General features: G+C 41.4%; 9 protein-coding genes across 10 annotated transcripts; 4 read left to right on the forward strand and 5 right to left on the reverse strand.

Annotated features, from left to right (window-relative positions):
• Positions 1–7,755: 7,755 nt before the first annotated feature.
• On the forward strand, positions 7,756–64,967 carry asap2a (ArfGAP with SH3 domain, ankyrin repeat and PH domain 2a). Its single transcript, XM_085342569.1, has 29 exons — positions 7,756–8,286; positions 24,356–24,428; positions 32,304–32,449; positions 34,296–34,370; positions 41,991–42,040; positions 46,044–46,173; positions 47,035–47,120; positions 47,804–47,879; positions 47,960–48,046; positions 48,446–48,454; positions 49,136–49,239; positions 49,803–49,872; positions 50,648–50,735; positions 51,472–51,520; positions 53,285–53,451; positions 54,940–55,073; positions 55,613–55,707; positions 56,622–56,811; positions 56,971–57,056; positions 57,426–57,541; positions 58,934–59,001; positions 59,108–59,215; positions 60,205–60,430; positions 60,933–61,073; positions 61,464–61,560; positions 61,991–62,049; positions 62,160–62,239; positions 62,823–62,942; positions 64,596–64,967. The coding sequence occupies exons 1-29, from the start codon at positions 8,158–8,160 to the stop codon at positions 64,668–64,670; spliced, it is 2,934 nt and encodes a 977-aa protein (XP_085198695.1). The 5' UTR covers positions 7,756–8,157; the 3' UTR covers positions 64,671–64,967.
• A 1,808-nt stretch (positions 64,968–66,775) lies between these two features.
• itgb1bp1 (integrin beta 1 binding protein 1) lies at positions 66,776–70,471 on the reverse strand. The gene is made up of 7 exons (XM_085343037.1): positions 70,416–70,471; positions 68,754–68,868; positions 68,591–68,669; positions 68,367–68,497; positions 68,152–68,244; positions 67,606–67,755; positions 66,776–67,521 (listed from the first exon to the last, which is right to left on the reverse strand). Exons 2-7 carry the CDS (start codon positions 68,823–68,825, stop codon positions 67,438–67,440), a joined length of 609 nt encoding a protein of 202 aa, XP_085199163.1. The 5' UTR covers positions 68,826–68,868; positions 70,416–70,471; the 3' UTR covers positions 66,776–67,437.
• A 428-nt stretch (positions 70,472–70,899) lies between these two features.
• On the forward strand, positions 70,900–79,743 carry LOC146612438 (cleavage and polyadenylation specificity factor subunit 3). The gene is made up of 18 exons (XM_085342417.1): positions 70,900–70,970; positions 71,095–71,158; positions 71,409–71,506; positions 71,612–71,740; positions 71,819–71,996; positions 72,105–72,194; positions 72,297–72,447; positions 72,638–72,813; positions 72,901–73,059; positions 73,494–73,640; positions 73,734–73,886; positions 73,995–74,103; positions 74,294–74,392; positions 74,594–74,688; positions 75,107–75,194; positions 79,264–79,330; positions 79,466–79,562; positions 79,642–79,743. Exons 1-18 carry the CDS (start codon positions 70,900–70,902, stop codon positions 79,741–79,743), a joined length of 2,073 nt encoding a protein of 690 aa, XP_085198543.1.
• Positions 79,744–80,702: 959 nt separating this feature from the next.
• On the reverse strand, positions 80,703–82,249 carry LOC146612439 (uncharacterized). Its single transcript, XM_085343243.1, has one exon. It carries the CDS (start codon positions 82,247–82,249, stop codon positions 81,215–81,217), a length of 1,035 nt encoding a protein of 344 aa, XP_085199369.1. The 3' UTR covers positions 80,703–81,214.
• Positions 82,250–85,598: 3,349 nt separating this feature from the next.
• Positions 85,599–89,762, forward strand: LOC146612440 (transmembrane protein 151B). Its single transcript, XM_085343103.1, has 2 exons — positions 85,599–85,712; positions 88,161–89,762. The coding sequence occupies exons 1-2, from the start codon at positions 85,599–85,601 to the stop codon at positions 89,760–89,762; spliced, it is 1,716 nt and encodes a 571-aa protein (XP_085199229.1).
• A 2,403-nt stretch (positions 89,763–92,165) lies between these two features.
• Positions 92,166–96,807, forward strand: lrr1 (leucine rich repeat protein 1). The gene is made up of 5 exons (XM_085343050.1): positions 92,166–92,664; positions 94,082–94,180; positions 95,366–95,618; positions 95,832–96,306; positions 96,407–96,807. Exons 1-5 carry the CDS (start codon positions 92,482–92,484, stop codon positions 96,660–96,662), a joined length of 1,266 nt encoding a protein of 421 aa, XP_085199176.1. The 5' UTR covers positions 92,166–92,481; the 3' UTR covers positions 96,663–96,807.
• Positions 96,808–97,396: 589 nt separating this feature from the next.
• Positions 97,397–99,628, reverse strand: dnaaf2 (dynein axonemal assembly factor 2). Its single transcript, XM_085343470.1, has 2 exons — positions 97,868–99,628; positions 97,397–97,777 (listed from the first exon to the last, which is right to left on the reverse strand). Exons 1-2 carry the CDS (start codon positions 99,626–99,628, stop codon positions 97,397–97,399), a joined length of 2,142 nt encoding a protein of 713 aa, XP_085199596.1.
• A 2,719-nt stretch (positions 99,629–102,347) lies between these two features.
• Positions 102,348–105,861, reverse strand: LOC146612443 (Krueppel-like factor 11). Its single transcript, XM_085342622.1, has 4 exons — positions 105,712–105,861; positions 104,635–104,931; positions 103,331–104,270; positions 102,348–103,116 (listed from the first exon to the last, which is right to left on the reverse strand). The coding sequence occupies exons 1-4, from the start codon at positions 105,724–105,726 to the stop codon at positions 102,815–102,817; spliced, it is 1,554 nt and encodes a 517-aa protein (XP_085198748.1). The 5' UTR covers positions 105,727–105,861; the 3' UTR covers positions 102,348–102,814.
• An 11,143-nt stretch (positions 105,862–117,004) lies between these two features.
• grhl1 (grainyhead-like transcription factor 1) lies at positions 117,005–131,645 on the reverse strand. Of its 2 annotated transcripts, none has more exons than XM_085342580.1 (16): positions 131,602–131,645; positions 129,249–129,441; positions 128,900–128,973; positions 128,269–128,402; positions 127,932–128,164; positions 127,235–127,317; positions 126,800–126,953; positions 126,361–126,472; positions 125,876–125,970; positions 123,007–123,250; positions 122,410–122,537; positions 120,736–120,764; positions 120,451–120,536; positions 118,924–119,009; positions 118,456–118,520; positions 117,005–117,226 (listed from the first exon to the last, which is right to left on the reverse strand). In XM_085342580.1, the coding sequence occupies exons 1-16, from the start codon at positions 131,619–131,621 to the stop codon at positions 117,112–117,114; spliced, it is 1,851 nt and encodes a 616-aa protein (XP_085198706.1). In that variant the 5' UTR covers positions 131,622–131,645; the 3' UTR covers positions 117,005–117,111. The 2 variants fall into 2 exon arrangements, with proteins under 2 accessions (XP_085198706.1, XP_085198707.1); XM_085342581.1 differs by having other exon boundaries at positions 129,249–129,438; positions 131,602–131,621.
• Positions 131,646–142,062: the final 10,417 nt, after the last annotated feature.

A 142,062-nucleotide genomic window follows, 5' to 3' on the forward strand; every position in this document is an offset into this window, starting at 1 on the left:
AATAGGTGACCGATCTTATCAAGATAGTGGAAGAAGAACAGATTAAGCTCACAATATATGTTCCCAAACTGGTTCTCGGACAGGTTTTTTTTTTCATAGTTTTGTCAATGAATGCATGCAGTGTTCAACTGATGTTTGAAATCCATCATGCAGAATTTCAGCTTGTGATCTTCGACCTAAATTCACTTCATGGCCACAAAGTTCAGAAGCACTGCACAAACCAATGCAGCATGCAAAGTGGAAACACAATAGAGGCTTCAGGGGAGGGGAAGAGTGGGAGTGTAACTGGGAGTGAGCATAGCAGAATTTAAGGAGGCCTGTCAGTTTTCACACATGTCCCTGTAATATTCTGATTTCCATGTCCAAAATCTATTTTCTGAATTCTTTGATGTTCCTCTCCTGTGAAACCACAACTAGCCAAGATACAGGAAGGCAAATCTGTAGTCTAAATCTCCGCAAAGTGCTTTTTAAATTCAAGCCTTCCTTTAAATTGACAACAGCTGTTTTTTTCCCAGTAGGATGAATAAATTAAATTAAACACTAGCAGCATTTTTTTTTCTTTTAGTTGACTTTTGGCAAGAAAATCAATAAACCAAGAAGATAATCAATCACAGAGAATCAGCTAATGTCAATCACCAAACGTCTTATTTAGACTAACCTCACGGTGATTCATTGTGGATACGTTTAATAACCAAATTGTGGTGGATATAAAAAATCCCAGTGGACTCTAGTATTGATCCGATCCAGAAAAGAGATCACGCTTCTGTTTCCTCCTCGCATTGTCATTCCGCTGCACTTCCTGTCTTTTCACCTGCTGCTGTTGCATTATGCAGGACAACTTCTTCTATCATGACATTTTCCATATGGATAAATAATTCCATCTAGTCGGGAAAATGGATGAAGACGACTGCTGTTTAGGCTCCACTTTGTGAACAATTTCTGATCAGGACCGACAGAATCATTGTGTTGCATGGAATGAACTCACTGGCCTTTCATTAGCCTTCCCAAGGGGATACTTGCAGGTTCACTTCGCTTTATTCTTTCTGTGATACACCATAACTGTAGCATCCACTCCTAATGCACTTTGAACTGACCCGGCATTTTCAGGATTGTGGAATGAATTGCATCTACCCTCCCTGCTGTGAATCCATCAATAGGATCTACAGTGCAACTTCTTTAAATGCCTCAGATGCTCTCACCTTATCCGTTATTGTATCAATGCAGCTTGGGAATTTGCACCATGCCACTTAGGGGGGCTTGCAGGATTTTCTGGGAGGTTCATTTGGTTTCAAGGTGCAGAAGAGTAGCAGATTTAGAGAGAATCTAAAGCCAAGTTTACCCTGTTTTAATTTCAATGGAATTAGTGTGGATGAAACAGTGACATGTAGTTCAAGGCCCTGTTAGCCTAACCTCCCTTGGTAGATGGATGGAGACAATAACAACATACTAAGCGTGCTTGAGTTGGTGGCTGTTACGTTCCCCTGAGGGGTCTAGGCGGGGAGGGGGAAGTAACAAAAGTGACCGGGTCAGAAAAAGGAGTCAGGGAGGCAAAACAGTTAAATAAAACAGTTTTATTGAAGTAATTCAACTAAAGGAGACGGACAAGCCGTTATCACCATAAAAGAAACAAACAAAACTCAGGCGTCGGTCAGTAAGGCAAAAAGTCAAAAGGAAAGCGCAGCTCACTAGCTGGAAACCACAATACACTCAGCTCACTAGCTGGGCCCACACAAAATGGCACTCTGGCCCAGAGCTCACCCTGCTCTGGGCTTAAATACCCTTAATTGCTGATGGGAGTCAGCTGTACAGGAGGGAAAGGTGGCACCTCAGGCAGGAGGTAGTGGGACACGCCCACACAGGCACCCTCAGGAGAGAGAGAGGCCCTGCTAGGGCCGTAACAGTGGCAAAGAATGTAACTGTCATGTCTGCAGCCTAATAATGATTACCACCTTAAACTATTTTATCCACTTATACTGATCCATAGCTGGTAATGAATCTGTTTAGTGTAGCATCAGAGGAGGGGTTCATTTTTAATTGTAGATATTTAAAATAAATAAATAAATAAATCTAAATATCTGCATTGATCACAAGGAGAGTCCACACAGCACGGATATTATGTTTCCTCGACAGGCATGAGGTCTTCTTAGTACACAGCAGCCTGTGTGCCCATCTGCATGTTTTCAACCCAGAGATACGAGGATTGAACTGGTGAGATCGTTCAGAGATCATTATCACTTTTGTGTGTGTGTTTTGTCACATAGTTTAACAGCTAATATCCTGTGGTACGTGTTGGGGATTAGAGGAGAAGAGTAATATGCACAGCCACTGACCTTTTATTAATTCAGAAGTCTCATGTTGCCCCAGGGGACACTGAACAAAATACGACGCTGGTGTCTCCTACACAATGAAACATGACAAAGTGTGCTTTCACTCTGAATGGAGATCTTTCTAAACGGTGCTTTACAATCTGATTCTTATTCACCTATTTGCTTTCTATCAAGAGCAACTTGTGGTTCGTCTTCTTTTCCAGAGATGCTTGTGGCGGCTTGAACTGAACTACCAAGCTGCTCTACCTAGGAAACCTAGAGATGGTGACAGGTTGACAGGATATAATGAAGCACGGGGACACTTGATATACTCAGGCTCACAGAGCCAAATCCTAAGAGGACTCATAATTACTGTAAAAGCCTCTCGCTCCTAATGATGACAGTGAAGCAGCTGCAAAGCCTGAGCTCTTTTCGATCATCACTCAGATGGATGCGCGTGGTGGGGGTTGACTAAAAATGTCATGCAATTATTCGAGAGAACATGATTTCTTGGATGTCCTTCAGGGTGGCAAGGTTAAAACCAGGTCATTCCTCTGTGTGGAGTGCATGAATGTGCTCAGATTTGGATATTAATGGAAAACCCAGTGCTCAAGATTGGAATTACTTATCGATCCCGTGACCTTTTGTGTGTGTTATGAAGTAACATTTCAGTATAGGGTTTATATATTGCAGTCAGCCATACTGGACCAATCCCCACCAGTTAAATGATTTCTGTTATTGATTGAACCACATGTAATTGCTGCTAATACTGATCTTTGACCCTGGTGAGGTTTTCAGCTGACCTGAAGACATAAGATGAAAATAAAGATGCATGACTGTGATTTTTCTTTGTTAAGTACCACCACTGAGCTCTACTAAATAGTTTACAATCAATTTTGAATGTGCTGTGCACTGTAAAATTTGAAAAGTTGGCTTTACTTTAAAAGATATGCACACAGATTGCGTAAAAATATGACTTCAACCTAGCAGGAGCGAAGCAAGAGTGAGTTACAGCTGGAGTAAAACACCTCTGAATTTTGTGTATGCACTTCAGTGTAATCTGCATGTGATGCAAGCATCATCTCTGTGCAGACTCGCCATTCACGAAGACAGTAATGCTCCAGAATTTGTTAATTTGTCAGAAAATCTCAGAGAATCTGTAAGGAAAGGCCGAGTCTGTGGACTGATGGGCCCCCTACTGCTGCTCTCTCACCTCTTGTTCCTTTGCCTTTGCCCTCCCTTCATCTGTTCATCTCCTCCCATTACAGAGTCCAAGTACGTGAGGCCACCGCTCAGGTTCAGCAGGCACTGTCTGATCCGATCTTGCCTATCTGCAGCTGCTTCGTTTGTATAACAAGCTCGTCTTTAATCTAATCTGCAGTCAATGACGCGGTCCATAAATTCCCCTTAGCGTGGAATATTCTGTTTTATTTGCTCGTGTGTGGAAAAGTTTCAGGTGCAGAATGGTTTTAATTAGCCTGCAGATTATTTGAAACAAAGAAGTCATTCATTCCAAGCTGGATTGTGAGCCTATCCCACCTGCTATACAATCATGATGTCATGGCAGTCCAATTAGGAAAAAGTGACTCCCACTGGAGCCTCAGTCCCCTTCATTACTGCAGTCTGACATGTTGCCTTGTTCCCGCTAACGCTGAAATACCAAATCAGTCGAACTTTGTTGGATATTTGTGGCTCATTTTGACCAAAGAACTGGCTCACTGACACGCCCTGTGCCTTTCTGTGCAGGATACAAATTACAAACATCATTTCCAAGAAGGTCTCTGTGTACAGTATGACATCTGCTTTGGCTATTGTTCTGTCTGCAGCTGTCTGGTTGTGTTTGGTTTCAGTTTTTTACGACTAAATGAACTTTGGTTCCGAAGGAAAGCGAAAATAACGCATTTCACAACAATTCAGTGATTAAAGTGGACATTTTCAGTTCGCTTTCTCAGTAAATCATTTGAAGATCCAACAGCTACAATTCTGACTTGTTACTCAGGGCTGGAAGTTTCTTGCATGCGAACAAGCTCTGCGTTGAGCTGCTGAATGAAGCTTCTGTCCAGATTAATAACGCAGCTGACGGCTTTTTGCTATGACACCCCTTTTCCGTTTGGGCTTTAAACAAATAGAGCTTGACTGTAAAATGGAAACATGGATGATTATACAATACGGTAAAAGTGGACCGTTGATTATTTAAGCAATTTAAACTGGTGTATTTGAACAGGATTTCATATTTCCTCACTGATAGGCTTATCAGGTCCCATAAAATATAAAACATGCTGCTTTTTATTATGTTTCCAAGCCATATCTTCCAGATGACCCTATACACCTGCTTCTCATTGCAGTACTTCAGAAAGAGACGTAGCACTCTCTGTTTAAGGCAGGTGCAACTGAAAATATTAAGTCCGTGGTGAAGAGGAGGGCTGATGTTGTTTGGTTCTGCTGACCTCACTGACAGAGCGGCTCTGTCTCTGGATAGCAGATGTTCCCTGGAAGTGCATGTATTCATTTCATAAGGGAGTCGAGGCCAGCTAGCCCGGTCAGGGTCAGCCTGGGTCTCGGGCTCTTCATTTAGCAGTTTGCCAGGAGATGCTGCAGCACTGAAAGAATGTGTGAACAGTGCCTATTTTGTGATTTAAAGGCTGCCCAGGGTTTTGCCTCTGCCGCCTCTAGACTATTTATACCAGTAGCTGTCCTGCCAGGGCTGAATGAGCTGGGAAACATCATCCCAAAGCCCAGGAGAAATGCAAGCACTCTGGGAGCAAAGGCTGTTGTTTTTTCAAGCTCCTGTTGACAGAAATTCCGGCATGAGAGTAACTCTTCACAGTTTTAGACTGTGCCTAATGATAGAATATTTTATTTTCTGAACTGTATTTTAGTAGATCCAACTTTTTTTTTTTTTCATTTTTATTCTTGCCTGTAACTTAAAATACCCATGCTCCATGGGCAAAACAAACATATACTAAACAAACTCTGAAGTGTAGGCAGATAAAAAGATGATAGAAAGCACACCATCAGATTTCCCTCCTTGCACTGATGCTGGTCCTCTTCAAACATAAATCTGGAACTTTTTCCTTTCTTTATCAAAGATGTGGTAGGAGCTGTGACACTATCGAGAGAACAGGAGATCAAAAATGGGTATTTTCCATTTAATCTTCTCATGCAGCACAGTCACATTAACGATGCTCACCTTTAAGCATCAGCATAATCCAAACAATCACATTCAATCCAGTTATTTTAAGTCTTTATTCTCTGATTCACTGAGCCATGATGAGCGGGCTCCTTGAATGAATACTGTACATGCTTTAGCTACTGCTGGAGTATTTTAGGCTCTGTTTGAAATCACAGGCAACATCTAAACAGCAACCCACTGTTACACAAAATAAAATGTTAATGTGCTCCTGCTGTTTAGGTGTTTAGCCGCATATAATTGGATTCAGAGATTATCTTTAGTGATGATCATTCCTTTAAAAGTAACTGTGTTTGTACAGAATAAGAACTGCTTGCTTTATGAGCATTACAGAAATACAGACCTGCAAAAATGACACTCTAAACCGCACTTTGATTATGATAGTGCCGCCAATTTGTTACACCCGGCTGCTTCTCCTCTCTCCACCTTAAAAAAAGAACCAGCAAGCGACTGTACACTCAAAGTGATGCTTTAAAGGTCTGTAGGAAATATTTCGGTAGGCGAAAAAGCTGACTCGTGGAACGCGGACAGTGCACTGAGTTTAGCTAATTTAACACATGACATGTATGTTATATTCTATTGTGCATTTAATACACATATTCTTACTTAACCCTTTATGCCACTTTTGATTATAGGCTAAAAACCCCGCATGTAGTATTATTGGTAGGGTGTTTTGCCACTTTGCAGCCCTTTGGTGATGTCCTCAGGCACTAATTTGTGCAATATCAGTGATGTTCTACATTAACTTATATGTTATGTTATGTTTTCCTGCAAGATTTAAAAGTGGCATGTATAAAATTACCATAAAGGCATCAGAGTCATATGTGGACTGAGTACAGCTAGCCTAACAGATACACAATACTGTTGGTGTGCCCTACAGTATTTTTTTTTCCTCAGATATTTTTATTAAAGTTTCTGCATCCATTTTTACAAAAGACCTACAGTATTTTTTGATTGAAATCACAGTTTGTATTACTTTTATCAAATGTAAAGGTTCATATCAACGTGAAAACTGAAGCCCCCCACACTCACTACAGTGTCCAACCTCCTTCTAAACGTCAGTAAGACAAAGGAGCTGATAGTGGACTTCAGCACTAAGCAGGAGAGGAACTACCAGACCCCTGTCATCAACGAGTGCCCAGTGGAGAGAGTGGACAGCTTCAAATACCTCGGAGTTCACATCACGCAGGACCTGTCATGGTCCTGTCACATCAACACCGTGGTGAAAAAGGCCCGTCAGCGTCTCTACCACCTCAGACGCTTGAGAGACTTCCAACTGCCCTCCAAGGTGCTCAGGAACTTTTACTCCTGCACCATAGAGAGCATCCTGACGGGAAACATCTTAACCTGGTTCGGGAACAGCACCATGCAGGACAGACGAGCTCTACAGAGGGTTGTGCGGTCAGCTGAGCGCACCATCCGCTCCGAGCTCCCTGACCTGCACTCAATCTACAGCAGGCGGTGCTGGACCAAGGCCAGGAAGATCGTGAAGGACCTCAGCCATCCCAACAACAGACTGTTCTCTCTGTTGAGGTCAGGAAAGCGATTCCGCTCCCTGAAGACCAACACAGAGAGACTGAGGAGGAGCTTCTTCCCGCAGGCGATACGGTCTCTCAATCACACCACCACACAGTACTGACCCACACATATGGTTCTTACACACACTGGACATTCTGGACATTGTTTTCACTTCATTACTTAAATCACGCTGCTGTTATTGTGTATATGCTGCTGTTATTGTGTATATATTTATTTATATTTCTTCATACATTCTTATATAGTTCTATATTGTGTATTTTGTTGTACAGTTATTTTATTTTCAACTTTAATTTATATATTTTATCTTATTCTCCCAGTTAAATTTACCCTTCATTCTAATTTGTGTTGTACAGTTATTTCATTTTTAACCTTAATTTATATTTTATTCCTTCCTAGTTAAATTTACCCTTTTTAATTTTTCATATTTATTTCCTATCTTATTCATAGCCTTTTCCTTTTTTGTTTTCTTTAGGTCACGAGCAGTTGTCCAAGCATTTCACTACATATCGTACTGTGTATGACTGTGTACGTGACAAATAAAATTTGAATTTGAATTTGAATTTATATATCACAGAAATCACCTTCCTACTGCGGTGCTATAATTTACAAGCAGCACTGAACGCGGCGTGTCCCCATTGGCTGGTGCGGGTTCATTGAATCCCCTCCTCTACCTTTGTCAGTTCCTTGCGCTCCCGTTGAAACGCCTGGTTGTTGTTTCCCGGGGCTTGGAGGAAGGAGAAGTTACCTCTGCTCTGCTGCAGGTTTTCGGGACACCGAGAGAGGACAGCGGGATCTGCCGAGGAAGCTTTTCTTTCCCCTGTGACCACCCGGCTGGCCGTTAAACTGAATGGAGTAGCGGGATAAAAAGGCAGGAGGGATTTAACCTTATCCATCACCTTGTAAAGCACGGCGCGGTGAGAGCGGCAACGTGCAGCACTGCTGCGCTGGATTGTGTAGGGAGCAAACAAGGGAATAACACAAACAGAGATGGTTTACTACCCGCAGGGACCTTCACACACACCACTGCTGCTACTGCTCCTCTGAACTTTTCAGTCCTAGAAGTGCGCAGACGAGAAGGGGGTTAAGAAAAAGGGGCTCGTTCTTATCAGCAAGAAGGGATTAATGATGCCGGACCAAATCACAGTTGCAGAGTTTGTGGCAGAGACCAATGAAGATTACAAATCGCCGACCGCCTCTAACTTCACCACCAGGATGTCCCAGTGTAGGAATACAGTGGCTTCCCTGGAGGAGGTGAGTGATGGTAGCCCCTTGTTTTGCAAACATGAGTTCTATTCAGATTTTCCAGTATTGGCAGGTAGTGACGTAAACGGTTACCACTCACTTACACATCCCTTAACCTTTATATTCACGCTTTGGCAAACTCAGACATCATTAATTAGAGGTTTTTTACTGTTTTGCGTCTACAATGTGCTCTGGTTGTAATTCAGTTTAATTTTAATGTCCAATTAGAGATCAGTCCTCACAGGTTTGCACAGCATTTCCAACATATCTATCCGTAAACCCCCGATTCCCCAAAATGGAAGGAATCTAAAAATGTATAACAGAGGAGGGGTTCTCCTTTCTAAGAGGACTAGACATGCAATAGATGTCTCATGTACAGAGTAAATCAGTCAAATATACACGACTTTTCACTGTTCCTGCACAGAGAGCACTTTGTGTTCTCCTTTAACTTGCAGGTCATCAGGAGGAAGGACACTTCCGCTTTGTTTCCTGACAGCCCTCTGCTGCCTCCCTCCCTCTCTTGTTGTAGTTTCCCTACTTTGTGTACTGTAATGGCAGAGCCTCGCCCTGCCTCCTGGTAAAAATAGAATTTCCCACATGAGTAGCTCCGTTTGTTATGTGTGTTAGTGTGTCGCTGCTTTGTTTGCCGTTGGGTGGCATGTGGAGGGAATGGGGGGTTTAATTCTGGTGTCATTAAGGTAAAAAGTTTTGGAACTGGTGCAGTCATTTTTCCATCCAACACCTTTTTATTTAAAAAAATAAATAAATAAAAATGACAAGATGAGGGAATCTGGTGGCTTAGATAATCCACATATGGGCTCAGTGTCAGCTTAAGCTTCCTGATCCTCCACACCTTGGTGAGGGTTGTGGCTTCATTTTTAACCTGTGTATATATGTGTGTGTGCGTGCATGGAGGACTGAGCCAGGCAGACGGTCACACACCTGCTCTAGCTGACAGGTGCTTCTCCTTGGCATCAGTCACCATTCTGCACATACTTTGCCTCAACCTTTTCATTTATTTATTATTTATTTATTTTGCTGCTGCTCATTTTTTTTTAAAAATAGCCACTAATCTCCAGTTGGGAAGGATTTTCAGCACTGCTCGAATGTCTTTTCCCGTAGAAGTAAACATAAAAGTGTTTTTTTTTCTCTTCTTAAATAGCAGGTCAGCTGTAATTGGTGGCTTTGTGAGCTTGAATTGTTGGGTTGAGAGACTAATTCAGCAGCTTTGTTTTAGAGTGCTGCTGCCGCTGGAGAGGCGCACAGAGTGGCGTGTTGTTGTTTCACATTGACCTGCCCAAAGCTGAGGCTCAGGGAACACAGGGCCTTATTGTTGGGCCTAGCGGAGCTCGCTCACTTTGGTCTGTTTGACCAATTAAACGCTGCAGTGGAAGGGGAACACTTCCTCTCATTGTCTGCAGGCCTGCCTGGAATTTCAAGCGCATGTACGCAAACATAAACACATTTACATACACATGCGTGCACGAGCACCTGTTAGTGGTGCTCATCTTCCTGGTGGCTCATCTTGGAAAAAACTGACTAGCAGTCAAATGGACAGCGTACTTCACGCATTTAACCTCGAGTATAATAATACACCTGCATACTGTCTAGTCATGAATGCCGGATGAAGATTTTATACTGCTGTTTTCAGCATTATACCGATCGTCGAACCTTGTGCTGATTCTGGCCTTTCTGTTTGCTGTACAAGTGCTCATTTCTTTGCTTTTACCCTTCAGCTGACAGTCGAGGACAGAGCAGCAGTGTACTCTGTGATGCTACAGTGTGTTGGTATATGATTTCAGGTGACACTTGTGAGCTTTGTTTCCCTGTACAAGCTCCACTCGACAAGTAGAGCTTCTCCACTAAAAATGTGTTTTTATAAAATGACCACACTGCTATCATTTGCACAAAAAATGCATTTTATGGTGCAGTAGTGTATCGTGGTATCTCCTGTTCCACTGCTTTAGGAGCTTCCCCCCCATTATAACTTAGCAATGGGTTATTGTGTGTTGTAAAGTACCTGATGGGCTTACAGTCTCAACTTCTTTAAAGACTCTGATCTTTGTTTCTGGCTGTTTATAGAAAAGCTTTAAACATGTTAACCAAAGCGGAGACTGCACCGCTCTGAGAGTTTATGTCAACGGGTGCACATTGTTGTGTAATTATTTCTTTCCAAACTTAATTGCATCTGACAGAATCTTAATTAGGCTAGTAGCTTTAAAGTGCTGGCTATTAGGAGGCCATTCAGAGAGCTTGTGCGCATGTGGGTGCTCGTTTGTAAAAACCACAACAATAAAAAGCTGTTTATCCAGTAAGAGGCTATTGGGCTTTGTGTCATGGCCCCCCTCTGTGCTCATGTAAAACACTTGTGCTGACTTTGCTCTGGGCACACTTTTCAGCAGTCGAGATGTAGGATCTGTTTTTCTTTATTCGTAATAGTCTGTAATCGTTTTTTTCTCATTCCTTATTTAAAAATATGACACTGAGGCAATCGTTATTATGTCAGCTGTCAGGTTTTTTTTGTTTTTGTTTTTTGTATAACACAGACTGTGCATATCAGGAAAAACCATGAGCTCAAGTGGAAAGCAGGACTTGCCCTGAGGGATGATCTGATCCCTGTCTATTGATCACGCTGAAGAGTCATGCACTCAAGGCTCACTCGAGGAGAAACTCATGAGTATGTTTCGCTGAAGTCAGAAATTGGCACACATTGTAGTCGTCTCAGGTCTGTTTTTGCACCTTTTTTTTTTCCCTCTTTCAGTTACTAAAGGCTGCCTGGCAGACAGACACCTAAAACAGCTGCAATCAATAGAGTTGCCTCCAGGAACGAATCTCACGTGCTTTCACTTCTATCTTTGGCAGCAGTACCTGGTAGTTTCGTGTACTGTCACTATGTTGCGCTTGAAACTCACAGAGGAGGTTAAAGAATTACTAGTACATTCATTCTGTGGTAAAGTGGGTCACTTACTGGGTTCGCGATGTGTAACATCAACAGTCCTCTCAAACCGTTTGCTAACGGTATGAAAGAGATGTTAGTCATACTTTAGACTGCTGAGCAGCAGCGTCTGGGGCTGTAAAACAGCCGTCACTACTTGATATTCAAGACAAGCTTTTGTGTTCTCAGCCCTTTGATCAACCCTTTGCAGGCAGACACACAATATCCGTTATGACATTACAGCTGCTTTCTCATTTAAAGTTGTTTGACAGGTAGAGTGCTTGCCTCCCCGGTGTAGCTTCGTATGTAAAAGTATCCCTAACTTGTTCCTCGACCTTAGTATATTTGTCTTTCTGTTGTTGTATAGTTATATGATATGTGTGTTGCTTTTGTGTGTGTGTTTTCTTTTCTTTTTTCTTTTAAGGATCATGTAAACCATTGTCCACCACAATACACACACACAACAAAGGAAGACAATTACTTCATGTAAAGTAGCATAAAGTATTTATGAAAGGCCACTTATCATGCAAGTGTTTCAACATTTGACAAAAAGACACCTTACAGCTTGCTCTAAGTGCATGGTTTAGGTAAGGCCTCAGTTAAACAAGACTAGAGATGAGTCAGCAACCTCTAGCTGCTAGGGAAAATGTGTATTTCCAGGGAAAAATGTTTATCTCCTGGCTGTTTGTGACTGGTAGCTGGCACTCACTGTGAAATTGACTGCTAAAGCCCTGCTCACACAGACCAAGAGAGTGTTAAGTGATCTCACTGTTGACCACAGAGTGCTTGGGAGAACTTTATATTCTTTAACCTGTTGAGGTTTCTGGCAGTCGCTGGAGTGAAATTGGCTGCAAAGTTCAGTAGATGGTACTGCACCAAAAACCTTCCCGTGATTGCTTTAGTTGTAAGTTGGGTGCGGTGGTTGACAATAGTTTTCATGGAAGGTGCCAACTTGTCTGCAAACACTCGCTGTTTACTGTACATTGTGTTTACTTTGGTTTACAGTGAAACTGCGATGCAAGCCAGAAGTGGAGACCGTTCACTTTCAAAGTAACAGTTGCTTACTGCTTCAACCAGCACTTTCCAAAAGGTGCAACTTTTACTTTGAAAGTCAACATTTCTAATTTTGGTTTGCATCACAAGCGTTTGTTTCAAGTCACCATCTTTCATGCAGTCTACAGGCAACCATGGTGATGAACTAGAGACCAGTTGCAAGGAGGTTGTTGTAGGTCTTTAGCTTACAATGTGAAGCTGTTGTTGTGATTTGGTGCTGTGTAATTAAAGTTAAATTGACTTGCTACAGCAGCCAGTTTCACCTGGTGACAGCCGGCAATGTCTAGAAACCACTTGCCATCTGGTTGAGGAATACATGTTTTTCTGTAGCACCAGCAGTTTCAAGGGCATTGTCAACTGGGCTCGATGCGATTGTAAGTGACGTGTCAGGATACCGCGTGCAGGATGCAGCACCAAAGACATCTATTTGCCCATGCGTGCATACAGATTTTATACAAGGCAGGTTAAACAACAGGTTAAAGATCTGCTGATGTCCGATCAGGCGGTTTAAAATTTGCATTTTTACATGCACTTCCATTTGTTCAAGAGCCTCGGGGCTGCAGTGCTTTTGTGAAAACGGCTCAGGTTACTGAGCCAGAAAACTTAATGAACCATGACAAGGAGCAACTAGAGGTCCAATCTGAAGCTTTAAGTGACTTCAAGTTCATTGAAATGCTAAAAAAAATCAGTTTCTTGATGTAATGGCAATAGTAAATGACTGATGCAGAATACTGCATGGCTTATGCCCTCTAATACACCCACTCAGTGGGCCTCTCCTTCCAACCTCTATCTCATTGTTAAGTTTATTCATTTTTTGCAGATGAATAACGGTTATTTATAGCCAAGTCAGCTTTTCATGGATTGTTCCTGGCGTTAAGGGCAGTTGGGGGTAACTCGGTCTTGAAGGCTAGCATCATTATTCATCCATCTGGCTATTAATTCACCCAACAGAGGTCCATGACTCTGGCATGCCAGCTATGCATTGTAAAGCCTGCTGGATTATTTGCACTTGATTTTGTAGTGAGATTATTTTGTGAGTATCTCTGGGAATGGAAATGGCATTCACAGCATGCACGGGTGCTGGCTCTGCAGCCCATACCAGTCTGCAGTCTGGTTCTCACAGACTGTTACTAACTTTTCTAATGCTGGTGTGCAACATGGGGATGTGGCTTATGAAAAAAAAACAGTGTGTTTAAAAAAACAGCAGCTGATTACTGCCTGCCCTGAGTCTTTAGCCTCTCATCTCTTTATAGCACCTCTAAGCCTAATCTGAAGCCACCAGTTGTTATGGGTACATGCTCTAACTTGACGCTATCCTCTGTTAGCACATGGTGATATCTCTTAATTTCTAGTCTGTTCTGCATAACCGGTTGGAGCAGGACAAAACATTTATTCTTCTCCTACTATTTGCGTTGACATGTTTTACCTAAAGTGCAACAATTTGTGGTGGATGTGTCAACATCTAAAGACAAATGTGGTCTCCTAACTCATTTTACACATGTCATTCTGCTGGCTTGTGTTGATTTTCCAGCAGCTCCCGGGCCTAAAGAGAGCGTGGCCTTCTCCTGTCCTGATTGCTGCCCCATCCCAGGCGTGGTTTGTGTTAACGGCTGTGACCTGGTCAGGGACAGCAGCTGCACCCCCATTGGAACAGGTGGCCTGGAGGAAAGTTTTAACAGCCTTCAGACAAGGATTATCAGTGCAGGGACAATCCACATCTAATAGCTTTAGAGCCACACAGTTGGATCTATAAGCTCTTACACATACGGCCTAAATGCGCCGTCTGGTCCAAGTGAGCAACCCAAACCCCCATCCACCTTGGCCAGTCTTCTGTATCCCACCAAAGAAGCTTAATGATGCTCTCAGTAATTGAAATGGGATTTCTGGCACGATCACAGCAGTCTTGTCTCCTCCCTTCATTCTAACTCTTTATCCGTTGTCCCTCGACTTTGCCTTAACTGTAGTTAAGGCACCAGAATAGGCCAAGTATGTTGAAGCAAAGCCAAATCTTGGGATGAGCTCTTGAATTTTTAGCTTTTAGTTTATTTTCTATAGTAATCTTGCTTGAGGTACTGGTGATGGAATACTTAAAGTTGATATCTGGGGAAAGACATGTTGCATGTGATTAAACACTCTCACTTTATGACTATATCTGCGGTAAAAGTCCCTTTTCATTATCTGTGTGGGACTGCTAACTCAATGATTCCCAAGGGTTTCAAATGGGAGGTGGCTGTCCGGCGTCTGGGGCCTGGTAATGCAGTGTTTGTGTTATCATCCTCCTCAGATGGACTCTGGCCAGGACTCTCTATGATGTACCTCATTAAGATCTATTAGCGGCAAGCGTCCCAGCCTTGTCCCAGTCACTTCAAAGCATTGATGCCTTTTATCCTCCGTGGCTTTGACTGTTACGATGTGATATGATTTTATTCAGTTTTGTGTGCTGTCTAGACTTGTGGGTGAACGCATCAGGACTTGCTAGCGAATTCATTTTCCTTTATTGCAGCCTGTTAGTCATTGTTAGACCTAATAAGTCTGTTTCATTAGGAGACAGGGTGAAAATAGTCAGAAACTGAGTCCGGCATGGTGAAAAGGACTGAGGTTAAAGGACAAACGTGCTTCTCTCTGTCCTAAACAGAGGTTAGGGGGTTAGACACCAGGGGCACTTGGGGATGCCTGGAAATTAAAGCCCATCTCATCCATCAGAGTGTCCTGGCCCAGATTGTCAGAGACGGCTGCTTTTGATGGCTTTTGTTCCCTCACAGGCTCTACCTCTTCCATTAATGAACTCCGCTATTGATTTGTAGTCCCGTCCACTCCATGTTGCTTAGGCCCACGGTGCCGTGGGAGGGGTGAATCCTCACAGTTGTGCTGTCCTGTTGTCACTTTCACTCAGAGATCTGACCCAGACCTCTCCTTTGTTTGTTCTAGCGTTGCCTCCTCAGAGGCTCTCAAGGCAATCTTAGTTCGATTGCTTCTGACTCGCTTGGGGCCTAAGATCAGTTGTACGGTGTTGGAATTACACATCGGTAGTCTGGAAGGTGTGAAACCGCCAGTCGAACCTGCACCACCACCCTTCAGTTGTAGTACTGCTCTGCAACATCCAACATCTGTCCTCCTGGTGTGCAGTTTTCATAATATCAGTGATAAATTAAATGTTCAGCATAAGTCACAAAGCAAATGCTCTAAAATAGATTTGTAGAATTCATTTGTGGGAGTCTGCTACAGCACTGGAAACAGTGATACTTCCTGTAATTTTTGAAGCATGTTTTATCTGCAGAGATTGCCCGAGTCTGACACTTTTCAGATTGTCTGAGTTTCGTAGAGCGGAGTGAGTTCATGTCAATCGGAGCTCTTTTCAAGTTCTGAGTTCCCGGCGGAGTTCAGAGAGGGTTGTGTGAAATACAGGTCATCCTCGTCTCTACGTCTGAAGTGCGCTCTCAAGCCAACAACGGCACACAAACACAATTGTGGTCTCTGTAGTTTTTTACAGCAGAGTTTTCCAGGAGAAAACAGGTCATTTTCCCCTCTGTCTCTCAGGCATCATGTTGTAACTGTTGGTCTCTGGCACAGGAGTCTCTGACACCGTGAAGCTGGCACAAACCTCCGTGTGAAAAGAAGCCAAACAGAAACTTTAAGGTGAAGTCAGAGGAGGGTTTTTTCCCCACTGCTTCCTCAAAGTGCAGCACATTTGGTCCTTATTTCCCCCCCACCCTCTCCTGCAAACTTTTATCAGCCTCCTGCTACTTTTATAAACTTCATTAAATACTCCCCCTCAAAGTTAGGCAGACCGTTTTAGCAGGTTTTAAATACATGGCGCCATCGGGGTCTTAAGCCTGCTGCTCATTTAACCCTCATTTTTAAGATCTTTTATGTTATATTTGAAGTCATGCACAGAGCGTGGCGGATACAGTGATGCAGACCTGAATCTGTTAGTGATGGGCTGGGGCTGCTCAGATGCTATAGATGCATTTCACTTTGATGCAGTGCAGCTGTCTGGGGAAACCAAAAGGAAACCATACTTGCATTGGGGTCTCTCACCTTGTAAAATGTAAAACACCCTGAAATACGCCTCGGGACTTAACATGAAAGTTTGTTTTCTCTGCCACTTAAAGCGCTGCAGTTGATGTTGTCATCCCAGTGTGATTTCTGGCAGCTGGTAGTCAAGGCTGTGGTCCAGCAGCGGTCTTTGTAGTGCTCACCGAGGAGCTGTAAAGCAGCGAGTGCGCGGTACTAAAGTACTTGTGGGTGGATGAGATGTTTTCAGAAACTTGCAGTTGGGGAGAAAACTTAAACAGAAACGAAACCGAAACTTCCCAAGTGAGTTCAAGCTGGAATTATTAGGCTCCCTGGAAAAAGATGTTGACTCATAATAAATGTAGTCACTGTTTAGCTTTGTGCTGGAGTCTTCATCAGTTCTGTCGCCAGAGATGCAAAAATGCACGCATTTCTGTGTTAATGAGCTCATGTCAGCGTGGAGTTTTCCATGCTGACCTCGGGCAGACTAACTTCTCACATCTCTGCAGTCGAGGGAACAGAAAGCCTGCAACTATGGCCCGTTAGCAGTCCACTCCACGAAACCCACCTCTGTCCAAATATTGACTTTTCTCACTCAGCACAGAGAAAAGTTGTGAATGAAACACTTGAAAGTGGCTTTAAAGGAGCTCTTTTAAAGAGGGAATTCATCTGCAGCTCAGCTGAAGAGGTTTAAAATCGAGATTATAGATAAAATCTGTCTCGGGTGGAAAATCAGAAGCAGAGACATAAGAAAACGGCATGGCTTGAGCACAGCTTCCTCAGAGACATGCCTCTTGGTTTTAATGTCTGCATGTTTGGGGACATATTATACTCATTATACATTTCAAAGTAGCCCTTATATTTACTTTGAGCCTCGATGCAACTAAATTCATCCACTGTTGGGTTGAGCCTTTTTTCTTAGCTCCTGTTCCTCGCAAACAAAAGGTTTGAACAGGAAGAGAGACGGGCTTCTGCGCTCAGTGTCGCACCTTTGTCACAAATGAGATGATCATATTAAGCCACATTAAACATGTTGCTTCACATCATACAACATCATACAGAGCCAAGAGTTTAAAAAGCTCTCCAAGGGGATTACTTGTGGCTATTGTGACCTCAATGTTTGTTTAATATAATAATAACCACTGTGAAGGGAGACTTATGACAAGATATAAGGAAAAGCATAGTAGGTCTACTTCAGTGTTCTGAGTTTTGAGCTGAGACACAGATCTTCCTTCACCGACACAGAGCGAGTTTCCCTTCCTGTGTTTACACTGTGAAACATATGGAAGTGCAGACAGCAGCCCGAAGGCTGGTCAGTACTTTGCACTGTGCAGCTGCTTCAACAGCACACCTGCAGAAAACCTGACTTGTCCCTTTTTTGTAATGTTTCAGAGAAGACTGCATACAAATGTAATGTTTTATTTATGTTTCTCTTGGGCCCAAGTATACTTTTTTTTTTTTTTTTTTTTTTTTTTTTCCCCCCAGGTGACTCAAAAAAAGGGAAAGTTTTTGATGCAGTCTCACACAGTGTATAGATGGGCGTTAACCTCGTACACCTAATGATAGATGTTCATAAGACACTTATGTAGCGCTAGTGGTCGACCTGCTAACCGCGGTGAGTCAGTTGCTGTTTGGCCTGTGAAATCTTTTACACAGCTCATCTGCTGTTTCAGATATGAAGTTAGATCTGTCTCATTAAGAGATCCTGTTCCAGTTTTTGCTGTGTGGGCTGACCACCTCGCAGTGGGGAAATAAATATCAATGTGATGTTGAGTGCAGTCAAATGATCTTCACATCAAAACTTAGGCTTTTTCTGTCCTATTAACTCACTCTTTTAGTTGTAGTTGTTTTTTCCGTGGAGCTACTGTACCAACACATGCAGCAAATCCTAGGCTGCTGCTTTCTTACTCCCTGGTTTCCACTATATGAAGCAGACGCTTCCTTGGGTCCCCGTCGCAGGCGGTGGGGAGCTTAAAGGGTAAGGCAAGGTTATAAGACGACTTATAAAGACGCACAGACAGAGCGCAGATGTGCGTGTGTGTGTGAGCTTCAGAGAAGTGTGTGAAGATTTCTCGGATTGCCTTTCTTTAAAATTTAACGTGTTTGTTGTCTGCTGATGGGGCCTCTGAGGAAAGAGGGACGGCATCTTGCAAAGCAGACATGCTGTCATCAGCAGATAGTTAGCTGGCAGGAACAATGGGGCTGGGTCTCTGTCTTGTCTGTCAGTCACTCCTGCATGCAATCATCCAGGAATGTGTTTCTTCTTCAGACAGAGGAGAAAGAGGTGGAAACTGCTACGATAAAACAGCCCTGTTAGCTGGACCCACTTTTGCTGGCGTTGTCTATCACTCCCCGCTGTCTCACATGGTCTTCGTGTTCTCTCTACCTCACTGTGTTTTGGGTTTTGTTTCTCTTCTCAAGATATAAAGGTTCTTTTGTCAGTTACAATTATTTTGTCCTTATATAATGTCACTTTTTTCAGTCTGAAACCAGATTTGAAGTAAGTTTTAGTTTAGAGCAGGTCACCTACTAATTGGAAGGTTGTTGATCTGCATGCCAAATATCCTTGTGCAAGATAGCGATCCCAATTTGCTTTCCGATGCATCCATTGGAGAATGAATGTTATCAATGTTGGATAGAAAGCACTTGCATTGGAAAAGCATAGAAAAAAGTGCTTGTATGAATGAATGTTAATGAGTGAAGTTGTATTAAAAAAAAATTCTTTGAGTGCTCCGTTTGAGCAGAAATGATATGTGTCCGCTGTTTTTTTTTTTGTTTGTTTTTTTCTCCTCTTAAAAAACCCTTTAAATTCTTTTAATTTTTTTTAAAATGTAAACTTTAGTGGAGTGGAGTTGAGCATCGTCAGCATTATTCAGCTTTACGGTGTCTTCTTTCCTTCTGTCTCTGATATTATCTATCAGCTGTGGGCTCACGGCGATCAGTAACATGACATATAATACTCAGCAATTCAGGAAATGTACAAACTCAAGTGAATGGATCACTCTGACAGTCACCCCCGTGACCCTGCGTTAGTCTGCGCAGATCGGCTGCAGCAGATGCTGCTTTGTTATAATCACCACGATGATGATGCTGATGTCATGCCTTTAAGATGATTATCAGTAGAATTCAGTTTGGGTCTCTGATCCTTCACAAGATGGGAGAAAAGTGCGCTTCTAGTTAGTTTACTGTGAACTGCTAACAGGGAGGAGAAAACGGCTGACATCGCAGAAATGTCACATAAATTTGGCTGGTGAAGCAGCTCCAGGCCGGGTGACGAGGCCTATTGTGTGTGTGTGGATTCAGCTCGGAGCCTGGGCTGAGCCTGGGCTGATGAAATATTACAACACCGCGGAGTTCCCCTCGCACTGTGAATACATTTCTGGGTTACATTTCTGCTTCAAACAAGTTTTTACAAAAAACTGCTCAAATGTGGGCAGTGCATCGGAGTGCAAATGTGTGAAAGTGATTGATGAGTCATGTGAGAATGAGTCAGAGGAGTGTGTTTGGTGGGTTTATTACCCTGCTGGCCTGTCAGACCACTCTGTGCTGATTGATGGTGTGCTTTGTGCTTGAGCGGGGGACACCTTGTGTGTTTGGGAGGCGAGATGCCTGTTCCAATGTGCGTGTAAGCCTTGGACTCGTCACTTAGTGTTGTTATGAGAGAGGTCAACCAGAGGTTTAGAGGTAACGGTCTGTGAGAGCAAAGTATTGACAGCTGAGCAGCCAGAACATAAAAATTGGCTGTTTAATATTGTGCCACTGAAAATAGCTCTGACCCATCGGATCGCACTCCGGCACCAGGTCATTGACCCAGTGTGTGGGGAGGGAATCGTGCACTCTTGGAGCTTATCCTGGGCTAGTTTTGCAATTAGGTAGGGCACATTTTCTTCCAGCTGGAGGCATCTGTCATGGGGGAGTCCCATTAACCTGTTTGGGGAGAAGTTTTAGGAGGGGTGATACATGTCAAAGTAATATCCACAAGAATGAGAAGACTCTAGCCAATTGCAGCACACGAGGCAGCATGTGAGTAGTGAAATGTATTCTGGGATAGTGCCGCATCCACCAGCGCACCCAGTTTGCATATGCATTGTAAACCTACTGCAACACAAACCTGCTTTATGTGAACAAAGCTGGACTCTTTTATTCATCACAACTGTTATAACCTGCACAGGGAAATGAGGTCACATTGAAATCAATGTTGCCTGAATGTCAGTGTTTCCCTGTGTACTTTGCAGTAGTTGACAAATAACTTCTAACATAGAGGCTGTTTGCTGATACTGATGCAGAACACATAGCTGCCATCTGACTGCTCTGATACAGCATATGCACCAAAATCTTTAGTCACAAAACTAACAGATTGCGGTAAATCTGATCCATTTGGCTCGTCGTCCTCCATGAAAACATGCACTTTATTGCCAGAGAGTCCCGCTGAGTCAGTCAGAGTGCTCCATGACTACCGACCTCGTCTTGTGTCGTGTATTTTTTTTAATTTAACATATCATTCTTATCTCTTGTTATAGAACTCGCTGTTCAACTTAACTGGAGTGAGCTTGCACCTGACTGTTATCTCAGTGCATGCAGCACACATTTTGCACTTGTGTTTTAAAATTATGAATTAAACATACACAGATGATTTATTTTTTTATTTTTTATGCACAAAACTCGTCTGTAAAATTCTGCCACATGCGTTAGCTTCCGCAGCTCACCTCTGTTTGACCTCTCGTCCTCCAAACCAAAACACACTCAACCTCAGATGATCAATAAACAGATGAAAGGTTCAAGCATGTTTTTCTGAAATTGCTGGCTAGCTTAAATGAATTCAGCTATACGTGAGGCAGTTTTCATGACACCCTGAGAGTTACAGGGTAACTGTGAAATTGCACATCATATCGCCTCAAGCGCCAACCCCTCACTATGTTTGATATGTTTTGAGCCTGAAAATCATTAACTCCACCTTATGTTGAAGAGGGGATCAATGAGATCCTCCTGGAAGCCTTCTACACTCTCGCAGAAGCTCAGATACCAGCAGAAATGCTTTGAGTGCTTTTATGGCTTTCGTTCTTAGCACTTGGAGTAGACTTGATGTACAAAGGCAAGCCCCAGGTGAGATTAGCTCTACTAAAAAAATGCGCTCTGGGTTAAAGGTCTTTGTGTAGTTGAATTGGTTTGGCGGCGTATGCAGAGATGATACTCTTTGTAGGAAAGCTGTACTTTTCCTCAGTCCTTTTTCCGATTGAAGCTCAGTCAGAGCTACAGCTGCAGAGTCTGTCTGAGCCAGACAGAGCTAATGGGATAATGGCATATGTTACAGATGAGTCATTTAACGGTAGCTGAAGGAACTAAAACCACAGAACTGTAAGTCCCACTTATATGCAAAAGCTTCTTTTAATTTGCACAGTTCCTCTGGTTAAATACATCATATTTTATTTTTAGCACGTTACTGTTACCAGACGCTGCTGTCTGGAAGCTTAGTTGTATAAACACATATGTTCAGGGGGGGAAAGCAGTTATATTTAGAAATTTGAAATATTAGCACTTTGCACATGCCTGTGTTTTCACAGCATGAAAAATGCCTGAACTGTATATGGGAGAGATTTGGTCTTCTGTGAAACGCCAAGTAGAGGTTGACAGTGCGGATAATGTGCTGCTGTTTCAGGGGTCAAGGCTAGGTGAGCGTGACCGCGGGGTATTTTTCAGCTGAAATGAGCAGACTAAATGCATTTGTCAAAGGCAGGAGTGTGTCATGTATCTTATTAGTTTAGCATTTGTGTTAACAGTTCTGCACATATAAAAAAAAAAACTATTAAGAAGTTAATAAAGAGAGTAATGAAACAGGAAAATGCCCACCAGTGTCTGCTAATAAGGGAAGGTTAAATCATTCATCACTAAAAGTGAGTGAAGTTGATTGAGAGCTCTCCTGCTGGGGTAGTTTCTTTTTGCTTCATGATGGATGTGGGAAATAATCTTCCTGCTATGTTTCCATCCTCAGTCTGCTAATCTGCTGATCTGCTAACTAATTTTCTCATCTGCAAATTAGTGATTTGCATCAAACACGTCAGTGCCAAAGTGCCTTAAGCTAGCATGCTTTTCCAGTGATTCCAGTAGACTGCTTTTGTTTCAAAAGAGATTTCCTATTGTAAAAGACTCCTCGGCTCGACTCATATGGCCGACCTTGTGAATGGTAAGTTGTATCCCTCTGGTTTTCCGTCAAACCCACTCTTAGTTACAGGCCTAGAGACCAGTGGGGAGTCCACTGGCAGTCACCAGTTCCTCCACCCAGTTTGTGAGTGGTTGCTAACAGCTTCTGTGAAGCCGTTTGCTAAAGCTGCTGTCATGTATTTTGAAAGTAAAAGTTTAGCCTTTTTTGCCTTCACTGCTGCTCGGCAAGTGGTTGGATAGTCTTTGCAGACTAGTTGGCAAGCAGCTGTGATATGCCAGAAAGCACAAGGAGGTTTTTGGTGCTCTTTGCGTCCAATTTAACATAGTGACAGCCTGCGTGACATAAGATGACAATGACTAAAATCATCACCTGGCAGCTCCATAATAGTTGTTAGTTTCATGGTTTCTCTATCCATTTTTTTTTTTTATTTACAGTTTTTTGAAGTTACATCGATTTTACATTGAAGTAAGTGTAAATGTCATAGCTCATTAAACTCATTAAAATGCTGTTAAACTATAAAAGTTTCATCATTCTGTTCAAGACTGATCCCCCACACCCCATTAGTCGTTTTTTCCCTCTTCCATGAGTGTAACTGTATCCCCTAACAGACTGACAGGGTCCCCCCTCTTTACCCTTATAGGTGGCCTCTGTGAGCCCGTACTGACAGAAGAGTGAAAGAGGACATTGTGAATGTTCTTGTCTTTTCTCTGAGCTCTGTGTTTTATTCTGTCTGTCCCTCAACCAGTGCCACTTAATTTATCTGTCACTTTCCCTTCAAAGTCTCTCATCGCTTCCTCTTTTTCTGTTAGTGTGGGTGAGATGTGACCTCAGGGAAAACGACGTGCTGAGCAGTTATTCAGCATCTCGGAGCCTGGATATTAAAACGATTTATGGATTTAATAAGTTTTGTCATCGCATCTTGTGCAATTGCAGAGTAGAAAAAGTGCGTGTGTGTGTGAAGTATGTGTGAGTACATTGCTGAATGGGTGTCATTGTCTATTTTTGTTTTCAGGGAGTTGAGGGGATCTGATGGGTGTCAGTAAGACGGGGAGCGGGGCAGAGAAAAGTGGCGCCGGCTTTGCCCTGGTCAAGCGGACATACTTAATAAAGTCTCTAAAAACTTAATTTCCTAAAAACCCCCTCACCCCAAAAGATTCCTGTCATCACTGACACAGTGGCACATTGTGTGAGCTTTTCTCTGTGAGACTGGCCTGAATGCATTGGAGGGAAGGTGTGTGCGTGCATGTGTGTGAGACTTTGGTTAATCATAGACTTGTGTATATATTCATTGCGGGGAAAATGCCCTTGTTGCAATGGACCTCAGTTACTCACTGCTCTTGCCCTACGAGCCGTTACAGTGATGAACACACACACACACTGACACACACACACACACACTGACACACTGACTAATGAGGGAGCCCAGGTCTATTCTTGGCTTTACCTTGAATAATGCATTGCTAGGAGCCACATCGGTGGGTTAGAAACGCACAAACTGTAGCGACCACACACAGGCGTGGATTGAGGTTGTGGACTAAACCGAAACCACTCAACGCCTCATTACAATTCAGAGCAGAAGCACAATCTGGGATTAGGAGGTAACTATCTAACAGTACACATTTAATAAAGGTGGTACATTGTGTTACTGCAAAGCATGGCTGCTTGCAAAACCTCAAAATCTCCACACAAATATGAGCGATTCAGATATGTCCATCTACCTCACAGGAAAAGGCACCGTACAGACTGGTGTTTCTGTATTCTGTGCACACTGTTGCACTACATCCTACTGAGTTTACCTTTGGAAGAAGAGTAAAGACCTCATGCAGACTAAACATACGCCATCTTTTTCACGCCATAAATTTGCACGAAGTTGAACGTTGACTTCTTAATGTGCTCTTCTCTGTGTGTCTGTCCAGGCTCTGGATGTGGATCGCAGCGTGCTGTACAAGATGAAGAAGTCTGTGAAAGCTATCTACACGTCTGGGCTAGGTGAGTCTTGACTACGCTCCATCACCACAGCAGATCGCCGGCCTCTTCTGCATTACTGAAAGAACAATGCTGCATGATTCAAATATTATGAACCATTTTAACATGCCAGCACTGAAGGAAAGAGTTAATTTGCAGTAAGACTAGATGCTTATGTCTTACCTTTTGAGTCTCCTTTAGGAGGAGACTCCTTGTTGGAGTGCAGTGAGCAGAATATTTCTACATCTTTATTTAGTAAAAAAATATTTAAGAGGTTGGTTTGCTGGAAATGCTTTTTTTCAGTTCCTTTGGTCTTTATTTTCTGTTTGATTTTAAAAGAAAGTATATCCTCTGTCTTTGAGGGGGAGAGAGAGGTTTGTCTTTTAAGCCCTGTGTATGTGTGTGTGTGTCATTACCATGCTCATTATGCCTGGCTGTGCCAGTGTTGGGTGTTTTTTAGTGTCTTTTGTTTGGCCTGCCTGACAGAACCCTGCTGAGAGGCAGAAATGGAGAGAGACCTCTGAACAATGTGCTGAGCACGTCTTTTTCAGAACAGTGTGAGCTCTGTTCAGGCAGGAGGGACAGCTGTCTGATCCAGACCCCCGGAAGGAACAGCTGGGGAGGGGCACAGCCTGTGTTTGTATGTGGCCGCTGAGGCATGGACACACACGTTCTCACGTCACTCTTAAACATGCATTTACATTTATAACGTCCAGCACTTTTCAGTCCCATGTAATCTTTCATGCAGGTGTAAGCGTATAAGCTGCAAAATGTTGCCGTAGGCTCTTCATTTGAATCTTTTTACTGGGACGTTGCTGCATTTCAGACGGTTTTTATAAATGTTTGGAGTAGAAACATTGCTTTGTCTGTAGGAATACCACAGGGGATGCTCTTATTTATGCTCGCATGAATGGAGGTCACCTTTTGTTATCAGCAATTATCAAGGAGAAGCAGCCCAGACACCAGTGTGTTTTGAGTATAACCCAGAGGATTTCAGTTTCATGTCTGTGTGATCCTCATGTGCCGAGTACATGGCACTTTTAAATGGAAACACAATAATGACAGTTGTTTAGTATATTTTCCAAATACAGGCTACTAAATTAAAAGCCATATCTTATACTTAAAGTTTTATTGATCCATATTTCTATAATAACGGTACATCCACTGAGTGTTGTGACAAGGGCAGTTTAAATTACTATCTGCCAGTTCACTTCAGGCTTTTTGTCGCTTACATCTTGCTAACTCGCACTTGTTTTTATTATTAGGCGGCTGCAGACCACCTCTGTTGTGGCTCAGTGTGCTCCCTGCCCAGCAGCTAAGTGTATACAGACATTTAGCTGCTATGTGGGGAATATAGTGGAGTATGTTGCAGGTGAAGCCAGATAATTACCTTTTGGATTTGGTGGTGATCAAAACAAGAAAACCAGAAAAGTGACTATTATGTTTCTCAGGTGACCAACCCAACAGTGTGTATTTCCTCACTCAGCACACCTGTGTCCCAAATGAGCGTTGCCAAGTTGTTGTGTTATCCCGAAGTCTGACAGACCTCGGTATCATTAAATCTAACGTTTGTCACTTCAGGGCGGCAGGCTAATGCTAAGGATTTAGAATATGAGCGATCTGCTTCCTTTGCTGCTGCAGCCGTCTACAGAAAGCTCGGCTTGCTTGCTAGTGGCTGCATATTTCGTAGTTGGACGGCAAGGCAGCCTTGTTTGTTTGACAGCATGCCAAACTAACCCGCACATCAGTGTAATGTAAATGGGTTACATAGCGCCGTAAATAAACAATCCCTCGACTGTAGTTTAGGAGCAGTGTTCATGTGGGCGGCTTTGCAAACCCTTTTACCTGCAGAAACAAGCTACATACACTCAAAAATGATCCTATTGGCTCTTTAAAACCAGCTGAGATTAATTAGATTGTAAGTGGTTAATGACACCATGCAACTTGTATCTAAAGCCAAGCTCTAACATAAATATAGAGGAAAAAGGATCACTTGAGTTTTCTTAATGTTCTCCAGACAAGGTGTTGTGGGTAAAGTGTGAGTAATGTGACACATAACAGGGAGCCTCAGCACCTGCTATGGCTGACTGACTCTTCCAAAATTCTGCAAAGATATTTTAGGCTGAGAAATAACGTTTTGTAACGATGAGGAGAAAGAGGAGCTGGGTAAGCAGAGGGAATGTTGAATGTTTAGAGACTGTATTGAGGTCAAATCAACGATTTTTTTAAAGAATTACCATCTCAGGGAAAATCTGAGAGGCTGAGCGTGCATGGTGAGTTTGTAATGTGGATAAAGAAAAAGATGGGAAAGGGAGCGAGAAAGGTGGAGTGGTTTTAAATGAGCAGGAGAACCCTGTGTTGCTGCAGAGACCTGTCAAGGTGTCAGCATGTGGGTTTTGATGAATAAACCAGCAGCAGCATCTCAGACCTCAGAAGGAGCAGGAGCTGATCGCGCAGAGCTGCTCGGACAGGCTTGTCAGAGCTGCTGAACAGAGGATAACTGGAGGGGGATGATGTACCTGTAGCTGGGAAGGACATTTAGTTGCTGAATATAATGCAGAACTCAGACCACGCTGCATCAGAGAAACACTGAAGTTGATCATGTGTCTGCAGGTAGCAGAGAAAACGAGATTCTCCATAAACTTTTAGCACGATTACCTTTAATGTCTGAGATAAATGGGCCGAGGAGAAACTAAAATGAATGCAGAGAGGACTCAAAAAAGAGCTCATGCTACTTGTGTAAAGCGGTTTCTTAGATTTTAGTAAATACAATTTAGAAAATATAACGTTGTCTTTGCAAGACTGAAGGTTTCAGGTGGAGTTTGCAGCTGGTTAAGCTGCTGGGTACATAATTGATATTTAATTATTTATGTTTATATATAAATACGTATATCAATGTTAAAATAAATTATTTGCATGTGCATTGGCTTGCATAGAAATGTAGCTTTAGACAAAGTTAAGTTGGCCGAGCTAACCCCGCCAGTTTCTGTTTTCATTCTAAGCTAACTGGATTTGTACTATAGCACATGTTCTCACTCACTGTCATCTCACTTACTGTCCTCGTTCCAGGAATTTGCAAAAAAAATATTTTAGCAAAACATCAAACTTGAACTTTAAGGAAAGTTTTCTTTCTCCTTTGATTGTCTCTCATGCCTCTGCGATTCCTTGTCTCTGTCCCGTGGGATTAATAGTCACGCTTCCTTTTCTGTGTGCTTGTGGTCATTTTGCTCAGCGTTGTTTTCATTGAGTCCTTAGAGAGATCTGGAATTGATCGGAGGTCACCGGCGCATTGTGTCGCCGAGCGTCAGCTGACCCGGACTTACGAAGCTGTGTGGGAGAGACGGAGAGAGGAAGTTGCTATCTGGTGATTAAATCCCGCATGTGTGGGAGAGAAATGGAAGAGGCTGCAAAACAAGCCTTTGGGATGTAAGATAATCCTCAGCAGACGCCTGGAAAGCTGTACATGTGTGTGTTTGTAAGTTTAGGAGGAAAGATACAGCGGTGAATGCCACAGGCGTGAGCAGGCTTCTGTCTTGCAGTGAATGCAACTTTATCATTTCCTGAGGTTGAGCAACAGGAATCCTTTTCTCTCCCTTTGACGCACAATATGCTGCCATTTACTTTCAAGCCGACTTCTTAAGCCATTTCTCATGCTGATTTTAAATAGACAATAACATCCACTCTCAAAGTTTCCCTCAAAGGAAGATGAAAGTACTGACTTCAGTTATACAAAGGAGAGGGGACCATCTATCCTTTTATTTTCCTTATCTTCATACATTACTGAGACAATATACGCTCAACAGCCAGTTTATTCAAACTGCGTATTAATGATCTATTGCAAATAACACGAAAAAGCTTGTTTCAGAGATACCAGGAGAAGCTAAATAAAGATGACTTATTATGAACTGTGACTCATGCAAAGCTACACTAGTAGAAACTAAGATTAAAAATACGGACTAGAAAAAAGCACAACATTCCCCACATTGAGTTTTTTGCAGAAGGGTAAGGGTTTATGTTAAAGTGGGCTGAATTGTGGTTATTTGCATACCTGTGCAATAGCCTGAGGAATCACTAAGAACTCGCAGTCAGCCTGACAGCTCTTCACTAATTGTAGCTCATTTAGTGTTGTTATATTCTGAGTTTGTCTTCTCTGAGAAATTTCCCTGTAACCTCTCGTCAGAGCCTGAGTTGGCGTCTTTTAGATCTGCAACAATAAAAATCAGGTAAAATCAGCTTATGTAATGCAACAATCAATGAATCTTTTAAGCTCTAATCATATAAAATCCCAATTCCCCATTTTCTGTTGTTGCATATCTTTAAGTGAGGTTCGGAACACCAGTGTTATTTCATGGAAATGTTTACTCAGTGTCTACACATCTGCAGGTAAACAAGGAATTAGCAGGTTGTGTTTGCAGTGTAAACTACAGGAAAATGTCTCTCCTGTCCTTTGTTGGGTTTTTTCCTGCCACGTAAACTCACACGCCCTCTGCTCTGTACTACGGGGCTGCATGCACGACATGTTTGGGTCATGTTACAACAAATACACATGTAGTCACTAAGCTGCCCTGGAGGGGTTTGTGCTATTTGTCAGCTTTGAGTAGGGCTCTCATGTGCCACTTCAAAAACAACAACAGGACCCCGCCCTGTTGGCTCGAAACCTGGCTGAGCTAGACAGCTGGAGCGGATTTAAGATAAGATAAGATAGAACTTTATTAATCCCTCGGGTGGGTTCCTCTGGGAAATTCGACTTCCAAAAAAAGCACAGCAACGACCGAAGTTACAGTTACAGAACTGTTATATATATATATATATATATATATATATATATATATATATATATATATATATATATATATATATATATATATATATATATATATAATATATACACACACACACACACACACACACACACACACACACACAGAGACAAATATAAATAAAATATACAAAGGGGATAAATAGAATAAATAGGAATAAAAAATAATAAAAAATAAAAATACAAGTGATTTGGAAAGCGGGCTGTGGATGTGTGGCAGTGGTCGGTTTCTGACACATGACTGTGATTGAAGTTTACTACATCTTTGTGTGGTACATCTCACTGCAGGTCTTTGTTATGTAAAAGAGGATTTGGTGCTTTTGGTTTTTTATTTATTTAGTTTTTTGGATGAAGAATTGATCACTTTATCGAAACATGAGATCGTTTTTTTCCCCCTTTATTTATTTTTGTAGGTCTTTTATTTCTGCACAGACCACAGACAGAGGGGGGAAAGTCTCATTATAACACATACTCGCCAGGCTTCTCATTTTGCCACTTCCCTTGTGAGTCTCGCGGCAGCTTTCTTATCATCGACCTCTGTTATTGCGTCAGATGATATTTTGTGGCTTAAATTAGATTCGTCTCGTGAGCATGCCTGCAGGTAGTGACTCAGGCTTTCAGCTCTTCCCTTTTAATAACCTGATGGATACGTCAGCGGCCAAGACGTGAGCTTATCTAGTTACCTGGAACATCTGTGCAGTTGCTCGTTGTGTGTGTTTGTGTGTGTGTGTGTGTGTGTGTGTGTTACCTCTTAAATGCTGAGTCATAATGTGGTTGCAGGTGTCTTTTGGCATGCATCCTCACAATTTCAGACCCCCCCACCACCACCGCATCCCCTTATTTTTTTTTTTTTTCTTTCAGTTGTTCCTACTTCCACCCCCTTCCTTCCACCTCTGTTGCGTTTCTCTGCAAGTTGTTGTCATAGCAACAGTCCCCTGGCGCTCCATCCCTGGCTCCACGGCTATCCCAGTGGCATTGGTTGTTATCAGCAGCCTAGTGTGGCGTGAAGTGCATTAAGTGGAATCTCCTAGGCCTAACCTTGTGGTACATTAAACCGATTTTAGACTCACTCTGAGATTTTGGGGCAACAGGCGGCATTAGATGAGGGAGGCCTTTTGTGTGTGTCTTGCGGATTACATTGAAAACCGGATGGCAAGCTTGACACGATGGTATTGTCACAATACCCAGGAAAACACTCAATAACATTTTTCGATACCACAAGGAAGTTTCACCCCAGATTTAACAAAATAATTTCAGATTATCATCAGAGGTTTCATTCATTTTACAGATTATGAACATTTCTTTACAAAACCTAGTAATAAACCAAGGGTACAACAACACAATACCTAAAGTCACAACAACTTAAGTTAGAAGAGCATAAAAGTTGAACTTTGGATAAATTGTTGTGGTTAACATTTCTGATAACTGGTTAATTATTCAGTGGTATTGAAATGGGAATTTTCCTGACCTTGTTTAATTTAATATCAGTGTTTATTCTCTATTAATATTTGAGTATTGATACATTTTTTTTTCCTTTTTGACAACCTTAGTGAGGATTTGAGTAAATTAAAGAAAACTTGAGATTGGGCCGTCTCCGGACCAGTTCAATCAGTGGTGATCAGTGCTGCCACAGGGTCGCTGGGATATCGGCTTAGTGGGAACTGTGGCACATAGTGACCGAGCCCGGCAACCATCAGATGCTAACATTACGTGTAGTAGTCCAGCTTGCTCTCTCTTGCAGCCTTTCACCACACGGGCGCTAGGATATTTCCTGGTGGCAATCTCGTGCTTTTGGACGACTGTGAACAGTGAACCGGAGTTGGTGGTTTGCTGATTACTAACTGTCAGGATTTGCATACATACATCCCAGGTCTGCACAAGCAACTCACTGGCAACAAAATCTAGATAAGATTGGCAAAATATTATATAAAGACCTTGCCTAGATGATAGCTAAAGTATGTGTAACACATTTAAAAGGGACCAGTTGTCCTTTTTTCCTTATTTCTGTCATTTATTGTTACAATAAGCATTCATCAGTCAATTTTAGTGTCAAAATTGGGAAGAACGATAAAAGAAACTGCTGATCTACTGCAGTTTTCCCACCCAACATTGTTCAGTCTTTAGCATGAAGACAATGAAGACAAAATCAAGTCCATCGATGCCATCGAGTGAAAAGGACGGTATTGTAGGAAGAGGAAAGATGGCAGGCGGGGAGAAGATAAAAGAGTTCATTGCTACAGATGAAAGCAAATGCTGAAAAATAACCCTCAGATAGGGACCAGTTCTCAAAAACGTGAGTGAAAGCACAAACACGCTTGGCCTTATAATATTATTATTGCATATCATTTGAACATTTGCTCTCTCTGTGTATCATTCTGTTTAGGCTAATTATCTCATCATTTGTATTTGTACGACCTATAAAATATGAGTATGCTCAGTGGGTGTAGACACACTGTAGCCTACCAAGAAAACACACTTCTCTGGATAGAGTCTGACCAATTTATCAGGCAGCAGATATTAGCCATTTGTCCATCTATTGGTATCGCCAGTTATATCCGTCATTAAAGGGAAAATTTAAAAAACTGAAGTAGAGACTGGAGAAACACCCTTCAACCATGTTATGAGTGTGGATGTTGACTAGTTTGTCCACCAGAGGGCACTGTTTGTAATACCACAAACACGTAAACATATTATTATTGCACATAACAAATATTAACTCCTGTATTGTTGGTCTCTATAATTCACCATAGCCTCATTGGTCTGTCCCATCCTTTTTTCTTTTTTTTCTTTCCAAAAATGATTGCAACTATAACTTGACTGAAACATTTTATCAACATGTAGGGTTAATTTGTAGAATTTATGGTTTGTGCCGGGGGTGAGTATCTCTTTTGGTCCGTCCCTGCTGACCACCTTCACTATAGATGTGTGAGGAAAACCGTGTAATGGAAGGAAACTGGATTGTTTTACACTGGAAGACTATCACCATGCATTATTAATACTTATTGATTGACTTTTAACTTGTTAGGATCAGAGAGAAAAAGACTTTGGTTAATCTGTGTGTATATATGTGTGTTTTTCAGCACATGTAGAAAATGAGGAGCAGTACACTCAGGCCCTGGAGAAGTTTGGAGAAAACTGTGTGTACAGAGACGATCCTGATCTGGGCTCGGCTTTTCTCAAGTTCTCCGTCTTCACCAAGGAGCTCACAGCGCTTTTCAAAAACCTTGTGAGTTCACACTGTGTGTGTGTATGTGGCTGTATGTGTGGGTGGGTAAAGTCCTCTGGGACAAAGACAAATTTTCATGCTGTCCTTAACTGTGTTTATTCCACCGTGTGTGTGTTCTCTAACACACACTGATCACACACCAAGTCCAGCTTGAACTTAAAGCCCTGAGGACATAGCCCTAGTTTTTCCATCAAGACATCCGAAGAGCCAGTGCAACACCAAATATCTCCTGGATCTAATACTGCCTGATCTGTTAAGCCCAGGTCTTGTGTGAAAGCCAACACTTTATTAAAAAAATTTGACTCCATCTTGTGAGGTCTGTCGCTCCCCTCGCACACTTTATCAGCTCATACCGAGAACAGGAGCTTTAGATTTTGTGTTGGTGTGATCTCAGCGTCTTATATTAAAGAAATATGAGCTTCTGCCTGACCTGGATGTGAAGATGTAATCTCCAATAGCTTAAGAAAGCACTGGGTTCCTAGATTGCGTGTAGGGGCTGGCCTTTATAGCAGCTTGGAAACAGCCGAGTTAAAGGCAGAATTTGTGTCTTTAACAAGTTTGAAATGTGATTAAAAATGAAAATGATACCAAGGGTGGTGGAATTTTTATACCCAAGACACTGAGCTATGTGTAATTAACCCTTTTGCACCTTCACTCGATGTTTTCTCACAAGCTTAACGATTCCTGAATCCGTTTCAGACTAAAATCTTAATAGCATTTCGTTCAATTCACTTTTGTTTAGATGCCACCGATTCACAATAACAGTCACTTTGTATAGTAAGATCTGACAGTGTTAGAGAGGATCTCCTACAGTTGAACAAATGATCAATTCAGGTCTCAAGCACACAAATCTAGAGCTAAGTCCGTGACTCTCGTGGCAAGCATGGTTTCCAGGAAAAAAAATCTGCATTCCTGGACTGGTTAGCAAGTATAATCAGTCCCAAAGAGCGTGCCACAATAAAAACCTCCCTGTGATTGCTTTGGTTGCTAGCAGACTGTAGTGATCGCCTATAGTTTGCATGTACATGGACTTTTCTGCAAACACTCACCGTTTACTCTCCGAGAAGCAGTGAAACTTGAAAAAATGGAACACCAACCAGAAATCGAGAGCATTCTCCTTCAAAGTAAAAGATTTATCTCACTGCTGCAACCAGAAGATTTTCAACTTTTATTTTGAAGGAGAACAGTATTTGCTTCCTGTTTGCGTGACATTTTTCACAGTTTCACTGCTGTTTTGCAAGTAGTTTGCAAGTATCTGGAGACTTCTGTGCAAACTACTGACGACTGCAGCAACCTGCTAGCAACTAAAGCTATCACAAGTAGTTTTTTGCTGCCAAATGGTCACCAACACGTAACTAAGCCTTTGTGACTGAGACCTTATCTTCATTAAGATGCTACATACTGCAGGCTTAAAGAATAACAAAACGAATGACCTGATTCAGCTGATTTCCAACCTTCCTTGACTGAGAAACCATCCATACCACTGCTTTTATTGTAAAACATGACCAGTTGTGTATACATGCTGTCGCAGTAGATGTTTACACATATTTATTTTTAGTGTTTAGTGACTGTTTCCACTGAACCTGTGTGACGTGTTCTGTGTTACAATTTGTCTGCTAGTGGATTCTTTATTTGCGCAGCATTAGCCTTTCAACGCTATTATTTACTTAAGATGAAGAGCTGAAACTCTGGATACTCTGGATTTTGTATGTCCACTGCAAGGAGACGCAGCACACAGGACACTGCTGAAAGGATTACGTCTCAGTGACTTTCAGTCTCCTGCTGTCTTAAAATCTCTGACGTAACCTTTCGACTCTTATTTGTGTCTCTCTTCAACTTCCTCCAGTTCCAAAACATGAACAACATCATCACCTTCCCTCTGGACAGCCTGCTGAAAGGAGACCTGAAGGGTGTCAAAGGGGTAAGGAAACTAAACAGCAAGTCTTTGTGTTACTCTCCATGTGCTGTGTTTTATACAGGAGGAAATATTAAAGCCATTATTCTTGGATGATGCCCTGAAGTACCTCTTATTCTGCGATAGTGGACGGACACTAAGGGTTGTTCTTGCACTAATTTCAATGTAAATGTCAGCTGATGAACATATTCATCTTGCAGTTGTTTAATCCGTCAAAGAAACCAGATCGCAGAGTGAAAACGGCTCACTAGACGTACAGAGAGACCTTCTGAGTGGTTCAAAGCTGCTGGACAATTATTAACCTCCTTTAGGTGCTGCAGTCTAGCTATCAAGGTTAATAGCACGCTGCTTTGATCTCAGACCACGTTCCTGTTCCCAAAAAAGTAAAAGTGGAGCTGGCAACACAGAGAGAGAGAGAGATGGTGGATGAAGCAGTTCCTGGAATATACCTGTCTGCAGCAGAGCTGATTCATCAAACTGCAGAATAAAAAAATCAGCTTCTGACTGAATGAATATTAATGTTAATGTTTTTGTGTAGTTATGCAAAACTATGAGGGATGGAGTCCACAATCTCTCAGCTTGAGTGATTATTTATTAATGTCTTTAATTGCTGCTACAATGGTGCAGGTTCATATTAAAATGGCCATAAGGTCAGCAAGCGTGCAAATAACAACACCAGTGAGAGCAGATATTCTTAATAAGGTTCTCTCAGGAGCACAGCTGCTTACAAACATGCTATTTATATGCTTTGTTTGCAAGGGGAGGCCAATCAGATACTTGACTTAAAGGGAGAAGGGCGCTAGCTAATAATGTATTGACTTTTTCAGATCGAGGATGAACAAGGCCCAGAAAATAAAGATTATTTTGAACCATGAATTATGCAAAGCTACTTTTTAGAGGCCGTGAATAGAAATGCGGAGCATATGAATGTTTGAGAACGTGTTACTGTGCATGTGTTTGCAGGATCTACTGCAGTGCTTCTCACTTTTTCTGTTGTGAGATCTAAAACAATATTCATTTGCTTGGCTGGTTCAATCTATAACTGTGTGTTTCTTGTTTAGCTTGGAGAAGCAAAATAGTTTTCTGCCCATCATGGGCGGTTTGTTTAATTTTGCAGTCCTTTCAGGTATAGAATAATAAATATGTTCTCCTGTAAACTCTTCTTCTTGAAAGCCTACTAGGAGTAAACCCTGAAGCTCTTCTCTGAACTTAGTGCTTTCTGTGACATTTCAAGCCTTCTTATAGAGGAAATTAACTGTGTGTGCATCAGAAGTTAGCTGGGGTGGTCTCTGCCTGTGCAGCTATGCTCTGAAAAACCTGGAAACTATTTTAATAGTCCTTAAACGGAGTCTTTATTGATATTTTACGAGGTGTCAAAACAATGTCGTCTTTATCGGGGGAAGAGCTAAACAACCGTGAAATGCCACCAAAACAAAAGCAGTAAATTAAGGTGGGAATAAAAGACCGTAGCTCAGTATTTTCGCAGGTTTTTAGTGCTACGTTTGGAGACTGCAGTAAGCGAGGGAGGGGTGACACAAAGACTCGCAGCAAGGAAATGTTTAATGCCTGCAAACACGCTTTGGTCTGAAATAAAGTGTGTTGAGGTTTAATAGACAGGCCTGTGCCTTGTGTATTAATGCAGTCTGCTAGACGGTCATGTGTGTCCACCAATCAGACTAAACCCAGACAGACACTCATCAACAGTCTCTGCCAATCTGTAATGCAATCAGACTGTCCACAGTGGTCTGTGACCTTTCACTCTCTAGGCACATGATTAGATTTGGTTTCCACTGAGGTATGATGTAGTTAAGTCGGCTCTAATGAGGGTGGTTGCCATGGAGAAGCCAGTTGTCCCCATGACCCCTGGCCACTTTGTGCTGTCTGGCCCCTGAACTGCCCTCCCCCCCCCCCCCCCCCCCTTTTTTTTTTTTTTTTTTTTTTTTTTTTTGCGTTCTTTCCTCAAGTGTTGTCGTTTTGGCTTCAATCTCCTTTTCTGTTCTGTGATTTCCTGCCTTTGTCCTCTCGTCTCTGTTTTAACTCTGCTGATATCTCCGCCTTTCTCTCTCGACACTCCCCCCCCACCCCGCCCACCCGGCTTTGGCAGCCAGTTGTCTCCGCAATGCTTGCCCACTTATTGCTCATTAGCCCACAGATGATTCTCATTACCCCAGTGGCAAAGGACTAATGAGCTGCTGGTTATTTTATACTTCAGGGCACACTCACATTTACACACACTTATATAAATGTCACCAGTGATGTAGTCACTAAACCTGGAAGTTAGGCTTCTACACAAAGAGAGAGAAAAGGTCACAGAGATGTACAGTAATGTTTACCTGTTGCTCACTTACACAGCCCAGAGGCTTTCCCTCGTCTCTTCCTTATTGCCATTCATTATTCACCTGTTAGGAGAGCGGGTGGGGGAGTAGGAAGAAGTCCAGACATGCACGACAGGCTGTTTACACTACAGGGAGAGGAACAACTGAAGTATAATATATTAATTGGCTGATGTGGATGTCATTAAAGAGTAATGTATTTAAAAGATCAAAGGAGCTTACGAGGAGGAATGCATTGCAATGCGGATGGGAATTATGTACTTCACCAGTCACAAGCAGGAACAAGATTTACACATTTGTACGCTCATTTTAAACGAGTTGTGGTGTTTTTGGAACAAATATGCAACAATTTTACAAGCAAATCAAACTCGCCTCGAATAAATGTTGATGACAGAAACCTGAGTTCACTTTTATTAATGTAGCTTCGAAAGCAGACCGTGCTTGAGGTAATAAAAGGAACTTGTGCTGATTTCCCTATTTTGTTCTTTGACTTTAATAGAATGGCTTTGCATGATTTAGGGTTCAAAATAATGCTTGTTTATGTTATACCAGTCCTGAATAAGACATCTGAGCTCACCTACCGTTTTAGCACCTTAAGCCCGTCTTACCTATAAGTCCCCCCCCCCCCTCTTTTTTTTTTAATAGGTAGGATTAACCCTAACTTCTGCCAGTAACTCTTTACTCAGCATTTAAGGCTAAATGTATATCTTGATCAGATCATTTCTCAAAAATTTACACACAAAAGAGGGCAACTAACAGTAACACCTCAACAAATGAGAAGTATGCTGCGTATTTTGAAATGTACTTCCCTCTTGCCGTTCAGTGCAGATCAAAAATGCAGTTTGGTCTCTTAAAATTCTCCACGTTCAACGCTGCGGTGTGGCAGCTTCAGTAGTTACCAGCCTTTACATTTGATTTAATTCAGGATTTAATGGCTTTCTGGTGACCGGTGCTCACATAAACCCTGTTAATATTCTGCCAGTGCTGTCTTCAGCAATGAGTGCAATGAACTCACTCTGCAAGAGGCAGCAGCTAATGGCTCTGGGATTAGAGGGCTAACACTTAACAACCTGTCACTGCTGTTACTTGATTAAAAACCCCGACCATCTTATCACAAAGGAGAATCAAGATTTCATGTGTAAAAGTCAATTTTAAGGCAATGCAACACCCTTCTTCTCTTCGTATTTTGCTAGGAAAATGTGAAATGCATTTGTTATGACCATCTTTATTCTTCAACACAGCCTGAAGTCTCTCAGGCTTTTTGTCATTTCTTTATGTAGTCTTCAGGAATAGTTCTCCAAGATTCTTGAGTGACATTTTGCTCTGTTTTTTGTCAAGATAATCCAACACTGCTTAATAATGTTGTGCTCTCTGGGGAGGCGATCCATGTCTGATGGTGTTGCACTGTGTGTGTTTTTTTTCCACTCATTATGTCTTTACTGAGATCATTGTGATGCTGAAAAATGAATGTGTTCGTGCTGCCAGTGAGAGGCTTTCCAGATGGTACTCCATGGTGAATTAAAAACTGATGGCAATTTTCTGTGTTCATAATTCCATCAATTTTCACAAGATTCCCAGCACCAGTGGCTAAAATGCACCTCAAACCACGACAGTGTTTTACAGATGGTCGTGGAAGTTTTGGTATACCTCAGCATTATTTCCTTGTTTCCCTTCTTATAGAAAATGGTCAGGTACAAGGACTGGACTGAATGAAAAATCGGCCAATATCCAAAGCAAAACCTTGAAAGATTTCAAAAAACATGAAGAACTATTGATCAAGACCACTTTGAAAAAAATGACAGGAGTAGAAGAAAGTCTGGCTGCTATGAAGAAATTAGTGGTGGCTAAAGAAGTTTTGCACAGTAATGAAATTAAGCCCTTTCACTGTAGTACCAACAAGAATGCCGCTGTGAGGGTCAGTGGAAAGCCCAGTAGTGTTATTGCTGGAGATAGACACACTCCCACTCAGGAGAAATTAGAAAGTGTTGATTTCACCAGTCTGTTCTGCTAATACTGAATTGTGAGAGCGGATGCCTGCATGACATCATACCTGCCGTCTACTCGCTCATCACATGCTTATGGAGAGGTCTAACACACCGTGAATCATATCAACTTATCAGTATTCAACCCCAGTGACTAAGGGGTGCAGAACCTAGTGTGTGTGTTTGGAGCTTTGGTGGGGGGAAGCTAGTGTGGACTAATGCATTTGGATTGAGGGATATTAGTCCAGCTGTGTCCCCCCCTCATTGTGTTTCAGTGGATCGTGAACACCCGAAACCGCCCACGCATGCTAGCTGTTGGAGGTTTTTTAGATGAGAGCTGATCTGTGTTTGCTGATCTCATTAGTTTGCAAACCAAATACTCTGCAGCATTAGTGCTTTTAAAAATGACATTGGCAGACATTTAAAAACAGCACAAGGAAGTAGGTTAAAGTGCCAGTGGACCTCCGCTGTAGTAACCCTTTCGTAGCACCACGTCACATGTAACACAGGCTTAGTCATTATTCTGGTGGCCTCGCATCAATTCAACTCCAAGCATTTTTATTTATTTATTTTGCAAGTCATCCCTCTGCTTTCTCCCTACTTTCCTGCCTCTCTGAACCTCTCTGTAAAAAAATAAAAAATAAAAGGGAAAAAGTAGGTCAGTAGACAGTTCTACAAAGTTTTAAAGTTAAGAGCCTCCACATCATTGATACATTCGAGTTTCATCTTATTACATCCCTTCTTCTGTTTCTCCACTCTTGCCTGATCATATCTAAGATCCCGCTGTGACATTCAGGGGTCTTTTTGCTGCTCACACTTTCTTCCTTTCTCTCTAAATATTCTTTAGCCAGTCTGTTAAATGATGACAGTAACATTTCATTTGTTTCTCTTCCTGATAGGCCCCCCAAAACATGCTTTTTTTTTCTCTTTTTTTTTTGTCCATCTTTGGCTGTGACGATAGAAGGATTATGGGCTGCCAGCCAATGCAAATGCTACGTAGTTCTTTGTCTTTTGTGCCCTCTGTCTTCTTTGCAGCAGGCGATAAGCTAACACACAAAAAAGATCCCAAACACAAGCAAGAGTAATCCACAGTACTGTTTTTTTTTCACATGTTTTTGACAGCTGCAGCATGTAGTGATTCTGCCAGGGTGTACATAGACCCCACACTCCCCCAGTGGCACCCTTACCTCTCATCAAGAGCCCTTGAAAAGGACTCCGATCTACTTTAGGTTGCACATTTAGTATATCTGTAGGAAAAGGTGTGAGGCACGTATTCCAGGAGCTGCTAATCCTTCACATGTATGCTCCTTGTATGGTCCTGGGTAGTAAAAGGTCGCCTTCTCCATCTTTAGATTCAGCCAGACAGGATACAGAGTGCTAAAAGCCTGCATATCTCTGAGGGAGTGTTTTGCCCCTGTGCCTTGTCCTATTCTGCTCTGCCCTTCCCTGCCCAGTGATGCCTCTGTCTGGTATTTTTAGCCATTGTTACCATTTTTCCTCCTCTCTCCGGCTCTGACATTTCCTTCCGCTTACCCTCTTTTTTTTTTCTTTTTTTTTTCTCACTTGCTCTCTTGACCTGCAGTTCATTCTTTTAGTGGCTTCCTTCTACCCTTTGACAATTTTCCCCGCAGTCCTGTTCTTTTACGTTGGATTTTTATAGCCTTTTATACTCTCTTTTCTCTGGCGGTTTCTGCCGTTGAGCTGGATGAGTGAATGGCTCCCTGCCCCTTGAATTGGCCCAGTGAACCATGTTGTGATCCTGTGGGCCGACAGGTCGAGCCTGTCACTCCTCTGCTGTTGAAGTGGAGGTCAGCGGTGGGGATCAGCTCACTCTGGAGATCTAACAGTGGCACTGAAGCCGTAAGCAAAACCTAAGGCAACAGAAATTCATAGCAAGGTGAAGAAAAGTGCTGCATGATTTGGTTTGGCTTTCTGTGGTGAGCTCACTGTAATGTTTTAATTACAAGAATTAAAGCAGCTTAATTGCAGCTAAATCCTTTAGTTTTTTTTTTCTGTTTCTCTGCTGTACAGCAGATTTTCCTGGCCTCCTGACCCCCCTCCACTCCTCATAACAACACAACAGTTGATTTTGGTGTATTGGTTGTTTTTTAGGGAATAAAATGGGCAGCTGTACCCAGTAATGTCTGCTTTGTGCGTCCTAATCACTGTTTAATCAGCACTGGAGGACCAAAGAGGTGCTTTAATCAAGAGTTTTGCTCAAGCAGCACACGACGGCAAGAAATCGTTACCAGAGAATTTGTGTTATGAATGCCAGAAACAGTCACCTTGTGCTCCTGCTCACTGTTGAGACAAATGCCGGCTGTATAGATTAGCTATATTTTTTTTGCAATGTTTTGCTATTGACGTGGTGAAGGCTGTGTCATTCTGCATCCAGTTTCTTGATTTCTGCTCGCTATTTTAACAGTGTAACCACACAGTTCCCGAGTTTTCTGCTTGATGCGCTTGTCTGCGTTCATTATGTATAGTACATGTAGGGCTCTGACTATCAGTTACTTTCATTGTTGAGGACCTAAGAGTATTTATTAACCGTGTTTGGAAGTCATATGTGAATAAAATCTTTGCACCTTGAGAAGCTTTACATAAATACAAGAAATGGGTAGAAGCTGCTAGTCTCTCTTTCTGAGAGGTAAAAATTAATAAATATATATTTATTTATTCATTTATTTATTTATTTATTTATTTATTTTTACCTGCTAGCGCCTCTGACTAAGTCTGAGGCCGGCCAAGATGTAGACAACTTCCCACAAAAGTGCAGCAACTTGGACTCATTAAACTAAACAGCTGTCACGAGTATATTAATGAGCTTCAGAGGCCTTTTATTATTTTTGGATAAACACAAGCTGTTTCCTCCTGTTTTCAGTCTTTCTTGTAACTTTTTGGCTTCTCCTTCGTGACGTCCGAAAGTAACTTCCCAATGGGTCTCAGCTTTCTTAATTAAATGTATGTGAGGATCCCAAAAGTTGCACCAATCACAGGAAAACCACAGAGTAATGTTTTTTTGTTTGTCTGTTGTTGTTTTTTTATGAAGATGCAATAAAGGCTTTGTTCTGATAAATGAACCAAACAATTAATAGACTGTAAGAGCCAAACTACCCCGTTCATTCAGCACCTGCAGCTTTGAATGTTACCATGTGCTCCACTTAAGAAAATGTCGTCCCAGTTTATTTCTCGTCTATGTTCTACTCAACCCTCGATCGTCTCGCTGTCTTTCAAAGAGCTTGTTGCTGGTTTTGTTCAGTTTTTAAAAATAATTATTATATTAATTAATACTTCCTTTTGTTTTTTCGCAGGATCTGAAAAAGCCCTTCGACAAAGCCTGGAAGGACTACGAAACAAAAGTGTAAGAAACTAAGCGCATCTAATCAGCAGTTCTTTGTGTGTTTTCTACCATATCTGATGTTTGCACTGTTGTTAGTCCATGACTTGTGCTCATGTAGTTATACGTAGTTTAACACTTCAAGTTAGTTTTGTTTGAATGATTTTGGGCAGTATGTTTAAAATCAAATGTTTAGTAAGTGTCTTGTGTCTGTCCTCCATGTTTCCCTTTTAATGCCTCTTCCCTTGATTAACAACTCAGGCAATTCCTTATAATGTGAATAACCCACTGTCACCTTTTCCACTTCCACACTGAGACTCCATTTTCACCGACACTCCTTTGTGATTGTGCATGCAAAGAACTCGGGAGTTTTTATAGCACTTTCATATATTTTACAAGCAGCAAAGGACATTCTTTACTGAAAGGGTAATGCGTCTTCTCTCCAAACCGTTTTGATCAAGCAGTGCAGACTGTGTGCTGACATTAAGGGTTCATCTAGATGCCATGTGACCATTCCCGACCGTCCTAACTTGTTCTATTTTGTTCGACTCCATTGATGGCTAATGGAGGCCATCAATAGAGTTTTCTGCCTGATATGAAAAGCATCCAAACATATCAGTGATCATCTAATCTATCCGCTGTCTCCATTTCATAGGCTCAGTCAAAGAGCAATTACAGTATTTGGTCAACATGGCATTGATTTCTGGTTTCCTAATTTTGTTTGCGAGCTCTTTGCACCCAATGCCTGATTTTGAATTCCTTGTTAGGGGTTCATCCCACATTAAAAGCTGTTTATTCAGGAAGTGTTTTGCCTTCATTTTCACAAGTGATTCATTTATATTTTGTTTAAATGTAGAAAAACTCCAAGTCCTTTGTCTTGTGGGTGCTTTGCTTCCTGAACCAACAGTAGTGAAAATGAATGGACTCTCAGCCCCGTCGTCATTTGAACAACTGTCAGTTTGGCTAGCAGCCAAACAGCCTGGCTAACACGTGTCTCTGTATTTGTCGGGGCTGAAGATTCATGTGCTGACAAAGGCCGGCAGTGTAAACCTAATGAAATCGGGTTTGGCACCTTCAGCAAAGCTAAACAGAAAGTTTAGGACAAAAACCAAAAAGCTTTTGGGACTAATGTCTGTGAGTGTGAGGTTGTTTGTGTGTGGTGTGCTAACTGTGTCTAAGGTTTTAACACTGTACCCATGAATATACACTCACTGGCCACTTTGCTAGATACACCTGTTCAGCTGCTCATTAATACAAATATCTAATTAACAGCTGAATTGATGCCAGATGCCACATTGCAGCAGCTCGGTACATTTAGGCATGTAGACACAGTTAAGGTGACTTGCTGAAGTTCAAGCCAAGCTTCAGAATGGAGGAAGGTGACCTAAGAGCCAGATGGTCTCTGAGAGAAAATATCTCATGAGCGGCTGTTCTGTGAAAATGTCTCGTTGATGTCAGAGATCACAGGAGAATGGCTACAGTGTTTCGAGCTGGTAAACAAACAGCCACTTGCTGCTGCCTAAGTATGCAGAAGAGCATCTCTGAATGCTCAGCACGTCAAACCTCTCACTCCATAACCACTCCTGTCAGCTAAGAACAGGAAACTGATGCTGCAATTCTCATGTTCCCACCAAAACATTGCCTCACTTTCAATGATGGCTGCTTCCAGCAGATTAATGTGGCGTGTCACAAAGCTCAGACCATGACGATGAGTTCACTGCACTCAAACGGCCTCCAGATCTCAGTCCAGTAGAGCACCAATAGACCTGATACCTCAAGATTTAAGGCACTTCTGAAAGCAAGAGGGGGTCCAACCTGATACTACCCAGGTGTACCTAAACACAGTATCCAGTGAGTGTACCTCCAATGAAACCTAGACAAATGTGACTGTACAACTAAATACAAACAGCTCATAATGTCACAGGTAAGACAAAATATTTAATTAAATAATTAATGGACTTGAAAGTAAAATTTTAAAGTTGCTTTTTTACTTTTGCTAAGATTCTTAATTTGAAGTTTTGAATATTAAGTTTAAGGTTAATAAGTGAGTTAAACATCAGGTAGTGAGCTAAAATGTCTCGATGCATGCTCAATCCATCCAGGTAAGGAAATCCCAAAAAGTCGATTGTGTTCATGAACACAATCAACTTTTGTTACTTTAACGCACATGAAACAGGCTGGACTCTTACGCAGCTTTCAGTCACATTTCTGCATAACTGTTTAAAAAATATGCTGTGAGAAAATGCGGCACATCCAAAAGAATGACCTGTTGCATGAAAGGTTCCCCCCCCCTCCCTTTGTTGTCTTTCTGTGTTGTCCTGATTGCCTGTGGAAGATGGAGAATTTATGGGAAAAACTGGCTCTGAGCGCTGGCTGTCAGGCAGCATGTATCTCATTGGCTTGTAGTCTCTTAGGTCCTACTCCTGACCTTTTTAGTACACTAAACCCATGGCTAACCTTAATCATCTTTAACGTAATCATCCTCAAACACTAAAAAAAAACCATGCACAAAAGAATCCTGCAAAAAGTGTGGAATCGAATCGCTGAGTCAAACCCCTCTCCCTGGTCGACATCTGCGCTCTAATTCCTTCTGCTTTATGTACTGATCTCAATTGTCGTCATCAGCGAGAAACTACAAGTGTTTGATTTCCCAAACAAGCTCTCAGCTAATTATGGAAACCTTCCAAAAACAGCGCTGATGAGCTTAGTGCAGTTTGACTCTTGGCACTTCTGTTCAAGCAGCTTGGATTATTTATTTATTTATTTGTTTTTCTATCATCTCAGTGAAATCGGTGCAATGAGCCGTGCGTTCCTCCTGTGCAGACACACCTACGCATTTGGTGTGTTTGCTTCAGGACACGATACATCTGGCAGTACAAGGTGATTTAAAAAAAGGCGAAATGAGACACCAGCTCGAATTACTGAGGAATGAATGAAGTCGGCTTTGCAAGAATTACTTTCTAATTCATCATGATTGTCTGACATAGCTGGTGGATCATTTCTAATGGGGTGTCTGCAAAGGAAGCAGTTCGCTGATCACAAATTCGGAGAAAGTCGGAGAGATTCAATGATGACGGGTAAAAAAAACAAAGTGGGCATTCCCCCGAGTTAAACTTTTCTCACTTTCAAGGCGACATGTGACAGAGTTGTGAAAATTCGAGGCATCGAGGCAGCTAGAGCCTGGAATATCAAACATCAGCTGTATTCTTTGTTCTCATTGGTTGACACTTCAATCACTTGCTTTGGAGTTGAGAGAGGTTTATCTCAGGACCGGTCCACTCTTCATTCCCGAGCCTTTTTACACCCGTCGCTTGTCCCTTGAGCTTCAGAGCAAAGCGTGGCGAGTTAATCGTTCCCCGTATGGATGCCTTTTTGAACATCTCTCAACTCTGAGGCCAGTGACTGAAGCGGCCATCAATGAGAGCAAAGGATACAGTTGATTCACAGAGGGTTACCTAGGCAACTGGAGCCTGGAATGTCCTCTAGCGGGCTGGATCACTGACATAGGAAATCACTTCCTGTGCCGACGCCCCTCGGTGTTGCTCAATACTTTACTACGCAAGAACTTTAGGCACTTGACTAAATCTGCGTCCACGCAGCATCACTTTGTCGCTAACGGATGGTTTCTAGGAGACGTTTCAGGCTCCGGTTGCCTAGGTAACCCAGTAACATATTTAATACCAGGTTATGTCAATCCTGTGCTCTTATCAGGAGCTTCTTCAATTGCTCGCCTCGATATTTTCAGGTCATGAGACAACTTTTTTCACTCAAAATCGCCAAATGTAATCAACACTCTATGGTTTCTAAACATTAAGTTTTAATAAAGAGAATTTCTGCTTCTTCATGTAAGCCCATCTACTGCCTTTTACAAAGCTGGCTTTTTCTCATCTTATATGTAGCTCAACCATGAACTGCCTGACAACTTTAGGGCTGATTTTTCACATTATGCCTTCTGTATGCTTTCGGTGCTGTTATGGATCTATTGATTGCTCTTTGACACCCTCTGCCACGCTGTCACTCTTGCCAGCACCAAGATAGAAAAGGAAAAGAAGGAGCATGCGAGACAGCATGGGATGATTAGGACGGAAATCAGCGGGGCAGAAATCGCTGAAGAGATGGAGAAAGAGAGAAGATTCTTCCAGCTGCAGATGTGTGAGGTTAGTTGGAGCGATTATCAAGAGACGGGTTTCATTTGGTTACCAGTGTTTTAAATATATATAACATGAATTAATGAAACATTAAAATTGTATGAAATCCTGTACTCAGCATGGATGATCTGATATCCTCGTGTTGGTGTTGTTCCCAGACCATCATGAAAATGTTGTTCCAGGTTCAACATTGCAAGTGACCAATCACATTGTTGTGACGTTATTCCTTTGCGCGCCAAGCCATTCGTGCATTTATGAAATTCCAATGTTGCAAGGACAATATTAATTCTGCTTACTGTTTATTAAAGGGTTAGGGTCAGGGTCCGTTGATCGGCGGACAGAGGCGGTTTCACGCAGCTTAAGTACAGTTTTTTGTTTTACGCCGGTTTTTCCCGAAGTCGCAAAGGTATGACGTCACAACATTCTGATTGGTCACTTGCAATGCTGATCCTGGAACAACATTTAGTATGATGATCTGGGAACAACACCAACACGAGGATATCAGATCAACCACTCAGCATAGTGTTTATCAAGAAAATAACAGGCACTGGTGGGTTGAGAAAACAGGGCAGTTTCTGTCAAAGTAACGGTAAAAACTGAATACTGCGCAGCCTGATGGAATACAAAAATCACATTACATGTAAGCATGTTTATGTGCTGAATGCCTTTTTTTGATGTTTCATTTTAATGAAGCCTTGCTTGAAAAATTACATTTTTGCCCTTTTGAAGTGTCTGGGTATGAGATGAAAGTGATGTATACATTTGAGATGGTCCATGAGTATTTGAAGTCTCAGACTTCAAAGTTGCTTTTCCATCTGTGTGAACCTGGACTGACCCCTCTTCCTGGATCTGGATTCAATCTCTTTACAGTATCTCCTCAAAGTCAATGAGATCAAGATCAAGAAGGGGGTGGATCTGCTGCAGAACCTCATCAAGTATTTCCACGCACAGTGCAAGTAAGACGTGCATATTATATACGTCAAATTTATTTTACATCGTAGGCCACGTACATACTACTTTGATGCTAAGTGGACCTGACACATTGTGTAAAATTACAGAAAAGTTCTGGTAGTTCATCATCATCCAGACAGTCTTGTAATTATAACATAAAAAGATTATGTTATCATATAGAAAACTTTTGTCCTTTCTGTAAATTCACTGTTAAAAAAAAAACAAAAAAACACGTGCATTTATGTAGCAGATGTTGAAAAAAGTTTATGTTATTTAACTGTTGATGAGGCTCCTTTTATCTAAATAAAAGGCTGTAAAACCTAGGAAAATGTGGTTAAACGTTCAAGATCTGTGCACTCCTTTACATTCTCAAAAGCCATCTAGCGGGCGGAATAGGAGTCTTTACCAGGCCCATTCTGGCCCCTAGGCCCTATGTTTGACACCCCTGATACACGTGGTTAAATTGAGTATATATGAAAAGCATATTTTTACTGTCTAATAGTAAAGATTTAGTTTGAGGTATGCATACACAGTTGATGTTATTTTTAATGTATTATATCAACAATATATTTAGGATTTAGGCAAATCCAGTGCCCCGATCCACTGTCACTGCAAAGAAAAAGTTACTCACGTATACTGTAAATCTGTTTTGTGGCACTAGGATAAATTTGTGTGCTTCGTCATTCAGTTTCTTTCAGGACGGTCTAAAAGCTGTGGACAACCTCAAACCTTCCATAGAGAAACTGGCCACAGATCTGCACACGGTCAGAGCCGTTTCAATCCAGCCTGTTTGTCCACTCTTAAACTTTCCTTCATGACTTAGACATGACTTGTGTCTGTACAGATAAAGCAGGTGCAGGACGAGGAGAGGAAGCAGCTGGCTCAGTTACGAGACGTCCTCAAGTCGGCGTTACAGGTGGAGCAGAAGGAGGTAACACCCACAACAGAAACGAAACGATCAAATGCTTTATGATGTACCGGACAAGCTGAAATCTGCTTATTAAACTTCAGCTTCTCTCAGTGGTGACATTAAGTTGGGACTCACGCACACACTAATGTATATACGACTCCATTACTAATCTATCCCTCTGGGTTGGGATCTAAACTATAATTGAAAAGAAGCACATCTTTTTTTCTTTTCTTACATCTGTCTTGTTTCTTGCATGTGCTATTAGTCGTTTACTTCTCTACCCAAATGAACTGAGGTAGACTGCTCATCAGCTAGATGCTCAGTGAACTGTTAAATATGCTGCAAAGCGCAGCAGCTTCAGGTCTAATCTGAAGATTGTTTTCTTCTCTCCTCTGCCGCCGCCGCCTTTTGTGAAACAAGTCCAGAAGAGTAAGTGGATTTGTGGAAAAAAAAGAAAAGCTATAGCATCTCGTGTTCCCTGTGGTGATGTCGTTGCTTCCAGTGCTCGATGTTTTCGATGTAGTCGTTCAGTGAGAAAAGTTTGAGGTGGGCCTGTCATATCTTTTTTTGTGTGTCTGCTGATATCGGCACACATCAAGCCGCTCCACCACTCAGAAGTCGTCCTCTCTGTTTCCCGTAGTGTTTCCACAAAAAAGGAATATGCAAAAAAAAAAAAAAAAAAAAAAAGTCTGGGTCCTCTTTCATGGTAGCTGATGTATTTAAATGAAGCCTATTCAGGCTGCATGTGTTAAAACAGCAAGAATTGCTAATGAGATTAAAATGCTAATGACACAATTTGGCCAGCTGCTGCTGCAGACTCTGACTTCAAAGGTGTACAAGCTCTTATTTTCTCCCTTCCCTTTATTTGCACAAAATCACTCAGGCTGAGAGGAGCAATCTTAACATAATTGATATTTGCTTTAAAATCCTCCGCGGAGCAGGAGACCCAGAAGCACAGTGTAATCCAGAGCAATTTTGCGCTTGTGCAGCTTCCCCTCGACTTCATACTGTTTTTTGCTAATTCGGTGTGTAGCTCCTGCCTTCCGCACCTCATTTTCTGAAATGACAGCTCTGCTTTGTCGCCTGTGTTTTTGCTGTTTTTTTCCTCAGGATTCACAGGTGCGTCAGAGCACCACCTACAGCCTGCACCAGCCGCAGGGCAACAAGGAGCACGGCACCGAGCGCAGCGGGTACCTTCACAAGAAAAGTGATGGGTATGTTTAGAAAAGGGCGTTCAAAAGATCAGATGAGTCACTACACAACAAACTATTTCTTCAGTGAAGAACGCAGAGAAGGCTGTGGCGTTTAGAGGCCTCATTATTCCTCCACCTCTGTCTCTCTCGTGTTGGTGGGTTACTAATGAGTGTTTGTCAGCAAGATTGTGCAAAAAATTACCTGCACAGTTTCATGCAGCGGCTTGGTGGAGCGATGGCACACGTGCAGTAAAAGAGCTGGCAAAATAAAAGATGTGTGGTTTGCTTTGTTTAAAACGAGCAGTCTGCAGATCATCTTGAATGCTGAAAATGTCCATAACAAGTAGTCAATGGTTACTTTGGCGATCCTGCTAGATGACATTAATTTGTCAAAATTGATTCAGATCATTTTGGCTTTTAATTCTTTTTATTGTTTTATTGTAGACATGCTCACCCCGTGTGTCATAACTAATGCATGTGAATGCTAGTGGTAATGTGATAATGATAAATATTTCATAGGCTTTACCGATTCACTGCACGGGTGTACGCGCGACATACTAATCGCTGCCGTCTCTGCGTCGCAGGTTGAGGAAAGTGTGGCAGAAGAGGAAGTGTACAGCGAAGAATGGATTCCTCACCATCTCACACGGCACAGTAAGCAAACAGTGGAAAGAAACACAAGACGACATCTTTTCTTCTGAAAACACACACAAACCTTTTAGTTTGTCTGCAAGCCTCATCATTGCTGCTTGTCTTCATATACATTGCAGTGAAAAAGCACAAAAGTGAATTTTTAGCATTTTTCACACACTTTTAACACACTTCAGTGTGTTCAGTGTTTTTTAAAGTTTTTAAATGATCATTTTTATTTATTTAAGGGGAAATCTATCCAAAAGAAGGGAAAAAAGTGATTGCCCCCTTGTTAAATTATGATTTTTATTTTTTTATTTTTTTTTTTGAATAGTCCATCTCTGATTGAGGTTATTAGGTTTAGAGGACAATGGCTTTTTCACACAGGGGGAGGTGAGTTTGGATAACTTTTTTCCCCCTTTAATTGAATTAAATTATCATTTAAAAAAACTGCATTTTATATTCAGCCGGCTGATTTTAAATTGCTTTGATGATCTGAAATATGACAAATAGGCAAAAACTGAACTGCACATTTACATTTTCCACAGATCAAAGGACAAAGTCTGCAAGTTAACACTCCTCGGAGTTTCAGTTCACTCGGCTCATTTACATTAAAGATTCGGTCAACCCCTCTCGCTGACACGGTTCATCTCTCACAGAGCTGCTTATCAGATGTTCTGTTTGGCTCCAGCAACAGTCAGATACACTTAAACCAACACTCCTGCTCACTTGTTCTCTCATTTTTCTCCTTCTCCCCCTTTCCTTTCTTTCCCTCCCTCCATCTGTCTCTCTTTCATAGGCTAACCGGCCACCAGCTAAACTCAACCTGCTCACCTGCCAGGTGAAACACAATCCTGAAGAGAAGCGGAGTTTTGACCTCATATCACGTACGTTCAGCCTCTTCTCTTTGCTTTCTGCCGCCTGTGTTCTCCAGTGTGTTGTTGTAACCAAATGCCTCTGTTTAATTGGCTTCGAGCAGCAGCTGGCTGAGATTTGTTATGTAGCTGAGCAGATTTCAATTATTTCCCATGCAGCAGAAAACAGAGATGATTAAGAGACAATATTAACACGTCTGACGCATCTGAATCCAGCGTGTAGACTAGACTCAAATACCAAAGAGCAAAATGATGGTCGAATAATTGCTTTCATGGCTGAGAGAGATTGAAAGGCTACAATGTTGCTTTCTTTTGTTTGTTTCTGGCGAACAAATATTCAAATAACACTTGCTTGGAAGTCTGGTCATAAAGAGATGGCAGGAAAGGAGGATGGAGAGAGGGATGATCTGTGTGATGATCATGTGACAAACATGGCAGTTTGTGGCTATTTAAATGAAGACTAAACTTCAGGCTTTAGGGATATAACACAGTTTAAGTTTCCTTTCATTTAGTTGTATAAAAAACTCCCATGTGAAGATGGAAACACTCGTACTTTATGTTTTTGTTTTGCAGCGCGCCCTCAGTCTGACCTTTCACTTGAGCACTTTAATGCCCTCTGGAGAGAATCACTCAAAGCTTTTTACTGCATATCTGCAGCTCTTTGACTGATCTTCTTCCTCTTCAGTTTTTTTCTCCCGCTCATCTTTTCTATTCCATCATTTGTTTCCTTTCTTTTTTTTGTTTTTAGATGACAGAACGTATCACTTTCAGGCCGAGGACGACCAGGACTGTCAGATGTAAGTGCTTTTCCCTTCCTTCCTCTTGTGTGTGGGTGCGCCTGTTTATCACCTCCAATGCTTTCCACACACTTCCTCCTAGGGCTGAACGATATATCGCATTTGCGATAATATCGCGACATGATCAAGTGCAATTTTCTAACCGCAAAGGCTGCGATTATACTCTGGACATGTCCAAATTCATGGGCTGCATCCTCCTGAGGCCGCATTTGTAGACCGATTACGTCACAGCGACGCGCCGAAGGCTGTCCAAATTACTACCATATCCCAGAATTCATAGCGCGGCCCAGCCAAACTCCAGTTTCCAGCAATGGCGGCCGCTACTAAGTTTTAAAATTACTCATACTAATCTTTCTGGGTCACAAAATAAACTTTTAACATATTTTCAGGCGAGAAAGTAGTTGTGTAAACATCAAATATCTGCTCGGTTTATCAAGATATCCCATATTTGCAAAAGTGCTTCGACGTTTTCAGAGGCGTCTGCTACCCACCAGCTCGACAGCTAGCCGGGAGCTCGAGGGTTACTGATGCGGCCGAGAACGGCACAACTCCCGGCACATCATTTTCAGATCACCGCGGAGTTTCGCTGCTCGGGTTAAACGTAATATATAAGTCACTTAGACAACCTAAAAATGTTATTGTTGGGCTTTTTTCAGTGTTTTGTTTGTTCGTGAGTAAATCGGTTTGGCTGAGATTAAAGTTATTAGATTAGATAAAATAAAACTTTATTAATCCCCCGGGTGGGTTCCTCCTTGGTTTTCACACAGCTGACTAAACGTCAAACAGAAAACTTATTAAACAGAAGTATGAGACAGTCGAGAATTTACACCAGTGTCTGGTTATATTTTAGATAGCAAGAAGCAGACGGCCGAGTTTATTAAACTCCACCGAGACAGCGGTGACGCTAATCAGAAGGCTAGACCGTCCAATTTCACGCCTTTAAACTTTAAAGGCGTGTTTGTGTGTGTGTGTTTATACAATTGCTATTATGTTTGCACTTTATGTGTAATGTTACTGACTGCAGAGATCAGTAAGATGTGTGTATTTTTTATTTATTAGTTTTATTTATTTAATATTATTTTTTAATTGAATGACTGTCTAGTAGTTCACAGATGTCGAAAAACTGAGTGTGGTAAAGCCACTGATTTTTTTTATGTATATTTCTGCAATCTGCACATTGTACTGACTTTCATTTTAATGTTTACACCAGGGTTCCTTGTCAGCACTTTATGCTCAGATGTTTGTAAGCTAAAAATAAACTATTGTGTATGTTCAAATATACTGTTGTGATTGAAGAAGTTAAATAAAAATGTCAGTCATCAATTCATGCATCACCTCATGTCATCATAACAGAGGTCTGTCTTCCAGGAAAGAACAGTTTAAAATTAATGTAATATAGTATTGGCCATACTATATGATGTATTGCTTGTCTTTGTTTAATAATACAGAAGACAAAGACCTTAAAAAATAATCGCATATCGCATCGCAATCGCAATATTGGGGCAAAAAATCGCAATTAGATTATTTTCCATAATCGTTCAGCCCTACTTCCTCCCTGACACACACTCAGTCACTTTACCTCCCACCTCATGCCCATTAACTGCCCTTTTACTCCAGTCTGAACCCCCCGTGTCTGCCTTAGCTGCGCCTGTTTTTACCCACTTTCCCCCCTTCTCCTCCCCGTGCTTCTCCTTTTGTCATTTTTCCTCTTTTCATCTGCCCGACTCATGTCTCCCGTGATCCTTTACTCTGTCCCTCCTGCAGCTGGATCTCGGTGCTACAGAACAGTAAGGAGGAGGCGTTAAATCAAGCTTTTAAAGGGGACCATCATGTCGGCGAGAACAACATTGTGCAGGAGCTGACCAAGGCGATACTGGGGGAAGTCAAGCGGATGATAGGAAATGATGTTTGCTGTGACTGCGGAGCCCCGAGTGAGTGGCACAGTTGGACGGGGGAAACCCTCAGATGCCTTAATAAAGTTCAATTTAAGCCTAAACAAATGGAAAACTAACTATGTTTTGAATCTTACATGATCATTATGTGATATCCCACAATTTAGATTATGCTAAACTCTTATACAAGCAGCTTTTTAAGACCAGAAACGACTAAGTATGCCTTTTTTCCATTTAAATACAAGGTTTACATGCTTTTCATGTTTTGTTTTGTTTTGTTTTTATAATTGAAAGCATAGTGATGCCAGCTCATTTACTTTCATAAATGGACCAGATTGGGTTGAATAACAGGCGTTGAGAACTCAGGATTTCCTGGGATTTTCCTCCAGTATCAGCTCCTTTTTCCCTGAAGAACTTGTTTATGTGTTCGTGTACTAAGAGATGATTTATGGGAAAGACACGATTGCGTAACTGCTGTTGTGTAGACCTCAAATTGTAGTAATTCAGAAACCATAACGATCTCAAATTTTAGTAGGCTGGCGTGCGCACATAGTTGGTGGGTCTCCAGTCATGAGGATCTTCCGATTTCTTCAATTCCTTAAACATCATTCGGATTAAAGATTTTTAAGTCTTTACATTTAGCTTCAAATATTACTCTTATATAATTTCAGGTGTTTTTTTTCTGTCTTGCTTACAGCTGGGATCTTAGTGAATGCATATACAGTGGACCCTAAGAGTATTGTTCCAAATAGAGCTGCACCGAGTGCATTTTACACAGCACAGCAGCCGATAACTTCATTAATTATTTAAATCTCCTGACACAGGGGACTGGATCAAATCAGAAATCTCCACAGTTCTGCAGTCACGATCAGATTTTCTGGAAAAAGCAACATTGACTTTAACATCCTTCCGCTTGTATCCTCGATTCCTAAAGGCAGCGGACACTTAGAAGCCTGCCTGGAGGCAGATCAGACATGTGCACACTGCTTTGGCAAAGTGTTTGCTGTAATTTAATGTAGTATACAGTACTTACGGGGAGCGGGTAGTGTAATTCATGCACACCAGTGGTATAAATTCCTCGTATTGAAAACTCTTAGAGTGGTTCCCCTGAGGAAATATTCTGCCACAACCTTGAAATTAGTTTTGTGAAATCCCCCAAACCCATGAAATACCCCCACCACAGATCTGTACTTTATTATAGTATGTACGTACGGCAGGCACATATACCTACACATGCACAGAGTAAGCAGTCCAGCTCGGTCACTTGTGTGTGTGTGTGTGTGTGTGTTAGTGTTAGTAAAAGGCTTTTCAGGCAGCCGTTATATTTCCAGAGGATTTCCACTAGGACACATCAAAGTTGGCTCACAGGCTGCTGAAGTGACTTCTGCTTCAGTGCTTTTCACCCACATACACTCCTCTCTCATGTCACTCATGCATTGTTTATGTCCCCTTTTCTCCATTTTCTTTACAATGATCTTTCCTTTTTTTTTTTTTTTTTTTTTTTTTTTTTTTAAAACCCCTTAACAGACCCGACATGGCTATCCACCAACCTGGGCATCCTCACCTGCATTGAATGCTCAGGGATACACAGGGAGCTGGGAGTCCACTACTCGCGGATCCAGTCCCTCACACTGGATGTACTCAGCACCTCAGAGCTCTTGGTAAATCACTACCCATCTTCTTGTTCCTCTTTTTCTTATCCAGAGCTCTCTGGAATATTTTAAGCAGGATAAGCTTGGAAAATGAAACAAGAAAGGGAAAAAATAGAGGGAGATTTTAAGGACAGGTGGACAGTAAATAAAGATTGGGTGAAAATGAGAAGCCTTACAGTGCCTTTTGCGTCTTCCTCTTTAAAAGACCTCTGGAAGTCTGCACACTCAGAATAGCTGAGATTTTGTTTGGCTTTTCTAATCACCGTTTGGAGTAGTGATTTACTGCCTAAGGGACGGTCGGGATTAAATGCTTCCAGCCATCATTGCTTTCCCTGGTGTTAAGACGCCAGTCATGTTGGCCACAGTCAGACGGGGCGTTGTGGAGTCTGTGAGGCTCCACACTTGGAGCTCAGGATGTCTCCTGCCTCCCGGTGGGGGCGTGATTGGAGCTGATGACTTTTGAGTTAATCGATGTGGCTCAGAAAATGACACATAACTAGTTTTAATTACTGTGTGTGTGTGTGTGTGTGTGTGTTCGTGTTCCACAGCTGGCCAAGAATGTGGGGAATGTAGGCTTTAATGAAATCATGGAGGCTTGTTTAAGCGCTGAAAACGTGGTGAAACCCAACCCGGCCAGTGACATGTAAGTCACCCCCTCACACTCCATTCTTCCTCTATCCCCTCACCTCACCTCCATAGCTCTTCTGCTGCTCCCGTCTCCTCACTGATCTCAGTTTACACTCTACACATCGATTTGCGATCCTTTTATGTGACCCTTTAACACATTTTAAGTAACAAGTTTGACATGTTTTTATTGATTATCTCTTCTGTTTTAAAAAAAAACTAAGAAAAGAATCTGAAATCTGATCAACTTTTTATCATAATCACAAAAGCTGTTTTTGATCCTCAGAGTGAGAACAATTAAGGCGACTTCTGAAAGAACAGTTTAATGCATTATTGAAACCTGGAAAGGTAGTGTTGAGGTGTTGTCTTGAGGGAAGAAGTGTGATTGGGGGGAAGAAAATCTTGAATGATTCTAACTTTTGATTGGATGGTCGTAGATCGCTAAACATTAGCAGAATTCATGGCTCTTGTTAATGATAGTGAAAATAAGAGCATTTCCACATGCACGGTGCAAAGAGGACTCAAGGGTTTGGGGCTAAGCAGCTGGATAGCCTTAAGAAAACCACTTGCCAGTGAGACTAATCGGAGAAAAGGGTTTCAGTGTGAGATTCAGCTCTGGAGCAATAGAAAAAGGTTGTGTGATCTGATTACTCCAGATTTAGCCTGTTCCAGAGTGATGGGTACATTGAGGTAAGAAGAGAGGAAGATATGGTCATGCACCCTTTATGCCTGGCGTCCACCCTACAAGGGCCAGAGTGATGATCTGGGGTCACTTCAGCTGCTAGAGCTGATAAGTTCCAGGTTCAGCAAGATTAAAAAAATGAAGACAGCAGATTAGTTTTTCCATCAATGGATTTTTTTTCTTCCCTGATGGCACGGGCATATTCCAAGATGACATGCTAAGAGCATCTGTGTCCTCGTGTTCTCCCCCAGGCAGGCGAGGAAAGACTTCATCACAGCCAAATACACGGAGAAACGTTTCGCCAAGAAGAAGTGTCCGGATGCGATGTCGCGGCTTCACACGCTGTGCGACGCAGTGAAGGCCCGAGACATCTTCTCCCTCATCCAAGTCTACGCTGAGGGGGTGGACCTCATGGAGCCCATTCCTCTGGCCAACGGGCATGTCAGTGCACAACATATGTTAACATTTTCCTGCGTACCGTTTCTCCTCCTATTTATAATAATCTGTGGCATTATTATTGCTCTCTATCTCCTTCCATGAACCTGAAATCCACCACACGTTCCAGAGATTTCATGCAAATGCTTGATCGTTTTATTTCAGGAACAAGGAGAGACGGCTCTTCATCTAGCGGTGAGGCTAGTGGACAGAACGTCCCTTCACATCGTCGACTTCCTCACTCAGAACAGGTAAACACAGCACTGAAGGCAACCAGAAATCAATATGCTGAGATGGTCTGTCGGACCATCATAAAAAGACCAAAAGCTTATTTTCAGTCCTGCTGGTTTCTTGACATCCACTTTTTTCTGTTAACTCTCTTTTCTCTATGGACAGAAACTATTTGCATAATAATAACAATGATGCATTAAAAACAACAATAGAGCTTTGTTTTGCTGTGGTTTGCGTGCTAAAAACACAATTTTACAGAAAGTGTTTGTATTGGCAAAACTACTCCCTGGTCTTATGGAGCACTGAGGCAGGACAGAAGAAAGCTGGATTTTATATCCTCTGTGTTGGGATTTAAAGTTTTTCCCCTCTTTGTTTCTCTTCCCTGGAAGTTTAAATTTGGATAAGCAGACAGCCAAAGGCAGCACAGCGCTGCACTACTGCTGCCTGACTGACAACAGTGAATGTCTGAAGCTGCTGCTGCGGGGGAAAGCCTCCATAGAGATTGGTAAGGAAAAACACCAGAAACAAACAGCACAGCCGCAGTGCATCAACAGTCCATTGTTCTTTTTCTGCAGCAGCTAACAAAGTGCAAGGACTGAAATATTGTAATTACAGTTTTGAGGTAATTGTGCTTTGGGTGTTTCCATGTCCATCTATTTCTCTCCCTGTACATTTAGTCCTTTACATTTTTCTGACAGCGTGAGACACCGGTCATTTTAATCAGGAATCACAAGCACAAAAAAAACCCAATTTTGCAGATTAAACTTGATCACAGTACAGTTTAAATTGCACATTACTGCACTGTGCAAAAGTCTGAAGCCCCCCCTCATTTCTTGATATTTGGATTTCAAGGAGTTAGACTTTCTTATAGTTGTAATATTAACTGGTTTAAGCACTAGCTCTCCAAAGCTTTCTAAAATTGTCAAAAAGGGCCTTTTAGGACAATTTTCTATCATTTTCAATCCACTCCTTGTACTTGATCATTTTCAGAGTATTATTTTTTTGTGTGTTAAGCCACTTAACACTGACTTCTGAATCATTCGAGCTTTAAAAAAAAAAAAAAAGCACCTAACTTAAGGGATGAACCATTTTTTTCTGCCTACATATAACATACGACTTGGCAAAGAATTGATTTTAGGTCTGAAGTGGTGTCAGAAGCCATTCTTAAGGAAGGGAAACTGAGAGAAAAGGCTGAGGTGTGCCGTATTATGCAAGAACTGGACTAAAGAATCAATGAAAATAGATCTTATATAGTAATGAAATGATAAAATCATCAGTTTGTGTGGAGGAGACCATGAGGGGCACAGTGAGTGTAAAACATGGCGTCATGCTTTGTGATCTGGTCAGAACTGAATATAGAAAAGTCACTTGCGTGCAATACCATAGGAAAAACTTCTAATCAGCATGGCAATGTTCTTATTGCTGCACCTATTTACTAGTAAAATATAAAGAAATGAGGGGTGGCTCAAGACTTTTGCACATTATATAGAGGCCACTGCAATGGAATTTCTTCATAACAGTGTGCTTAATACATGAAAGCTGCTCGTATTTATAAAGTTGCTTTTGAGTGAGACTTTTGAGTCCGGGACTTTGTTTTCTCTGGTGGCCTATCTTCATCTCACACTTGGTTCCCAGAAAACAAGCCGTGGCAACTTTTTCTCACAGCACTTATCTTTCTGCTCTGCTCTGCTCTGAAATCAAACAAAACAGCCAGATAACAAATGAATGGAGACGGAGCACAGAGAGACACCAGAGAGATGCTCGGTGTGGGAAACGGTTTAATTATACATTTGTCTTGTCACAGTGACAGGAAAGGGAGAAAATGGGCCGTGTGTTTGTGCTCATGTGGCTTGTGAGTACAACAGTGATTATATGTGTCTGTTGTTTTGCCTTCTAGCTAATGAGGCCGGGGAGACACCGCTGGATATCGCTCGAAGGCTCAAACACCTACAGTGTGAGGAGCTGGTGAGCTTACTATGTTTAGACTTGGCTTAATCCTGCAAGCACATCGTCGCTTCGTGAAATGTAAGAGCTGTCAGTCATTTGCGTTTCCGTACGTATGTGTTTACAGCTGAACCAAGCACTGGCAGGAAAATTCAACGCCCACGTCCACGTCGAGTATGAATGGTGCCTGCAGCACGAAGACCTGGATGAGAGCGACGAGGATCTGGATGAGAAGGTGAGGGATGCTTTTGTGAATAGTAATAGTTCCTTTTTTTTTTTTTTTTTTTTTTTTTAAAGATTTCAAGACAAAAAAAGTTTTAAAAAAGTGATAAAGAGACAAACAAACAAACAAACATGAAAGGGATGAAAACGACTAACGCTTGAGAGAGAGATCAAATCAGCTTTGTAGTGAGGCTGCTGTGAAAAACAACCTGAAGAGCTCTGAATTTCTGCAAGAGGTTTATTTTATTTTGTTTCCACTAAATACAATCTCCTTAAATTAAACACTAAACTCCTTATTTCCTTTGTGCTTTTTAATGCGCTTTGTCATTCTTGCTGCCTGAAATGATTGAATGTGATTGGATTTTGGACAAGTTTAATTATTGATAGTTAAACATGTTGTTTTCAAGGCTGAATTTTAACACAGGAGCCTTATATATATCTAGGAGGAGAAATGGTGCATTTTAATGCAGGAGTTAACCTGCCTCAAGTGGCCATTCGAGGAACTGCAGCTTTGGCGCTGGCTTGATTTTTCAAACCCTGAAAGTTGCCACTTAGATTTGATTGGACCTGAGTTCATTATTGAAAACTCATCAGATAATTGAAACTGGTTCAATTTTTGGGGGGGAATAACCATGTTTTAATTTTATTTTTGTTGTGTTGTTGCCTTTGTTGAAGTGTTGTAGCCAAATGAGAAATCTCCTAAATACTAAAATAATCATTCAAAGTAATGCTAGAAGATTAGTGAGAAGCTTTATTAAAAGGCAAAGACAAAGTCCCATGACTGGGACATTGCTGCCTGCGCAGAGCGTGCAGGAGTCACATGACAGCCATACTTCACTATGAATGCTCACGTGCACCTATGTCAAGTAATGTCAATAAAAAGTTCATGATTGTGGTGCATGTGTAAAGTGCATGGTACCTAGGTTAATCATATATGATGTGCTCCTGTCTCACATTGTGTAACTGTAATGCTCACATCCTCACATGCATGCCTCCCCTCAGCCGAGCCCCCATCGGAGAGACGAGCGACCGGTCAGCTGTTACACTCCGAGCAGTAACTCCCACCACGTACAGTCCGGCCTCGGCTCCGCCGGCCGTGAAGCTAAGGACAAGCAGCGCCTCTTCATGCCCAACCTGGTCAACAACGAGACTTACGGCACCATAGTCAACACAAACCCCCCTCAGCCCACCACCAACTCTGCTCCACCTCTGCCCCCGAGGAACCTGGGTAAGCTCAGACAGGAGAAATAAAGGCGAATGTAGGTAGAAACCACTGTGAGCGAAACACACCGGCAGGCATTTAATAAATCTGTTACGGTTTATATGAATGGAAAAAAATGATCTCATTCTCCAGATAACACAGATAACCTCACTTCTTCTGAAGCTGGCCTCTTTGCCTGCCTATAAGGAAGTGATATGAATAAAAAAAATCAATAAATAAAATCTAGTGACTTGCCACAGTCGGCCTATAATACCATTAGTGTCTGTTTGGAGTGCTGCCAACAGAGCAGAGGACGAACAGCCAGCTGTGTCGCCCCCCTCACGTCCCCACAGCTCTCAGCCTCGGCATTCATTGCCCTCATTAACCGTCGCTCTCAATTACACTGAAATGGAAACGACTTGACTTTATTAGTGGACGCTGGTTCTGGCAAACAGCCCTGCTCTCTCTTAGTCTCCCTTCTTTTTCATTTTAATAACCCCCATCTCCTTTTTCCCCATCTCGTCTCCAGTCCAGTTGTCCGGCCCGGGAGGCTCAGCGTCCAGCACCTGGAAGCCCAGTCCTTTAGACCTGACTGGCCGACAGAGGTCGTCCTCAGACCCCCCTAACATGCATCCTCCGCCGCCGCCCATGAGGCTCACTTCCACTGGAGGTATGGCCCCAGTTTTGTGCACGCTTAAATGCTGCCTTTAAGGCATAGAAACTCGTTCTCAGTCTTGACCAGAGCTACAGTGAAGTGATTTAATAAGACGTAGTGGACATTTTATAGATGTGTTTGGATCGCAGCTCTTCTCAGCGTCTAATAAAACATTTTACTGGAAGAAAGCTGTTAAATGTTTCATTTACATAATCGACACATGCACTTAGCTCACGTTCAGTTTTCTTTTCTTTCCACATGCATATGTCAAAGGTTCTTCTGACCTTAATTTATCAGTTGATCTATTTAAAACCAGACTTCCTGACTCATCACAACATCAGCTTAGTCACATTTTTCTTCACACTGTAAACAAATGAGCTAAAGCAAAGGATTGCTGTGTTCCAGCTCTGGGTCTTCCTACTGCGATGAAGATTGACTCCATGAGCAAGTCAGGTCAGGGGCCACTGGGGTCCCGGGCGGTGCCACCTAAATCTCCCGCAGGGTAAGAACATAAAGGCGCATTTATTTATGCACAGCAAAGTTTTAGATTTCCTTAGATGTAAAAGGCGTGTCGACATGTACTAGAGCTTTCTGAGCTACACAAAAATATTCATGCATTCACACATACACATGAAGATTGTGCACTGCGGTCGTGTGTCTTGTTTTGGCTGCTTGTTTTGTGGCGTTTCTTTCCAAGTGGATAGAGACGCTTCTTTAGCTTCTAGGCTAAGCTCCACATCAAGCCAGACAAGTAATAACTTTCCTCCACAGTCGTCCTTTTGTCCTTTTTTTTTTTTGTTTTTTTCTTTTTCCTTCCCACAGGCCTCATAGTGTTGTGATAAATGCCTTTGAGCTTCCTCAAGAGCTCTTTTCTCCATCTTGGTACGACTATCACTCTTCTTCTTTTTTTTCCTTCTTTTTTGTATTTCCAGAAATGATAAAAGCTTCAGCAGAGGGCCCCTAAATCGAACAGAATCTAAAGAAAGAGCATGTGAGTAACATTGTGTGTGAGTTGTTTGAGTATTCGCTCAGATCCCGTTTCTCCTCTGGAAACGTGGAAAGTTTTGTTGTCACCGTGATCTAATTTCCTTTTCATTCCAGCTAAGGAACTGCCAGGATGCCCTCAGAACTCCATAGGTCAGTCTCTGCCTCCAGCCCCCATGCCGAGGAAAGCATACCCAGTGAGTCCCTGATTTTTATTTTTTCAATTAACCCCCCCCACCCCCCACCCTCCACCACCTTTAATTATCATCCAGATTTTACTTTGCATATTCATTCAGTTTGCAGTACAGACTCATCTGCAGCTTATTTCCTAATTCATGGCTTACTGCCTTTGTAGAGCTGTGTAAGTCCCCTCCCTATTGTTTCAGTGATTCTAGTGCTTGCTTGTAAATTCAATCCCTTCTGCAGCCTGACTCCATAATTTGGCCTTATTCTGCATGTGAGAGGGCTACTGCTGGCATTATGTGTTTCATGTTAGCACATTTTAAGCGTTTTAATATTGCAAAGCGATTTGAAATTGACTAGAAAAACCAGAAAAGAGTGCACGTCTTTCATTTGCATGGTCTGTACACTAATCCCCCTCGCTGGCTTCTAGTTGTTGGTATTTGCCAGTCCAATCCCATGCAGTGCCGCGATGATTCACAAACCTCATCTTCTCGTCAACTTTGCCTTAGTTTGCTATTTAAAAAGTAAAATCCCACAGATTAACGCAAATGCCCTTGAAATCCTGTGTGTGTGTCTGTGCTTGTTCCCGTGTCCCAGAAGCAGAGGCCAAAGCGAGTGAAAGCCATGTACAACTGTGTAGCCGACAACCCCGATGAGCTGACCTTCTCCGAGGGCGAGGTGATCGTGGTGGACGGAGAGGAGGACCAGGAGTGGTGGGTCAGTATCTGTCACGTTGAAGACTCGGTGTGCAAGTTGTTTTGTGCATCTTGGATGTTTGCACGTGTTTTCAGATTTGAGATATTAAGCATTCTTTGATGGATGTAACTTTGATAAACCATGAGCTCATTCCCTCCTCCTCTTTTTCCGAATGCTGCTGCTTCTGCTTCCTCTGTGGAGCCCCTTGTGTGAACGCTGACCAGCTGCAACTTGTTTTCTCTGAGCCACCCCTGCAGATATGACCGTATTTAGTCAGTCTCACTTTGTGTCCCTCCATGGATCCAGAGTTTCCCCCCGAGGACCCCGTTGCCATGCTTCCTCTCTGTCCTATGTCCAGCTACATTATCACTCTTTTTGTGTCTGAGATATCAAATAACAGCACAGAGCTGCGGCTGCACAAACGGGTCTATCATACACTATATAAAGTCTGTTTCCTATGAAAATATTCTAGAAAACCAGCATAATGAGGAAAGAATGCTTTACAGTGTTTAAAACGTGACTTTTATCTCTGATGTAGTTCCTCTGATAAGCTTTGATCAGCATTTGATGTTGTTACTTGCCATGTTTCATTTAACTTTATCGGAGCAGAAACATGTCCTAGCTTTTTACTTTCAGGTATAGACGACCTTTAAAATGTCTTTAATGGAGATAATAGGTACTGTCTTCTTTATCCTCAAGGTAATTTAAAAGGGGAAAGTCTTTTACATGTAAAGCTCTCATGTTTGTTGTGACGTAGCCTTTTATTACTCTTTGCAGATTTAGATGGTGTTTCTGTTGATTCAGTTTTGTTTGACAAAATCCCGATTGATTTACATGGATACATGCTCATTTTTCATATAGCTGAAGATGTATTTTTTAGATTCTGAGCCAAACACAGAAAATATAGAAGTATATCAACTAAATCCAAGCACTTTAGAGCCTCTAACGCTGCCTGCTGTATATCCTGATGATACTTGCACACATGACAAATGCTCGTTTCCCCCTCTGTGAGCACTGAGGGACTGTATTTGTGCATTTTCACACTTTTAGCTCAGTATACTTGTGTCAAGCATTATAATATACACCAATAAAAGCCAATGAAGTATGTAAGTAGTAGTTTTGGGATTTAAAATCTCAAAACTGAATCACATGGGTTGAAATCACAAATATTGGAAAAGTCTTCCCCACCTGTTTTTAACTACTCTGTCATTTTCTGTGGTGTTTGGTACTGTCGTAGACTGTATGTTAAAGATGGGCGTAGCTTCCTGCTCTAAAAAAGTGAAGCCAATGCTGAAGTGCCTGAAAGCTGCATTGTTTTATAACGGCCAGCAGGAGGCAGCACTGCTTATTGCCAAAATAGGTGCAAAAATAAACCCTGTTGCTCATTTGATTTGATTTCTAACCTCAGTAAACGCTTCAAGTCTTATTGCATACAGCTCAGTCAGATCCAGGTGTTTGTCCAAACGCTCAGCCTGAGGCTACACAACTTTAGTCAGCCAGTAGGTGACTTCCCCGTGGCTATGTCCATCTTTTAGATGAAGTCTGTGCATACTTTAGTTGACTCAAATAATTTAAGCATTTCTACCCAAACAGACTAAACCCCTCTGTTTTCTTGCCATGGCTGCCTCATATCGTCCTCCGACCTCACGTCTCATCTGTCTTTGCTCTTCGCAGCTGGGCCACATCGAAGGCGAGCCAATGAGAAGAGGCGCCTTCCCCGTTACGTTTGTGCACTTCATCGCCGACTGAAATCCGGGACTCGGGAAGTATCACACGTCCCACTATCACCGACAAAACATCCACCATCGCCCCAGTGTTTGCAGTCGACGTCATCGGCACCATCATCACCATCTTCGCTGGCGTCTTGAGCGAGCTCGTTCAAGCGTCACTGCTGCTCCAGCGAGTCTGGGTGTCACAGGGGACTCATCGGACTCTGTGGTTTTAATGCTTGCAGTTAAAAAAGAAAAACAAAACAAAGATGATTGTAGTGAATGTCCTCTCACAATAAATGCACTTTTCTTGTCTTTTCCCTTGTTGACATGTATGTACAGGATTCCTGTCATCCATTTTCTCCATTATACAGACAGTCCTTAAAGCGACAGCACTGAGAAGATCACAGCGTTGTGTTTTAACTTACTAACAGCTGTCAATGTGAACTTAGTCCCCATGCTTACATTCCATATCTGTGCATGAGCAATTCTGAAATGCCTGCTTTTAGGTGCAGCTTTCCACATATGTAGTAGCCCTCCCGTGTGGAGGTTTTTCTAATGGTGCTAAGTTAACCTTAAAATATGCTGGAAGTTGCACCCAAGGGAGCCTTTCCCTGACCCAATTTCAGTGACGGACTGGCAATCGAGAACGGGGATGCTGCATGTTAAAATAGCCTCCAGCCCATCACACCTGGGAGAGTCCACTTTCCCGAGCCGGCATAGAGTAATAGGAACATGCATCCTCTGCAAGGCTTTCCCCCACACATGCACACTGTCTGCCCCAATTTAAGCTGCGGGGCAGGGGGTCATATTCAAAAGCAACACTCCAGTTATTCCTCCTCCTCCTCTTCTTCCTCCTGATGCAGTGCTGACTGGAGCTGCAACAGGCAGTAATTACCTTTATGCTGAGTCCTGACACCTCAGGCCATCTCTGCCTGTCATCTGCCTTATTAGAGGAATAGAAGCGTGTGCTTGTATGTGCGAGTGCATGTTTTGTCTGTACGGAAATAAGCTGCAAACGAAAGCATATTCAAATAACAGGGAGCAAAAAAAATGAGAGCGTGGGAATGAGATGAAAAGCGGGAGTAAGCTCTGTGACTTTTGTTGCTTCCTCGAGACTTTTTCTTCACAGATGAGCTAAATAGAGAGGGAACACCCTTCCTGCAGCTTAAGCCTCATATAGTACTTTTAAGACAAGTTTATCTAATGCATTGTGAAATAAATATTAAACATAGTGTAATTAACTTCATTTTAGTTGCAGAGCAACTTTCTCTCTGTTCATATTGTTGATATTTAGGCATTTAACCTGAAATCGGAGCCTTTCGTGGATTTGTGAATGGCGAGAGGGTGGTAGCTGATGCGCACTCTCTCCACCGTGTTGATTATTAACTCACTGGATTGTTAAATCTGTTTGTGTAAATAGAGCAGGTTTTGTTTGTGGATATTTAAATGTAAAATATTGAAAATAAAAGGAGGGGAAAAAAAAAAAAAAAGCAGGTTAACCCGGGCAGTAAATGTCTTTTAATGCACTGTGGTGATGAGCAGTCACACAACCTCAGCTGGGCCTGTGTGTGTGCTGTAAACATGAATACAGATACTAATGTGTGCACGCACACACACAAACACTATTCAAATCATTCTCATTAACAGTCTGTGAATCACTGCATTGACTCCTAACTCTGTTGTGCAAGTAAATCGGAGAAAAACAAACAAACTGGAACAATAAAATCTGAAATAGTGCAAGGCGTCGGTGTGTTTCTTCAGAGTTTGTGATCCAGCAGCAAGTGTTTTTTTCTTCCATTACCATATTTCGTGACCTGCATTTTAAAAACAATCTTGTCAAGCTAAGAGTTAAATGATGTCTCATGCGCTCCCTCTGCTGGCAAATGCACTCAAGAAAAGGAAAACGCTCCTCTGCTGTACCTGATCCACGTCTTTATTTTCCTTCTTCACACACATTTTCAACTGGACCAAAGTATTATTTCACAAGGTGAAGTCAAGTTAGTACCACAACTGTAAACAAGTCCCACAAAATCTTACATGTGTCGCTACCAGCCTGTTAAAATTTACTTTTTCCCAGCTAATCACACTTTTGGTACCAAGATTTAAAAAAAAAACAAAAGAAAATTTTAAAATAAGCTCAAGTAAATCTTTAAAAATGAATAAATCCCACAAATTAAGATCAATGTGTCCAAAAAGTCAGGCGATATTTGTAACATTCCTTCTGGTCAAAAAGCGACCACTATTGTACCAATACTGCTGTTAGAAAACAAAACACTCACAGGGTTTCAAAACCTGAAGAGGGATTTGAGTGATTTCCTCTTGAAGCCAGCTGTCACATCTGTGTACCGAGCAGTTAATCCGATGATTGTCTTCCGTGAATTAACATATGCCAGCAAAGTTTTAGCACTATGTAGTACCATTGCGTACATTAAATACACTTAACGTTACACTTATAAAAGCTCTGCATTGTGCCCCAAAGCTATATTTAATGCAACCGTTTGCCTCCTTACTACACCTTCTTTTAATATTTATTGTGAGAAGGCAAAAAAACAACAAATTCCAGGGAAGTGACTCAGAAAAATTCACCACAGTTCTGTTTTAACTGGATGGATTACAGGAAGGGGAACAACAGCTAGCTCACGCCAGACTTTTCCATCAATAACAAAGATTACGCACCATCAGATCTGCCCTTTAGATGACCTCTCAGAAGGGTAAGAAAGCAAAGGTGCAACATTTTTGCCAATAACAATGCTGGTTGTCTAACTGTTGCTGGTTTTGCAGATGTTTCGCTCTCATCCCAACTCTCACTCGGAGCCTCTGGACTTGTCTGATGTCAGAACGCAGTCGAAGGAGGCCGACAACACTTTGCAGATGGACTGCGCCTGCTCCTGTTCAGACAGACAGCAGATGTCACGCATCAGGGAAAGGAAACGCACAGTGACCGTGTAAAAGACCTTCCATTTCGTACTTACTGAGCTGCTGCACTGGTACACCCAGATGCTGCACTCTTCTTGCTCTGTGTCAGTGGTTTTCAGAGCCAGCAGGTTCTTCCCCGCGCCTAGCCCGTCATCGTAGCACAGCATACGCACGATCAGGTAGAGAGGATGGCGATGCAGCACATTCTGAGAGTGTAGAACAAAAACACATAGTAGGGGTCTTTTTCAATTTGTTAACTCCGTTTCCAAAAATGATTTTCAAATCATTTGTGTGCCATGTTTAATTTAAGTTAAATTACGTTAAAATTAAACTGTTAAATCAAATCACATCAAAGGTTGGAAGTGTGAAATTTCACTGCACATTCACAGAATTCACGCTCACTTTGAATTTGATGCCAGCAACATTTTTCAGTGCATTGAGGGCAGGAGCATGTTTACCACCCTGTTGCATCACCTCTTCTTTTTAAAATTCAGGTAACCGAGGAGCTCAGTTGTTGTAGTTTAGACACCAAAATGTTCCTCCGTTCTTGGGATACTCTTCGAAATGACTGTGTACCACCTTTCTATTCCTTTACTACTCACACACTGGTCCAGCGACGCCACCTTGACGCCGTACTTGGACACTACGAGAACCATCTCCTCATCTCCGGGAACAAATGGCAGCTTTCCATCTTGCTATGAGAAGAGGAAGCAAAATTTGCAGTACCTTCTCTGTTTTATATCAGAATAATTACAGCATGTTTCCAAGGAGAAAGGTTAAAGTTAAAATGTGCCCAGATCTTTCTCCAGCTTCTTACCTGAGCAGCATCAATGTAGTTGATGAGGTCCAGCGGTTCCTGGAGGGTCTTGCTCATGTCAAACTTTAACTTCTCAATAGCACCCACATATTTCACCCGAAACTCAGCGCATGTCTCAGATGTGTTGTTCCCTATAGACAAAAAACAACAACAACAAAAAAAACACCAGTTAGAAAATTAAACTGCGAGGCTGCTTCAAAATTTTAACAGGAAGTCAAGCTGACCTGAGCTTTTGGTGGAGTCCGTGTCAAGGCTGGCAACAGTACTCGATCTGGAGAGTCCTCCCAAGCTGGAGTCCACAGACTGCAGTGAGACAGAAACATTAGACAGCGCCGCCTTAATGAAACGCAAAGACACACGTGTCTGCATGCTTGTGTTGTTAACCACCTTGCTCTTTGTGCTGATCTCACTGCTTTGCGAGCTGCTGCTGCTGTGGCGCTTTTTGCCTTTCCGGAACATCCTTCACCATGACGACCGCATCCAGCCCTCCAGACCCGCTGACCTGGATCATCACAGGGCTCAGAGTTAAACGCGCAGCATGGCTGCCTTCTCAGGTGTTAATGGAGCCCATAAATAATTAAATGCAGGACACAGGAGCATATACGGTTTGAATAATTGATACCTAGTTTGTTCCTCTTTCTTATAAGAGAAGAAGAAAAATAAAGATGATCCCACACTGCTTAAATGACACTGGGGATCTGGGCTCTGGGGAGGCCAATCCATGACTGATAGTGTTCTACTGTGTGTTTCTCTACCCTGGTATACTTTTACTGCATTGGCAGTGTTTTTGGGATTACTGTCATTCTGGAAAATAAAGGCGTTGCCAATCAGGCCCTTTCCCGATGGCACTGCCCAGTGGATTAAAATCTGATGGTACTTTTCTGTGTTCATAATTCCATCAATTTTAAAAAGGTCCCCAACAGCACTGGCTGAAAAGCAGCCCAAACCATGAGAGAGTAGTGTGTTTTACAGATGGCTGCACACATTCACCATTGGACCGTTCTCCTCTCCTCCTTTATACATGCTGATGACATTCTGAACCACTAATGGCAATTTAAAGAAAGAGAAGATTCATGGGTGTGTGTTTAGTGGCTTCATTGAAAGTAAAATATTAAGAAATGAGGGCTGGCTTAAAACAACTGCTAAATATCTTTCATGAAATTCATGAGATTTCTTGGATATTTATATAATTTGTATTACTTTGGCAAGTACATGTTTCCGGTTGGTTTCTTTTTAAAAAATAAAAAAATAAAAATTGGGCTTTATTTTTATTCTAGCGAACTAAAATCCTTTCCCTCAGTCTTCTAGACCAGTTTTAGTTAAACTATAATAACCTTGAGTCATCCACACAAAAAGACATCCTAATTAAAATAACAACATCCACAAGTGAAAGGTGAGATATTTGTTCGAGTAGTTTCTTCATGTAGGAAGGTGTACTTGTCCTGGGAACTCTGAAAGCAAAGTTAAACTAAGGCTAGAAAAGCTACAGTATATTCAGTCACCACCGCTGCTAAACCGCATTTCACTTTCAACTTGAGTTTAATCACGTCTGAGTCTGAAAATAACTCAGGACCAGAATACTCAGAATAACAGACGATATAACACTCAAACAAGAGCCTAAATTGATAATATCGATTATAAACACAAATGTGTGAGATTATTTGTACTTTTTAACATTATAGTATAGTATTACAGTACTATTTAACAACGCGTACAACCACCAAGTTTAAAAACAGGAGCACCATTTAAACAGGAAACTACACCTGCAACTGTAACAGCCTCGTTTAGGTGCGGCTTGAACAGCGTGTCTGTAAACAGATGAAGCTAACGGAGTCCCAGGCTACAGACACCAAAGGTTAAGACGCCTATCACCCAAACTACGAGCTGCTCTGTGCTTGTAGTGCTGTAGCTACAAGAAAACCTGAGTGACTCAAACTTATCCTACTCACTCTTGGTCGCATTCATTTTAAAAGTTACAAGCCGAGGACTTCCTCGGAGGGGCTTGTAAAGAGAGTGAATTATCTAACGCTAACATGACTTGAAACATACCTGTTGTAACGAGGTGCTCTCAGTGTACCGTTTATCTGCTTTTCTTCCAATCCACTTTCTATTTATCCACAGTTTGACTCTTCGGCTTCCCTTTGAGCTTTGAAGCCTACACCCAACACCACTTAAAGGGGACGCAACGCAGAGGAAAAATAAACACATAAAAATCCTACGAATAATACGGATTATTGTGTCGATACATTGCTGAACTTAAAATAGATAATCCTAAATTGAGCTAATATATTTAACTGCCGTGCCTCTTTTTGCGTCGGGTTGTTTAATAAATGTTAGATCAAAGCTGGTAAAAGCCAACCGACGTGCGTCTCGGAACTTCTGTCACACGACTTGATTCCAGTCGGGCGTATTTTGGACACGCCCCCGGAAGTTCATTCAGAAAACACATTGAGTGCAGTATTATCGGATTTGTTATTATTATTTTATTTTATTTTTTTGTATTTTAAAAATGACACTAAAATTTTAGAACAGAATGGCCACAAAACGCAAAATAGAGATAATTGTCCCTGCCGAGGAAAGCGACCAGCTCCTGATTCGTCCACTGTGAGTTAATTTCTATTTTTTAGATATATGCACATACATATAAATATTATATTTTATGGCTGATTCATTGTGCCACCATAAAACCACATACATGCACTGATACCGTATTTGGCTCATGTTGCAGCGGTGCTGGGCAGGAGGTTGGGCGGTCATGCATTATCCTGGAGTTCAAAGGAAGGAAAATTATGGTAAAATAAATAATAACAAATAATTGGTTATACACTTATATCAATAGCAATAATAACTATATTACGGTTACCTGTTTGAAGGAGTACAAAGTGCAATTTTTTGTTTTTGATCCATTCATTCAATACAATTAAATTAATTTTATTATTTTATATATTTTGACATATAGTTGCCATTGTAGTATTTCATGTCCGAAAGCAGCATTGATGCAGATTGGATTTAAATGAACAAAGCTGTATTTGTGTGTGGCAGCTGGACTGCGGCATTCACCCTGGATTGGAGGGGATGGACGCTCTCCCATACATAGATTTGATTGACCCAGCTGAGATAGACCTGCTGCTGATCAGCCAGTGAGGCTCAACTGCCCTGTCTCCTTTACATTTTCACATTTTTCCTGCACAGAAACGACAGTTTAGATCTCTAATTATTGCTGGTTTTATGTGTTCTCATTTCAGCTTCCACCTGGATCACTGTGGAGCTCTGCCCTGGTTCCTCCAGAAGACCAGCTTTAAAGGGAGGACCTTCATGACTCATGCCACTAAAGCCATCTACCGCTGGCTCCTATCAGACTATGTTAAAGTCAGGTAGGGGCAAAGGTGCCTAGAGACAATTACCTTTTAATTGCAGTGCAGCATACAGTCATATTTTTATTATTATTGCAGTAACATCTCGGCAGATGACATGCTTTACACTGAAACCGACCTGGAGGAGAGCATGGACAAGATAGAGACAATCAACTTCCACGAGGTCAAAGAGGTGGCTGGGATCAAGTTTTGGTGCTACCACGCTGGTCATGTGCTGGGAGCTGCTATGTTCATGATCGAAATAGCTGGAGTCAAAGTAAAATTGCTGTTGTTTAATCGATAATGATAAGAAAGGATTGTTCGCTTAATTTTTAAAAAAAAGCTAACCTACATGTATATTCCCCATCTCCTTTTCCCTCCAAAGCTTCTGTACACAGGAGACTTTTCCCGCCAAGAAGACAGGCACCTCATGGCAGCTGAGATCCCCAGTGTCAAACCTGACATCTTAATCATAGTATGACATTATTTAACTATAATAAGTCACATTGAACACCTTTTTAAAAGGCTCCGTAGGTGATCGAAACATAGTCAGAAACTATTATTTGTCTTTCTGCAGGAGTCCACCTACGGCACTCACATCCATGAAAAAAGGGAAGAGCGAGAAGCTCGGTTCTGTAACACCGTCCATGACATTGTCAACAGAGAGGGTCGCTGTTTAATCCCTGTGTTTGCTTTGGGACGAGCACAGGAACTGCTGCTTATCTTGGGTTAGAAGTCATGTTTGACTCCCTGATACTGAAAATGTGATAATGTGTGTCAATATTGTTAACCTCAATGTTCAAATTTATGTTTAGCACTGGATTTCCTCTGATAGTTATGACTTTGGTTATTTGTCTTCTCTTTATCCCATTATCACTCATAGAAGTCTGTAAGATTGGGTTTAATGTTCTCTTGCAGACGAGTACTGGCAGAATCACCCAGAGCTCCATGACATCCCCATCTATTATGCTTCTTCCCTGGCCAAGAAGTGCATGGCTGTGTACCAGACATATGTTAACGCAATGAACGACAAGATCCGCAAGGCCATAAATATCAACAACCCTTTTGTCTTCAAGCATATCAGCAATCTGAAGGTAGAGACTGTCACAGAAACCCTGTGCATATTCTCAGGCTTGACTGTCTCTCTCCAAAAATAAAGCAGCACTGTCTATTCTTTCCAGAGCATGGATCACTTTGATGATATTGGCCCCAGCGTGGTGATGGCGTCTCCGGGCATGATGCAGAGCGGGCTCTCCAGGGAGCTCTTTGAGAGCTGGTGCACCGACAAGAGGAATGGAGTTATCATCGCCGGTTACTGCGTGGAGGGCACACTCGCCAAGGTTAGAGCACAGCAGGACAGCAAAAAAAAATTTTCTGAGCAAAGTGGGAAAAGATGCTGTGATCTAATAATCGATATGCTGATTCAATTGCACCAGATTGCCGTTATTTACAGCAATTTTCAAGCCATCAAATTTAAAACTCAGAAGCTGTGACAAAAGACAGGAATTACTCATTTTTTAAAGAAAATAAATTAAGTTGCCACAAGAAGAAGGAAAAAAAGTTTTCAGTGTTCTTTGTTCATTTTCTCTAATAAAAATGAATCGAACATGTGAAGTTTTTAGGTCATTAATTTGGCAAAGCAATCAAACTGAAGGCTCTAAAAGCAATTTACGTGCCATTTTCTTTAACTATTTTCTAAATCCTTTCACTGACTAAATGATTTATCAAGAAGATAATTGTAAAATCAGTCCTCAGTTATTTGCACACTCTACAGCACATCATGTCTGAGCCCGAGGAGATCACCACCATGTCGGGACAGAAGCTGCAGCTAAAGATGTCGGTGGACTACATCTCCTTCTCCGCCCACACTGATTACCAGCAGACCAGCGAGTTCATCAGAGCCCTCAAACCGCCACATGTGGTATGAGAAGAAAACAGTGTGGTGAAATTCACAGTTCTCTTGACTCGTCTTTTTTTGTCCTTTGCATAAAATGTTGCACATGTTTAATTTCAGATCCTGGTACATGGGGAGCAGAATGAGATGGCGCGCCTGAAAGCCGCGCTGATCAGAGAGTACGAGGATAACGACGAGGTTCACATCGAAGTCCACAACCCTCGCAACACTGAGGCTGTCACGCTGAACTTCAGAGGAGAGAAGCTGGCTAAGGTGCAGTACGCTTTTTGTGATCAGCAGTCGCTGAATTGTGCGTATGCTTTTTAATGACACTGTTAAAAATGACAAATCCACTGAAAATGGATACACTTCTCTTCTCAGGTGATGGGCTCACTGGCTGATAAGAAGTGTGTTCAGGGTCAAAGGGTATCAGGCATACTGGTGAAGAAGAATTTCAACTACCACATCCTCAATCCCTCTGACCTTTCCAGTAAGTTCACTTTCATTGTCCCCAGATGGAGAACAGGGCCACCAAAGCATTTTAGTAGCGTTGATGCTTCATGACTCTGTCATTGTTTTGGGGTATTTGGCCTCAAAACTAAACCAAAGTAGACTATGAATGAATGAATGAAACATTCCTCCTCTCGGAGCTGTACTGACCTGATCTGTCTGTTCTGCAGCGTACACAGAGCTGGCCATGAGTACAGTGAAACAGACCCAGGCCATCCCCTTCACTGGACCCTACTCACTGCTTGTCTGCCATCTGAGGAATCTCACAGGTAAGACTGCGTGACCATTTCTGTGGGAATCTCGATGACCATCTCTGCAGACAGTAGACTGTCTGAGACCATCCAAACTCATAAAAAGAAACAAAAAAACACAACTGCCCACATTGTTGCAGTTTGACACGTACTGCAACCTTTTGAGTTTTGTCAGCGTGTGAGTGATTTTTACCCCGTAGTGGTGACCGTCTTTCTCAGGTGATGTTGAAGAGCTGGACGGAACTGAGAAGAACACTTTGAAGATCTTTAAAAACATCACTCTAATCCAAGAGGCCGGCATGGTGCTGCTAGAGGTGAGAGCCCACAACGTAGCGCTGTGCTTTTCACACCAGTGTGCAAAACTGGGAGTCCTAAATGTATTTCTTTAGAGGATAGACACAGGGTTTGATATCACTGAAACACTCTAATAATCCTTTTAACAAGGTAAGAAGGTGAACACTGCACCAGTGTGCCACGTAATAGCAACTACTCATTTATGTTTTCTGCTGCTTTCCACGTGCATGTGTCCAGTGAACTACAATCCTGGGTTTGGTTCGGTGCAGACTATTGACTGGATCACTCTCCTTTGTAGCCATATAAAATCTAAGGGACAACTTTATGATTGGTTATTTCTGCTCCTAGCCACAGATTTTTAAAGGGAGTGTACGTTGTGATGCTCAGAGACAGCTTGGGACTTGTGTTTTATTAATTTGTCTTTATCTGCTGTTTCAGTGGATAGCTAACCCTCTAAATGACATGTATGCTGATGCTGTCACCACCGTGGTACTGGAGGTGCAGTCCAACCCAAAGGCTCAAAAAGGTCAGCTTGGTTATATAGACCCATATAAAAGATGGATGTAGGTAAGATGAAATCGCACACTGGTTTGTTCACACACACTTTGAAGCCTGAAATGAAACAGTTTGGCTGTGACATTTGAGCTAAGGGCTGTTGAAATCCCCAATCCACCTGATGTCATAGAAGTCATAGTCTTGGTGATTCTGGCCATTAGATTGTTTCTTTAATCATTTCTTTTGGTCGATGATCATGCACTCCTTGTTAGTTTTTGGTTTTTATGACATATTAAGTTCCCCTTTGTTTTTCTCCTTGCTATAATCAGGACCTTTGGATGTGTAATACACCTATTATGGTCTAGCATCCAGAAACTGCACAAATGGATTGGGTTCTGTGCACAAAGTACTCATGCACTATATTAACAGTTCACTCAGAACTTTATATATGGGACTGTTATCACGAATACCCATGAAACACCTGGAGTTGCTTCATGTCACACTTTTTGGGAATTATTGTCTTTAATCCTGCATTTGTGTGATTGAAAAGTGTGTGCAATGACACAGTTTTAAAGATTTGGCCTAAATAATTCTGGAGTGAATGAGCCTAAACATGATGACCGGACTAGTGACACCATATAACCTGTGACTCTCACACATGCACGTATGACTTGCCAGTTTCAGCTGAAACAATTTCAGTGTTTCAAACCATGTTCCAGAGTTTTTAGTTCACCGTTCATGAGGTTTCAAGAAGAAAATGAAAGACAGATCTGAATGTTTGAAAGTGTTTTGGAAAAACTCTGTAAAGATTAGATGAACAATACTCAAAGGATAAATCCAACTGGTTTATTTTGTTAGATAAGTTGAACAAAAAGTTAAACAAGCAAGTAAATAAAGAAACAAGGTAAAATGAAGTAAGAGCAAAAAAGTTAACAAGTAAATAAAGAAACAAGGTAGAGGAGAGAAAACCCCAACAATCCCCTCTGAGCAAGCACTAGGCGACAGTGGGGAGGAAAAACTGCCTTAAAACGGGCAGAAACCTCCGGCAGAACCAGGCTCAGGAGGGGGCAGTCAACTGCCGGGACTGGTTGGGGGGGTGAACAGAGGTGGAGCAAGACGAGGCTACATCAGTTGAAGAAGCAGTATTGTCCCTCTTCCGGAAAAAGCTGAAGAATTTTTTCTTCTTTTTCATGGACTTTTCCACGAGGGCCTTTTTCTCCAGGATGAGGGTTCTCAACTCATCGATGGTTTCGGTGTTTTACTTCTCAAGTTTCTTGCATGTTTGTTCCACCTGTTCTAATGTTGCTTGTGTTTCTTCAAGCTTTTCTTTGAGGTCTTTGGATGTTGCCTCCTGTGTCAGCTTTGCCTTCTGCAGGTCTGCATTTCTCAGTTGATCTTCTTTGTGCAGGCCTTCTAGCTGCTCATTTCTTTTCTGGATATCGCGGAGCGTACACTGCAGGTCTTCATGTGTTCTGTCTTATTTTTGCTTTTGGGCCTGCATTTCTGTGTTTTCCCGCTTCAAGTTGTTGAATTCCAACAATATCCCCTTAATGAGCTCTGAGTTGTTTTTTGCCATTTGATCGATCCTTTTCTGCATCTGTGAGCATCGTTTTTCCAGTGTTTCCTTTTCTCCCTCCAGCTCACTTGTTTTGACCTTCAGTTCATTACAGAATTCTTGCATTTTTTGATTTTTACTCTCAAAGTCCTTGATAATGCACTTTTCTTCTGTCAGTCTTTCTTGCTTTTGCTCTTTCTCTTGAAGGAGGTCTTTCTTTTGGACCAGTGTTTGATCCAACCTTACCTTCACCATTCTGTACTTTTCCTGCATGCCTTGGAGTTCGCGCTGCAGGTCGTTTTGCTTTGTGTCCTGTTGTTCCTTCTGTTGGAGGACTTCTTTATTTTTTTCTTCAGCTTCATCAAGCTTTTTTTGGAGCAGGTGATTCTTTTGGTCCATGTATTGCAGATCCCACTCTATCTTATCAATCGTCGCTTTCCTGCCTTGAAGCTGCTCGGACATTTCTTTAACTTCAGCGCTCTTTTTCTTGTTTTCTTTGATGAGGAATACAATCTGCTCTCTGGCTTGAGCAAACTTGATCCCCCAGCCCTCATTAATAATGTTGATGTCGGGCTGGCGCTGTAGTGTTTCTTCCAGGTGTTTGTTTTGTGCTTCCATTTGTAAGCACTTCTTCTCCAGGTGACGTTTTTCTTCTTCAATTTGTTGAATTTTGTTCTGGAGATGGTTGTTTTCATTCCTACTCTCCTGTAATGCCCTTTGGATGGATAAGAGGCCATTTGGAGAAATTGGCCGGCCATGCGTTGAAGGAGAGGCGGCGTAATCTTTTTGTCTTGGTTGCCGTAATCTTGGATACATGTTGGCGTTTGTATCCGATGACTCTGAGAGGTTTCCAAATTTTTCTGTAGTGAACGTTTGAAGGCTGCAAACAAACGAACTAAAAATTGCTGTTTCTCACCCCTACTTAAGGAAAAACTTCAAAGGATCAAAGATCCTTGTGACATCATCACTCCTAAGCCAATCAGATTGTCACATGACATTTTGAAATGTGGAATGGGGATATATTTTTTTTTAAACAGTTTTCAAATTTAACTTAATATTTAAGTGTTTCTTACTTGACCCGCTTAGTCGATTAAAAAGTTAATTGCCACGAATACCCCTAATGTTATATAACAGACCACAGAAAAAAGACAGGTTTTTTTCTACGTGACAGAGCTATAATAAATGTTTAGTTTTTTTTAATCATCCTACTTTTTATAAAAGGGAACATTATTTAAAGAATATGTATTTAATTAAAAAACTCTGTATTCATCTAAAGGGTATAACAAGAAGGGTGACCTTCCTGCTCGAAAATGAAATGACCAAAATAAATGTATTTCTCTGCAATTACAAACTCTGTGTAAACAGTCTTGGTGTCAAAATAAAGCTAACACTGGTGAGATGTCATCAGAGCTGTAAATATTACTGCAGAAGTTACTGTGACTCAAACATAGAAAATTTGATTTTTTATTTCCCTCACCTAATTTTTAAAAGTATTTTATAGCAGCGGTCCCCAACCCCCGGGCCTCGGACCGGTACCGGTCCGTGAGTCGTTTGGTACCGGGCCGCGAGAGTTGAGGCTCAGGTGTGAAATGTATAGTTTTCAGGGTTTTTATCGGTTTTCAGCGTTGTTTTGTTATCGTTTTTATTGTTTACTCGGTTTTCCTGGGTCTCTTCACGTGTGTTATGAATAAATTTTCTTTTTTTCGGTACCGGTACTAGTTTTATTTTGTTGTATTTATCCGCGACACCTTAAAGGCCGGTCCATGAAAATATTGTCGGGCATAAACCGGTCCGTGGCGCAAAAAAGGTTGGAGACCGCTGTTTTATAGCATATAACACCTTTGAAAATATGCTTTGGTTCCCATTTAAGTCCAGAAAATCCTAAATCAAGATATGGATATTACCTGTCCACAGATTCATGGTGACGTAACTGCTCTTTTAACTGTCTGGTGTCTTTGCTTTGTTTGTTGTTTGCAGACATGGTTTACATGAGCTTTTAGCTGAGATTCAGAGGTTTCTGTGGACACTACTCATGTCAGCACTTATATTTCGGACCTCGTGTTATAATCGATTAAACGCGATCTCCTCCCTTTTGCCCCCATTTTTGATGTTTTGGGTGCAAATGATCAGGCATTACATTCTCATAATAAATCAGATAAGATACTGCAAATAATTAAGCATACTATACTTTGTCATATATATTATGTTACATGTGACCATAATTTTAAAAAAATATTTAAAAGATATATAGTCTTAGTCTTTAATTGAAGAATGTTTTTACTAAAGTCATAAATCAAATGAAAAGCAGGGAAATTATAACATAAAAACTGACATTTTTTGCTGTAAGAGGAGTCGCCCCCTAAGGGCCATTAGAAGTACTGCATTGGTTTCACATTTCAGAACTCGATGTTACATCCATCTTTTAAACACAGTTAACAAAGCGCCATTAAGCACGTGGTGTACACGTGTGTTTAGTTGCTGCTGTAAGTTTGAGGCGGGTGCTATCTGGTTAATGCCAGTGATCTGCTTTCTGCCTTATGAGCAGTGATGGAGACCCAGAGCAGCACTATGGACATGGATGTTTTCCATACTCGGCTAGAAGTCATGTTGCAGTAAGTGACAGAATAAATCCATAAAACATTTTTATAATGCAGTAGCATGAATATTTTTGTGGAAATGAAGTTCCTCGGATAAATAGTTGCTAAGCTCTTAATGAATTATGTTATTTGTCTGCTGTCTGTTTTCAGGGACATGTTTGGAGAAGAATGCGTGAACTTCAGCGATGGTAAAATCATCTCTGTGACTGTGGACGGGAAGACGGTGCACATTTGCTTGAAAACAAGGGTGAGGGTCTTTTGTCCTGTTAATGGGAGCTGCTGATTTGGTGTTTGAGTATGTCGCTGACTTCTTATCCCCTCACCAGTCTGTGTGCTACGAAGATGAATGCACAGAGGACGATTCACTCAGAGAGATGGTGGAACTGGCGGTGCAGCGGCTCTATGACGCTCTAAACCCCGTTATCTGAAGAAAGACACACACCTGCCTGCGGGTCTCCAGACATTGTTAGTGATCAGATATACACACACAGTTGGGACATCGTGTTAATGTAGATTAAAAACAAAATGCTGTGATTTGCATTGAAAAACACATTTTATCCACAGAGCATAGAAAGCATCAAATGTTTAAACTGAGAAAATGTATGATTAGCTCAAGACGAGCTCATTTTTACTTGGATGGCAGCATCACTTCTTAGGAAAGTTGGAACAGTCATGTTTATCCACCAGATTGTCTGTTTTATGTATTGTAGATGATGAGACAGTCTTCGTAATTTTACAGAGGAACATTCTGAAATTGTTCCACAGTTTACAGAGCTGTTTCACAGACTGAAGAAACACAGTAACAAGTGAGCAAGACTGACTTGCGAGAATAAGCTATGTGATGTTATTTAACAGATTCTTGTGTTGTTTGTATTGTAAGCACTTTTAATTATAAAATACATCATTATGTTAACTGCGTTTGAGTGTAGATTCACTGCAGGTTTCATTTGACCTGAGTTCATTATTAATATGCACTGATATGACTTGTTTACTTTTAAATGTGATGTGTGTGAATTTCTAAATGCACTACATGTGCTGTAAGTATTTGTTGTTTTAAGAAGGCTTCTACTTTAAAAACAGTGTTGTGTTTACTTTTGTCGATTTTAAATATACAGTATTCATTGTAATCGTGTGATCTTTGGACATACACATGCTTGTTTTATGTAATTTAATATTTATTTTTGTTTTAAAATCTGTTCTCACTAAAAGCACTACATGCATTGACAAAATCAAATAAAAAGAGGCAACACAAACAGTGCCCATAAGTCTTTTATTCATTAAATATCTGAAAAAATATACCCAGTAATTTCACAATAAATATAATCAAAGGCACATTCTTTAAAAATAACCATCTGATTTTAACCATAAAGTTGCTTTAATTCCCATTTTGGCTGGACTTTCAAGATATTACCACACCCTTTACTTATATTACTATAAATATGTCATAAATAGTAACACATTACCATTGAAGCTTGGCTTGTCATTAACATTTGTATAATTTCTACCAGACAAATGACTTTATTAAAGCCAAAGGAGCTGAAGTGAACGGTTGTAAACCAACCACCGAAGCGCTGCTGTGCAAAAGGTAATACAGGATGAACCAAGACCACAAGTGATTTCTATTTTGTCATATTTAACCTCTTCTATATGATGTATTCACAAACAGCAAATGTGCATGTTGCACATATAACTTTTTTTGCTGATCAAAGCTCCAGAATGAGCTATTTTTAACAACACATTTGAACGGGGGAAAAAAAAAGCTTTAACTAATGGATGCTTGTTGTTTATTTTCATGACAATTTACTACCCGACTTAAAATTAGGTGAAATGTTTAATAGTGTGATCAGTGGAGGAGTTTCAAGGGGGACCACAGTGTCCCTCATTTCCCAGCAGATTTATTCATCCCCGTTTTAAGTTGATTAGTAAACCTATGGCTACCACCAGCAGCATACCAACTCCCAGCTCCATCATCTTGCCCATTTCCTTCTCGCCTATAGTGTCCTGTTTCTTCTTCAGTATCTCCTCTTTGCGGACTCGGATGTCTCTTTGCCTCTGCAGCTGCTCGCTGTAGTGGGACTTGTAGAACTGGTCGAAATCAAAGATGCCTCCTCGGCCGTCTGGGTCCACCACGGAGCGTCGGCTGTCGGTTTGCCGTCTGCCTGCGCTCCCGCTCGTGTCCTTGACGGAAGGCCTGACTGTAGTGGTGAGGTCTGCCAGACTCAATAGTCCCAGGTCATATTTCTTCCTGAGCCCCTTGTTTCCCAGCACGGTGTAGGCCTCGCTGATCTCCGAAAAGCGGACTGTGGCCTCTTCGCTGCCAGTGTTTCTATCCGGGTGGTAGGTGAAGGACTGCTTGTAGTACGCTGTTTTTATCTGGGTTCGAGTGGCGGAAGGTGCCACTTCAAGGATATCATAGTAGCCAGTTTTGGTTTTGTAAAGAGGCTCGGATCCATCACCGCTGTAAGCCCTGATAAATGACCGCTGCCCGTGTTGCCAGTACAAATGCTGACTATAAGGGCTCTGCTGTCGGCGGAAAGTGCGGGGCGAAGTCCTCCAAAACCCGGCGCGTCTCCACTGTCGAGACAGATTCCTGTTTTCTCTTTGTACCTGGTTCTTATTATAAAGAGAAAACTCCTCAGGAACATAGTAATGGTAATTTTCTGCAACCGCTCCGTTCTCCCAAATAGCACCAAGCACCGGCTTTACACTTGTGTAACCGTCCCGAGAAGCTAGAGCACGGTCTGTGTGCGCGGCGTCTTTGGCTCCATACGGCCTGCCATTATGACTATCACCCCAAAGAAGCCCTGCTGGCAAAGGCGAACCGTGTGAGGCACCTTTCTCGTGTTTACTGTGGCTGACACGTAGGCAGTAGTTATTTAATTTGTGTAAGAAACCGTGCGCCCTCCTTCCAAAACAACTCCTGACCTCCGCCATGTTTCCTCTGACGAGTGCTATGTTCGAAGCGTGTGTCGGGTAATCTCGGGGAGTTTTTGTCTTCTTCTTCTGTATAGGGCTTACTGGCGGTCGGCAAACAGCAAAATGGTGCATTACCGCCACCAACTGGTGTGGAGTGTGGACTGAAAGAAAGAAAGAAAGAAAGAAAGAAAGAAAGAAAGAAAGAAAGAAAGAAAGAAAATCCAAATTCTCCCGAACAAATGGGTCTGCCTTAAAAACCAAAATACAGCCTGATAACTTTCACCTATAGAGGTCGTGCGAAACAAATCAAGTCGAACTTCACTTCCAATATAAAAAAAAAAAAAAAAGTATTGCTATTTATTGAATACTTTCTCTCTTTTTAAACTGGGACGTAGAAACACTGAAATAAGAGGTCATGCATAAATAAACTAAAAATCAAGACACTTATATGTAATCAATTATCATCTAGCTTCTTAATGAGAGAAAGGTGAAGCCAGATACATCAGTAAAAAATATGGACACTCTAAGTGACTTAACAACAGTGATGGGAATAAAGGCGTTACAACTAACAGCGTTACTAACGGCATTACTTTTTTCAGTAACGAGTAATCTAACTAATTACTATTCCTATCGTTACAACACCGTTACTAACAAGAAAATGCGGAGCGGTCACGTTACTATTTTTCAACAAACAGACGGTTGAAGCTGTGTTTAGGTTACTGCACCTTATATCAGTTGCACGGAAGTAGCTGTAAGTAATCTGGACGCTACAGCTTTAAGTAGCTGCGCGCGCTCCTGCGGGTGGCAATCACTTTCTGCCCAACGATCACTTTTTTGCACAACACCTGGAGCTAAGGGGGCAAAAGAATCGCATGAGTGCTGCTGTTTAACTGAGGAAGAATAAAGTAGTCGTAGTCGGTAAGCCAATCACATGACCACTTCAAGATGACAAAGCAACAAGGTGATATTTTTAAATTTTGAATTTTTAAATTGTGTTGATAGGCCACGTAAAACCAGAGTCATGATAAACAATATATACATGGCGTTTTTTCCTCAATAGTTTTGTCAAGTTTACTGTCTAAGGACAGCGCTAGCAAGCACTCTGCTTATGACCAAAAAAAGAAAACAAAAACCCACCCCTTTGGTGTTGGTGGAAAAATTCACAATGTCCACCAATCAAAAACTGATAGGGCAACCTGACATTTGGTTGTTTAGGAAGAGGGGGAAGTTTTAGGAGTGATGAGAGAGAGAGAGAGCAGAAAAAGAGAAAGAGAGCGAGTTTTGAGATGTGAGAGGTTTGTGACTGTGGCGTGGGTGTGGTCCTTGGCCAGCTGCAGAGGAGGAGTGACGCAGTGAGCTCCCGGGGCGGCGCAGGGGCGGGGTGAACAGGTGTGCTGGGATCTGACAGTGATTGTGTCTCTTTATATGTTGGCAGTGACAGACGGAGACGGAGGTGACAGCAGAGAAAGAGAGCACGGGAGCATATGTGTCCACGTACAACCCCGAGTTTAATAAAAAGTTCTGCATTGTCAAAGTCGCTCCGGCTGGTATTTCTTGGGTCCACCGTTACAGTGACGCTTAACATGTTTGGAGTGTGTAGTTAATGTGTTGTCTCGTGTAGTTAGTTAGTGCGTAGTGTTGTGCGTGTGTGTCATAACAATGAGGTGACTGCTGTCTGCAGGTATCAGGCTGTGATGTTCTCCTTTATAGTGGACAGAAATTATTTTTTTGGAGTGGCACAAATAATTTGTGTGGCATCTTATTGAATGCAGAACAGCTGATTGTTCTGTAAATAGTTTGAAATGGTTATTTAAAAAAGGGTAAAAGGTAAATGGCTGCAAATAACTTTGTCTGCGAAACTTGTGCATATGATTTTAAAATTGGCAATTTATATTAAAGTTATGAAATATGATTAAATAAACATGTTTGTGGTTGTTACAAAAAACTTTTCTACTTGGGATTTATGTTTTTTGTCTGATTTTGGATCAATTTTATTAATACAGTATGTCAAAATGAAAACATAACTGTAAATTCAAACACGTGAGGTTGTGCTGAAAACAATGATACCAAACAAGGCAAAGTAAATAGTTTTTAACGGTGAAATGTAGAGGAAACATCAAATGTAATGAAAAATGACCAATTATACCCTGGACCCCAGAGGGTTAATTTTTTTTAAAGTAACGCAATAGTTACTTTATAAGTAATTCATTACTTTTAGAATATTGTAACTCAGTTACCAACTCAGTTACTTTTTTGAAGAAATAATTAGTAACTATAATTAATTACTTTTTCAAAGTAACTTGCCCAACACTGCTTACCAATATAAATATCACTGAAAAATGATATGACATATATTAGTGGACATGCAAATGTCAGACTTTAATGTCAATTTTATTTCTATAGCACATTTGAATGCAACAAGGTTGAGCAAAGTGCTTTATAAGTTGGTCAAACCAAAAAAGATAAAACCGTAGATCGATCGAATTAATGGAATAAATATGGAATAAAAACAAACAAAAACAATAAAATGAGCTATATTGGTGGCGGGGTTAGCACAGAGAGACAGATAACCATTCACCATCCACAATCATAACATAAAAAAAACACATGGTACTCAAACTTAACCCAAGTTAAAAAAAAAAAAAAAAAAAAAAAGCGACCAGAGCAAAACAAAACACACAAGTAAAATATATGTGTCAAAAACAAAGACATAGCCTAACATATTAGAAAACCTAGCCTTATTGTAAGGCTGTATTTGTTGTTTGGTTAAAATGTAACTAGTTATAAAAACATTATAACTTGACTGACTTAAATTTCATAATTTCTAGAAGATTCTTTTGTCCTCAAATATAATGATTAAATAATAACAATTTAACGTATATATTTTGACAAATCTATTCTAAATCAATTAAAAAAAAAAAAAAGAATGCATTTTTATTGTGAAGGACGCCGTTTGATCCTAACCGGAAGTGAGTGCGGTCTTCTTTGTCGTCGTAAAACATTTCATACCAGCGTTTCGGATCCACTTAGTGCCTGCGTTAACAAATGCAGCGATGCCCCTTTTTTATGGTCTTTCTCAGGTAACTTCAGCTACTGACTTAGTACACTGACTGCATCATGGTTAACCTCTGCTGTCTCTGCTGCGGTGAACTCCCTGAACCCCGCCCCCCTCCTCCGGGAGCAGCGCGGGACTCCCGCTCCGCACAGCAGCAACATCAGCAGCAGCAGCCTGCTGGCTCCGGCCCAGACGCCTCGGGGCTGAGGGGGCCACCAAAGGGGGGAGCGAACGGAGCGCTATTAGGAGCGAAGCAAGTGAATAAAAAGGAGTGAGCTTCCAGTTTCTCTCGGACATGCGAAAAAGTGCAGCATGCTCTCATCCGATCAGGACTCTGCGGAGGACGCGGCGGCCAGAGGTCTCAATGATGTTGATGGAGAAGAGGAGGAGGAGGACTCACCGGCTGAGAGTGATGTCCCGGAGGAGGTAAGAGCAGACAGATGTAGTCATTATTTTTTCTTCTCTGATAACTTCCAGAAAAGTAAGTAGTAGGTAATAAAGAGCCATATGTTCATTGTTCAAATGTAGGAGGAAAAGCCACACAAAACATGCGGTTTTGTTTCATTACTGCCTTTTTGGTGCCCCGTGCAGTCATCTCTGTGCCATCACTTTCACCTGCAGCCAAACAGCATCATTGCTTCTTGAAATGTCACAATAGTTAATTTGACATAGTGGCAGCACACTCGAGTGATGTGGAAAAGTACTGTAACGACAAAAGCACAGATTATAGTCTTGCACAACACAAGTTTACATGCATGTGTCTGCATTAGTTCCTCCACGCCCTTGGTGTTTACTGTCATCGCGTAATTACTGTGCTTCTGTCTGCAGGGGGATGACTCTGACCACATTTCTGTGGTTGCAAACAACTTGTGCCTATTTTTCCCTTACATTTCCTGAGTTCAGCTTCCTGTAAACTGTCTCCATGACCAAGGATCTAGCATATATGAGTCAGCTTTTCTTTTTTATTAAAGGGTAACCTTTTTCAGATGTCGCACCTATGATGTCTGCAGTCACAAGGCTTGGGCCGCTTCAAAGTCCGCCCTCTCTGGTTCACAAGAACCGAATCCCTCATTTGCTCCACAAATAACTCAGGTGGAACCGGCAGTGTAAGGCATCTCCACCCCTGTGGCAGTGCAGTAATGAATGGCTGGCTGTCAGGATAAATCCTTTCACTCCATAAAACACCAGAGGTAGTCAATGTGGAGGAATATCACCACGAGACAAAAACAAATTTAAGCATTTGAAATCAGGAATCTCAGATAATTGCTTGACAAAATGCAGTCAATTTAATTTCAGTAAATAGTCTGAGCTAAGGTTCTCTTTATGCACTCTGGAAGTTTTGACTGTTAGTGTTACTGATGAAATAGCATTCAGCCAGTGTGTTTGCTGAATAGGACTGTTTGACCGCTGCTCAGTTTTGCAAATGGGAGCACTTTATGTTTCTGTTTGGGCGCTCCGCTCCAAACCTCCCAGTGCTCCGCAGAGTGATGGATGGGTTTGTGACAAAGTGGTAACAAGAGAAGCTTTCAGGACATGTACTCAAGGGAGAGTGAAAAAAAGTGGAAAAAAAGATACTTTTACCCTACTATTTCTTTGGGTAGCTAAAAGCTTTGAGATATATTTTATTCTTTACTAAGAACAGTATAGGCCAACTGCAAGTAGAATAAAATGGACATGTTCAAGAGAAGTACTGGTGCTTCATAACTGAAATTAACTGTGGTCCATCTATAAATTTTCTTAACTGCTTATCCTATTCAGAGGTTGCGGAGGATGGAGTCTGTCTCAGCTGTTATGGGGCAAAATGAGGGCTGCAACCTGGACAAGCAGACACCTACGGCAAGTTTAGAATCACCCATTAACCTAACATGCAGGTTTCTGGAGGAAGTCAGAGTACACGGAGAACATACAGCTCCATGCAGCCTCACCCAGCTGGTGCATGTGAAGCCAGGACCTTCTTTGTGTGAGGAGACAGAGCTATGAGCCACTGTGAACCCACTGTGTTCAGTTACAGTCGACCTCTATTTACTTTAGCTGTAATTTAGCTGTTAATGCAACTAAAATGTGTTGTTTGGAGATGGAACAAACAAACTGCTTCCATTATTGATAACTGGTGGAACTTTGTTTTGCAAAATAGCATGAAAAAAGCTTGTATCCATGCCGACACTTCCATTAAGAGTCTTTCTTTCAGGAATAAATCTTGTTTCTCTCTCAACATCATGCAATACTTGATTTCTGCCACTTTATTTTTTACCTTTATTATGGTGATCTGATTTTTACGAATACACCTGACCTTACCTAAAAAGATCAGATGCTGTCTGCCGTTGTTATTTACATTTTTATCAGATTCTATCATAGTCATGTACACCATTGTTCTCTGTATGCTGCTGTTAAGCGGCTGTCTCTGTGCGCCCGCAGGCACAAACGTTTGTCTCCAGACTCAGAAGAGAATTAGAAAATAAGACTCTTTAATAAGCAGCCGCTATTATCCAGGAACAATCTACAGAAGGTGGTCCTCCACAGTAACCGGTGTAGGATCAAGAAAAAAGTTCCCTTGATCTGCTTAATTGCTCTCATAATTGCTCTTGTTTTTGATATGGTATTGCATATGATCCGGTTAACTCACTTGTACATGTTTTACTTACATTACAGTCCCTGCTGAATCCCAGTGTTCTTCCTTCAGTGTGATTTTCTCTGTGCTTAGGTAGGGAAAAAGCGCTTCGATTTATAGCTTAACCACTTTCATTTGCATTTCTGCTGCGAGCCTTAAAATCGCTGCCATGTTTAGCGGGTTCATTGCTTTAAGTGTGTTTTTTCATTACTCTCCCCTTCATTTCTTTTCCATCCCTTTCCCTCGCTCTCTCTTTCTCTCTGCAGCAGCGTCCAGTCAAGCAGTCCCTGGGTGCTTGCGTCTGTCGGGAGTCCCACTGGCGCTGCCTGGTGCTCTCCCTGCTCATGTACAGCTGCCTGGGTGCAGTGGCCTGGTGTAAGCTGACCCGGGTCACCAAGATAAGCTTCAACTCTGCCCTCACCTCCTCTTTAACATCCTCCTTTACCTCCTCCCTGCGGGGCGCCTCTGGGGTGGGCATCGGAGGACACGCTATGATCTACCACGACAGCCCCTGCTCGGACGGCCTCATCTACATCCCCCTGGCCTTCCTGCTCATGCTCTACGTGCTGTATATTGTGGAGTGCTGGCACTGCAGGGCCAGGAGCGAGCTGCAGTGCAAGGCAGACGTGGACAGCGTGTACGAGCGGGTGCTTCGGATGCAGCGGGCCCAGCCTTGCATATGGTGGAAAGCCATCAGTTACCATTTTGTCCGGCGGACACGACAGGTGACCCGGTATCGTAACGGGGATGCGTACACCACCACGCAGGTGTACCACGAGCGAGTCAACACTCACGTGGCCGAGGGCGAGTTTGACTACAGCCACTGTGGCATGAAGGATGTATCACGTGACCTTAGAGGCCTGGAGAGGCATCCAGCCATTCGCCTGCGCTTCACCAAGTGTTTCAGCTTCACCGAGGCGGGCCCAGAAAATGATTACCTCAGCCAGAGAGCCAGGTTCTTCTCTGAAATCGAAGGTTTGGATGATTACATGGAGGCTCGGGAGGGGATGCAGCTGAAGAATGTGGACTTCAGAGAAAACCTCTTAGCCTATGTAGACCCAGACAGCATGCCTTGGTACACTTCCCAGGTTGCCTTCTGGCTGGCAGCTCTGCTCATGCTTTCCTGGCCTCTAAGAGTGCTCACGGAGTACCGCACTGCTTACGTGCACTACCGCATCGAGAAACTGTTTGGGTTGGAGTACACCCACAGCAGCCCCTCCCCTCTAGATGAAGACAGGCCTGTGGGGAGAAATATTGGTTGCGTTATTCCCAGAGTTGACACGCTGGACAGCACTGAGATGGAGTGGCACATACGCTGCAATCGCCAGGTGATTCCCAGCTACTCTGAGGCGATGCTGTTAAACATGAGGACAGGGGCTTCTAATTCATTACAAGACACGTCTTCCTCTAACTGCCTTCTACTGGACAGCAGCCAGACTGCTGAGAGCTACGGAGCGCTCCAAAGCCAGGACGACTGCGAGCAGTGCAGCGAGCTGAGCGGACAAGGAGCTGGAGGAGGCAGGAGGAGGACGATCACCAGCTCCAGCTGCTCCTCCATCCTGTCCTGCCGCGGAGCGCTGTTCCACTCGCACCTCTCCTTGGACACTTCTCGCTTTTCCCTCTGCCGCATGTACGGCTCCCATCGAGGGAGTCGCAGCAGCAATCTGACGGAGCCCTGCTGCGCGGACGAGCAGTGCTGCCCGTCGGACTCCAGCCAGCTGGCGCTCAGCAACAGTCCACCAACGTACAGAGACGCACACTTCTTTCCTGTTCTCATTGTGCACCGGTCCGAGGGCAGCGAAGGCGGGAGGGAAGTGAGGCGCTACTATGTACGGAGGGGGTCATCCTGTGTGGAGACGGCCTTGTGAGACAGTGGTTAATATCAGATATGATGGAGGGTATGGTGGGGTTCATTGCTATGTGGATCAAATATGCACTTTTAGCAAGTTTCACAGTAAAAAGAAATTAAAACAAAAGGAAACCAAGAGTGTTAATTTATTTATTTTGAAAAAAGTTACAGATAGCGATAGCACTGAACTTCATCCACATCCTGTTGCTACACCAGGGAGTCTTATCTTGGAATTTTCATGTCTTTGCTGCATGATCTGCGCATCCTGCTAATTTCATCATCTGTCATTTGCAGAAATATTTTCATTGTGTGTGTGTGTGTGTGTGTGTGTGTGTGTGTGTGTGTGTGTGTGTGTGTGTGTGTGTGTGTGTGTGTGGTGTGTGTGGGTGGGTGAGGTACCTTTATGGTTACAGAGCGTTGATCCATTCAGAGGCACATGTAAGAAAAAGAGGTAAAATTTAAAAAGTTGCATGTTGTTGCAGACCATTTGAAAAATTAAGACACGCCAGGTTGAAGCCAAAGACTTTTTTTAATGTTATTTTTTATTGAGACCTAGAAAAAAACAATGTGGAACATGTGAACTGAAGACCGTGATGTGAATGTCTAAGTGAAAACAATAAAGGTGTCAAAATGTCTAAAATCCCAATGAATGTTATCACTAATAAAATGACTTTTTAATAAACTGTAACAAATATTATAACATGTGTGTCTGTGGGGCCCTCAAAGCACAAGATGAGAAAGAAAGGAGACAAAACAAGGAAACAAGATCTGAGTTAAGTTTTTTTTTTTTTCTCTGATCACATTGATCCAAAGCGACAATGTCACACACTCTCAGACTCACAGCTCACTGTTACGTCTCCTGTCCTTAACTGCAAGGGCACAAACTCTAAAGATAGAGTTGGGACTTCACTTCAAATAACACCAGAGGGACGAGTGGTACAAATGAAGCATATATTGATACAAAAATAAATTCAGCATGCCTTTTAGACTGGAGAGTTCATTTTCTGAATAGCAAGCTAAGTTTTTGATTCACTCTACTTTAAATTCACCCAGTCTTATTAGCATAGTAAGTAACTGCGCATTGTTAGAGACTTCAAAATGTTTTTCTAGAAGAATTTCTAGTAAAATTTGGGGTTCTAAGACTAAGATCTTTAACTGAGGAGAAAGATTTGATCCTTTTAAACTGGAAGTTATCAATCCTTTTATCTCATTCAACTCATGCAACTTATTGTAACAATTGGTGGATTCCCCCCCCCCCCCCCCCCCCCCCCCACAAAAAAAAAGAAAATGTTTAAATAGTGACATTCTTATTATCGAATGAACAATTTTTTTCTTTCATCTGCCTACTACAAAGCACCGTTGGTAATACTCCGTTTTCCACTTATTTTCAGAGGAGATTTTCTATTTTGAAGATTGTTACACATCAATATTATTCAATTAATATTAACCAGATTAATGTTTATAAACAAATTTACAATTTTAATGTAAAACCATTCTAAATTTGCACACTACAAATTGTAGTTTGAAAAACACAAGGCCACTTAATATTTTATTTCATTTTATTTTATGTCAGGCATTTACATAATTTGCAAAAAGTCATTAGTAGGCTATATAAAATAACCTATATGTGTTATAGAGAGATCTTTGTTAAAATTATTATCATCTGAGAGGCTGATATTAGTTATTTGCCGATATATCAGTATTTATAAGGGCCAAATAAATATGTTATTAGTATTGATGTTGCATAGTTTGTCCACTAGTGGCCACTCACACAACTGGAGGAAGGAACACATAAGCTGAAGTAACCAGTGATTTGTTGTGACAATAAAACCATTTTTAAATTCATTTTTATATTATCTTATTGAGGACTCATGAGTAATCTGTTTATGTTTAGTGTGTCTAAACACTGGCGGATCGCTTTTTAAAATCCCGAAAATATCAGCTAGTCTTAAAGATCCTGTACCAGTCAGGCGCTAGAAATTATAGGAATTTTGCGTTATACTTATAATAAATAAATATGGGCATTAATACCAAATCTGTAAAAATAATAAGTATTCATATCAAAGTATAAAATATTTGTAAAACCCAAGTAAAACTAAACATTTTCAAACAATAAAAACTACAAACTCCCAAACAAAAAGTCAAAACAAAATAAAAACTAGTAAGATAATATAAAAGTATAATAACTCATATTGGAAGATTAGAAAAAACTTTGGATGGCCTTAATTTTTACTTTTATATTCTGATCATAGGGTAGGAATTTGTTGTACAAAACACTAAAAAAATAAGAATTAAAGCACTTCTTAAGTCAAACTGGAGTACCTAATGAAGTGGTCGGTATGTGTACATGTTTATCGCGGGCTTGGTCTCGCGCCTCCCTGACGTCACTTCCCTATACACGCGAGGTTTGTGCTAACGGCAGCTAACAAACCAACTGAACGTTCACTGAGCTCTGTAGCTTAGTCAAATTAATGCGAGGAAAACCCAAGTGACTATCCCCGCGGTAGATGCCGGCTCATTTTTTCGTCAGCGGTTTAAATGCAGCTGCGGCTCTGTGAAAAAGGCTGGTCTGTTGTTGACATCCATAACGAGCACGGATGTGTCGCCAGCCTAACCACAAACGCTTCGAGCTAGCCTAACTTTCTCACGGAAGTTTTCCACCTGGTATGCTTTTCAAGCATTTGCTCACTGTGACGCGGCGTTAGGCCGGACTTAAGTCTGTTACTTAAGAGATTGCGATGAAGCTCCAGTGTGATGTCGAGGTGGTGAATCGGATGCTGCCGACGTTTGGGATGAAAAGTCGAGGCAAAGGGACGAGAGCAGTGCTCTCTATTGGAAAGCATTTGGACAAGACGACTCAGCGCAGCAACATCTACTTGATGATCTGCACAGCCAAAGACAGAGCCGGATCAAAGTACAAGGTATTTTACTCCTTACTTTAAAAGCTATTGTACAGCAAGTACTATCTGTTCAGTCTGGAGCTAATGTTTATCTCTGGGTGTGGTGCGTCTGTTTTTATTTGGTCCCTAAAGTAAGCAAATTACAAGATGATTAAAGCTAATTATTTTATTTAATTTACTCAATTTTTCAAAGTACATTTTAAGACCAGAAACGTGTAATTTACTTCTTCTGGCGTCTGTTTGTTATGTCATGGATGGCATGAGAAGTGAAGTGACGCTATCCCATCATGCCTTGCTTTTCAGACACTCAGGGGGAAAAAGTAAATAAATATATAATGAAACCCAACGGCACGGCTCTAAAAAGTTAATAACTTACTAAATCGTGAAAACTATCAGTTGATCCGGCGACTCAGCATTGTTTAGAATATTTAATAAAGTAAAATATACTTGAAATGTTACGGTGTTGTGCCAAAAAGTGATCGCTGATGTTTATGTGTTTTTAAAATCTAATATCTTTCCTTAAGTTGATGAGTAGACTATAGTCAACTGGATTTAGTAAGGGGGTATATATAAAATAGAGAAATTACCTGTTTTGCTGCTCTCTTTATGACTCTGTTCTGTATTATAGTGGCCACCTACGATATCTTTATAGAACTAGTATGTTATATTTGTTACAATTTCTGCTCTCCTCTTGTTTAGACCTGTTTTGGTAAAAGGCATTTTTAATGTCAGTGACACTTTTTACCTGGATAAATGAAAGATATAGAAAAGCCACTTTGCCAAAAACATATGACATAATTTTTGACTCAAAGTGTATTTATATCATTAATGAGAGATATGTTTTAGATGTGTTTGACAGATTACACCCTAACAAGTCATTTAAGACAGTTTTAATACCAGTAATCTTTTTTTTTCGCAAATACCAGAAAACCACTGCCTGTGCTGTTTATTGGTCAGTGAGAACACACAGACCTTTTATTTTCATTTTCAAGCTCCAGCAGCTAATATATTAATCATTTAGTTTATTGATCTATGACCAGTTTTCATAGTGAGTTAAAGATTGGATCATTTTTCAAATAGAAATTCACTAGTTCCTGTGCACACACACTAAATGATATTTAAGAAAAAGAAAAAAAAATTCCCAAATTTACCTAAAGAACAAACATCAGGAAAATCTCACTGGAAAGTACTGCTGGAGTTAATCAGATCTGCCTTTTAAAATATTCATTATTTTTCCAATAGTGACCTAAACTGGAAACCCTCGTCATATTGTTTTCATTTTGTCAGCCTCTGATGTAAACGTTTGCAGCTGTTGTCACCTAGCTGTTGAATGTTGAAATTCAGTATTCCAGTCTTAACTTGCTTGATGCACCACCGCCCTGAAGTTGTGTAATGTTTTTTCCCACCGCTGAAATTTGACCATTTATTTCTCTTCTAGCTAAAAGGCAACATAGAGAAGTTCTTCACTTGGTTTGTGGAGGAAGGCAAGGCCACTGTGAGATTAAAGGAACCTGCTGTTGACATTTGCTTGAGCAAGGTATGACATAGAGCACACCGTGACTGCAGTCTTAGTAAGGAGTATACAACTGAAGACCCTGAATTAAATTAGAAGATGTATGTACATTACAAGAGTGAAACAAATTGTTTTGCATTAACTGTCCAATTCCACTGTTACATGGTTGTTTATTGAGCTTTTAGTCAGCTAGTTAATAAAAGTTTGACTGTAACATGTAATTTTTACATTGTTTTTACATTTCTCACAGCAGAGTGATGTATTTTATGAGGATGTTTAAACTGTAATATTAGAAAAATACACAAAACCTGCTTCAGCCGCCTAAGCAGTCTTGTTTGAGTCTGTGTAATAGGAAAACTCAGAGGACAGAAGACACTTTGTTTGATTAACAGGCTGTTGTTGGATGTGCCTGGAATAGTCTTAGCCTTATTCTTTTAGTTGGTGTTCAGATTTCTGAGAACACTGAAGAATGAATATAAACACAGAATTCAAGCCAGCAAGTAGGCTTAGCTTACTTCCCTGTCATAGGATCATGTCACTGTATTAAAGCTCCCTCCCCGCTCACTAAGTACCTTGCTAAGAGTCTAATTTTGCATTGTAGTGCTGGCCCTTGGAATGGTTGTTCTCTTTGTCTGTCCTGGAAAAAGAACTTTATGTTCTCTGACTCATTTGTCAACCACAGACACACACACACACACATACACACGTCAGTTTCAACCCCAGTTCATGCCATAGCAGAGAGCTTAGATGACTTATTGTTTGTTTTTCTTATGTTGCACAGCCCTCCGAGGTGTTTAACGCGTCACACTCTTAGAAAGCACACAGCTTCTCACAGGCTTTTAAATTGAGCAGGTAAACATGGAGAAATGTGTAAACCAAACCTCGGTTAACCTGCTTGGCCACAGTTTTGTAAACATTCTACTTCTCCTACAGTAAATGGATTAAATTACCTGTCAGTGCACTGTACAGGTGCACAAACCTGTCTCCAACTCCTCTATTTTCTATCCAACCGACAATCTCTCACTCCCAGCTGCATATAGTCCATCCTGTTCATTCAAAAGAAGTATGTCAGAGCATTCTAGGTCAGGGAATCTGGGTTAGATATTTCAGTGAATCTAGTCATGCACCACAGCGACCTTTGAGGAGCCGTGAAACTGCTGTTTCCTGTTAATCCACTGATCCAGAGTAACTGTATTTATCTATCTCTAGGCCGACTCCAACAGCTTGAAGAACTTTCTCTCGGCGGCTCGTCTGGCAGACAGAGGGAGTGACACGAGCAGCCTTCCTCTGTCCACACTGACTCCTGTTCGCGCCAGAGACGTAGAGCAGCCCAAGAAGAAGCTCGCTATCGTCTCCAAGAAGGATTACCCACTCACCTCCAACTTCCCTCACTCCCTGGAGCAGCTGCAGGTGTCGTACTGCAAACTGTCACGCGTGGACATGCGAATGCTTTCACTCAAAGGTAAATTGATAAATAAAATAAGTGAGTCAAGTTGGTTAAAGGTACCATGTCTCCTTGTCTATGCAAATCCAATAATAAATAGTTGGGTGTAGCTCCAAGTCACACATGGGGAAAAAGCCATTTCAAGACCCCAGACTCCTAAAAAGTGAAAATTTGTGTGTCAGAGTAGACTCTGCTCTCTAAGCTGAGGTGTTTCTGTTTGATTTTTTTCAGCTCTGCGCAAGCTAGACCTCAGTAACAACCATATCAAGAAACTTCCTGCCACCATCGGTGACCTCAGCTGTCTTTCCGAACTCATCCTTCACAATAACCACCTGGAAGCCTTCAGCGAGGCACTCTGTCTGTCCACCCTCCAGCGGACCCTCCAACACCTGGACCTCAGCCAGAATCGCTTACAGACGCTCCCTGCTCAGTTCTGCCAGCTCAGAGAACTCGTGAACCTTAAACTAGACGATAACGCACTCCTGTGTTTGCCGTTCCACATCGGCCGACTCTCGAAGCTGAGGTTCCTGTCCGCGGCACACAACCAGCTGACTGTACTGCCCGGTGACTTCCGCAAGCTGAGTCTAGAGAACCTGGACTTGTTCGGAAATCCATTCATCCAGCCCAACCCTCTGGACCACAAAATGCATCTTACATTCCCACTTCCACTTCAGGAGTTGGCCTCCAGAGCCGTGGCCAATCTCAGGTTAGATTTACATGCTGCTCTGCATCCAGTTTAGACCTCACTGTGGTTCTCTAGCAAGTATAAAACTCATTAATCCTTTATTCTTTCTGTCACTTTACAGAATCCCATATGGACCTCACCTTATCCCTGCTCACTTGTGTCGGGACCTCAAAATAGCCAAGACCTGTTACTGCGGTTGCATCTGCATCAGTTTCTACATCAAGACTGCAGTGAGCATGAACCTCCACCAAGTCTCTCACACAGTTGTGCTGGTGGATGACATGGGAGGCACAGACGCACCGGTGGAGCAGCACTTCTGCTCGCTTTCCTGCTACTCCGAATTCTTAGACAACTCCCTCCAGAGAGGAACCAGATGAGGACGGAGACCTATTTGATCGAAAAACATTGCCGCCTAGAAACCTCTGTGCACGCGCATGTGTGCGCTGCAGTAGGTAGCATTGTGGGATACAGTCTAAGAGTACGTGAAGAGGAAGCTGCAGTGGTAAATGGCTTTGCCGTAGTTTCCTTATGCTGCCTTTGTGTGAAAAGACAATATTAAGTTTGTTGTGTTTTTAAAAAGAGCTTCAAGCTGTTTGTTATATGCTTACATTTATGTTCTGAGGCAGTTTCCGTTTATCAAAATGGGCTCTGAGACAAGCATGAATATGTTACCTCTTGCTCCATCTGAAACAGAGTGGCACTTACTGTACGTTATGATAGCAGGCAGCACAAAACCTTGTGCTGCTGGCAAGTCTCTTAACAGTATTTTTTTTTCCCTTCCTTGTGTTTAAAGAGACTGCAGGTTCACCCACTGACCTACTTCCATCAGACAGGGGAATTACAAGATTAGATAAATTTCCTGAAAACAGTGCCTCAGGGTCAATGACTAACAACCAAAGGGAGGTGCTTTTTACTGTGCAAATGACCCACAATTTTTACATATGTGAAAGATTAAATAAAAGTATTCATTGTCATGTCTTAAGTACTTTATTCTGTTGGATCCAAATGATTTATTCCCCATTTTTGTCACAAGTTTGCATGAAATCAGCAAAAAAGGAACGTCAGGTTTTTAAAAATTACGAGCAATGTTTCTGCATCCTTCACAGCACCATCAGTCCAGCTCGTACATTAGAGTGTTTAGGAAGGTGAACCCAGCTGATGATGTATGATCACTGATTACTATCTCATTTCCATCCTTATCAATTTCCCTCAGTAATACAGGTGGAGGCTTGTTATGTTGTAAGACTGGTGAGATTTGCTCCGTCTGCAGGTCATCTTCATCCATTTCCTGCTTTGCTGAGCCTACAGTGACATCTTCAGAGCAGAAGGTGACCCGCTGGCCCGATTCTCCTCCGCTTGATGTCTTCACGTTACGTGTTGGATGCGTATCCTTGGACTTCACAACCCTCTCAGAAGTGTCGCACTCATCCATAGCTGTTTTTCTGGCTTCGTCACTGGATGTCTGGTTCTGAAATGCTGCATCTTGTTCCATCTGGCACAAAATTGATGAAAGAAGAGGAGAGAAAAATCAGTAGTTTGTAGAAACTTGTACCAACAAACTGAATTTTACAATTGATCTCACCTGCGCCTTTCCTGCTACATTTGCTTTTTTCTTTTCAGTCTTCTCTTGGATATCTGAAGGTTTCATTTTGGATGCCTCCTCCAAACTAGAGGCCAGATTTACATCTTCCTCTCTTATTGCACCATGGGATTGTTCAGTGGAGATTAAAATGTGCTGATTTTCAATCACAAGGCCCTCATCATCAGCCACTGGGCCTCTTTTCAGGGCAAAAGCTTCACACAGAGTATCATCATCCTCTGCTGCTCTGTCGCATCCACCTTCACTTGACTTCTCATCTTCATTCTGATTACCTTGTTTTGCCCATTGCTTCTCCTCTTTTAATTTGTCCTCCTCCTGCGCTTTTCTGCCTTCGTGACCTTCAGTTACTGTTTCCTCCTCCACATGTTCCTGGCCCTTCTTCCATTTTGCCTCATCTGCACCGATCGCCTCTTCCCTAATTTGTTCTCCTTTCTCTTGAACTCCGTCTTCCTCTTTTTCACTATTTTCCCCCCCTTTCTCCTGCATGGGATTTTCAGTTTGTCTTTCTTCCTTTAATTCAGCCCCTTTCTGTAGCTCCTGCTCCCTCTTCTCCCCTTCCCTGTTTTTCTGTTTGTCTTCTTCTTCAACCTCACTTTTGTCCTCCTCGCTCTCATCACAACTTGCACTCTTATTGTTGGCCATTGCTGGCCCTTCAAATAAATCAGGAGGCAAATTATGAGGAAGAACAGGCAGGGTGACGATGAGCTGTCCTCTCTGTTTGTTGAACTTGGCCTCTCCTTTGTCTTCATCCACGGGGTAGGCTAAATATAGTTCCAATCTGTAGGCTGGTTTCTTGGTCTCCAGCAGCAGTTGCTTCTCTTTTACTTCAAGGCTTGTGTCTTTGACAGATTTTAGAAGAGGCAAATCAACAGTCACCACAATCTCTTTGGGCCTGGGGCTTTGGGCTGAGTCTCTAGAGCATCTAAAGTCCTGGAGATCAATAAGTGATCGATACTTTACTGTATAGTTCGGCTTGGTTGGCTCTCTGGTTTTCAGTAAGCTTTGAGGTTTAGAATCAGTACTGTTTTTTGTTGTTCTTGGTGCCTCTGTGGGCTTTGATTGTGTGCTCGGTCTTTCTTCATCTGGGTATGGAAAGGCAAGGGGGTCTGGAGGGTCTGAAGACTCCTTGGCTTTGAATCCAGGTATGGCTTTTCTTATAACACAGGGCTGTGGGGTGCCTTTGTATTTTGTTTTCATTTCTCTCATGTTCTTTTTGTCCAGAGTCACTTTAAAAGTGCCCTGGATTCCCTGGATAGCTATACTGTCCACCATTTCCAGAAAGCTCTTGTTTTTGCTTGCCATGCGGGTAGTGTCAGGGTGGAAAACAACATCATAAATCATCATTTTGTTACCTTTAGGATCTGTGTCCTGCCTCCCAGGGTGCAGACTGTGAGGCAAGGACCAACACTGACCTCTGCGGCCATTCTCCGACACAACCCACTTAGATGAAGGCTTCCCAACTTTATCACTGGCGCAAATGTTGATGAAACATTTCTGCTTGCCGTCCACGCTGGTTTTGATGGCCCTAAACGGTTCCGGGTGGATAAACTCGACGGTGTTGCCTCGCTCCTGCTCCAGGATTTTGATCCCTTCTTCGTACATTTTCCTGTTCTCGGGGTCTGATATTTCTTGGGTGTAATCCCGGAGCATTTCCCGGAATTTCTCGTCTTTGAAAGCTTTCGTAAACCTGTCGACTTCATACGCTGTCAAGTTGAGCTCTTTGAGCTTCTCCCCGAGCTCCATGCTGACACTGGGAGAACAGAAGCGCTAAGCTGAACGTAGCTCGGAGGACAGAAAATGGCCTCAAATTTCCGTGACTTTTAATCTTTGGATAAAATAAAGAGGTGAAATTCAAAACACATTTATCACCTGGTCTTACTAATGTGAAAGATACGCGATATATTTTTCTTCTTTAGGTGCAATAATAGACGGTCCAGCGACAGTGTAGCGGAAGCAACAGTTGTGTTGATGTAACTATAGCAACGACAGACCGGCGCAACCAAAAATACCGACTGATAGGCCCCCCCCCCCCCCCCCTTTTTTTTTTTTTTTTACGGATTACAGGTTAAAATCCAATAATAAACAATAATAAATGTCGTCATTTAACGAATGAATACCAAAAAAATGAAATATGAATGAGAATATGAGACACTTTTAAATCCCATATTTGGGAAATTATTTTGTTAGAGCAGGTGAAGTCATGATGAAATGTGCTAATAATATTAATATCATTATTATTTTATTATCTTTTTATTACTGTGTTACACAATGTGACAGCATGCGGTATCAAAGGCTCGCTATATCTGTCTTAATCAGTGTATTCAGTTTGTTGATGCCACAAGTTCCAACTATGGCAAAGTGCACTGCCTTCCCATCATTTTGCTTCACGTGTACATGTTGAAGGACCTCAGCTTCCTTAGGAAACTCAATGTGGACACTACTCTTCTTATAACAGCCTTTGTGCTGTTCTTTCAGTTCAGCCTGTTGTCAATGTAGACACCCTGGTACTCATCCAGTGTGCTGATGTCCTTGTGCTGAAATGTGCACCGTCTCTCTGATGTTATTTCCATTCAGAAGCTGATGATTCTTGCCAGACCACTCTATCCAACCAATGTGGAAGTATAAGAGTATTTCTGTACATGGCACGACTTGGAGTTGTACTGGAAGGCTCAGGTGTAGAAGGTGAACATGGATGGAGACAGCACACGCTCCCTGTAGAGTCCCCGTACTGCACATCACCAAATCAGACAGAGAAGGTAGTCAGAGATGGTAGATATGTTTTCTGATATTACTACCAATTCACTCCCAAATCTCTTAAACCCAGGTTTGTAACAAAATTGTGTGCAAGCGAGTGACTCTGAATAGGGTTCATAGGCACAGGGTGTTACCTAAAAACACACTGGAAGAGACTTCATCAAAGAAACACCAGATGGACTTTAGTATTAGAGCATTGCAGAAAACATTTCAAAGTTACATTAAAAAATTCCACTAAACTGCTGACCTTAAATGTGTAACAACGTAACGAAATTGCAAAATTTTATTTTAGGTTACAAAACAACATTTACGTGTGTCAAGGTTTGTCTTCCTATTCTCTTCTACAATGAAAAATTCCACAAACATGCCACTGCTACAGTTTTTTAAACAAATGTTTTCCTGACCTTTAATAGTTTAGTCTTTACTGTCATTTCAGAAAAATCTTAATTAACATTTTGATCATTTTTAAAATATGATCTGTTCGGAACTGTGATTAAGGAGACATTGTATAGTAGATACAATTGGTCCCAACAATAACTCCCAGTAATACCTAAAATCTCGTCATTAGAGCATGCCACCTAATCACAACCTATGAATTAAACAAACTCTATTAATTAAAGCTTTAAGCAAATAAATTTGAATAAAATGCATAGTACAAATAATCAATTAGCTACCCTTGAACTCTATACAGTATACTTTTTAATTTCTACTCATTATGTTATCATGTTAATGATGACATAATGGGTAGGCCGCTATTTGTGAAATATCCTTTTTTTTCTTCTTGTTTTCTTGTTTTTTGTTTTTATATTCCGGGCGTGTTTTTTCCATCGTTGCAAGCAATAACATTACACAGTCCCACCAGCAGGTGTCTCCGTAGACCACAGTTCAGGTGGAACTCAGCCAGTTAGTATATCGGTTAGTAAGGCAAATGGGCGGGTGTGCGAGCGAGAGAGGTGATTGGTCGCACCCCCAGCAGTTCCTGTTCCTCACTGTGTGATTGGAAGGGGTGGACTGTTACTAGGTATGGGACCACTGCTTATGAAACTGCGTGTGTGTGAGAGAGAAAGCGGCATCACAAAGAGACAGTACATCTTTATGATTCATAAAAAAATAAAGTTCTAACAGTTTCTCAGAACTTTGCACGAAAAAAGGTCAGGCATGTGACTTTATTCTAAACACCAGTCCACATATGCTAAATACACCAGGGACATTATAATGAACTTAGTAGAGTATTATGCAAGAGCTGTAACTCGTGCCCTCCTTGCTCCCATGTGACAGATCTGAATGTGCTCAAATATGCTTCTAATGAACTCCAATACAGAACAACCAACTTGCCTGTCTGTTCTGACTCATCTGGCTCTGTCTCTGAGCTAATGAACAGGACGCGATGTCCCCAGATGGATTTGCCAAAAGAGCTTTTATAACACCCAGAAAAAAATCATTCAACCAGCAGGAAGCTACCCACAGGCCAGTCAGCACATTTGAAAGAACATGAGTGAGCTTCAGTTGAGGGCGGTGGCGGTAGTGGGAGTCAGCATGACACACACACACACACACACACAGGATGTGGGCAGGCACCACTTTTGTGTATTTGTGCGTGAGATGACTGGGAAAGATTGCTGACTTCATCTTGATCCCACACATGATTTTTTTCATTTTTAGAATATGGGAAAGGTCACAAGACTCACAATCACGACTCATTTACCCTTGTTTTTTATTACAAATATGTATTAAATAATATGAAAAGGTAGACAGGGAGATACAATCAAGGTATAATTATGGTACTGATGATTACTATTCATATGTACATTTCTTTTCACCCATCCCCCCCAAAATGTGACAAATTCATTTCATAGTACAACAAACAACACATTCACATACACGTACATGAATATCAACACAAACAAAGGAGAGGTGCAGAAGGTGAAATGTATAAGACAAAACTTCATACAAAGGCTTTGGCAAGAGTGCATACATATAATCACAATTATATAAACAAAGAATCTTTTAGAGAAAATATGTGTACAAATGAGCAGTAGAGCAGGAAGAGAGTCCAGTGCATGATTTCTTTTTCATTCCCATGATTCAAAAGAACAGCAGTCCCATGTGCTTGACTGCTTCCTGTGTGTCCCTCTGGTATCTTGGGAGTGGGTCGGGTGGCAGGTTGTTCATTGTTTAGTTTGAGCCAACAGGTACCAGCATGCTTAGCGCTGCAATGCCAGACTTCGAGGGAGGGATTTTTCCTGTGGCCATTTTGTTCAAACTCCTGACGTCAGCCTGCCAGGAGGGAATTTTCTTTGTGGTCATGTGGCGGCGGGCGTGTTTGGTCAGGTGATCGCTGCGCATGAACCGCCGGTCACACACGGGACACACAAACTTCTTCTCGCCAGTGTGCGTACGCCTGTGACGGGAGAGCTCGTCTGAGCGGGCGAACCTCTTATCACACCCGTCCCAGCTGCAGCTGAAGGGCTTCTCACCTAAGGGAGGACCAAGTGAAGAAAACAAGTGAGTCACATTGTAGTCTTAAAAACTTGACACATAACTGAGCTTGGCTTACAATAAAACAATGAGCTCACTCTCTTTCCCGACAAGAATAACAAGGTCGGAGAAGGAATGTTTTACAAACAGGATGCAACACTCATTTTCAGTCCACATTCTCACAAGCAACTCTGAAGGCAGTAAACCCCCCACCTGTGTGTGTTCGAAGATGAGCTTTGAGGTGTGAGCTCTTGAAGTATGTCTTCCTGCAGCCTGGGAAGTTGCAGACATAGTTCCTCCTGCGGGAAAAATCCATCTTTGTGGCTGTTGTGGTGCTGCTGGGTCCTGTTGACAAGTACACAGGGGCTGGGGCCAGAGGTAGTAGCTTGGTGTTGCCCAGGGTCATGACAGTCTGAGGGCAGTGGGTACCCTGAGAGACGGATGACTGAGGGAGGACCAGCATCACTGTGCCTTGGGGCACTGAGGAGCCCACAATCAGGGACTGCTGGACAGGGGGGTTGTTAGCTGAGGTGGGTTGGGGGAGGATGGGTGTGGCAGCAGCCCGAATGCCAGAATTGGATGTCTGAACCGCACTGGGGATGAAGGCTGAGATTATACCCGATTGGCTGCTGACAGGGAACATCTGGCAGATGATTTGAGGGCTTGCAACTGGAGGAGGGGACACAGTTGTGGGAACAGGGGGAGAGGGTGGGCTATTTTGCGGTTGGCTGTTGACAGGAGTTAGGGTGGGGACACTGTCCAAACAGGATTTGGGGGGACTGGGTGGCTGCTCTGTTTTTGAAGGTATGAGAGAAGCAGGAGGGGATGGAGGTGTGGTTATCTGCTCTGTGTTTGTGATGCACTGCTGCTCCTGCTGCTGGGAGACCATTGTAGTAGCTGTTACCATGTCCCTAGCTTTCTCTGGATTGGGGGCCACTGGAATGTGGTGCTGGCAGAGGGTTCTATCCGCAGTGTGGCGGATCACGCTTGTCGCCATTGCTTTGCAGGGCTGTGTGAGGGGGAGAGAGGGGGTCTTTTCAGCAACGGTTGCCAGGACAAGTTGCTGTGTGGATGCGACCAAGCCAGAACTTGACTGCGACGCGGTGCCTGATGATGTTTCAACAAAGCTGGGACTGTGGGGCGGGGTCATACACTGCAAAGAGACAGTCAGAGAGTTAAAAAGTGCATCTACTGTCTCTAGTTGCATAAGAACCTACATTTGCAGTGATAAGCATCACAGGTGGCAAGAAGATAAGACATAAGAATAACCATCATAATGAGCTATAAAACAGTGATTTTTATGACCCTGCCTCTGCAAGAAGGAACTCTGCCTGACAGTCAAACACCTAACTGTAACAAGGTTTTTCTTGTTGTAGCAATTGTCAGCTGCCCCAACTTCATATCATTAACACTTATGCATCACAAGGTCAAACCTTTCAGTCCTTTTAGTTCAAACTATGATGAAGAAATGCTGCAGTGGTGGTGCCCATATGTTGGTGCTATATGATATGTCTTACCAGGGAGGAGAAGGACACAAAGTCCTTTGGGGGGTCTGGAAGTTCTGATGGTGGGAGGGAGTCGCCGGAGTCTGAAGCTGGGGTTAGGGGTCTTGGTTTGCAGGTCTTTGGCTTTGGCTTTTTGCGGCTAAAGAAAAGATCTGTGCTCCAACAGCTCATGCACACCAGAGCCTCCGCTGCTTCCAGGTCAGTGTACTCCAGACCAGAGCAGTCGAAACCCAATCCACTAGAGTCAGAGTGCTCGCTGTCATGCCTCCTTCTCTTTACATTAACCTCACAGGCATCCATATTCTCAGTCTGGGGGGGTGGAGAAAATTAAATTACATTTCTGTGTTCAGGTCACTGACAACACACAAAGCTATTTTCCACGCCTATTCCACATTATGTTTATTCAGCTTTTCTCCGATCGCGCTTAGAAGGAGACATTTTTTTATTCTATGAACCCGAATGGAACAAAAAAAAAAAAATTCTATTTCCAGTTATCATCTGCTCAGTCACTCTTCCTGTACCTGAAGTTCCCGGGCCAAAAAGGAGAGGGTGCTGGTGACTACACCCCACCCCATGCACTGCCTCTGGCCCGAAGCCAGGACACCTCCCATGACCAAATATAGACCAAACAGTGACGTGCTGCCGAGATGAGCCATGTGAAATCCCCATAAAGCGGGTTTGCATCAGGAAGTAGGCTTGTCACGTTCCAACTTTTATTATATATTTTTCACAGTAAACAAAGCATATTAGTAATTCTCCACAGAAATACACCCGGACTAAAAAAAATTGACAGCGACAGAGTTGCGCGTGTCGTTGCGTGATATTTTTTTATTTTTCTTATTTTATTTAAGGTTGAATAAAATGCTAAAAATAGTGTTCATGTTAAATATGTTTTTTGTGGCACTATTGCAAAGTTAATTAGACAAAAAATTATAATAAATATACTTTTTTTAAAATGTCGAATTAAGCTTTTCATTTATGTAAGTGCTGAAATGTCAAAGTAAACAAGTGGACGTTAAAAGAATTGAAGTGAAAACAAACAAAAATGTTGCGTAAAGCTAAAGTGACAGTTTAATAAAATTGCCTTACCTCGAGTGAGTCCATTTCGTTGAATTTTCGCGATGGCACTGAGGAATAAAATATTTTGATATCGCGTTTTTGTTTCTGAAGCCAGTTTAGAACAAAGAGACGGCGGTTGCCAGAGCTGCTGCCTGTTCCGATAGGGTTGAGGTCGTCTTTTCTCTGACTGGCTCCCTTTTCTCTCAGCTGTGTGTGTAAAACGTGGGGGGTGAAAAGGAGGAGGGGGAAGGGGAAAAAAAAAAGAATAACAAAACTCACAACACGCAAAGGCGGGTGGCAACACTCCACCAATCACGAGCGTGCGTGTGAAGAGCTTCAGCCAATGGGAGAGCAAAAAGCGCGTGAACAGTGCGTGCTCGCTGGACGGTTGGAGGAAACAGGGTGCGTGGTCGTTGGTGGGCGTGGTCACAGGAGTCAGCAGTGTCAGGGTAAACCCGATGAACTGCCATCCGCCAAACTAGGCGAAAGGTCGTTTCAGTGTATGCTGCATTCATGGGCTGTAGGAATAATCTCTCGGAAATTACACATAACATTAATTTGGAGCTTAAGCACAATGTATGTCCTGGAGAATGGTAAATCGGATTCATTTTAGTATATGTTAGAGTAATATATTATAAGACAAGAATGAAAAACAATGGCCAATAAATGTTCATAAGTGATGACTGGTGATTAAAAATTATTATTTTTATTAGATCTACCTTTCACAGTCTAAACATTTCATCAGACATTTTTAAATATTCAAATAATAGCCGCTATCTCTCTCTTCTTTTTGATATTAAATAAGAAATTGCAGTGAACCCTCTTATATGAAGTTTTAACTGTATTTTTTTCTGCTTTTTTGTGATGCTGTACGATATGTTTTTTAATAATCTAAAATAGAATGAATAATACAGCAAAAAGTCCACGTCTAGTTGATTATTTTTGAAAAGCATTTGCAATAGCTCATAAGCAAGCAAACATTTGAATTTGTAGTTAACTATCTAGAAAAACATTTCAGTAGGCATATTAAAAAAAAGCTTTAAAAAAGCACCGATTTAATTGTGCTTTATACTCAGCTGATTTGACTGAATTTATGGAAATGGGTCTATCTGAGAAAGGTAGCGAAGTCATTTTTACCAGCTTTTCCCACAATACCTTGAATGCAACACGACTGCCTGCCGAAACGCGGGGTTCTGTCTCCCGCGCTCGTGTGTTTTGTTTTGTTCTGCTGTTTTTCAAGGTGTTTATGTCGTTTTCTTGCAGCTGTTAAGCAATTGATTACGTATCAAATTCACGTTTTATAACACAATGATACTCAGCCAAGTTTCCTAAAGCTTGTTGTTGCGATCTTTAACTTTGTTGCCAGAAATAATGTATCACTCCCATGTTTCAGTTTTTCCCCCTCCACTGTAAACTAGGCCATCCAGGAAAACACACCAATTCACTGTCAGTCATGTTTTCCTGTTTTTTTTTTTTTGTCATAATCCTCGAGCCTTCTTTTGTCTTATTGGGTATTTTATTTTTATTGAACATCTTCATACATATGAAGACATGCTATGGCTTAAAATAATTCAAGTCTCCACAGGGCAGTACATGCTTATTTGTCCTGTATGTAGGGCAAAGGGCTTTCTGTGTTATGCATTGTGCTTCTGACTCTAAATATGTTCTGAAAGCTTTATGTAAGTGTGTGCTGCATGTTTTTCCTGTGTCCTATTGTCTGACCATTTGTATGAGCACATCTACATGTAAGAGAAACCAAACTGGTCCTGACCTACATGTGCTGTTAGTTACATCATCACCAACTGTATTTGGACAAAAGGGGGAAAAATGTGTCAGAACTTCTAACAAACTTCTGGAAACCACAATATGAAAAAAAGTAAAAATCAGTGCTTTAAAAGCATTTTCTTGTTGTTGTTTTTATTTTTAGTATAATCACAAACTTTGAAGGGAATAGCAGGTCCACTGTGATTGTTATGATTACCATTGTATTTTATATTTTATTTCTAGTCATTGGTGCTTATACAATAAGAATCTGAACACAGTTTACCTAACTGTTAAGGTGCTGCTTGCTTGCAGCAGGGAGGGGAGTAGCAGGTGTGTCGGCTCAGCCTTGGCAGCGCATGGCTGCTAAGGAGGGCCTGGTCTCGGTATGACTCACATAAGCATGACCTCAGGGAGCATTGAGGGCTTTGGAGCTGCGGTAATGCAGTTTCATTGCCAGCTGTTAGAGAGAAGAGAGGGGAAGAGGGAGGAGCTGCTAAGAAAACCAGTTAGCATGCAGGCATGACAAGCAGCCGGGTCTTACGACAGCAGCCTGTTTGTGGGCCAGTTCACTTCATCTTACTTAAGGGAATCTGGAGGAAAGGTTATGCTGGCCCTATCTGGGCCTCTGCATGCACAACTCCCCTGTCCAACCCCCCCCACCTCAGCAACTCCTGGACCGGAGTCAGGAAATGGGGGAGTTGCCCCAGTGAGGTTAAATATATCACCAGGGGCCACATTTCACTAAGAGCCTCTGAACTTTGACACCCATCCACAGAGAAGGGTTTCTTGTCTAAAAATGTAAAATATCATAAATATCACTCACATTAATCCAAATTTATTCATCTGTTTGCTAAAATATGAGGGTGTGCGCATTCATAACTTCTCTATAAACAAACTTAGCACGATCTCAATTCATTTTTATGGACCTGAATTCAAAGTGAAGCCTGCAAATATGTGGCAAGATTGTTTACCTCCCAGTTAAAGAAGACATGCACAACCAGTTTGTAGTTCTTGCTGTCCTTTGCAGAGCTACGTTGTTGTTTGCAGATCATTGTTGCAGCTCGAATGTTGCAACCCTTGGCAACACTTGCACGGTTTCCTGATAGTCACACACGCTAATGCTAATATTACTCAGAGTGCTTTGTGGGCTCATAGAAACACTGTCCAGCAGTTGCTCCTTTTCACCATAACTACAAACTGGCATCTGGGTGAAAGGACACAATACATAACTACATGGCTGATAAGGAACATTTGCAGTATGTGTTGAAAATGATGAATTACACACTGACATAAAGACACTATTTTACTTTATTATATTTGAAGTTGAGATTTGCAAAGTTATGAGAAAAACGTGTATTGAAAAACAAAGCAAAAGACAGAATGGATGTTTCCTTTAGAAAAAATTATTAAAGTGTGTTTTTGTATATTTTAGAGTCGCTATTTAGTCCATAAATGTATGTTTTTTTTAGCTTAAATATTATTTTGAATGGGCCTTCCAATGGACTCTGACCTGTTTAGGGTGTACACCACCTTTTGCCCTATGACAGCTGGGGAAGGCTCCAGCCCCCCTGCCCCCACAACCCTGAACAGGATAAGCGGCTAAGAAGCAGCTGTATAGTGCTTAACAGATACATTAGACCACACGTCATAAAAACAAGAAAACACAAATATTTTAGAAATCTGTCAAAAATATATTTAAAAATAAATCCTACTGAATTCATTGAACAAAATTCAGGTTTTTGTACACAGATTTGAGCAACTGTACATTTTTGAGAAGTGAGAAATGAATCATGTAGAACATTCAACCACTAAAACATTTTGTTTCTGTTCAGGAATGCAAGTAAATACATTTAATTTGGCATTTTAATTAAAAAAGCCAAATCATTATTTTTTCTGCTTTTTTGTAAAGCAATACATTTGAAAGCTCATGGATAACAACAATTATTATATTTTTAGTATTAAATATATCATTTCAATTGAAGAGGTCTAATAAATTGTTCTAATAATTTTTACAATGACCAGTTATTGTGTCAATTACTGGCACAATTACTAGTTCTAAAGGAACTTCACTGAAAGAATCCTTTGAGCGTGCATGAATGTAAAAAACAAAAACAAAACAAAGCAAAAGCACTGAAATACGACTGAACTCTTCATCTTAATAATCACAGTTGGTATGCAATCGCTCTCAACTTTATTGGAAAAAGAGGAAAAACCAATTTTATTTCCTGCTCCTGATGAAATTTTTTGGTGTTTATTTCCAGCCACAGATGACCTGTAGTAGTCTGCAGTGAAGGATGTTTTATGTACCTCACACCATGTGACTCCTCCCCCTCTCCTCCTACACATAAGAGTGGAGCAACAACAGGGAGTTCTCATCCAGCAGCCGACTCCTGATTGGTCAGAATGGGATTCTGAAGACAATCTGTTGCTATGAGAGACTGACTTGTGTGCTGCAAGCTTGCTGTCTGTTGTCCTGGCAACATGAGGAACAGGAGGCAGGTTTGAGGGCTCCCTGGAGGAGCTTTCCTAGAGGAGACGATCTAATGATGTGTGGTGCCTAATGATGTGGGCTCCATGTTGTTATTAAATATTACACTTTGAATTTTGTTCTGTGCGGCTGTCGGGCCACTTGGTTCTCTGTGCTGCTCTATTCATCATCCCCACTTTCTAACACCTACATTAGTTACATTACAAACTATTTCTGTGCTCCATTGTAAGTCTGAAAACAGCTCAGGTCTACTCAGTGTGTGCTCTATTGAACCTCACTATCCTATGTGCTCTCTGTGTTTTTAAGATATGGACTCCAGCCAATTGTCTTTCTAATTCTGGGCATTCGATGAAACTCAGGGGCATTAAAAGAAATACAGCATCAAAAAAGAATTAATAAAAAACAACTAGCACATTTTCAGGCTCATGAGCAACCCCAAGACCTGGCTATGAGGGCACCACAAGTTACAACAAATACAACACATAACAATATAACAAGTAAAAAACAAACACAATATTCCATACAGACAAGTGAACATAAATAAGTGAATAATGTGCGATAAAAGTGTGCGGCAATCGCACTGACCAAAAAGGCTATTCTCTCACTCCTTTAAAATGGACTTAAACTCCCCCATTGTAACCATTTCTGAGATTTGTATGCTGTTGTGATAGCGTAGGCTATATTGGTTGTGGCTTTTACACAAAGAAACACACAGATAAGAAGGAACCAGCCAAAGCAAAGATTTATAGATAAAAGCCAACCAATGGGAAATTCTGCGGATATGAAGAGATGGCCAGTGATGTACACAATTTCCACAGGCAATAATAAACCGTAAAGAACAAAAGCACAGTATCACAACTGCACAGGCCTTAAATGCATTGCTTTGTGGTGCGGTGAAATTATTTGGAACCTTAAGGAAAAAATCATAATCCTACTTAGGTAACTGTAAAAATGGTTTTGTGCAGAGTAGTCTTTTTCACAATATTAAACATTAGACTGTATCACTGGATCATAATTCATTAATGTATGTATGACTTTAACACTGCAGCAGGAGATAATTTTAATTAGATTTCCACTACTGGGCATCTTTCCTTTTAGTAATAAAGCATCCATTTATCACTGCATCTGGGTTATTGACTGAATTTTGAATTTTGTGGGTTTATGAGTTCTGCTGGTTTTGAGAAGGGACACCCACTTTGGATCCTATCAGTCCATTCAAAGGGTTTTATTAGAGGTAAACAGACCGATAAGAGCCAGACTGGGCCCTCTATCATCCATTCAGATGGATGGCCACCAGCTGTATTATAACAGAAGACTCCAGAATGAAGGGATTATGTAATATTTATAGTCTTCTTTTAGTGATGCAATTTCATATTCCCTGGTGTTTTTAAGTTTCTTTGCTTGATTATAGATGAATTTGGGTTTATTAGTTCCTGTTTGTGCTTCTACTATTGTTTTACTGGTTGTCTTTCTGTGCCTAGTTTGTATGTTTGAATCCTTGTCTCTGTGTCTCTGTGTTTGGTTTTTGGTCTCATGTGTTTTATATTTCATTTGACTTCCCCTGGTCTGATTATTCCAGATTTATTCCCACTGTGTTTCCCACCTGTTTTCCCCTCACCTCATTACCTTGTGTATATATTGTCCGAGTCTCCCTTTGCCCTTTCTTGTGTCCTCCCTCTTTGTAGTGTGCCTCTCCAGTTCCCGTAGAGTAATTTGGGGCTTTTGGTTATTCATGTCAATGTTCAGCCTTAAACCTGAAAACAGTTGTATTCTAATATTATTAGTAGATTTATATCTATATTATATCTATATATGTAATCAGAACTTTTAAAAAATGACATGGAGTATAAACTATAGTAAAGTAGAAGTAGAAAATAGTATAAAGTATAACAAATGTACTATAGAGTAGTAGTAAATTAAGAAGAAAACGGTGCAAATATATTAAAACTGCTCTTCAGTAAAGCACTTGAGTTCCTGTAGTACAGTTTCTGTACTGTAGCGGGAACTCCGAGGATCTCTGCAGGAACAGCCAGCGCAAGCTCGCTTTGGTTCTTCACTATAAGTGTTAGCAACTCTTTGTACCTAAGAATATTTTCTAAGTCTGTTGTAATTACATTTACTAAGCTGTGGTCTGTTGGGTATTAAAAGGAAAAGGATGGTGTTAAAAATGCAATGAACTCATCAGGAGCGGACACGGACAATGTTCATGCAGCAGGGAGAGAAGGGTCTTCTGAAACCTCCTCTTCATCCGCACACTTCACTAGAGATGACTCAGCTTTCCTATGCAATATCTGTTTACAACTCTATACAGCAGTACTTTAAACCCTTCATTTTAACCCTGAACTGCTTGTTGTACTTTACACTTTGTTTACGCAGTCACTTTAGTTGTCTTTTTCGGCTACATTTAATAACCTGTTGTTATCTGCTGTTGTAACAATGCCGTATGTAACTATAGAAATTTTGAAATCCAGTGCCAACGCTTAACTTACTAATTTCAATTTAAATCAATTTCTTTAAATCATATAAGAGAAGAGTTGTGATCAGGAACCACTTTCCTGATCAGTCATCCATACTTACAACAGAAGTTCCTTCATGACACCAGCAGTGGGTTTAATGCAAGACGTTATGCTAACTCAAACTAGTTGAAAGAAAATGTCCAAAACACACATTTTTATTTGTCTTTACAGGATATATCCACTATCATTTATGCAAATTAGTGCATTTCAATAAGAATAAAAATCTCATTGTGGCTTCATAATGTGGTGGTTTACACTTTTTTTCTCCCAGGAGGAGACAAAAATCCCTTTGGGTTTGTGTCAGAAAGAGCATCTGCTGTAAAAAATAAAAATAAAAAAATCGGATAAATCAAACATGTGGAGCTACCTGCTGTGGTGACTTCCTGTGAATAAGGGAACAGTTGAAAGTAGCTTTCAGGGCATTTTAATGAGATCATTTGCATATTCAACATTTTAGAATACAAAAACATAATAACAAACAGTTTTATTCAGTAAGCAAATAATTCAAGTTTATTTATATCGGGCTTCCACAGCCATAAAAAAGTTTCATCATGTGTAATAGTAGAGTTTTTTTCTAATCTATTCTCCTGCAGAATGAGAAAGTAAAAGACAACAGATGGTGGAAGACACTTGAAGGCATCGCAGTGTGGCAACATGGCAACATGGCAACACTGGCGAGGCTGGTTGGTTAAATTCTAACTGAGTGCTTTCTCCTCTTTATAACTGCACAACTGAACCATAAGAGAGCCCCCTCTTTTATGATCATATGTTTAAAGGGATCAGATTGCTTCTGTAGCCACAAATGGTAGTACTGCATGAGTCTACCTACTTACTGACAGCTGTAAGCAGGGCCAGGTGGGTAACTTTGGTGAGACAAAACTGGAGGTTAGAGCAGGTAGCTACTAATTTGCAGGTTTTTGTTTTGGATCCCTGTTTAGATGCTGAAATGTCTGCTTTTGTACATGACCACTAATAAAAATAGACAGACTAAACAACTAAGTTCAATAAGCATGACCTGCATTCACTGGTCTGTCTGCTTTCCAAGGTGTTTGGCTATTCTTTACATAACTTTCCCACACTATAAAACTCAATGCTGACATCATGGCTCTAGTCCAATCATCTTTCTGACCTCCTTCTTTAAGCCAATCAGCCTTCACTCTCAACCTAAATCACACTGCTAATCTCTCATTCTCTCTTGCAGATTCCTTCGTGCAACTTGCCTCCTCTCCATCTCCGCCTTACCCAAATCACTCCATCCAAGCCTCCATGTTATCTTCTCCACCACCAGCTTCTAGACTCTGGGGAGCGGGGTGAGGGGGTTGTTTGCCCTAAATTCTATTAATGCTGGGTGTCTCAGTAGTGATGGACCATCCAAGCTTAATCACTAGATAATAAATTCTGTATATCAATAAATCATGTTCAGCTCCTTCTTATGATCTTTCCTTATTGAACTAATATTAAGAACATTAATTTGCTCCAAAACACACCGATAGAAGCTGTAAGATTGTCTCCACAGACAGGAACAGCAGGAATCAACATCTGCATCTATTGATAACAGGATAGAGAGAAAGACGTTCTCCAAAAGCTGTGCAGCTGATTATAAATGCAGTTATAATTAATGCTGTTATAGCAAGCTGTAGGCTGTTCGCCCAGTTAGAAAGGGTATTTCTGTTTTCTGTGATGTTTTTTTTTATTGGCTGAAGAAAAAGAAAAATATTCCTGTTTGGTTTTGGTTGGTTTGGGTGGGCCAGACAACTTGCTTGCCTGGCAAGATTCAGTAAAACAACCTCCAGGGCTGGAAAATGAAGCAAATGCAAAAGTACCAAAACAAAAAAACTGCCATTAATCTGACCAAGGCAGCTTGAGGTCTATGGACTCAGTGGTCTTTATCAAGAAACGACTAAAAACAATTTTTTTTAGACTTGTGTTTAGTTAACTCTTTTTTCCCCATTTTTAAAAAAATACTCTGTTATTTTCTGGAGGAGCATTTTGTGATCTTAGTCTTGAAAAGTGATATATTTCAATAAGGAGAACTCATTAGAAGGAAATGAACATGATTTATTGATGTAAAGAATTCAGTTTGAGGTATTTGGCGGTTAGACCCCAACGGCCCATCATAGTGGTGATAGGGTTTAGAGCAGGACCCTCCCAGAGTCTAGACGCTGATGGTGTAGATGAAGATGGAGGCTTGAATGGAGTGAAGAGAGGCAGTGATGGAGAAAAGGTGGGCTGCATGAAGTCGACTGCAAGGAAGAATGACAGCTGCGCAGGGAGATTTAAAGTTTTAAAGTCAAAGCTGGCCTGAAGAAGGCCAGCAGAATGCTCACTGGACTAGACCCGTGATGTCACAATTGGCTTGGCAGCGTGGGAAAGTGGAAATGGTGCAAAGCTTAGATTACCTGCCCACAAAGGTTGATTCTGTTCATCTGGATGTAGCGTTTTTTAGTGGGAGAAACGATTCGTTACTCATCCAAGTGACTTCTTCAGTCTCAGCTGACTGCAGGTTTCCCCAATCTTATAAACAGTACATTTGCATAATGAATGAAACTAGCACCACTGAGGGAACAATGGACTGGGAGGTCATTAATATGCAAATTCTCATGATCATTGATTAACAACCACTGATCAAAGATCATTGATCAAAGACCACTGATTAATGGCCATGACTACCATTCACAGAGAGTTGGGGAATGGCTGATGTACACATCCTGGACAGGGAGGAATGCTGGTTTGAGCGCGGAGTCAAGGAGGCAATTTACATGAAAAGGAAAAGACCATCTCTGAATTGAGGAGGGGGCCTAAGGGTACGTCTTTTGCCATCTTACAATTCTGCATTTTTACACTTTCTAAATCACCAAGTTAATACATGCACAATTCTGTGATGCACACTTTGTACTTAATTCAGTGATTTTAGTAATTTACAACTTGACAAGTTGCACATATAAAACATATTCTCACTTACACTTAAAACATGTTTGAAATAAAAGAATCGGTGAAAATGAATCAGTGAAATGTAATGTTTCCAAATGATTTTAAACCGAAACATGAAGGATAACCTGCCTCCGATCAGGTTTGATATAGCTCATTAAGTCATTATAATCGCTTCGTAGTACACCGCTCTGGGTGGTAAACTTTATTTTTAAAGCGTGGGTACTGTGTTTTTCTACATTTTTACAAAAATGAGTAATTTAAATGTTAATTGTAGCATTAATGTATCAAATTTCAGGACCTAGCGCAATCAAAGCATGCCAGCTACTGTATGTGGAAATTTGTGGCCAGGTTTCCGACAGAGAAGCTTCTCTGCACCAGGCTATCCTGTCATGCCCACTTCCTGTCTGCAGGGTTGGAGTTGATGCCCAGACATCTGCTCCTGTGGACCGACAGTTAATCTCTGCCACAGCCCAACAGATCAACCACCATCATATCTGATATTTAATAAAAAACATCTTATTAGAAGAAAGAAAAAAAGTCTTACACAACCAAAACAGCAGCTACAGCAGAGCTTTTATTAGGGAACAAAAACAACAAAAAGATGTTAACTTTGTGTTCCTGAACGTGTAATTTTTGAATAACTTCATATAAAAAGAAAAAAACAACAACATTATATTATGATGAAATAGAAATCTATATATGGTTAAAAAACAATGACCCACATCCATTCTCTTAATAAATATATACACAATAAGTACTGAGATACAAAAGAGAGATCATTTAGATCCCTTTTTTCTTTTTGCTATGTACAAATAAAAAAACAACAACATGATTTCTATAGTGTATGTTATGGCAATTGATGAGATTTGTTTTCTGAATCATCATATTGCACTTCCAGGACAGCCATTACAGACTGTGCTAGATATTAATTGACCTATTTTTACAGCATTTGTGAATCTACTCTAGAGGAAAAGGGTAGTTCTGTTTTTGCAATATTATCAACATATTTAGTGACCATTTAATACTTACAGAGGAGACCATTATTTAAATTGATCTGAGAAAAAGCATTTTTTAATGGCACCTAAAAAAAATCTTCTAGGCTAAAAAAAAAATACATTTACAATATTCTACCAAATTATATGATGGTTTTACACACTAAATACTGCCACGTTTTGTTTAGTATTAATACACTGAACCTCTGGAGCTTCATCAACAATTCAAGGGCATTTTACTACGAATTTCTGGGCGCTAAACTTTGCAGATCATCAGCGCTGTGGCTTTAGAATGGGAAAGATAATCTCTTTCTTCTGATGAATGAATGAACTCTGCTGCTTTGTATAGCATGAGGTATAGCAGCACTTCAACTGCTCTGCAAGCCTGAGCAAAATATACAAAAGCAGGCACTGACATTTGAGGCTCAGCTCATATTCTCACTAAATGCAAAAGTGTCATGTCAGTGTCAAATATGTCCTCACTTGTTAATTCTTATGCACAAACAAACAGCTTTATAATGATCAAAATGTATAACTTACATCTCTAACCAGTATCCGTTAAGAGCTATGGCTTTTAAAAAAAGGAAACAAACAAACAAAAAAACATCTGTTGAACGCTAATACAACACGCAGACAACATGAATGACAGGTCCATAATCACTGCATAGCCAGAAGTGTAAACTTGACGGCTCCATTTGTCCTCAGCCCCTCTTTTCAGGGTAATCTATCACATCTCCAATCAGATTTCAGTGAGGGTGAGTTTGTACAAGCCGCCCAACTCCTCCGTGGAGATCTGGAAGGTGTCTTCGTTGGAGTAGTGTTTGATGATGTTGTCATCCATGTGGACTAGAATGCTGTCAAAATGACAAAATAGTGTGTTGAAGTGAAATATTTTAAAATGTTTTTTTAATATTATGAATTATTGTGACATATATGTAATTTTGCAGTGGTACATATTCATATGAATCATAGCCAAAGTTTTAAATACGTCAGTGTATCCACAAATAATCCATATGAGCCAAAAACATGGGCTTCAATATGATCCAAACAAATCATTTCAGACAGCTTTTTCTACTCTTAGCTCTGTATGACATCAGTGACAGGGGAAATACTTAATATGGTCATTTAGGCTTAGTAACCCCTCCCACCTACTTTCTTTCAAAGAGAAGACAGCTGTTTTTTAAGGGAGGTGAAAAGACTGATTTTTTGCTTCACATAATGGCCCAGTATACAATAAATACACTTATTTTGAACTGTGACTCATGCAAAGCTACTCTAATGGAGTTCAAGAATAAAGACACGGAGCTGGAAAGGGGCATATTAGAAAGCATTAAGTTTGGGTGCGTGCAGGACTAACCATGCCAGAGCCACCAGCTGGTTAGCTTAGCATAAACACTTTCTCCCATTATATAAGTGTAATTCTTGTAAGGCATGTGCGTATTTCCTCCCAGGTTGTGATTACCTCATCTGCATGTGCTAATTGCTGATTGGTCAATTAATCCCCAAGTTTACCGTTACTTTATGTGTGAGGAGAACCTGTTGTGATTTAATTATAATAGTGCTGTCAGCATTAATATTGTTAAAATGACGTTAATGCGAGTTAGCGTGGATCGCCCCGTGCTGCACGGCGTCAACACATTAACGAGCTAACCGCAGTAACGTGTTGACGCCGTGCAGCCCAATGCACGGGGCGATCCGCGCTAACTCGCTGACAGAGATTTACTGCATTAGTGCGGTTGTGGCGTTAACGTCATTTTAACAAGATTAACGCTGACAGCACTAAATTATATATATTATTATAATATAAATATATTTTGTTATAATTTATATGATATAATATATATAAAATAATTTGATGTAAAGGGGAAAAACCAATCATTAGTCTAGAAATACAATGGAAAAATATGATTGGTTATAACTAAATGATCTATTTCATCTGCAGGTGAAACAGTTCAGTAAAGCACCAAGAAATATAGAAATACACTTTATGAATTTTGTATTCATTTGTTCATGGATAACAGATTTCCTCCTTCACAAAGTTTCAAACATAGTGTGGAAATGTGATAAACATGTATACACTCACCCTTTCTTGCACTTCTTGTAGACCTTTCCAACCTTATCATAAGGCAGTTCATACTTCTCCGAAATCTGGTTGGAAAAAACAAAACAAACACAAATTTGTGTTAAGAGAAATACAGAACACCTCTACTACCTGTTATCTCACCCACTCCACATAAGTACTCTATTACTAATATCCATGACCTTCACACTCTTTTTCATCTTTTTAAACTTGATGACCCCTGAAGTACCCATTCCACTTTTTTCCCAGGACATTTCCACGTTCCATGTCTTTTCTAAATCTTTTCCCCTAACCCTCCCCTCCATTAACACCTTTTGTCCCCTGTGCAATTCTAAAAAACACATTTTTATTTTTTCCCCAATCACTACTTTGCACGATTCCTGTGTTAGTGGCTCAGCAAAGCTTAGATGATGCAAGAAACTGTTCTTTAGTACAATCCATAGCTAGTTCGGTGAACTGAGGACAACTTACAGCTTCCACCAGGCCTTTCAGCGTGGGATTCTTCAGCATGAGGGCATCAAACACCTCGTCTGTTTCCTTGCGCACGTACAGCAGGACTGTGTGGTGAAAAAAGAGAGAGGAGGCAAGCAGGCGTCAAAGAAAAGCATGCACGCTCATGGACTGAACACAAACACAAATTCAACCTCAGACAAATGTCAGCGGCAGTCATAAAAGGGTTTATCTGCGTCAGACCAGACTGCTTTACTGATGCTTTGGTACATTTGTGTGGGTTTGAGGATTTGAGGTTTTACCACATCTCCAAAGGACTTTCAGAGTGGTGAAGCTGCATGCATATATGTACACATATGCCTTGAGCCATTAATACATTTGCAGCTATACTATATATAACACTGCAAGCCATCTCTTTGCTAGACTGCAGAAGAACATGCAGAGATCTCAGATAGAGCGCTCCTAGAAGGTTCACTGATACTACACTAGATCTGGTTCCAACAGATTTTTAAGACAATTAAAAAATAATACAGTTTGCTGCTGTAATCTGAGTATGTGGCTAATTTATCTACTTCTTTATGTGGACTAAAAACAAACAAGACAGGGGAAACTGAGAGATGCTTTTATGATGACACAAGCCAGATTTACACATTTACACTGAAGTAGCCAAACATAATGACAGATTTCAGTTTGAGGAGCCTGCACAGGAGCTGACTGACTACTCTCTACGTCACTGAGACGTCAACAAGTCCCCAAAGCTTACAGTTTTACAACAAGGAAAAACATGACTGCTGTGGAAAGGTAGTAAACCTTGCCACAACAGTAAGCCAGTACAGAAGGGTTTGTACCACTTGCAGTGTTACAGCACCTTCTAAATGTAGTTACTTCCACTTTTCTGCCTTGTGTCCCTTTGAAATGAAGCAGCATGTTTAAAGACCACAGAAGAGAAAAAAAGTGTCCAGTTATTGATGAAATTATTTTGAAAAAACATGCAATCGGTGACTCCTTCCTCCCCTCTCTGTGGTTAACATCATTCCGCAAGAATGTATTTAACAAGGTCGAGTGTGGCTTTGTGAAGGTACGAGAGGTGTATTTGTGCAGAAGCACTTTGAAGCAGGCCTGAATGTTTAAAACATTCCTCCCTAAGCTACAAAATATTTCAAAACATGCATTTACAGATTTGTAATGTATTGAAAATTGTAGTGTCTATGAATGGGATAGGTGGTGAAGGGCAAATGCTTGTTTGCATAGATGTCTGCATGCACGCAGTGATCTGTGGTATTTCGTTGGGTCAGTGGAGGGCTGGGGCACGTGTATATGTTGGAAGACTTGGAATTATCACATGGCCCAGAGAGAGAGCGAGAGCGAGGGAGAGTGTGTGTGTGTGTGTTTGTGTGTATGTATGTGTGGAGCTACAGGCGCTGACCACAGCAAACACAGACGGACACGCACGCACACGCAGCCGCACAGGGGAGCATCACTCAAAGGCTGCTGATTAGAACATGAGCAGTGTGGACATTGCACTACAGCAGCAAACACACGTAGTACCTTTCTTTGCTTCCTCCACTCTCGGCAGCTTGTTTTGGGGTGAACCGAACTCATCGTCACTGAAGGGTAATCTCTTCATGCCCGAGCTGTGGTTGAAACACACGCGCACACAAACAGCTGCTTAAATGGTCTCAACAACCGGCTGACAGGCCATAAAGCACGAGCACAGACAAAAAAGCTCACGTACATTTCCTAGAAACCGCAACCCTGTATGCATTTTACCGGGAAGTGTCAAAGGTCACGGCAATTCAAAGCTACCATGAAGCAAATGTGAAGTGAACTCACCTGTCTTCTCCATCATCTGTGGAGAAGGGCTGCAAAACAGAGAAAAATAAGAATTTCACTCAAATGCAACATAAAGGTTACAAACTACATACAGCATCTCACAATACATTTTATTTGCCTTATAGTTAATTGTTATCAAATATTTATGATGATTTGTTAAAATATATCCAAAAACGTTTTTAACCAATTTCCTGCAGTTGTAACTTTTCACGTAACTCTTCATGGTAGTGGCTAAATCAGTCAACTAGGCCAAAGGTAAAGTCAACAGCCGAGTCCAAATAGTTTCCTGTGTTGCCCCATTTATTCTTCCTTTATCACTGAGAATTGGAACTGGTCAACATAAACCAGTCTGTACAGCTGTGGACGGTGAAGTGCAGGTCGGGTGGACTGACAGGACTCACTGGTATCTTGTGGCTCACGCAACTGCACTCCTTTTTTATCTTGTTAGCGCTCGTGTTAAATACCAAATATCGATTAGTGTCATTATTTATCTATCACCCGATTGAATAAATTTGACTGCAAAATGTGAGAATAAAGTAGAACTTGTCCATTTAGTCTCAAACACATCAACTTAATGCCTTCAGATTGCAGGCTCTTAATAAATATTAGAGTTTTTTTATCATATGAAACAAAGTAAAAAAGCAGATCCTCTGATTTAAAATGATCCAACTCTTTTTTTTTTGTAATTCCTGGAAGGCTGTTGTTTTTCTAGCCTTTCGCCCTTTGACTGTATCGATTACAGGCATTGCTGTGAATAGATTTTCTATTCTGAGAGGAACATCAGCAAACCCGTTGGTTATCAAACACTGATAGCGAGGCTGCAGAGAGTTCGGTCAGGTTCAATGTCAATGGCATCCCCAAAAATAACCAACCTCCTGTCTCTTCCTCTGCTTTCCTGGTATTAATGTAAACGTCACATGCATGAGAGAAGGGGGAGGGGGTGGGGGGGGGGGGGGGGGGGGTGTTGGTGTCCTACTTGCATCATTTACCAACAGGGGGCAGTCAAAGCTCACACCTAGTGGAATTTCTCAAAAACAGTATCCTTTGCCCGGTAAACTCATGTGAGCACGTCAGGTGTGCATGCTTCGCCGTGTGGCGTGCTCATCTTGAAAGTGCCATGTGACGTGTTCACTGTGGCAGAGCTCAGAGTCCAGTTCTAAAGAAGAGGCGCTCCTTCCGTTTAAAACTCATAAAAAAGCCAGATAACCTGCAGAGTTCAGGTAAACTCCTATATCTCTCCTCGTCCTCTGCAACATGTTTCCACAAACCGACAGGAAAACTGCACTCCTCTCTCCCTGTGCACCAAGACTATTTTTTGCTCTGAGCATATGAACACATAAATCAAGGTGGTTGTATGCCGGTTTGTTTTGAGTCACTGGTAAATGAATCATGGTGTGAGTAACCAGTTTGAAACCTAGCCATCAGTATGTAGGACTTGTATCAAAGCTCAAAACCAGAACTCTCTGTTCTTGCCAACTAGCAAGCAGGCAGGTCACCTCAACTCAGCTGGCAGCCGAGTGGGCGGAAGCTGAAAAACAAACTGTTTATGGACCACCTAAGATGCTATGAATGTTGCAACAGACACGTTCGTGCTTTGGGAATGGCAGGAAACATACAGTTTTCAGTGGTGGCCTAAAAAAAAAAAAAAGTTTTGCGGCTTTGATCGGCACTCACATGACGTTGGAAGGTGGAGAAGTGAATGTCGGGAATGAAGAGGACAGGCTGGGTCTCGAGATCAGTCATCATCTTAAAGATGGTCACATCGTTACGTTTCTGGAGCATTGGTACTTTCATGTCTGCAACTTTGAGGGGAAGACAGCAGGAAGCAATTTAATATTCATGCAGTAGGATGAAGTCAAACATAACACGACATGAGTGAAACAAGGTTTGATTGAATACATGTTTGCTGAAAGTTATCCAGCAAATGCAGAGGAAAACCTCCTGGACACATGAGGACCACATTTACTCTTGTCTTTGCTCTATTCTGGTTTCCAGTATTAGAGTGTAGTTATAGTGAAGTTGTAGCGTAGGTCTTCAAAATAAAAATGTTTAGCTGAAGCAAGCTGAAACATGCTGCAGAGCTCAGAGGAACTACAGCTGCAGGGGGTAAACACACTAAGGGGATGTTTTCATCTACATACAGGAAATCATTTTAACAAATACACGTGTCAGGGCGACTTGAAATGAAAATTGATCGTACTGTGGAAGCCTCTGGTCATTTTAGTAATGATATGTTGTAGCTGATTATCCTAAAACTTAAGAGCAACTTACAAGCCAGCCCAGAGTTTAGGTCGACAGCTTTCCCTTTCCTGCGGGACTGTTTCCTCTCCTCATCTCGGATCTTCCTCTCGGCGCCTTTGTCACAGAAGACTTTGATCTGGCAGTAGGCACGGTGGATGGGCTTGTTGCTGCGGTTGTTGTAACTGTAAGTGTCGATCTGCAGATTCAGGGGAAGACCCTTCACCCCTTTCTGAGAGGAGAAGTCTGTGCTCAGACAGTTGACGGAGATGAAGATCTGTGAGGGGAGGAGAGAGGAAGAAAGTTGAGGACCGAAGCAGACTAATGTACAACTTTAAACTTAAAAGTTTGTTTATTAAAGTAGAAACTGCTTCTTAATCATGAAGCCAATGCGATGACGTTTAACTTTCAGGAAGGCCTTGATGCAGCAGGTATCTCATAGTCAGGCCTCACATGCTTTCAGTGTCTTTTGCTGGCCTCTTTTGGTGGGCTTTAGTAATTACATGCTCATTTTACTTTCCTTTGTCCTGGTTATTTGCTTTGAAAACACACTCTAACTGTGTTAACACAACACACAATCAAGACAGGTTTAAAAATACCACATAGAAAAGTCTCAAGGGGAAAGTGCTTAACAAATTTATTAGATCACCACCAAATGTAAGGTTTCTGCCACACGTGTGTGTTTTCTTGTCTATATATATAATTTGCTGTTTTACAAAAGAGCAGAACAATAGTAAAGTAAGTCATTATTATGCTCGAGTTATTTCTGACTTCTCAGAGAAGTCCAGTGTTGAAATTTGGCTATAACCACCTGAACTATGTTCAGTGAATTTGATAGATTTTAGTTTGAATTGATTTAATTAATTTGTTAAGCAGTGTACAAATAAATATAGCCTTTGTTGTTCATTTGGTGTATTCCACAAATGAAGACATTTAACAGTCTTTAATGGTCCTTAATGGTCAACAACTATATTTTAAATGTTAAGGAAAAAGTCTGTTTGGAGCAGAAACATTTTATACATCATTTTATATCCATAAAACCTAATTGGGGACAATAATTAATAATTAATTAAAAAATTCACACACACTAAAGGAATACCAGGTGTTACTTTGAATCCAAATCATTCAATATAATGTCTTATAGTATTTAAAATGTAACCAGTTTAGTATTACGAGTAATGGAAGTCATGGAAATCATATGATAAAACTGCACTTAATAAATCGATGAACTCGACTTGATAACAAAAGTACTTTAAAGAGAACTGATGCAGCGTCACAAGCTTTTCCATAGAGCATGTTACTGTGGATGATCTAATACTCTTTCTTCCTTTTTTGAGCTGTTTCAATCAATAACAACCACACACATGCAGACAGTTTGGATGTTGGTGCTGTTTTGATGTAAATATACTAAAACAATATGATTTGCAACCTTGATTTGATATAGTAAAGCCTTACATAACTTTTGCCTTTGTTCCTCATCTTATAACCTTTATTACCTCCATCATCACAGGACTATATAAGGGTTACATATACAGTACACTTTGATATATGCACATATACTGCTATGCATTCAGCCCAAGGGCAAACCACACACATACAGGTACTTCCTCTAACGGACTTCTCACCTTAACACACACCAAGTTTAACTAACACAACCAAATGATTAAACTCCTAATTATATCCTGAAATCCCATCAGCATGTAAATTGACCTCACTTCCCAAGGTCAGAAACCCAAACTGATCCTCTCAGACATCCATCCAAAGACACACACGCCAAACACCTTCATCTGTAACCAAACACCTCGCTGATGAGATGCTCAAACAATGTGGCTGGGCGGTTATACAAATGGTGAAGTAACAAAAACACACAAGGATGAACATCCTATGAATGCATGCCACAAGTCATGAGACAGTTAGACCCACATCCTGGTATGCAAGCGTGAGTGTGTGTATAAGTGTGTGTGTGCTTAGGAAGGTCTGTTCATGTGACTTTATTTATCCAAAGTGTAGCCTAAAGAAAAGTACGCCGGTGATGAGCGGCAGCGCTGTGTTGTCTCTTTGTCTGTTTGCCACCTTGTCAGTAGTCTTCCATCTCAGGCCGAGAGCAGAGCAGAGCCACAGGGCAGCACGAGGGTTGGGAACAAAGAAATAAACAATCATGAGTGGAGACGAGGACAGGAGCTCCTCCTTTCTGACGGATTTTGTTTGACAACTGTTCCATCTGGTCACCTCCCTTCCCAATGAGTTTCCTCATTCCTGCACTCTTTGTTTCTCATGTCCAAAAATACCTAAACATGCGACATCACAATAAGGGTGACAGGCAGGTTGGACCAGTCAAGAATATAAGAACAGAGTGTAGGAATAACTCTCTCTTTCACACACACTCACACACACACCTACACCTCTGTGTTTTTACACAACCTGAGTAACCACACAGGAGAGGAGTGACTGCGACATGACCGCATCCTCACTCTTCTTTTTTAAAACCACTAATTATATTTAACAACTGTTTTTGGGGGGGATCAAAGTGAGCAAAGGGGATGACGATCACCCATAAAGGGGACTCGGCACCTGACACTGTCATTCAGGCACGGGGCCTTAACAAACAAAAAGAAAAGGAGGACTATTTTTAGGTGTCTAAGTTTGTTGTTGTTAAAAGGTCAAGCCTCATATTTAAACGTTCAAGACCAGGAAGTACGCGGAAGCCTCGGATCACCGGTGATCCTGAGAACCAAACACTGTTCTTGTTTTGACAGGAACACTGAAGTGCAAACAGTGAACTGTCATGTTTGGACTTGGTTCAAGCAACAACTGTGTCAGAGATGTCAGTGGGGGTGTCAGGCAGCCGTGTACCTGTGAAGATGTGGATGTGGGTGTGGATGCGTTAAGTCCACTGACTTACTTTGGCCTCCTCGTTTGTGTCCCAGGTGAAGGAAATGGCGTTATATGAAATCTCCTCAATGTTGCCGATGGTGTTGAAGCTCTCCTTGTAGTCAGCTGGAGCAACAGATGTTGGTTATTAATAAATGATGTATTGAAAGCATATTAACTGCTTTATGCCGAGTAAAAAAGAAATTAGCCCATTTAAAGAAATCTAAATAAATGATAAAAAACAAACCGGAAAAAGTAAGAAAGGTAAGGTAACTTCAACATATGCTGAGATTTATGAAAGTTACAGACTAACAGTAATCCATCAAAAGCAAAATGAGCTGTCACAATCAAAGAACACACCTTTTCCTGCTAAGCTGTGCCTACAAACAGCTGCTTGAGTTTGCAGACAGATGAGGATTAGCGTGTCCGCTATGTCTCCGCACTCAAACTGGTCGGTTTGGTTTGTTTTATTTCACGATGTGGTTTATTATGAAAACATCGTTTTTCAGAACTTACCGATGTCGAGGCACCTCTGTTTAGCCGTGTGCTGTCTGGAGTGCCAGTACTTCCAGTGTTTTAGCTGGTCGTCTCTGCACTTCTCCTCTCCAAACACAACCATCACCACGCTCTGAGGAAAAAAAATAAAGCACAGTGATACCTTAATATGACTGTCAATAATCAGATTTTGCAATACACTTTCTCCTGTCTTCCTCCCTTCATCCCCAACCGGTCATGACAGATGGTTGCCCCACACTGAGGTTTCTTCCTGTTAAAACTGAGTTTTTCCTTCCCACTGTCGCCAAGTCCTTTGGGTTTCTCTGTATTTTGTAGGGTCTTTACTTTACAATATAAGGGACTTGAGACAACTGTAGTTGTCATTTTTATATGAATAAAACTGAATTGATCTGAAATGAATTATATGTCATTTCCTGGTTTTTTAAGTGCTCTTTCTTACCCTGACTTTGGTGATGGGTTGCTGCAGGCCTTTGTTGTCAATCTCCCTGAGGGTGATGGGGTAAAACTGGCCCTTGTTGAGGTACGTCATTGTCCCGTCACCTGTCTTCTGACGCAGAGATTTGGATGCCTCGAGAGTGTACTCAAAATTATTCCTGAGACACACAAAAATAAGGGTCAAATCTAGTGAATACCATAAACAACAGCACGCTGCGTTTAAAAAAAATCCCTTCTGTAAACAAATCCGAGGAGACGAATGAAACAGCAGAGTAACACCTAGCGGGCTTTAAATATGTGCAGACACTTGTGAGACACACAGACGGGAGTCTGGTGTCTCCCCTGTGACTGAGATGAATGAAGCCATTCTGCTGTGCCGTGTCAAAAGCTGAATGGCGGTGTGGAAGTTGGACGGTGGGCCGGCGGCAGGGCGACTTACCCCGGCACGGTGTCAAACTGAGTGTAGTCCTCGGGCGTCATGGAGGTCATCCGAAACTGGAGATCTCCTGGGAGGGAAAACACCTGAAGCGCAAAAAAGGAAAACAGAATCAAGCAAAGCATGGGAACAGGAAATACAACAGCTGCTTTGCATAAATTTTAGATGATTTTCTTCAACTAGCAAACTGTGTAAGCAACTAGATGAACACTGTGTTTCATTCTAGTCATTTATTAGGCTAGGCTTTCTCTCATCAGGTATAACAGTTTGTTTTGGTGTTTTTTATTCCCCTTCATTTTGGTTTTTGTTTAAAAAAAATGGCTCTGCGGCCACCTCCACCCCCTCCTGTACAGGGGTTTTGTTGGCTTTTCTGAGGTAATTCCCCTCCAGGTTAAAAAGAGAAAGAGGAGAGAGAAAGGGCTTTGGCTATTGTAGGAGAAAAGTACAGCACTTTATTGTGTTGGTGAGACAATGGCATAATAACACACTGGCCACTATTTTGGCATGTTCAAATAAAACCAGGGAAGGTTGAGCCCACCGCCGGCTCCATGGGATCGGGTGAATATCCTATTGTCTGATGGGAGAGATCTGAGAGGGGAGAGGAGAGGAACGCGAAGGAGAAGGAGGAGGTGGGGTGGAGGGGGTGCTGGGAGAGCATTGGCAGGGTTTTGACGGGGGGGGGGGGGATCGAAACACTCACTTCCTGGGAACCATCCTTAAAGCTCTCGGGAAAGGTGGAGTCAGGGGGCGTACGAGCCTGGGTGCCAGGGCTGAAATGGACCGCGTTGTGGGTGAGCTGGCGGTCAAAGATGCCCACGTGGCTCTCTGTTTCGCTGCAGTTGTTTGGCACAGTCACCGAGAAGCCGTGAGTGGGCACCTCTGTCTTGATAGTCTGGTTTGGCACGGTGGCAATGGAAACTGTGACAGTAGTATCTGAACAAACAAAACAAAGCAAAAAAACCCAAAACAGTTAACTGATCATCAGGTTTCTAAATTTTTCTGTTTTTTTCTGTTTGTGTTGCTGAATCAGAGCAGACCTGGTGAAGAAAAGTGGGCTCTCTTGTCTGGGCCCAGCTGAAGAATATTGAAGGGAGGCTTGAGCACCGGGATCCTGTTTTCCATACTGGCTTCCTGGAGTTGGACTATGGAGTGTCCGGCCTGGATCTGGTGCCTGTGACGAAGTAGAAGTGCACATAAATTTTAGATCTCCAATACAATACATCATTGCTTTGATAAACCTTGAAACAATGGGTTATTTATATGATATGTTTTTCTGCTTCTCCCTTTTCTCAGTCCTGGGTTTCACCTTTGGTGTTGCCATGCCTGAGAACTGATTAACGACCCATTGATAACACAAAGGAATTTGTACACCGGACATTTTCCTTCCTTTTTTGAGAATTTAAAGTTGTCTTCTATGACACTCGGAGCAGCTATTTTAGTACGCCTGACTAAAGCAGCAAAAGAAATCCTAATGTCAATAATCATTTTTCCTTGCTGCTCTGGAGAAAACAGGTACACTCCTGAGAATAAATGTGCATACAGTTTTTAAATAGAATTTAAAAATCATATCACAAGAGCTTGAATCGCTCTCTTGTTTTCTGCTGTTGCCCTCTGCTGTGCTTTTATTTTTAAAGGGGGAGGTGGTACGCGGAGAGGACTGCCACTTACCTTTTGTTGGGATCCACATCAGAGACCAGTGTGTCTGTCTTGGGCTGGTGTATTGTTCTCTTTTCCCTGGGCACCTGTATATGAGAGTAAACACAGCCGCTCAGCGTCTGACCACATCACATCTACCAGACTGGGTCATCCTGCTGTTTGTACTCATAGTTAGATCAGTTACATGACATAATGTAGACTCTGTCTCACAGATGTTACTTAATGATCAGATGTCACTAAGGGTGAGGATCACAGAGGGAAAGTTTGCAAGAACCTGGCAACTATTCCTCCAGTATGTGATTTTGCACTACTCCTCATAGAAGGAGGGGAGAAACTATTCCTGCTGAGCTTTTCCTGATACCTTATAGTAGTCGTAGAGCAGACCCAGAGCTGCGGCACTATCCTCGTCTCCATTTATGCTCATCATCGCCTTGGTGGCAGCTGTCAGCGGGTTCTCCAGAAAAGATTTCCAGGCTTCATCCTCTGTGGTGAAAGAGCGACGCTGGCCGCCATAACCCGGCTCGTTCTGGAGAACCAGGACCGCACGTTTACTGCTAAAAGGGGGAGAGTGTGTGCTTTAGTTACCGCATACAAAGCAGTTAATGACATGAAATAAAAGCCATGGATGTGCGCAGCAAAAGGGAAGAGCCGTCCATACTAGAAGGGATTCATCTCCTGTTATGGACTTATTTTCCACACTGACTCCACATAAGCTCTCCAGACCGGGACCTGAAATCTCAGTGTCGCTCAAAACAGACAAACAGGTTATAAGAGCGAGAGATCACCCATGTAGATGTTTTTTTTTTTATCTGCAGGACCAGTTGGTCAGGCTTTTCGAGGATTGTGCAACAAATCTCTGCCGCTGAACCACAGAGGCAGAAGGTGTATCGAGAAAAAGATGCTCTACAGGATCGTCCAGTGTAACGACTCTAGTTGGGGGATCACTCATTGGTTGAGAAGCCGCCCGCATGTGACGCATCTGACCCGGCTGCATTCCTGCGCTGTGCTTGCAAACGAACTTGTTTGTGACAAATAATCATGAGATTTTAACGCTCAGTCGCCGCCTGCCTCGCGCTCCTTCTCTTCCTCTTCAAAATTCAACATCGCCTTGGTATGCTGTGCACAGTGTGCAACCTTAAGCTATTTGAACCTGGGTGCATTACATTTAAAGTAAAACAAAAACGCCTCTGCGTGTACGAAACGGCTGATGATGAGCCTGCGACGTTTGCACTGAAGTCACCTGTTTACAGTAAATTTTAATGTTTACACAGCTTCTGTTTGCTGAGACGCGTTAAGCCCCAGTCAGAGTAAAGTCATTAATGGAGCTCTTGTTATTAAAGTTTCATCCACAAACTTCGGAAACCGCATATATCCCCTCTTCAGCCATCCTGCAACCACATCCAACAAAGTAATTATTATAAAGTGTGAACGGACTGGATCAGTTTCCATGTTGAGTATCTACAACAAATACAACTTTTTTGTCTCCCAGTGGTCAGAGAAAGTGATAATTAGTAACCCTATATCTAAACGCAACCTGATATAATCCATTATGTGTTGGCTATAAAAAAATATATCTAAGGTAAGGCAATATAAGCCATTATTTACTAAAACAATGGTAAATGGTAAATGGCCTGTATTTATATAGCGCTTTACTAGTCCCTAAGGACCCCAAAGCGCTGAAGAGTCTGATTGCTGATCAGGCAAAAATTACACTGAGATGTCAAGAAATAAAGTGAGTAAGGCAGCATGAGTCCAGACTTCTGTCACTTTAATGTACAGGAGCAGTAAAAAAAAAAAAACACTACTTTTTTGGACATTTAGAGAAAAGAGCTTTAATCCCTCATTTTAAATTAAAAAAACAAAACAAAACACACACAGCAGTGTAGAGTAAAATCCATGAAAACCTCAGATAGCCCTGTGCTCGCTTGTCTATGTTAGTCGTGGGGCCAACGCCTAGCAGGTGTACGATTTCACTCCCCTCAAATGTCTCCTTGTCACTGCCCTCAAACCCCCCCACACACAGAATACAGAATATATCTCAAACTAAACATTTATATATCTGAAAAACACTGATTTATTTTTATTATTTTATTATTTTAAGCTCTATCTTCCATTAAATCTCTTTTACACCTGTGCAGAGGCAGTTTTCCTTGGCTGACACCTTGCTGCCGGAGACTTGTGCCTATTCCTGAGCAAACATCATTTCTACTATCCACATAACAGTTAAAGCTTAAGGCAAAATCAAACAACCGCCCATCTCTACTCCGGGACGGCTCTTATTCCAACAGTCGCCTCCAGCTCGCACGACAGGTGGAGGTACACCTGTACAGGCTCGAACATGACAGGTGAAACGAGCGGAGTTACAACACCATGGGAAACTATGAGACTACACCAACTCCCCGCTTGGCAACCCGCTGTAACAGAGCACACTTACCCTTTTAAAAGGAGCTATAATGATCGTAGAATAGGCTCATGCTTATATGCGACACGAACATCAGGACACGATTTTGAGAAAAATACAGAAGGCTGCAGCTGCAGGTCACAGTGTGACCTCGGCTTTTGAAAAATCCGTCAGTGCAATGAATGTATTTGTTTAAAAAAATAAATTGCAAAAATAATCAGAAAATCCACAAAAGCAATTAAAGTCAGTATTACAAGCTTATAGTGTCAACATGCTCTTTGTGCGGGCTAACAGAGGAGTCAGGACAACTTACTTGTCATGCTCCTGTGACATCTCGGTCGGTCGAACTGGACTTTCTAGTTGGTACTGAAAATCCGATCCGTCTTCTTTACCACCCTGGAAAACTCCGCTGCTAACACTGGATAAGGGCCACGGCAACAAACAAGGTGTCCCCTCCTGAGAGAACGGGTTTTGTCGGCTTTTCTCGCTTTTTGGGGCAATGCTTAGAAATTAAGGCCGGTTTTACCTGTGACAAGGACGCGGATTGGATTACAGGTGGACGGGAGGCGGGGTCTTACTGTCAATTGCCCTTGCCGGGCTTGTGATTGGCTCACCTGTTGGCCTACCTGCAGCTGTAGGGTGAGTTTGGAGAAAGCAGTGGTAAAACTGGGTTTTAAAAGCTGTGATTTTATCATATTGGAATATTAAATGAGAAATATATTCCCCCTACCCCTAAAAAAGGCCAGTGCAAAATTTATTGGGATGACTTAAAAATTAAAATGATTTACAAAAAAAAAGAAAGAAAGTCTTTGATGATTACAGTCACTAAGGAAATATTCACTTATTTGTACACCTGCAGGCTTCATAGATGTCACTATGTGGGAGCTACTATGATGGAGATTATTGTGGCAGAAAGACCTGATTCACTTCACAAAGACATGAACAAGCGCGCTCTTTTAAAGTCTACACTGATAACTCCTGTATAACACGGTAATAAGACGTTTAGTAAACTAATAACGTAATTCACTGATAAATGATCAGCATGCTGTGGATTAGTGGAGACCTGTTTTTATGAGCATGAACTCAATTCAAAGGCGACAAATTAAAGGAGAACCCTCTGTCTCTGTATGGTGGCTCTGTGAGAGTTTTTTGATAACGTGGGTCTTCCTGGAAATCCTTTGCTATCCTACATGATGCTGTGGGAATTCTTTGTCATTGTTATTTATTTATTTCCTCAGTGTTTTGTGTTAAGCTGTTGGCCAACATGCTGTTGGCTGTTGTCTGTGCTTGCATTGAAAATGTACATATGAGTATGACTAAGTAATGCAGCTCAAATCTATCTATGGGTACAAATAAAATAATCTAACCTCATCTAACCTAACTTGTGCCCTTAGAGCAGGGGTGAGCCATTCATTCACTAACTGTAAACACTTCTTTTATTAGTGGCAGTTTATAAAGACTTAAAATTGATGTTAAGCAGAACTGAGTTCAGATTATAGGTGCGACCGTACACAACAGTCCCATCCAGCCCCTTGGGAAATTTAATTGCCCACACCTGCCACCTCTTCTTCATCTAAGGGATTTCATTCATGTTGAACTATTTCTATCCTGATAGGATTCACCTCTTCCAGTATGACCTCCATCCATAAGGCTAAAGGAGTCCCTTAATGGTTTGGAAATTACCCGAATTGTGTGTTATGGCCTGTATGAAAATTTGGACCAACTTTTTAGCCAGCTGGCTCCAAGAAATATGTTTGAGTACCAGATTATTAGAATTTTGCAGCAATGATGCCAAGTCACACAGAAGCTGCTGTGATAACATCGTAAGAAGATAGTTTACACTAATTTCTTTGGGATGCACAGATATAGTAGTGAAACATGGGTATTGCCAATATCGGACCTGCTATTGAATGATATCAACAAATAAGATGCCATCTACTGACATCAGTGGTCGGTATATACCTGTGCGTTCAAATTTATGAATAAGTGACATGACAAATATCACAAGTGGTCTATCAGTGTGCCTGATATAAAACCATGTGTATCAGTATTTACTACATGAAACATCTTTGATGAATACAAACGCTTACAGTAACCTGTCTTAATGCAATAAAACAAGATGATAAAACTGTAAAGCAAGTGAAGAATTATGCTTTGGGCTTTTTTGTGTCAGTTTCTGGGTATCTTGAAGGCAACAAGAAACTGAATTTAAAAAGTTCCAATCATGGGACCCCTCACTCACCTAAACATATTCCCTCACATAGCTGGGGGCACTTTTTCCATTCTGTTTAACGGTAAGTACACCTTTCGTCCCACCTGTGTCTCTACTACTAGATGATGTTACAGAAGCTTGTTTACCTTCTTCCAGAGGACAGATAAGCATCAGTCTGCACAGCTGCAGGTAAGAAACAGGCAAATTAGTCCCGAAAGCCACATCAAGAGTGCAAATAAAGTGATGACACCACTGAACCAAGAGCTTGGAATAGAAGCACACTAGCACTGGCAGTCACGCATAAAAGTTTGAATAAATTAGTGGTCATGTGTCTATACGGCACATTTAGGATTGTTTGATTGCCATTTGCTCTGCAATTAGCTGTGAGCTATGACTCTAAAACATGCAAGATGAAAAGGAAGTCTGAGTGAAAACAAACAGCTTTGTTAGCGATAGAAGGGTCTTAAGAGATGCTATCAGATATATTCAAAGTTTCCCCCTCACACAAACACTTACATAGAAACTCTCCAACGACCCCACCCCACCCACCTAGCCTAACTGCCTACCGATCCCCCCACATCCCTGACACACTCCCATGTAGACACAACCTCCTGCTCCTGGATCCTGGTGTACTGTTTATTTATCCCAGTGGAAGGACACCTGCTTCTACTGGTGCTTATTTGTGTTTGCATTGAGGACATGGGATAGTAGAATAAGGGAGGGATGTGAGGATGTGTGTGTGTGTGGTGCTTTGTGTGTCTGAGAGCGGAGGCTGGGAACACGTGGCTGCGCTGTTGATGGTAGCTGCTGCTTGATGCTGACTCGACAGAGCACATATAGGGAAAACACACCAAAGACAGCAGAATGTGGATCAAAGCACAGGTTCAGACATGAGAAAAGACCTGCTGAATCACTTTTGGGATGTAGAAGACACATTTCATCTGAACAACAGTGTAAAAGAACAAGCTTAAAAATGTGTTGTTAAGAATTGCTGAAAATTTTAAAGTGAACCGAATGTCTTTAAAACTTATTTTAGTTTTAATTTCAGGATGTCCAAATAAGCCTCTCCCACTTTACAATTCTCCTTTGATGCATCTTTTTGTCCCTCAGAGCGCCTGAAGGACAGTCAAAGGGGACTTTCTATAGCTTAATGCTTTGATTCAGAGCTGTTTGGTTTGTTTTTCTTTCTATCCAGACTTTTGAAAGTCCCTCTTTGTTTGAAAAAGAGATCTATGTCCATGCCACCAAAAAGCATCTCATACAACTTAAAGTTAATCACCTTCAAATAATGAGATTTAAATCAAATTTAACATTCCTGGGAGGACTTTAAGAGATCTGTTTGGTGACATTTCTGCAGTTATTTAAATTATCAATAGGTCTCTGTTTTCAATGTGGTCCAGACAGGAAGGTGTGGGCTTGGTCACTACGTAGTTCGATTCTTTTACTACATGACAACATCTGATGATGTGAGCCGAGTAGGTAATACATGACAAAAAACTTTCATGAATGGTGCATTTATTTTCTTATGTTTACAACAAGAGCAGGAGTAACATAATCCTGTGTCAGCCACCCCTAAACTTTCTTGTAATTTTTATGTAGTGGGCTTGAGCAACAGTTCTCCAGGCTTTGTGAAGGTCTTTTAAAGGTTTTCCTTGGACATACCTGACCATTTTCAGAGAAGTGGTTTTTTTTGTTTGTTGAGTCACTTTACACTGACCTATAGGTCATTCAAGCATAAAAAGACACCTAACCTAAGGGATGAACCAGTGTTGTGTCGACACATAACAGAGAATTTAGCAAAGAAGCAATTTTGAATTATATCTTCAGACACTTTGTTACTAGCAGCCTGTCTCACAATTTGTTTCATTTTCTTTAGTAGAATTTCCAGTTAAACTGGCATAAAATTGTATTTTTCCATCAACAAGGTGATTCCTAAACAGCTGCAAACTTGTGTATCCTTAAAAAAATTGAAGAAACTGGACAAGCAGGGAAGGTAGGCCTAAAAATGATCTACAGCAGATGAACAGTATCTGAAAGTCCTTAAGAAATATTAAAAAACAAACAAAAAACAAAGACCTGATGCAGGACCTGAAGGCCTCAACAGTAATGTTCTCAGTGAAAGGGTGGCTGCCAAGAAGTCATTCTTAAGAAAGGGAAACAGGGAGAGGCTGAGGTATGTCAAATTACACAAGAACTGGACTGAAAATAAGCACCTTATGGAGTGAGTTTGACACTATTGGTTCAAATTGTCATCAGTATGAATAGAGGTCAGCAGAGAGGCTGTAGAGGATTGTCTACAGCCATCTGTAAAACACTGTGGAAGCTCTTTATTGGTTTGGGACTCATTTCAGCCAGTGGTGTTGTGGATCTTGTAAAAACCGATGGAATTATAAACACAGAAAGGTATAGCCATATTTCAATTCGATTGGTAATGGCTTCATTTTGCAGCATGACAATGATCCAGGAATCAGCGTTATTGATGCATTGAAGTAAAAAACTGAAGACGTCAGATGTTTTTCAGGAATAATTTCTGCTTTTTTGGAGCCGAGAGGACAGGATTCGTTACTCCTACTCTTGTCGTAAACGTAAGAAAATAAATGACAAGGAACAGTTTAAAAAGCAGCCAACAGCTGGACAAGAGCTTTTGAACATCCTTCAGGAAGCCTGGAAAACTATTCCTGAAGACTGCTTAAAGACATGAGAAGAAAACTTGCCTATGAGAGTTCAAGTGGTCGCACCAAATACAGACAGTCAAACTCTCTTAGAATTGAACAAACTCTGTTTTTATTTTGTGTGTACTGTATTTCCATGTATGTTAGCACATGTTTAACTGAATCACTATGTCTATTTCCAGTTTTCCTAACAACATCAAACTGTAATGATTGTAGTGCATCTATCTCTGTTTGTATGTTCCCTATCGCTTCCTAGGCAAGTGGAACACTCTTGATGAGATTTTGCATAAACACTGCCTAGGGCACCGTGAGCGCCAACATCTGCACAGCACATACAAATATTTTATAAAGAGCCCCTGATTGTATATATTTGTGCACTTCACAGCTCAACTGAGCAGCGAATGAAATGTAATAGTATGAAACGCTGTGTCACAATATAATGTATCATAGCATCATACTATGATCATGGTAGCACATTCAGGCCTGTTTGTACGTACATGTATTGTGGGGGTTTACTAGTGTACAGAAACGAGGGCTGACTCAAGATCTTTGCACAGCGCTGTAATATGTTATAATACTGAAAACATTTTTTAAGCGTATGATTCGGGTGACCAGGTGTCTCCTTGTCTCACGTTTAGAGAAAATGTCCCAGATTTTAACCCTGGTCAGCTCACATTGACTCTCATATAGAGCATTTTTCTCCTGTTTTGGCTTCCCTTCATTGGCTTCCTGTTAAATCCAGAATTCCTGCTCCTCCTTAAATCCTGCTCCTCACATACAAGGTCTTAAATAATCAGGCCCCATCTTATCTTAATGACCTTGTAGTACCATATCACCCTATTAGAGCACTTCGCTCTTGCTCTGCAGGCCTACTTGTTGTTCCTAGAGTATTTAAAAGTAGAATGGGAGGGAGAGCCTTCAGTTTTCAGGCCCCTCTTTCTGTGGAACCAGCTTCCAGTTTGGATTCAGGAGACAGACACTATCTCTACTTTCAAGATTAGGCTTTAAACTTTCCTCTTTGGTAAAGCATATAGTTAGGGCTGGACCAGGTGATCCTGAATCCTCCCTTAGTTATGCTGCAATAGATGTAGGCTGCCGGGGATTCCCATGATGCATTGAGTTTTTCCTTTCCAGTCACCTTTCTCACTCACTATGCATTAATAGACCTCTCTGCATTGAATCATATCTGTTATTAATCTCTGTCTCTCGTCCACAGCATGTCTTTATCCTGTTTCCTTCTCTCACCCCAACCGGTCGCAGCAGATGGCCCCGCCCCTCCCTGAGCCTGGTTCTGCTGGAGGTTTCTTCCTGTTAAAAGGGAGTTTTTCCTTCCCACTGTCGCCAAAGTGCTTGCTCATAAGGGGTCATATGATTGTTGGGTTTTTCTCTGTACCTATGAAGCGCCTTGAGGCGACTTTTGTTGTGATTTGGCGCTATATGAATAAAATTGAATTGAATTGAATTGAACTGAATATAGAAATGTGTAGTTCATAAAGAAATGTGCCCGTCTATGGATGCAGCTCTGAAAGTGAATACAAAAGTGTACAAAGGCTTCAGCATCAGAACAATTGTATTAAAAAGACAATATAAATGTCCTGGATAGAAGTTTTATCACAATCCCAGACTCAGACTACCTCCCTGCATTAGTCTCATATTGGTCAACACGAGCACACTCTTTGCCCTACATGTAGCTTCTTAGAGTCTCGTCACCCAAATAACCGCAATCATGACTTTGCGTCTCATAATTATGACTTCTTATGAAATACTGGGGAAGAATTTCAAATTTCTCCTATTTGGACTAGCACAAAAACTGAGCACTAAATTTGAACAGAAATATTTTTATTGTCCTCACATGGGCACAGGGGGCTTATTTTACACTTATTAAGCAGAATGAAGTAGAAATTGCAGGAAAGCCAAAAAGGAATGTCGCCATACCAGGATAGGGGCTCAGGATGTGAAGTTCTAACGGCTTAGATATCATATTTATGGCTTTGTGTCCCATAAAATATGGTACAATCCCATATTAATGAATTTTAATGGCTTGATGATCTAATGACATTTTCTCATAATTATGAGTTTATATTCATGTGCCTAAAAATGAAGAAGTATAGTGCCCTAATTTTGACTGGCTTTCTTATTTTGATTACAAACTGTTTGAGTCAATTTTATTTATTTATTTTTTAATAACTTTTTGCAGAAAAGAGCTTCCATAGAACCCACATCCAGGCCAGTCTCCTTGTAGTTGTTCAACAGCCTGAAGCAAAGTGATGACGTCATGAGTGTTTGGGAGAGACAGAAACATAGAAAGAGTAGGAAAAAAAAGACAGACGGCCTAAATGCACCTTTAGTTTATTTTTTGGTGCAGTTCTCCAACAGTTTCCAACGACTTCAACTTGTCAGCACGCTCGTATCACCTGCCTGACAATGTGCCCACCGTTCACCAACCACTTTTTCCATCTTCCTCCCCTGTCATGCCTCTCATCTTCGTAGTCGGTTGGTGTTTAACGCTATCCTAGCACACTCCAGGCACATAACTGGGATGGAAATCAGATGCAAATCTCTACCCCGTTTGTCCAGCATGTGAGTACTTGTCTGAGCAGGCGGCATTTCTAACTGTAGTGAGGTCCTACGGTAGAGGGTGTTATTATTGGTTAAACAGGTGGGCGACCCTTTGCGAACAATGAAACAGTGTTGTAATGTGTCTGAAGATCATTATCATTTTTGCTGGCTAAATGTTAACGGACGTATGCGTACACAGAGCTTTTCAGCACGGAAAGTGATGCGAGCCGCGTAAATCTATTTACATGTATTAAACTGGCGACATATTAGTTTGACCTCCAAATGTTATATTGACATTGTGGGATGGTCACCATGCCTATAAAACTGCAATCAGTCATTATTCAATGAGGTCTTGATTTAGGAGCTTTAAGTGAAGGACAGTTGGAGAGTCTGATGGAAACAGCGCAGTAATCTTTTATGCTGAGGTCGGGGTTAGATGGTATCACGATGTTTCCAACTGATTACAGTAAAAACAGCCATGAGGACTGAGGGCACAGCAGACCCGCATGCTGCTTCACGGCAACTAAAACACTTGCACTAATACTAAAAACACACACACACACAGAAAGAGGGAAAGGAGCCGGTGTTATGGGATTCTGGGATTCTTGATGATGTGTTTGTGTCTGTGTTTTGCTTCACAACACTGCGGATGTTTTAGCCCCGAGCTGCAGATATTAATGACCATTTTGACCTGTTGAAGAGACCCTTTTTCTTAATAACATCTGAATGCAGAGCACTTAACTGAGCTATACTTGTCATGAGAGGAGTTTGATCAATATGCCTATTTTATATATTATATACATATAAACATATATACTGTATATAAAGATTGCTTTGATATACACATACATTATGTATAGCTGTTACAGACCTCAATCAGATCCCTTCACTTTTGCCAACTTTATTGCCCTTTAACTTTGATTTTATCAGACTAATCTGAGTAATCCAAAGTAACAAAAATATTTGTTAAAAAATCATAAGGACACTTCATGTAATCCGTTTATAGAAGCTCTGTTATCAGCAGTTGCAGCTTTGAGTGTGTTTGTCTTTACAAGATTTGCACGCATGGATTTGGAGAGATTATCTCTTTTTTTTCTTTTCCAGATCAGCTCAGTTTCTCTCAGAGTGACTGAAAATAGCACAGTGACATCTTCAGGAATTTCGATAAATTTGTCTGTTTAAGGTTCCTCCAGTGTGTAGTGGTTATTGTAGTCACTTGGCAAGTGAAAGGTTGCTGGTTTGATTCCAGCCAGCGAGACAAAAATCATTTTTTTTGGCATAAAACTGCTAAATCAAACATGTGGAGCTGTACAGTTTGTCTGAAGTCCAAAGACCTCCTGGGTTGTCAGAGGTGAACCATCTCCCATATCTCACAGTGCTGAGTTTCCTTAAAAAACGAACTGTATATAACTGCATTTAATCCTGTGCTGAAAAGCAATGCAATAACACAAGCCCACTGCCACCACAGATAGCTGCTTTAAATAATTACTAAACAATAAAAACTGAAGCCAAATCCTGATTTTTATCCATCTAAAATTGCATTTACAACGTTATGAAGCATCCAGATATAAGATTCAAGATTCTTTATTGTCATTATAAAGAAATATACAATGAAATTAAGTTGACCACACTTAATGAATATATAAAAATAAGAATAAAAAATAAGTTATGCTATAAATAGAAATAATGACAGTTAATTTAATTCATGCAGACACAGCACACATGAATATGAATGAATTTTAAATGAAACAACTCAGATGCAGTTGAACTTTCAGACTTTCAGCTTTAATTCAGTGGGCTGAACAAAAAGGTTGCATAAAAATGTGAGCAACTAAAGCATTTTTAACACAAGCCTTTTACTTCAGGGCCTCAAAAGTAACTGGACAAATTAATTAACTGAAAATAAAATATTCATTTCTAATGCTTGGTTGCAAATCCTTTGCTGGCAATGACAACCTGAAGTCTTGAACTCATGGATGTCACCAGATGCTGGGTTTCCTCCTTTTTAATGCTTTGCCTTTACTGCAGCAGATTTCAGTTGCTGTTTGTTTGTGGGCCTTTCTGTCTGAAGTTCAGAGTGAAATGCATGTTCAGTTGGGTTAAGATTTGGTGACTGACTCAGCCATTGGAGAATATTCCACTTCTTTGCTTTAATTAACTTCTTGGTTGCTTTGGCTGTATGTTTTTGGTCATTGTCCATCTGTCTTATGAAACGCATCCCAATCAATGAGTAGACAGTATGTCTCTGAACACCTCAGAATTCATTTGGCTGCTTCTGTCCAGAGTCACATCATCAATAAACATTTGTGTCTCAGTGCCACTGTCAGCCATGCATGCCCAAACCATCACACTGCCTCCGCCCTGTTTAACAGATGATGTCGTATGCTTTGGATCGCGAGCTGTTCCATGCCTTCTCCATATTTGCCATCCTTCTGGATTGTTTTTCAGGACCTGTCCTGGCTCTTTTAGAGGTTGTTTTTTTATTTTTTTTTAGCAAAGTCTAATCTAGCCTTTCTATACTTCAAGCTTATGAGTGACTTTCACCTTGCGGGTGAGCCCTCTGTATTTACTTTCATGCAGTCTTCTCTTTATGGTAGATTTGGTAGACCCCTGCAGAGGGTTGTTCATGGTTGGCTATTGTTCAGGTGTTTCTCTTCACCATGGAAATGATTCTGTGATCATCCACCGCTGTTGTCTTCTGTGGACGTCCAGGTCTTTTTGCTTTGCTGAGTTCCCCAGTGCTTTTTCTTTTCCTTCTCAGGATGTACCAAACTGTAGATTTTGCCACTCCTTCTATTGCAGCATTTTCTCAGCTGGGTTTTTTATGTTTTCACAACTTAAGGATGTCTTGTTTCACCTGAATCAAGAATCCTTTGACTGCATGTTGTCTTTTAAGAGAAAAATCTTTCAAATGCAAGCACAACACCTCAAATAAACCCCAGGCCTTTTATCTGCCTAATTGACAGTGACATAATGAAGGAATTGTCGACACCTGCCCATGAAATAACCTTTGAGTTAACTGTCCAATTACTTTTTGGTTCCTTTAAAAACTGGGTGGCACATATTAAGTATCTGAAACTCATAAACCCTTCATCCAGTTTCAATATGGAAACCTTCAAATGAAAGCTGAGAGTCTACACATTATATCCATGTCCATTATATGACTATAATTGGAATATGTTTCAATGGACAGGTTAAAAAACCAAAACTTGTTCAGTGTCCAAATATATATGGACCTAACTGTATATATTGGTGCATGGACATCCAGCTTCCCCCTAAAGTCAATAATAATTAATTTTGCCTTTTTGAAGTATAAGATTGTTAACAGTAC

This window comes from Diplotaxodon limnothrissa, linkage group LG19 (genome assembly GCF_057381915.1).
Source record: "Diplotaxodon limnothrissa isolate DT_005_m linkage group LG19, D_limnothrissa_male_GT1.1, whole genome shotgun sequence".
Lineage (NCBI taxonomy): Eukaryota > Metazoa > Chordata > Actinopteri > Cichliformes > Cichlidae > Diplotaxodon > Diplotaxodon limnothrissa.

Bases quoted from the DNA above. Each gene is read 5' to 3' on its own strand.
- itgb1bp1 (XM_085343037.1), bottom strand. From the start codon at position 68,825: ATGTTCCGGAAAGGCAAAAAGCGCCACAGCAGCAGCAGCTCGCAAAGC. The intron at 68,670-68,753 runs GTGGTTAACAAC...GTCTCACTGCAG, and splicing joins AGATCAGCACAAAGAGCAAG to TCTGTGGACTCCAGCTTGGG. The intron at 68,498-68,590 runs GTCAGCTTGACT...TTTTGTCTATAG, and splicing joins GGACTCCACCAAAAGCTCAG to GGAACAACACATCTGAGACA.
- asap2a (XM_085342569.1), top strand. From the start codon at position 8,158: ATGATGCCGGACCAAATCACAGTTGCAGAGTTTGTGGCAGAGACCAAT. The intron at 55,074-55,612 runs GTAAATCACTAC...CGTGTTCCACAG, and splicing joins TCAGCACCTCAGAGCTCTTG to CTGGCCAAGAATGTGGGGAA. The intron at 62,943-64,595 runs GTCAGTATCTGT...TGCTCTTCGCAG, and splicing joins AGGAGGACCAGGAGTGGTGG to CTGGGCCACATCGAAGGCGA.
- LOC146612443 (XM_085342622.1), bottom strand. The intron at 104,271-104,634 runs GTAAGACATATC...GTCTCTTTGCAG, and splicing joins TTGTGTCCTTCTCCTCCCTG to TGTATGACCCCGCCCCACAG. The intron at 103,117-103,330 runs GTGGGGGGTTTA...GTCCTCCCTTAG, and splicing joins TCATCTTCGAACACACACAG to GTGAGAAGCCCTTCAGCTGC.
- LOC146612438 (XM_085342417.1), top strand. From the start codon at position 70,900: ATGGCCACAAAACGCAAAATAGAGATAATTGTCCCTGCCGAGGAAAGC. The intron at 71,507-71,611 runs GTGAGGCTCAAC...TTCTCATTTCAG, and splicing joins GACCTGCTGCTGATCAGCCA to CTTCCACCTGGATCACTGTG. The intron at 71,741-71,818 runs GTAGGGGCAAAG...TTATTATTGCAG, and splicing joins TCAGACTATGTTAAAGTCAG to TAACATCTCGGCAGATGACA.
- grhl1 (XM_085342580.1), bottom strand. From the start codon at position 131,621: ATGTCACAGGAGCATGACAA. The intron at 129,442-131,601 runs GTAAGTTGTCCT...TCCCCCTTTTAG, and splicing joins ATGTCACAGGAGCATGACAA to CAGTAAACGTGCGGTCCTGG. The intron at 119,010-120,450 runs GTACTACGTGTG...TTCACCACACAG, and splicing joins AGTGGAGGAAGCAAAGAAAG to TCCTGCTGTACGTGCGCAAG.
- dnaaf2 (XM_085343470.1), bottom strand. From the start codon at position 99,628: ATGGAGCTCGGGGAGAAGCTCAAAGAGCTCAACTTGACAGCGTATGAA. The intron at 97,778-97,867 runs GTGAGATCAATT...ATTTTGTGCCAG, and splicing joins ATGTAGCAGGAAAGGCGCAG to ATGGAACAAGATGCAGCATT.
- LOC146612439 (XM_085343243.1), bottom strand. From the start codon at position 82,249: ATGGCGGAGGTCAGGAGTTGTTTTGGAAGGAGGGCGCACGGTTTCTTA.
- lrr1 (XM_085343050.1), top strand. From the start codon at position 92,482: ATGAAGCTCCAGTGTGATGTCGAGGTGGTGAATCGGATGCTGCCGACG. The intron at 92,665-94,081 runs GTATTTTACTCC...TTTCTCTTCTAG, and splicing joins GAGCCGGATCAAAGTACAAG to CTAAAAGGCAACATAGAGAA. The intron at 94,181-95,365 runs GTATGACATAGA...ATCTATCTCTAG, and splicing joins TTGACATTTGCTTGAGCAAG to GCCGACTCCAACAGCTTGAA.
- LOC146612440 (XM_085343103.1), top strand. From the start codon at position 85,599: ATGCTCTCATCCGATCAGGACTCTGCGGAGGACGCGGCGGCCAGAGGT. The intron at 85,713-88,160 runs GTAAGAGCAGAC...TTCTCTCTGCAG, and splicing joins AGAGTGATGTCCCGGAGGAG to CAGCGTCCAGTCAAGCAGTC.